Consider the following 144,179-nt stretch of genomic DNA (forward strand, 5'->3'; position numbering starts at 1 on the left):
GTTCAACTTTGTATAGGAGTTATTACAAACATTTATTTCTCTGCACCCCTGTGTGTAACTATTATGGCAAACTTGGGTTCAACTCTCCCTTAGACCACTTACCTCTGTCAGAGGGAATTCATTAGTAATATGCCACCTTAATACTGTTGAAAGTGGAGTGTGCTTCTGTGCAGATTCCACGTTGCTACTCTTTCAGGGAAGCTTCATTTCTTGTCCCAAGGTGGCCACAAGGCTTATACTGAGCATGTTTGGAGCCATCCTGGTGCATGGTCCTAAAAATAATAAAGCTCTATCCATCTTAGATGGTCCACCAAGGGCTCGAGAAGAGAAGAGGACCAGCACACCAATCTACGAGGTACGAGGGATAGACCTGGACTTCACCTTAGGTATATGTATTTATTAACAATTTCTTATATAGCGCACACATGTTCCGCAGCGCTTTACAGAAAATATTGGAACATTCACATCAGTCCCTGCCCCAGTGGAGCTTACAATCTATAATCCCTACCACATGTACATGCGCACACACAGACATTCTAGGGTTAATTTTGTTGGGAGCTAATTTTACCTACCAGTATATTTTTGGATTGTGGGAGGAAACCGGAGTACCCAGAGGAAACCCACGCAAGCACGGGGAGAATATACAAACTCCACGCAGTTAGGGCCATGGTGGGATCCGAACCCATGACCTCAGTACTGTGAGGCAATACTGCTAACCATAACACCAGTTTGGGGGTGAATATGTTAAAGTATGTACCTCTACTGGAGCATTAATCCCCAGATGGTTGAACCCAGTGTTGGTATATCCCCCCCCCCCAGCATTTCCAGTTCCATCCACAACTGCCTTATAGCATGGTGCTAATTATAGATTATTATTTTTTTTTATTTTTGGGGGGAGGCATTCTTTTCTACATTACTTTTCTACATTACTTTTTAATATTTGTACACTAAGGGGGGTATTCAATATGGGATTCTGACTGTTGGCATGTCACGAAAGTCGTAATCTGGGGCTGTTTTCCAATCCGACAGTATCTCAACAGTTGGAATTCAATGTTCAGACTGCCGAGTGTCGGAAAGTCCTTGGATTGGTGAAAAACAGTTGCAGATTGTCCAAGAACCGCTGTGAATTCGACAATCCGCGTCCGTTTCCGACAAAACAGATCAAAAAAAGTTGGATCTGACTGCTTTCAATGAGGGAGTGCCGCTATTTCTGCTGGTGGAATCAGCTGCACAGATTGAATATCCCCAGGGCCGGCTCTAGGCCTACTAGTGCCCATAACAAGACAATTTCAAAGCACTCCCGGCATGCGTGTGCGCGCTCTTGGAAAAGGAACATGACTTGAGCCGGCCCCGAATACCCCCCTAAAGCTTCTTGCACAGATCACACTGCTCATACGGCTTTTCCATCATTTTTACACTTCTATTAGCAATCAGTTTTCAAGTGAAAATTTCCAAGTCAACTGCATTTAGAAGTGCAAAAGTCAACTGACATAAACAGTCGGGGTAGAAGCGAAGCGCAAACTTGATGATAAATAAGTGGATTTTGAAGTCGGGATACCAGTTATTGTTAGTCAGTCTTAGATGGATTTGAAATAAATCTAAAACCAACATGTCATAAATGTACCCCTTGCTCTCAATGGCACCATTCACATGCTCATCAGCAAATATTTTTTTTATTGTAGTAAAAAATATTTTTTTGCACTTAGTAAACCAAATGTACACAGCAGTAAGTATGACTGGGGTTAGTTAATTATATTTCTAAGAACATAGGTGATCTTATGATGCATGGGCATTTAAATATTCTTGGCTCAGCTTTCTCTCAAAAACAAATATATCTTATGCACATAAATGGTTGGTTGGCTGTGGGCAGTCAAAAGCCATCTGTTACACTGGCATTTATCCCTAATCCACGCTGAATGTAATAGTTGATTTAATAGGTAGTATGTAAGCATGTGTTTTTGGGAAATATACACATGTGTTTCATTAAAAAGGTTATGAATATAAATTGCTCAATAACGGAGAAAAATAATAATTTAAGGTTTCTGACCTTGTTACATAACGTGATTCTATCAACAATTTTTTTTTCAATGTTAGTGCTGTCATGAGTTAAGTTTTTAATTATTATAATACATTATAAGGTATAATATATAAAGATTTTTGGGGTCAAAGGGCAAGATGCACTTAGCTAAGTGATAAAATGGAGAGTGATAAACAGCCACCCAATCAGCTCCTACCTGCCATGTCACAGGCTGTCTTTGAAAAATGTCAGGCAGGAGCTGGTTGGTTGGTGGTTTATCACTCTCAATTTTATCATTTTGAAGCTTAGTACATCTGGCCCATAAGCTTCTTAAAATGAAAAGGTGTGATGTTGCCCATGGTAACCAATAAGATTCTGTCTATTACTTCCTAGGATGATTTGATAGTCATGTTCCCGACAGGCGGATGCACGGCCATTTTTTTTGATCCGTTCCAACTGTAACATGACAGTCGGTATTCAATGTTCCGACTCTTGAGTGTTGGAACGGCCGCTTATTTATCGGAAACGGACGCTTAATTGTCTGAATCGGCCACAAATTCGATAATTAGCAGCGGTTTCAGACAATTCCGAATCAACTTAAAAAAAAAAAAACATGAATCTGACGGCCACAGATTAAATACCCCCATAATTTGATGATGGTTGCTATGGCTACACCACCTCTTTTCATTTTTAGAAGTTTTCGTAAATTTATCCCCCTGACCTTTCAATTTTGTCTTAAAACATATCTTAAATATATAAGGGATCAAGCAAAAGAAACTTTAAGTACTGTACTAGATTCCTTTGCTAACAATTTCTCCTTGAAAGTCAACTATTCCATTCTGAAGTGTTAGACGATAGTAATACTGTAGTATACATGATGCAATCATAGTAAGCATTATAAATAAATCAGTGATGATTGCATAATGTTTTCCATTGAATATTAGATTATTCTAGGAAGAAAAGACAGCCTGGTCTAGCATATAATAGTTACTCCTATGTCACGAATGTGAATTTATCAGAAACTATCAATTAGCAAAGAACAGTTTGGTGTTTGGTAACCTTGGTTACTGAGTAAAGATGGCAGTAACGGGTGTGGTATATTTGCCCGACAGTCGGGATTCCGACAGTCATTACTCAGATGTCGGAATCCTGACTTCACAGTGGGGGGAGCACAATGAAGGCAGAAACAGTTATTGTGGGGAAACTATTGGTTGTGCAATTAGATATATCTTTTAAACATTGTAGTAAAGGTTAGCGAACAAATGGTACTTGTTTCATAGAACCGCCACACCGATTTTGATCCAGTCGGAAAAATTGCGTCGGTCGCATCGCATGCGACCAAATCACATGCGATGCGACCAACGCGATGGACCCGATTTTTACATTGAATCAAATGTGAATAGGGTCCCTGGGACCCTTTTTTACATTGGATTCAATGTAAAATGTCCCCAGACCCCAAATGGCCCCATTGTGAACGGCACCCCACGATTGACGCCAACCCGAAGCGTGGAGAGCATAGCGAGCCCGCGAGGGGCAGCGCTACGCATCCTCCGACCTTTTCATACCCCTACTATCCACGTCGGTGTGGAGTTGAGAATATAAAGTGTGGCGAGCGCAGCGAGCCCCGCTAGGGAACGCGCATTACTTCACAGGTATACGCGTCCGCTCGCCACGCTTCGGGCTCGGTGGCTCGCTGCGCTCGCCACACTTTATATTCTCAACTCCACGCCGACGTGGATAGTAGGGGTATAAAAAACGGTCGGAGGACGCGTACCGCCGCCCCTCGCGGGCTCACTACACTCTTGTCACGCTTCGGGTTGGCGTCAATCGTGGGGTGCCGCTCACAATGGGGGGGGGCATTAATTTATAGGCATGACGGGGGCATATACAATGAGAAATGGGCCATATTGGCCCATTTCCCATTGTTAGCTATGTAAAATGTGCTTAATCGCGTCCATCGCATCTTGTGCCATTATAATGGCACAAGACCGATGCGATGAACGCGATTACAATGTTAAAAATATTTTAACATTGAACCCTATGGCAAAATCGGGTCCATCGCGTCGCGTGCCATGTTAATGCACGCGACCGACGCGATGGACCCGATTTTGTCTTTGCCGGCAAAATGGACCTGATTTCAAAGGAAATCGGGTCCATCGCGTTAATCGTGTACCTTTAGTTAAGGTACACGATTACTCCCGATTGTGGCCGTGCTAGGAAACAAGTACCCAAATCTCCTGTAGTTGAGTTATTGAAAGTAAAAGAATAAAGTTGTCCAGCCCACAAAATTACATTTCATTAATGCCACATTAAGATAAATAAAAAATTTAATATATCACATATAAAAACATATAACTACTGTGTACCAGTATTTGATATCGACATCATGAAGGACTCCTAATGCTGTCCCTTTGTAATAGGGTTCCTGCAAAAGGAAAACATTTGAAGTAGAGGCTTTTGAGAATTTATAGAATAGTTCTTCTGAAAAATCATTGGAGACAGGTAATGTTAGCTCTGAGGAAATCAGTGTCAAAGACTGCCGAAACGCGTCAACTACATGGCTGATGATTCTTATTACACAATGCAAACTTTTTGTCTATAAGACCACCCACTAACCTTCTCTTCTTGAGCAGTGCTAATGTGGATAAAACATTAACACAATGCATTACAGGGATGTCCACCGGCATTACTAGGGAGGCCGCGGACATCCCTCCGTAGGGAGGGATGTCCACAATGCATTACTAGGGAGGCTGCGGCCTCCTCTAGCATCCCAAAAAATTGTCTGCTGTAAGGTGGCAGACATTTTGTGTAGGAGACTTTTTATAATAGCAGGAGCCGAGCGAGGAGGAGCACCGGGACCGCAGAGTAGATATGCGTGTCCCGGTTACATAGGCAGTGACGCGTCGGCAAGCGGCAGCGGGTAAGGCAGGGCAATTTTCGTAGATATGCCACTGTTTCTACAAGTGCCGCTTTTATCCAGCTCTCCCCTCTCCCCAGCTCCACTGGTCCTGGTGAGTATTTTTATTACCGGGGGGGTGGGGGGGTGGTCTTGGACGGGGAGAGCAAGGGCATATTTCGTGTCCCCCCATTTTTAGTAGGCGGGGCTCTTGTGCTGCAAAAAGGGGGCGCGGCCTAACTTTATACCACACACCGTAATGCCCATTGCACATTTTAGCAATCTTTGTAATACCCATTACACATAAAGCCACCTGCCGAACCTTACTCCAGACCGACTCCATAATTTCTGGCCTCCTGTCTCCTCACAGTTCTGGAGACAGTGTGGATTGGTGGGTAATATTTTACATGTCTTCTGGTCTTGCCCGATCCTACGCCCTTATGGAGAGAAATTTTTCTCCTTATCTCCAAGGTGCTTGTCCGGCACTTCCCAATGAACCCCCTCATTGCCCTCTTCCATTATTACCCAGACACATTCTCCGCCAGCGATAGATACCTCCTCGGTCACATATAAAGCATTCATTGCCCAATACTGGAAGTCCCCTAATGTACCTAATATTCACAGGATTGGAAACAAGATTCATAAACATTTCTTATTTGAGACGTCTGATGTTGTTTACTCCTCCAATGCGTCCTCCATACATATTAAATGGTTTAGATGGAGTGAATATAGGGAAAAAGCAGGCCATCCATGTACCCGTAACACCTCTACAGATTTATCGGTACTGGACTCCCCTTACCGCCACTCAGGATCTGACAGTTAATTATTGTAATTGTTCTCAGAGGAATTTACTTTTGTCTTGTCCTCCACGCGTCATTCGCATATCCCGGCATATCCCAATTTACCTGACATATAACTGTTTTATGAATATTTGTAATTTATAAGACTCTTATTTTTATGTAATATTGTCCCTTTTGCTTTCTGTTTGTATTTCCTGTTTAAAAATGTAAACTCAATGAAAACTGAATATCAAAAAAAAAAAAAAAAAAAAAAAAAGCCACATGCCGTAGTTTTAATGATACATTGCGCTGCTAAATTTGTATTGGAAGTAATTGCTGCGCACAAATGAAGTCGGACACACAGATTAAATAAACATTTTATAATCACAATAAATAAAATGACATACAGCAAGTTTTATAACAATTAGCAATAAAAGAATGTATGGTAAAAGAGTGTCCTGTCTAATTAATATATAGCAAGTGGTCCCACTCAATAGTAATGGTGATTAAAAATCACAATACATTAAACACATCAGCAGTTCAAATTATTCCTCTGCATAGGTTGGTAGGTATGTAGATTTGTATAATAATTTGAGGAATATAAACAGCAGTAGCAGTCGCCAGGGGATAAAGGATTAATGGTTTTAAATCACTCTCCTGCTGGAATTTAGCATGTATGCAGACACGCAAGGTAAAGTTCAAGCATCAATTAGAGGAGGGTTAATATGCATTTGGAGCAATTTGTACGTTTAAGCAGTGTGGTATCTCACCCGGTAAATAGCAGCTTTCAGTCCTCTCTTGTGGCACGTATGTAATTGCTGCCACTTGATGTAAATGGAGGTGGTATTGGCTGGGCCCGCTTTCTCAGCTGTGTGGTAGCGGGTTACCGTTGGTGAGGCAATGAAGTGAGGCACACTTCTAGTGGGGGAGTCCCGAAGATCTGCTAAGTTTTCACAATGGACTGCTGGTTTGGAACGGCGGGTTACGTAAGATCAATGTGTTTAAAAAGCAGACCGCTTAGTGGAGAGCCGGTCTGCGGGATTCCTGGTTATAGTTGTTTGGGTACTTATGTATTATCTGGGCGCCCAATTTTTTCATTGCATGCCACTACTTAAGAGGCATGCGATGTGATGCGATGCGATTTTTCATTGTAAAGACCCGATTTTTAATTGTATAGTCAGCCATGGGTGATTTCATACCCCCACTATCCAACTACGCATGGAGTTGATTCTATATAGTGTGGCGAGCGCAGCGAGCCACCGTGCCCGAAGCGTGGCGAGCGCAGCGAGCCCCGCGAGGGGATGCGGATTACTTTACATGTATTCTGCGGCCGCTCGCCACGCTTCGGGCTCGGTGGCTCGCTGCGCTTGCCACACTATATAAAATCAACTCCATGTGTAGTTGGATAGTGGGGGTATGAAATCACCCATGGGTGACTATACAATTAAAATTCGGGTCTTTACAATGAAAAATCGCATCGCATGAATTGAATGCCACTATATTGCATGCAATGGGATGCGATGAAAAAACGGGCGCCCAGATATTACATAAGTACCGTTGTTTATAACCCGAGGCGGCTTGTTAGCAAGTTGTGAGGGGATACCACAATGAGTAATGCAGGTGGAGATTCCAAGCGTGACGTCACAACGGAAGACGTCAACGCGTTTCGTAACCACAGACTGGAAACTTTTTCAAGACATGCTGTAATGCCACACATGATGCCCATTACATACAATATAACAAACCATAATGCCCATTACACATTTGACACATAAGTGCCACTTACCTACATGCTCATTGCTAGGAACTTCATGCTTGATGACAGGGGCGTCATGCTCGATGCCAAGGGGGGCTGAAATTGCTCGTTGCCAAGGGGGACTGAAATAGCTTGTTGCCAAGGGGGAATGCAGCCTGCTTCCCCGCCCGGCCAGGTCTTCCGCTCCCCACTGTACCTGGCTGAGCCATTGTCTTCCGCTGCTATTTTCAATTCACAAGTCTCCAGCTGGACCACTAGCCAATAGGCGCTCTCAGTCCAGCAGCCAATGCTGCTTCTGATTGGCTGCTGAAACGCAAGCACCTATTGGCAAGCGGTCCAGTGGGAGACTTTAATTGAAAATAACGGCGGACTACAGCCGGGCACAGCAGGGAGTGGGCGAGCTGGGGAAGCGGAGGAGCAGGGGACCAGGGGAGCGGGTAAGCAGGGCGAGAGAGCAGGCGGCAGAGTTTGATTTGCACGCCTCTGGTGCCCGGAGCTCTTGCTCCACCCTCCCTACACTCCTGCTTGGTAAGGTTCAGTGCATCACGTGATGTACGGATAGGTGACCAGGCACAGGAAGTTACCGGAGGGGGTCCGAATAAGTTCCCTTCCAGGAGGAGTCCAGGTGGGTGCCTTTATAAACCATTGCTAGGCACTGCACTGCAATGGAATGGAATGGAATGGACGGAGGACATTTTTCCGGTGATTTTCACAGTGCTGCTGCCATGATTGCAGGACTCCAGAGAGGTATGTATTTAAAAAATGGGTGCAAAGTGTGCAGTGTAAGCCTCCTTGGACTCACCCCCCCCCCCTGCACCACACACATTGCCCCTATTATAAATAAGCCACTGTACTGCATGTTCCGAAGCTGTAATATTATCACAAATGACAATGATAACTACAGATGATTTAAAACTTACTCAGTCAGGCATTGGGCAGTATTCAATGAGAAAAGTTCTCTGTGTTTTGTGGAGAATTTGTGCTTTTTTCGCCTTGGACGGAGCATTTTGCTCTCCAAAAGCGAGCAACCCTATTCAATGTGAAATGTTCTCCGTCTTTCTAAGTGATTTTCGCCGTCTCTCTCCGTGTAGAAATTCTCCATCTTTTGATGGAGAGCTGGAATGTGAACTTTTAATCTAAAAGGGTTTTGTATTTAATTTTGGTGTAAAAAAATCAGGATTTTTTTTCTGTGAAGGGGCATGTGATTTTTATTCATGTGCTTATAGCACATGAATATATATTTAATTAAAAAAAAAATATTTTTTTTAATTTTTTTTTTTTTTTTTTTTACACAGTGCAGCCAGCAGGGGGCCGGAGCGCTCGAGCCGCTCATTAGATATTCATATATTCACTGCACCCGTATGCACGTTCGGGTGCAGTGAATACTGGGTCCCCCGCTGGCTATAGGGGGGGGGCAGCCTGTGCTGCCTGGGTCCCAGGGGGGCCCCCTACCCTCACATATGTTCTGTGGCATCCAGGGAGACTTTAATCTCCCTGGATGCCACGTCCCACGGCTCCCTGTCAGCTCCCTGCCGCGGACGCTCGCCCGCTGCAGGGGTTAAGACTCGCCGCGAGTGGCGGCGAGTCTTAAAAACGTTGAATAGTGGGAGCAGGAGTGGCAGCGAGCCCTCCGGAACACGGAGAGTGCATGGAGAGCAAAATAAAACGCTCTCCATGCACGGAGAACTCCGTCATTGAATACTGCCCATTGTGGCCAGTGGCTATATTTAGTGAGACGTAAAGACCACTTGCGTTTATTAAATTGAAAGCTCTAAAAAAAATGCAGAAGTCTCTGACAGGAAAATAGAGGGGTATTAAATTCCAAGCATGCTTTCTCTGAGCACAGATACTGCAATAAAACAGGAGGATTATGAGGTTACGCAACTATAATATGAAGGAAATACCTTACAGAGAGACTTGAGGTTATTGCATAAATTAAATCTTGCATTATTCACAAATGCAGATCTGTCTCCAAACAGTATAATAAAACCCAGGAGATCAGTGGCGGTTTTTACCTACGGGCTGCAGCCCCCCAGGTAAAATCCGCCACGGTCTCTGCCTAAATGAAGCCAGATGCAGTCTATGAGACTGCTCTGGAGTCAATGTGACTGGCAGTGACTTCTTATTGGATGTCCAACCTGCCAGTCACTCAAGACAGTGTTACCTACCTTTGGGATGCATCTCTGTGCGCAAATGCGGGGCAGCCCCCAAAACAGGTTCTGCACATGCGCAGTACCACAGACGATACTGCACATGCGCTGGACCCGGGAACCTGAATAAGGCTCCGGGGGCTGCTGCAAAGGGGTCGGCGAGGTGGCGGGGTTGCTGCGGAGGCGAAAAGAAGCCCATAGGCTTCTATAGGGTATCACCACCCAAAGGTGGCGATACCCTGCTCGGTGGTATCGGTGCGGACGGTTTTTAGTACATATGAAAATGCAGTAAAACGGGGGTTTTACCGCATTTTTCGCTTAGTATATCCCGCCCACAGTCTGTGACATGGCAGGTAGGAGCTGATTGGCTGGCCCTCAGACTCTTGGACGTCTGTATACTAAGCCTTGGAGGGAAATAAAGTGTACAGAGAAAAAGTACCTTCCAATCAGCACCTGACTGCCATGTTATAGGAGGAGTTTGAAAATAGGCCGGAGCTGCTGGTTGGTAGGCTATCTCTTTCCACGACATAGTACATAGACCCCCTCATCACTTACATCGGAGTCTATCAAACTTTCCATGATGCATCCGACGGTAGCATATAGAGGAAATCATAGATATATACATTCAATGATCCCTGGCTATATGCGTTTTAAATACAGGGCCACTTATATGGGACAAGCCCTGTAATGTATAAGGGTCTTTTCTTCAAACAAGTACAGCAGATCTTACTAACAGCTTTGGGGCTCATCTACATTTGGATGTAAGTTATTGTAAGACGCCTCTCAGATTAAGTAGTCCACGTCCGAGCTTCTAGGTGCCACCTTCACAATCTCCCTGATCTGTTTTTTTTTTCCAAAAAGTAGGCAAGGACGGTTTTACCTCAGAGTTTGTGTCCAACAAATTTTCAGCATTTGTTTCTGAGATGGCTTTGAGTCCTACTTTACTTAATTACTGTTGCTGCTTACAGCAACCAATTACATTTCACCTGACACCTGTAAAAATCTCAGACTTAAGGGGAAAAACAGAATGTCCCCTTTCTGCGTACAATGAGCTGTGTTTTCAGCAAGAGGAAACAAGCTCGGAGTTAACAAGTGAGATCTATTTTCTAGTTCTGTCCATGCCACCTGGTTGGAAGCCATCCAGCAAGGTCTGAACACACTGACTAATGTTTGTGCTGAAGTAAATGTGAAAACATTGACTGTGGTCAGCTAAATTAATTCACGGAGGGAGAGAAATTACAGCCAGTAGTTAGCACCCTACCTTGCTACATTTAACCCTACATTGTACCAGTGATACGTTCAAATAAAGACTTGTGAATTCAACATTGAGAAAATGAGTTCTGTTTTTTTGGGGGGCTATCAACATATTTTTAACTAAGGAATAACAGTTTATGCCAGATATAGGCAAACTGATACACCTCTGGGGGGCACTGGGCAAGCGCTCTGACCTTACCAAGGGATGAGGATTAATTTGTACCTCGGTAGTTTGTTAAATGTATACTTTAATCAATTACAGAAACACCTATCTGTGCTTACATAGGAGGCGCATTACGAGCTATTATACAGAAAGTTGACAACAAAGGAGGGAATGAGTGTAGTTTGCTGCAAGTGAAGGTCTGCAAGGTCACATGTAGCTCCGGTTGTTGCAAGTGAAGGTCTGCAAGGTCACATGTAGCTCCGGTTGCTGCAAGTGAAGGTCTGCAAGGTCACATGTAGCTCCGGTTGCTGCAAGACAAGGTCTGAAAGGTCGCATGTAGCTCCGGTTGCTGCAAGTGAAGGTCTGCAAGGTCACATGTAGCTCTGGTTGCTGCAAGTGAAGGTCTGCAAGGTCACATGTAGCTCTGGTTGCTGCAGGTGAAGGTCTGCAAGGTCACATGTAGCTCTGGTTGCTGCAAGTGAAGGTCTGCAAGGTCACATGTAGCTCTGGTTGCTGCAAGTGAAGGTCTGCAAGGTCACATGTAGCTCTGGTTGCTGCAAGTGAAGGTCTGGAAGGTCACATGTAGCTCTAGTTGCTGCAAGTGAAGGTCTGCAAGGTCACATGTAGCTCCGGTTGCTGCAAGTGAAGGGCTGCAAGATCACATGTAGCTCCATTTGCTGCAAGTGAAGGTCTGCAAGGTCACATGTAGGCTGTAGCTCTGGTTGCTGCAGGTGAAGGTCTGCAAGGTCACATGTAGCTCTGGTTGCTGCAAGTGAAGGTCTGCAAGGTCACATGTAGCTCCGGTTGCTGCAAGTGGAGGGCTGCAAGATCACATGTAGCTCCATTTGCTGCAAGTGAAGGTCTGCAAGGTCACATGTAGGCTGTAGCTCTGGTTGCTGCAGGTGAAGGTCTGCAAGGTCACATGTAGCTCTGGTTGCTGCAAGTAAAGGTCTGCAAGGGCACATGTAGGTCTGGTTGCTGCAAGTAAAGGTCTGCAAGGTCACATGTAGCTCTGGTTGCTGCAAGTGAAGGTGTGCAAGGTCACATGTAGGCTGTAGCTCTGGTTGCTGCAGGTGAAGGTCTGCAAGGTCACATGTAGCTCTGGTTGCTGCAAGTGAAGGTCTGCAAGGGCACATGTAGGTCTGGTTGCTGCAAGTAAAGGTCTGCAAGGTCACATGTAGCTCTGGTTGCTGCAAGTGAAGGTCTGCAAGGTCACATGTAGCTCCGGTTGCTGCAGGTGAAGGTCTGCAAGGTCACATATAGCTCCGGTTGCTGCAGGTGAAGGTCTGCAAGGTCACATATAGCTCCGGTTGCTGCAGGTGAAGGTCTGCAAGGTCACATGTAGCTCCGGTTGCTGCAAGTGAAGGTCTGCAAGGTCACATGTAGCTCCGGTTGCTGCAAGTGAAGGTCTGCAAGGTCGCATGTAGCTCTGGTTGCTGCAAGTGAAGGTCTGCAAGGTCACATGTAGCTCTGGTTGCTGCAGGTGAAGGTCTGCAAGGTCACATGTAGCTCTGGTTGCTGCAAGTGAAGGTCTGCAAGGTCACATGTAGCTCTAGTTGCTGCAAGTAAAGGTCTGCAAGGTCACATGTAGCTCTGGTTGCTGCAAGTGAAGGTCTGCAAGGTCACATGTAGCTCTAGTTGCTGCAAGTGAAGGTCTGCAAGGTCTCATGTAGCTCCGGTTGCTGCAAGTGAAGGGCTGCAAGATCACATGTAGCTCCATTTGCTGCAAGTGAAGGTCTGCAAGGTCACATGTAGGCTGTAGCTCTGGTTGCTGCAGGTGAAGGTCTGCAAGGTCACATGTAGCTCTGGTTGCTGCAAGTGAAGGTCTGCAAGGTCACATGTAGCTCCGGTTGCTGCAAGTGAAGGGCTGCAAGATCACATGTAGCTCCATTTGCTGCAAGTGAAGGTCTGCAAGGTCACATGTAGGCTGTAGCTCTGGTTGCTGCAGGTGAAGGTCTGCAAGGTCACATGTAGCTCTGGTTGCTGCAAGTGAAGGTCTGCAAGGGCACATGTAGGTCTGTTTGCTGCAAGTAAAGGTCTGCAAGGTCACATGTAGCTCTGGTTGCTGCAAGTGAAGGTCTGCAAGGTCACATGTAGGCTGTAGCTCTGGTTGCTGCAGGTGAAGGTCTGCAAGGTCACATGTAGCTCTGGTTGCTGCAAGTGAAGGTCTGCAAGGGCACATGTAGGTCTGGTTGCTGCAAGTAAAGGTCTGCAAGGTCACATGTAGCTCTGGTTGTTGCAAGTGAAGGTCTGCAAGGTCACATGTAGCTCCGGTTGCTGCAGGTGAAGGTCTGCAAGGTCACATGTAGCTCTGGTTGCTGCAAGTGAAGGTCTGCAAGGTCACATGTAGCTCTGGTTGCTGCAAGTGAAGGTCTGCAAGGTCACATGTAGCTCCGGTTGCTACAAGTAAAGGTCTGCAAGGTCACATGTAGCTCCGGTTGCTGCAAGTGAAGGTCTGCAAGGTCACATGTAGCTCCGGTTGCTGCAGGTGAAGGTCTGCAAGGTCACATGTAGCTCCGGTTGCTGCAGGTGAAGGTCTGCAAGGTCACATGTAGCTCTGGTTGCTGCAAGTGAAGGTCTGCAAGGTCACATGTAGGCTGTAGCTCTGGTTGCTGCAGGTGAAGGTCTGCAAGGTCACATGTAGCTCTGGTTGCTGCAAGTGAAGGTCTGCAAGGGCACATGTAGGTCTGGTTGCTGCAAGTAAAGGTCTGCAAGGTCACATGTAGCTCTGGTTGTTGCAAGTGAAGGTCTGCAAGGTCACATGTAGCTCCGGTTGCTGCAGGTGAAGGTCTGCAAGGTCACATGTAGCTCTGGTTGCTGCAAGTGAAGGTCTGCAAGGTCACATGTAGCTCTGGTTGCTGCAAGTGAAGGTCTGCAAGGTCACATGTAGCTCCGGTTGCTGCAAGTAAAGGTCTGCAAGGTCACATGTAGCTCCGGTTGCTGCAAGTGAAGGTCTGCAAGGTCACATGTAGCTCCGGTTGCTGCAGGTGAAGGTCTGCAAGGTCACATGTAGCTCCGGTTGCTGCAGGTGAAGGTCTGCAAGGTCACATGTAGCTCTGGTTGCTGCAAGTGAAGGTCTGCAAGGTCACATGTAGCTCCGGTTGCTGCAAGTGAAGGTCTGCAAGGTCACATGTAGCTCCGGTTGCTGCAAGTGAAGGTCTGCAAGGTCACATGTAGCTCCGGTTGCTGCAAGTGAAGGTCTGCAAGGTCACATGTAGCTCTGGTTGCTGCAAGTGAAGGTCTGCAAGGTCACATGTAGCTCTGGTTGCTGCAAGTGAAGGTCTGCAAGGTCACATGTAGCTCTGGTTGCTGCAAGTGAAGGTCTGCAAGGTCACATGTAGCTCTGGTTGCTGCAAGTGAAGGTCTGGAAGGTCACATGTAGCTCCGGTTGCTGCAAGTGAAGGTCTGCAAGGTCACATGTAGCTCTGGTTGCTGCAAGTGAAGGTCTGGAAGGTCACATGTAGCTCTGGTTGCTGCAAGTGAAGGTCTGCTAATCACATGTAGCTCTGGTTGCTGCAAATAAAGGTCTGCAAGGTCACATGTAGCTATGGTTGCTGCAAATAAAGGTATGGAGGGTCACATGCAGACCGTAGCCTCCAATTGCACTCTATTTCACTGGATAATCCTATTTGCAGAGTTTGTCACTTTTTTTTTTCCTCTCCATTTATTGCACCCAAATTCATGCCTGATAATCATCTCACAATAAAATGTTGGGGGCACTATAATGGTCGAGGTGTTTGGCATTTCTGTCTTCGGGAGTGTGAGCAAGTTTGGTCAGATCCAGTGAGCAAATCGTACAAATACATGATCCTCCAGCATTCGTTCTAGCTGAATACAGATATTACTGTATATCAAACCTTTACCTACGACAGACGTTCCTCTGCTTTCTGAACAATGATGCAAGGGAAATATTTAGGATTCCACTGCGTCATTAGTGACAGGCTATTCTCCTTCTACTATTATGACAGCTGGCTGTCAATAGATTATATTCAAATCTTAGTTGACGTATTTCCTGGCTTCTGTCCGCAAGGCAGAATATTTTGGACTAGTTCTGAGATGGACCCATCTATGGTGATCTGCACACTGATGTACCGCTGGATACCCAGCAAGAAAACCTCGCTCGCTTGTACTCGCACCCCATAGAGGTGCTGAAATAATTAGTCTTGGCCTCACTGTTAATGTCAATTTAAAGTACAAACATCATAAAACAGTCATTTTGTTTTTATATTTTAATCTGGTTTTTGGTATATTTCAATCTTCTTGCTGGTTTTCTCCCCTAGTAACAGTCTTAATAAAATGGACAGTAGACAAAACCAGCAGATTAAAGATATGAGAAAGAGGTGATAGGAGCTAATTGATTGGATGCAATTTGGCAAATATGGAGATGATAGCGAGACAGATGTGTATTACATGATAGGTGTATAATAGGAGGCGGTGGTGTTATGGGGGAATAGAAACATAGGTACTTATGTAGTATCTGGGCTGCCGATTTTCTGATTGTATACCTTACAATCATTCTGAGGAGAGGCATGGAAGATGAACATCTCTGCGCCTCTCCAGTCCGTGAGCGGGTACCAGCCGGGAGCAGCGCGTCTGCCGGAGAAGATGCCGGGGTCGTCGCCGGGGACCAGGTGAGTAGGATTTCCTTCCTCAGGTACCCCTTTTGGATTACTTTGGATCCTGGACCCTGGAGACATCAGCCCTGGAGCCCAGGACCCCGGACCAGCCCCGGAACCAGGACCAAGGCCCCGGAACCGGATTCTTCAGCCCAGGAGCCCCGGACCCAGGATCCAGGGACCGACCTACGGGCTCAAGGTAGGTAAGTATCAGTATATGTGGGCTGTGGATGTATTAAACTTTTATTTTTCTGGGTGTCAGTGTGTGTTTTATTTAACTATTTTTTTGTACGGTGGAACTACAAGTGCCAGCGGGCCCTTTAATGCCCCGCATGCTGGGACTTGTGGTTCTCCAAGTCCCAGCATGCGGGGTAGGCTTGCTGGGACTCATAGTTCTACAGTATAAGACAATAGTTTTTATTTAATTTTTTTACAATTTTCATCAGCCCGATGCCCACCGCCCAGGGGCATCGGGGACAGCCCCGGACTTTCAGCATGGGCTGGAGGGGGGGGGACCCCTTCATTGGGGGGGTCCCCACTTCCCCAGGACCCCTGCCCATGCTGACCAGCCACGGGGATAATGCTTTGGCCGCGGGACCTTATATAATAAGTGTCCCCCGGCTGTGGCATTACCCTGCTGGCTGGTTGGGTCTGGTGCTGGTTCTTAAAATACGGGGGACCCCTAGTCATTTTGTCTCCCGTATTTTGGGAACCAGCGCTGGACCTTGAGCCTGGTGCTGGTTTCATTAAATCAAGGGAACCCCTATTTGTTTGTCCCTCTGATTTTATGATACCAGCACCGGCTTTTTGAGCCCGGGGCTGGTTATGCTCAGGAGGGGGGACCGCACGCCATTTTTTTTTTTGTTTTAACTATTTTTTTTACAACAGAACCATGCACAGATCTCAATAATATAAATAAATAAAAAAAAACGCACCCTATTAAATTTCGCCCATATTGCTCAGCCATATATAGCTGAGCAATATATGGCTGAGCAATATATTGCTCAGCTTCTCCTTTTCATCAGCGACCAGAGATGGTCACTGATGAAAAAGAAATTGCCGGGGGAGCCTGGCAGTGGTAATCAGCTGGTCGCAGGAGCATGTTCCTGCGACCAGCAATCACACTCCCATCGTGGGCAATATGGTCGCTTAGCGACCTAATTTCCCACGATATTATACAAAATCGCCCCCTTTGTGTACGCACCTTTAGACTGCTGGACGTCATGGGTGCTTAGATAACAGCAACGAATGGCAATGTAATTTCAATCCGACTGCCGGTGCTTCGACAGGGGTGATCCCAACTCACAGGGACTATTTTCCCTTGTGGGGGTCCACGACCCCCATAAGGGAGAATAGCCCCTGTGAGTTGGGATCACCCCTGTCTACTCAGACAGCTCCTGTCTCATTGACCTCTGAAAGGAGTCTGTCATTTGTCCAGACAAGCCACTGTGTGTTCAGGCATCGGAATGGGGGTACTGTGCCATCAGCTTTATACATTTTAGGAGAGCGAGTATGCCAAGATGAACTGTACTCTGTTAGTTTAGAGTTACTGTTACTTGCAGTATACTTTTTTTCACTTAAGGCCCTCATACACTTGTCTGATTTGGGCCTGATTTCATTTAACTCTGAAAGGATCGGTGTCTGACATCCGATCCGATCCGCCGTCCCGTGCGCATCGGATCAGACCCAGAAATCATATATGCTGCACACATGATCTCCGTGTCAGACCCTCATTCGATGTATCGCATGCAATCCTGCTGCCCGGGAGGGTCCTGGTCGGCTGGAGGGGGATTGTATGCTACTTCTCTTAAGGGAGAACAGCGAGGGTCGCAAAAATGTGGCGTACTCCCTGCAGTGAACCTCAACATTTAGGGGAATCCTCGCAGTCAGAACGCTGAATACCAGATATTATATATTGGACCACCTTGGTGGAACAATATATACAGGTGCTTCAAGGTGAGTGGTTTGGCAAGCTGCTCACACCGTGGGGAGGTCAACCCCCAGAAAAAGGAAATGGAAAGAGACAAAACAGGTGGTGGAGCGCTAACACAAAAAAAGTATATACGTATGACCAATTGGGTATTACAAATATTTTATTTAATATTAAAAATGTATTTTCTTAAAAGCAATTGCGTATTCAGAATGCAATAAAAGTATACAGCCTGAGGTGGGATACAAATTATTTGAACACAAATATATGCAGTGTGGGGTATCTCACTACCCAATTGGTCATACGTATATACTTTTTTTGTGTTAGCGCTCCACCACCTGTTTTGTCTCTTTCCAGAACGCTGAATACGGTGATCGGTTGGCGAGGGGGTTTGACGGCGAGGATATGGCTTGTTTCCAGCAATCCTCACTGCCCAACCCAGCGGCATTAAATACCATCCATTGTCTATACAGTATAATAACCAACACCCTGTCTCACAGGGGTACAGGGAAATCCCAGGTGGCCCACACTGTCCGAGCCCCCCATCCCCACTTCACTAGGGGTCAGGTTCCAGATTGCACACTCTATTCATCCTTCTGCCAATCAAAGAGGGTGGTCACAACCCACCCCTGTCCCATTCTTCTGCCGGCTATGGACTTTAGCATAATGAATACAGGGGCAGATGTATTAAGCCTGGTAAAGGGATAAAGCGGTGATACATTTGAAGGTGATAATATACCAGCCAATCAGCTGTGTTTGAAAAATGACAGAGTTGATTGGCTGGGGTGTTATCACGTTCCACTGTATCACTGCTTTATCACCACTTTACCAGGCATAATACATCTGCTTAACAGTAACTGGAATGGCTTAGATGCTCCGCCTTCATTCCCTGACCTAGAGTTATGCCAACCCAGTGGTAAGAGCTTAGGTAGTTGAATGTTTTTTACAATGGCACGTATTTTATCTTTGATCTACAGCAGTACTCTCTGTGGTGGCAGGCTATACCCTCTCTGATGCACTTGGGACAGTGGTAGCCCTTTGACCTCTCGTTAGGCCAATGATCCTTCTCCATAGTATTTGCCAAAATCTAATTTTAATTATACTTACCAGCTTTTCCCCTATGGCATACAGGGGATCCAAGGAGGTCAGATCAAGGCAGGAAGGATGATGGGGAGGTTGGTGGTATGAATCACACTACAAAATGTCTGGTTCAAGAGTATTGACTTCTCTGATGGGAGCTGGGAGAACACCCCTAAATTCGTTGGTCACTTGAAAAGACAGGGGCCCATTTATCATTACATATATTCAGCTATGTCCCTAAAACACCAATTTTCGAGGGTTAGCCACAAATATTAAGTATCTCCTGGAGGTACTTCCTCATCTTTGCGGCCACCGCTACGCCAGTTACGTTAGCTGCTACTTTACCACTACGTAAGGATTTTCGGCGAGGGAACCGTTACAAATCTGCTCTAGAGGCATTTTTTGAGGTAAAAGATTGGTGGCGTGGACTCCGACAACTAAAGGTACTTTTACACCACCAACCTGTGTCCATGCCACCATCTATTACCTTTAGTAAAGTTGTGGCGAGCGAACCATCGAGCCGAAGCAAGCCACGCTTCAGGCATGGTGGCTCGCTCCACTCCGCTTTGCTCGTCACAACTTTACTAAAGGTAATAGACGGTGGCGTGGACATAGGAGGGTGGTGGCGTTGCTGATTTTCGGTGAGCATAAGTAGTTGCCGCAAAGATGAAGAGGTATCCTCCTGGATGTATGAAGGATGGACTCCAGCAGGTATCAGAGGTATAGGTTTCTATGGGGGATGCAATACTGCCGAATTACCAGTATACGGAATGTGATCGCATTGATGGTTGGGCACAGTGTTCCCCCAGAACCCTCCTAGTAAGTAGTCGCTGTGCAGGGCATTGCTGTTCGCGCATGTGTAGCTCTCCCAGCAGCCGGCAGAGCACATCGCAGTCCTGATGGTCCTGATTCAGACCTGATCGCTGGACTGTGGAATTTTGGAGCCAGCGATCAGCTAAACACCACCACGCTGCCACACCGGCACCCCACACCCGCCCCTGTGCACGGCTGCTAATCCCTCTGCGGGCAGCCTGCGATGGCTCCCTTCGTATGAGGATATGGGTATGCATGCTGCGGTCCGTAGGCATACACGGTCATTCGATAATCATCATGGCTGCCATTAGACCTGAATCGGGCCGCCTTTCCCTGCTAAAGCCCAGTAATACATCCCACCGACGGGACTGTATATTGCAATGAGATACTGGGCGGTGAGATCCCACCCAGATAGCATTGAATATGCGATCCATAATAAATACACTACTCTGTTAATAGGCAACTAAGTGTTTAATAATGAAAAGATTATTTATATCCCGTTCTCACTGCTGCAAAAACCCGGGTATTTGCCAGGGCGAGTGGTAATTTCCCATGTCACGTCTCTGTGTGAAAGGGTCTTTGTGATATTCCCGGGTGTTATGCCCCGGGAATCACACACAGATTTTTTGCAGGGTTTTTCCTATGTAATACACGGGTGTATGGCAGTGTGAACAGGCTAGACCCGGGTTTTTCCTCACAAAATGCAAAAAAGCAAGTTCATTGCATTGCTCAAAGCTGCTTTTTAACAGCCAATCAAAGATACTTTTTAAACATCCAATCAAAGCTGCTCTTAGATGCCATACACTTAATGGCAGGCATACCAGGGGAAGCAGTGTGAACGGGGCGGACACGGGAATTTCCCGGGTCTAAGGTGCTGTAGAAATGGGGTCTGTAAAGCTGAGATGCTCTGTGCCCCGCTAGAAACCCGGGAACAAAAACCCTTTTTTATTATATTAGGCACCCCCCCACGAGACTTAATAAAATTAGCAAACGATTGTTGTCACCCTAACACACAATAGCACTTGAATTTTGCGCTCGATTGCTGTATGTATTATCTGCGACGTGTTACAGCTGCAGGACGGAGTACAATAAAATGCTACCAGCTGCAGTCAATTACTAGGTATCCCAGTGGTAGCTTAAAGTAATAATAACAGTCATTTAGTAAAACACATTCAGTATGACATGATTAGATTTTACTGACTGCAGTAACATTTAGGGATCGAGTTTACATTACGCAGACACCACGGATTAACTCGTTTCTGTCATTCTCGGTGTTGTGTATAGGGAGCATATTTTCACACATCTAATTTGTGGCCGTTGGAAATGTGTAAGTCTAATTATATCCTGCGGAGTGAATTGTGGGCATTTTGCACAGATTTTCGCAGTTCCCAGAATCTTAGTGAGGACAGAAGCAGCTGGTCAGGTCTAACAGGAAACTGAAATTAAGCTCTGTATACATTTCTGCTAGTGACTAATTGGGTTTTTTCTTAATGGGTTATGCAAATGACAAACATTCTAAAAGACTACAGTATCTGACTCTCAACAAGGACTTTACTGTGTATTTACCTGGGCGCTTGCTGGCATCTATAAACCCACACATTTTACCCAGTCTGCTATATTTCTCCGGCTAAATTGTCATTTGCAACGTTATGTAGTGACGTAGATGAATATGAACCGGACAGCGAAGACACAGTAAGGAGTACATGTGAAATACATGTATAAACGGGAGACAGAGGGCGAGTAGCACCAAACAAAAAATGCCGTAAAAACACAGATTTAGAGGATTTTACCACATTTTCATATGCAGCAAAGTCCCACCGCCGGGGCTTCGCCAGTTCTAGATGGTGTAACCCCATAGAAGCCTATGGGCTTCCCTTTGTGTCCCCCGCCACCCCACCGCCGCCGCCCCCTCCCACCCTCCCTCACTTGTGTCCGGGCAGCCTCCTGCTGTGCTGCCCAAACCAGTGACCTCCTCCTCCTCCCTGCACCTCTTCCGGGTGCAGGGAGGAGAAAGCGGAGCCCTGGCACCCGGGTAAGGGAGGGAGGGGGGACCAGCTGCACATCTTAACACAAGAGCTGGCCCTTGCGTTAATAATTGCATATGTTAGTGCATATGCAAGCGATTATTAACATTGCGAATGCCGTCGATGTACAGCCGCGGTTATTAGAGAATCCCGCCCACTGAGAGAGATAAAGGGGGGAATTCAATATATTTTTATTTAAGTTAAATATTTGCGGGGGGGGGGGGATGTGCTAAATAAATACACTAAAATAAATACATCTATTTAGCACTAGAATGTGCTAAATAAAAAGTTAAATATGATTGGTTGCTATGGGCAACAGCCCATCTTAGTAAATGTACCCCTACATATTGTACATGTACAGATCTCTTGAAAAATGGTGCCCCTGGATACATGATAAGTCACAGATATATGTGTTTTTTTTTGTGGCTGTGATCACGAAAAACATGGCGGTTTTCCAGGATTGTTTTGCAGGACCTCATCGGGTCCTGATAAAAATATTGATAAGTTCCAGCATCGGGCTATCTTTGGGGCTCAATGGATAGCCACGGGGATTAATTAGCCGCAGTATATTTCCCTGGGCAATTAAATTCCAAATATCAGTCAATCAGCTTCCAACTGCCATTCACATTGTATTTGAAAAATGGCAGAAATTTGAACTTTATCTCTCTCAAATATTTGGTGCATATCCCCAAACTTTTAAATGGAAAAAAATCCAAAAACCTTGTAAATCTCCCCGTAAGGAAATATAACCTGAAATAGAACACTGTACTGCAGGGGCGGGCTGGGCCGGGGGGCAGGGTGCCATGTGCCCCCCGGGCCGCTTACCCAGCCACCTGCTGTGGGCCGCGCGGCGCACTTCCTCCAGCTCTCCTGCGCTGGCCGCGTCTTCCAGAACACGGCCGCGGCCACAGGAAAATGGCCGCCGGCCCCCTGCACTGAGGACATATCCTTTGTGCAGGAGGCCGGCGGCCATTTTCCTGTAGCCGCGGCCGTGTTCTGGATTCTGGAAGCAGCGGCCAGCGCAGGAGAGCTGGAGGAGGTGCGCGGCCTGCACCGGACTGGGGCTGCAGGGTGTGGGCAGGAGGGGCATGAACTGCGCTCTCCCCCGCCCCCCCTCCCCCAGCAGCAGCATCATCAGCAGCAGATATAGTTGAAACAGCAACAATGGTGAGTTGCAAATTCTGGCACTGGGGTATATGTGTTTCTGGCACTGTGGGGGCATGTGTATATTTGGCACTGTGGGGGAATATCTGGCATTGTGGGGGCATATGTGTATCTGGCACTGTGGGGGCATATATGGCACTGTGGGGGCATATGTGTCTCTGGCACTGTGGGAGAATATCTGGCATTGTGGGGGCATATCTGGCACTGTGGGGGCATATCTGGCACTGTGGGGGCATATGTGTCTCTGGCACTGTGGGGGCATATGTGTCTCTGGCACTGTGGGGGCATATGTGTCTCTGGCACTGTGGGGCATATCTGGTACTGTGGGGGCATATGTGTCTCTGGCACTGTGGGGGCATATGTGTCTCTGGCACTGTGGGGCATATCTGGTACTGTGGGGGCATATGTGTCTCTGGCACTGTGGGGGCATATCTGGCACTGTGGGGGCATATGTGTCTCTGGCACTGTGGGGGCATATGTGTCTCTGGCACTGTGGGGCATATCTGGTACTGTGGGGGCATATGTGTCTCTGGCACTGTGGGGGCATATCTGGCACTGTGGGGGCATATGTGTCTCTGGCAATGTGGGGGCATATGTGTATTTGGCACTGTGGCGGAATATCTGGCACTGTGGGGGCATGTGTATATTTGGCACTGTGGGGGAATATCTGGCATTGTGGGGGCATATGTGTATCTGGCACTGTGGGGGCATATGTGTCTCTGGCACTGTGGGAGAATATCTGGCACTGTGGGGCATATGTGTCTCTGGCACTGTGGGGGCATATGTGTCTCTGGCACTGTTGGGGCATATCTGGTACTGTGGGGGCATATGTGTCTCTGGCACTGTGGGGGAATATCTGGCACTGTGGGGGCATATGTGTCTCTGCCACTGTGGGGGCATATCTGGCACTGTGGGGGCATATGTGTCTCTGGCACTGTGGGGGCATATGTGTATTTGGCACTGTGGCAGAATATCTGGCACTGTGGGGGCAAATCTGGCACTGTGGACATCACATTGTGCAGTGCAATGGGCATCATGTTATGGGGCGTAATGGGCATTACAGTGTGGGGATCATTGGGTAATTGCCATCACATTATAGAGTGTAATGGGCATCAAGGTGTGCGGCATAATGTGTAATTAGCATCACAATGTGCAATCTGCAGGTACACAATAGCCAGCCAGCCCCTGCTGTACTGAACTACTGGAGTATCTGTGTGTGAGATATCAACAGAGTTAAGTTAGATAGTTGGCACAGATCTAACATTGGCTTCGAGTCTTGGGGGTCGGCAGATCGCCTGAAGAGGTGCCGATTGTTCTATCCAGGCGGATGTGGCTGTAGTACACGGCACTGATCGGTGGTGCACTTAAATTCCCTCAGACAGCCACGAGTATTAGAAACACATTTTAAAGCAGTACAATGTATCCAGCTCCCCTCTGCTAAATTTGGACAAAATACCATAATAGAATACAGAGAACATCCTAGCAACAACTTTACATGCAATACAGAGAAAACACTATTAATCACGCTACAATACAGGGAACATCCTACTACTATAATAAGCCCTATATGATATGTAATGAACATTGCAGAAAACAATATAGAATATACAGTAGAGGACATTGGAGAAAACAGCAAAACACAATACAGAGTACATACCACACATATTCCACAGCGTTTTCCAGGGAAGAGTTAGCCAATCTTACCACCTGTATATTTGTGGATTATGGGAGGAAACCAGAGCACCCAGAGGAAACCCATGCAAACACGGGAAGGACATGCAAACTCCACATGCAATGCAGCCCTGAGGCAGTAATGCTAACCACTACACCACCCATGCTGCCCATTATCTGTCCCAGCTACCCTGCACAAATGCAGTTGCTGGGAAAATAGTACAAATCCCATCTCCCGGCATCCCATTGTCATATAAGGCTTTAGACAGTCTTACAGGCTTCTATATTTATGCACCCATAAGTGTATATTACAGGGCATTCATGACCATCAGTCACCCATGGCTTTAAGCATAATTACTAGCCACAGTGCACAAAGGACATAGCCAACCACATAATCAGACCCGTTTCTCAGACCTCAGACATTCCTGCTAGATGCCATTGCAGACTCCAGCACTGATCACATTGCACAGACTCCTTCCTCAGCCATATAACCGAGGCCCATTATACAGACCTTGCCAGAGTGCTGGCATTCAGCAGTCACATAGACGGAGTCATTTTATTTCATTTATACAGTACGGCTAGTTTCCTCAGGTTATAGCTACGTAGCTAGGTAAAACAAAGTTTCTTTAATAATATACTGTACAAAATGCACACACACTTCTGCTTATTACAGTTATACTGGTACCAAGGTCCAGATTCATCAAAGTTTGGAGCATACTTCCCAGCTGCTCTATATGGGAGATTGTGGGGGGGGGGGCAAACAAGTACCAGGGGAGATGGGGGAGCGGGCATCCGGCAAACAAGTACCAGGGGAGGTGGGGGAGCGGGCAAACAAGTACCAGGGGAGGGGGCAGCCGGCGTACAAGTACCAGGGGATGTGGGGGAGCGGGCATCGGGCAAACAAATACCAGGGGAGTGGGGGAGCGGGCAAACAAGTATCGGGGGGGGGGGCAGGCAAACAAGTACCAGGGGAGGTGGGGGAGCGGGCAGCCGGCATACAAATACAGGGGAGGTGGGGGAGCGGGCATCGGGCATACAAGTACCAGGGTAGGTGGGGGGAGCGGGCATCGGGCAAACAAGTACCAGGGGAGGGGGGGCGGGCAGCCGGCATCCCAGCAGACTCCGGTACCCCTTACTGCTCTCAACAGCGGGGTACCATATCCATTTTTAATTAGCCTCGACCCCCACAGCACTAGACAGTGGAGAGGGCTGGCAGTTCAGGGTTAGCCTGTCCACTACCCTGGAAAGGAAAAAAAGACAATGATACCTATGTAGGAGGGGCTTATATAGGGGCCAGTGTTCTTTTTGTGTTTCCTTTCCAGAGTACTACCCTACAGGACTTAACCCATTAGTGGCTGCCATGGGGAGCTAGAGGAAAGTACCATTTTCTAACGGTCTGTCCAGGCATATAAAAACAGACTTTTGGAGTAACACTATAAATAAGCATTTCCCATTCTTGTAATAGGAAATGTGATCTGCACAAATCGTGTTAGGGGAATTGCATTAAAATACCAGGAGGAGGGGATTAGAGCCCTGTGATAACAGTGCAACTTGCAGATGGCATTAGCTAGGGCTCTCCCCATTTCCTCTGACCCAGGTAGTCAAAGCAGAGCCAGCGCCTGTGATTAGCTTTGTGGACCATTAACTGATCAATGTAAAAACAATCTAGAATAAATTAGATTTTTGATACGTTCAAGTGGTATTTCCTAAATTTGCAACGGGAGTTTAGAGGAAAATATCAAACTACAACCACATTTAAAATGTGGATTGTAGAAAACAGGGGACTAAATATGACAACAAAGATGGAAAAAGCTGGGGCTGCAAGTGAGGACTGGAGAGATGCATGCAGCCCCTGGGCCATCCTAACTGCATTAAAGGTCATGTCAAGGCAATGCACTGGGGCTCATACCCACCCATTCATGGGAATAAACAAAAACAATCATAACATACCCCTTATTTGTCTTCTCTCCACATGCTTCCATACAGTGAATGGTTATTAGCACTCTGATTGGTGGATAGCTCCAACCATCCACCAGAGTGCGGGCAACCACTCGTTGTATGGAAGCATGTAGGGGCTGAAAGGCAGATAGAGAATGCTGCCTGGCTGGTTCAATTTGGCTGCCCCTAAACTTGAGGAGTCCAGGGAAGCTACCTGGTTTCCTGTAAAGCAAGATGGGGGTGCAGGACACACAGTGGAAGAAGAATTAATTTGATTCGTTTTTTTAATGCGCAGCTAACAGCTGCGTGAAGGCCGAACAATCACACACCCACCTTCTGACAGTATACTATGGATGCAGTACACACAAAGAATGAATAGAAAAGAAGAGAAAAACTGATTTGGGATTTTTTAATGCGCAGCTTGTATAACGCTGCGTGGATGCAGAACAATCATACACGTAACTTGTGGTGTATACTAGAGTGCAGTATACAGCAAAAAAATAAAGAACAGCAAAATGTATTTTTTTTATGGACGGCCATGGACCGTGGAGGCAGAACAATCACACACGGAACTTGTTCTGCTTCTGACAGTAGTATATATGTATGGTGTATTGGATTGCAGTGCAGCCCACCACAGTGACCACACACCACAATAAAATTTTTTTTTAACAATGTTGAAAAGCTGACTGACAGCCTGCCTGTGTACCCCACTACACTGATTGACAGCCTGCCTAACACACAACCATATATACATATAACCGAGCACACAAACCCATCTGCCGAGTCTGCACAGCACAAACCCCTATGCATTGCACAAACCCCTCTGCCGAGTCTGCACTGCACTGCCACAAACCCCTCTGCACTGCACAAAGCCCTCTAGTCTGGACTGCACAACATCCCTTTGAGTCTGCACAGCACAACCCCTCTCTGTCTCAGCGGCGTAACTACCTAATGTGCGCCCCCCACCGCAAATTTTTCGGCGCCCCCCCACCCGCATTTTGCCCCCCCCTCCCCACATTATGCCCGCTCCCGTACCTGTCCTGCCGAATCTGCGGTCACAGTCCTGGCTCCTGCTGCTACAATGTAAAGTGACACTTAGAAAATGGCTGCCCCCATACTGCAGACAGTTTTAAAGGATGCTAGAGGAGGCCGCCACCTCCTCTAGCATCCCCACCACCTCGGGGGCTGCGGAGCTATAGTTACGCCACTGCTCTGTCTGCACTCTGCACTGCACACTAATTGATGTGACTGACAAGTGACTGATGATTCAACACCCCAGGCTCCTGCACGCAGCACAAGTTCAACTACTAGGAGCCGCTGGGCACAAGCAGAGCTGTGCGCAGCTGGAAGCGTGAGTGTGAAATGGTGAGGATCTATTGGTACACCGAGCTCTTATAGACTCAGCGTCTTGCGAGAATCCGACGCCAGATTCCCGCGTTCAGCCGCGCTCTGGGTTTCCGAACAAAGCCGGAAACTCACCCACCCAGCAGTGCCTTAGAGAAATATTATCTGGAATGACAAACATTTCTTTAGTGGGAGCATAGCGGGAATCTCAGCAAGTTATGCCGCACTCTGGTGCTCTAATGCTGGGAGATTTACAATCTGGTGACATTAGCCGAGCTGGAACTGAACGGGGGCATAACATAACAGGATGATGTCTGATGTTTTACAGCTGGTCAAGGATAAATTATTGTAGTAAAACTAAACAACAGAAGCCTATGTATACTAAAAATGTATATATTCAATTGCTAAAAGTATCATAACAACATCACAGGCACTTCAAGATAGCAGTGAAGCAACTTGGAAAAATACGCTAATCCAGGAAGCGGCAATCACGGCATCAAGTCAGTGATCAACGGCTGTATGTGCAGAGCAGAGGCGATCCAGGCTCCCCCAACTGTCCTCCCTCACCCCTTACCTGAGGGACCCGTTGGGAGATATGCAATCATCAGGACAGTAGGGAGCAGTGGCAGCTACAGAGGTGGGGCTGCAGCACAGTTCAAAATTCAAATAGGGGAGACACCAACTGCCAGAGTCAGTTTGGAATGGCAGCGGGTGGCAATATGGGTGTGGCTTCCCCATCTGGAGCCTCCCCTAGTTGGGAGGTATGCAATAATGCATGGCACACTAACCTACTTTTTCTGTCTCCTCTCCAGGAGAAGCCCAGAGAGGAGACGATCGGCAGCACTTTTGGGGGGTGGGGATTCATACTGACATCATCATATGAGCCGTCGCAAGTGAGATGACAGGATTGTGACCGATGGCATGTTCACCATTGGGGTGCCAGATACATGCCCTCCCCATCTTTAGGGAAAAATGCAATTTACCAGGTGCAAATACGGCTCCCAGTACCTGGATTTTCTAATAACTCTAAACCAGTCCGACTGCCCCCTCCTATGTGTGAACAATAAACCGGCTGCTCGACCCTAATTAACCCATTCAGACCGCAAAGGAACACGGCAACGAACCGGTAAGAACCCTTCTTTTTTCTAGGTTCGTATTGCCGTGTTGCAACCGGTTTGAAGGACCCAGTAACCCTCTTTCACATCGCACCAATTACCGGGTCGAATCAAAACATCACGTTCTGTAGAAAGCAGGAAGAGTGGTTTATATTGGGAGATGTATTTTGTGGCATTAAACTGGGGATTTTGACATATTTTTTTAAAGCGAAATCATTTAAAAGGCATGGTTTTGACTTGCAAATGATTGCCACTTTAAAATAAAATGTACGAGTTCAGCTGGTGGAATTACATCCCGCCGTACATCACTATAGCGCCTGAAGGGCAAGACACAAACCGATTTGAGTTTCTACATCAGTCTGCAACAATCAATTGCATTTTGATTCGGTTAAGGTGCCCATTGACTATGCATTTTGCCTGTGTGTTGCGCGCTCCGGCCCACATCACATCGCAAAGTACAAAAAGTATGTGCAGCCCCGTACGTGTTGTTGAAGCGTATCACATGCATTTTGAACTAGATGCCATGCGATCTAGGTCCAAACGCATAGAGCACATTGCACCGTTTGTGGGCACCTTTATTTATATTGATCACTGGAATATTTTCTGAGTCTGACCATATGGGGCTGTAAATCTTATTGGATAGGATTTGGGATCGAATTATGTTTAGAGTATACCGAAAAACTTTCCATCAGTAATCGATGACTTTCAGCATTTTTCTTATCTGACCAATATACCCAATGAAGTCTTTAAATGTAAAAGGTAACAATTAAGAAATGAAGACATTGTAAGCAAAAAACGGCACAGAAATAAACAAGTCAATGATAAGAAAAACCCTCACATGCTGCAGCGCCACCTAGTGCACAGAAGGAAGAACTATTCAGGAAAACAACTGCACAGTAGCTAGGGGTATGGGTTGACTTGTTGACAGTAAAAATAAGAAAAGAAAAGGTTGAGTCATTATTTATGATAACTATAAACTACGAGAGTAACTATATTATACAACCCAACAAGAACATTTGCAACCTGGCTAGACCATTATACAATACATAGATCAACGTTTATTCAGGCTTGCCTGCCCTCCTGGAATGGGTGTGGTATAATTGACCGACAGTCATTACTCAGACGTCGGAATCCCGACTGCACGGCGAGGGGAGTGCAATGAAGCCCCTTGCGGGCTTGCTGCGCTCGCCACGCTGCGGGCACAGTGGCGAGCTGCTGCCACCTATTTTATTCTCCCTCTATGGGGGTCGTGGACCCCCACGAGGGAGCAGTTGGGATTCTGATGTCGGAGAGCCGTCCGGCACCCCCTGGAATTGCCGGGAGGCTCCTGAAATTCGGGTCCCCCTCCCGGCCCCCCCGGGGAAGGTGGGAAATCCTCCCGCATTGGCCACGCAGCCCCCCGAACCCCCCTTATGTGCTGCACTAAATAGATTTCCGCGGGCGCCCGCAGAGAGGGGCGGGGCTAAAATGACACGAATCCCGTAATTTTGATGCTTGGTGACATCCACTTCGCCCCTGACATACTAATATTGGGTCTCCTCTCTGGGCCTTCCTACCTCTATGTCTGTATGTTATTACTTAATAATGAGTCGCAATAGGAGACCATAATATTTGCTGTAGAATGAAGCGGCTATCACAATCTTATTACTCCATTTGAAAAAGTGATCAGGTGGTTATTGGTTGGTAATTTATCACTCTCCATTTTATCACTTATCAAGGCTTAGTACATCTGGCCCAGAGAGAGAGATGGGTGCAGCCCCAAGGAGCTATCAGACCCACCTGAAGCGGAAACGCGTATTGGATCACATCAATCTGAATCTGAAGAGGACAGGCAAAATGGGACTAGTGGATGGGGCCTACCTGCCATTGGTCACGGTAAAGGGTTTTGAGGTGGCCTTGTAAACTCCTATTCTTGCACCACGTGACCCAATGGAAATGCACCTCAGCCTTTTGATTACAAAATAAAATAACTTTATTAGATTTCAGGCCATTTTCTAAGCGATCTGACTTAATTTGACTAGATGGCTTCGTAAATGCACCTGCACCGCTCCGTGTGTAAGGGCCATAGCGATGCGCGGCGCCACGCATCACCAGTAAGATCCTGCACGCTGGATAAATCTTGTTAGATAGCTGGTCCGGGCCAGCGTTCTCACCGGAGAACACGGGTCCTGACAGATCGCTCGGCACATTGCTGTGCAGCGCTGGGTGCAGGGCCATCTAGCATCACTCAGCAAAATCTCTACATGCGTAGGCCCCATTAGTTTGCTGCAAATTTGGATGCCCCTTTATCTTCAAAAAGGGGCCTTTATGGCTCTGTTGTGATCATCTAGTTTTTGGGAAGGTAAGTTTTTAATAGTAGAATAAGACAAAAATGGCTTTAGAAGTTTATTACAAAGTCACTTCATAACACAGTTCCTTAAAAAAGGACAAATTCTAGCAAGTTTATCTCCATTTTCTTGGCATACTCGGACAATCCATTCCAAACATTGATGTGACATATAAACAACATTATAATTCCGACTTGATTTATTTACAGTGTCTTATACAGCGCAGCATATTCCGTTGCACTTTACAATTGGATATCTTTAATTATTAACTTTAGTTTGGCTAATGGGTTAACAAAAAATACCAGAACTTGTGAAAGTTTTTTTAACGTATTCTCTACCAACTAGTGTAAGAAAAAGTGTACTGAAAATTACAATAATCGCTTATAATTTAGTAATAATGCCAGACCAGCACAGTGTGGGTATATCAGGGCACAAACAAATCATAGGTCATTAAAAAGGATCTGGAACGGAAGTAATAAGCTGCAAACTCACTAATATCAGTCCTGCCCACAAAATGGCTGCCATCTGCTCTTTGCCCAAAATGGATGAACTTAAAAATGAGAAGGTACTTTTCATTAACTATAATTAAGGAGGGGGAGAGAGAGGGGGAGGGGGAGAGGGAGAGAGAGAGAGAGTCAGTCTCTAATGCCCCTTTCAGACCGCACTTTGTAAACAGTATATTGCCGTTTTTTTCTGTGCGGTCTGAAAGGTGCAGGACCACTTAACCGGTTAGAAAATACCGTTTTTTCTAACCGGTTAAAATGCAGGGTCCTACCCGTTTCAGAACCGGAATTTTAGGCTCAAAATCGGGTCTGAAACGGTATTTAGGACCCAGCCAATGAGCTGGGACCTAAATTCAGCGCAGTGAATATTTAATGAGAGCTCATTAAATATTCACAGCACTGGAGCCGCCCCGCGTGTGTCGACACCCCTCCCTCCCACGTGTCGACCTACCCCCCGTGCAGCCGGTACCTCCGTTTTGGATCCCGGCACTGCAGTTCAGTATGGTCGGATTCGGAAGCACTTATGAAAAAAAGTGTCTTTCAGAAAATGGCTGCCCCATAGGAAAACCTGTTTAAAAAAAACTGTCTTTCGTATGGGGGCAGCCCTGCCCCCATACGATAGACAGTTTTTTTAAACAAGTTTTCCTATGGGGCAGCCATTTTCTGAAAGACACTTTTTTTCATAAGTGCTTCCGACCATACTGAACTGCAGTGCCGGGATCCACAACGGAGGTACCGGCTGCACGGGGGGTAGGTCGACACGGGGGGGGGGGGGGGGCATACACACGCAGATTTATCTTCAGATCTGGCTGGTTGGAACAAAAACCTGGTTATGGATGAGAGCAAATGACAGTTGACCATTTGCTTGGAAATGCTGGAAACTAACAAACTGTCACTCATCCATAACCATGTTTTTGTTCCAACCAACCAGATCTGAAGATAAATCTTACTAGTGTATGGGCACCTTTAGGTTCAAACCAACCAGCTCTGACGTTTTTTCAACCTAGCTTTACTATGGCACAGTAAATGGATCCCGTAATTCCACGATGACCTGTTTTGCCCATTCTGCCAATAGGAGGACCTGAATTAGGATGTTTTGAGATATGTGCAACCTCAAATTTAGGGTAGGGATGTATTCATAGCAGTCATGAGAATTATTATCAATTTGTTTTATGTGAACATTACTCATAATGTATTTACAAATATACAACCAACTGCAAAAAAAGATGGTGGTGTCTACTACGTACTAGAGCAGTGGTTCCCAACCCTGGTCCTCAAGTACCCCCAACAGTGCACGTTCTACAGATCACCCGGCAGGTGCACTTATTATCCAGACAAACACATTTAAAAAAAAGACCCACAGGTGGAGCGAATTATTTCACTTGTGATTCTGTGAGGAGGCTTGGAAAACGTGCACTGTTGGGGGTACTTGAGGACCAGGGATGGGAACCACTGCTCTAGAGCACAGGTTCTCAAACTCGGCCCTCAGGAGCCCACACAGTATATGTTTTGTAGGTCTCCTCATATAGAATCAAGTGACCTGTAAAATATGAACTGTGTGGGTTCCTGAGGGCCAAGTTTGAGGACCACTGCTCTAGAGTATACAAGGCTTGATAAACACACAGCTCTTTTGGTATGACGTTCGGAATGAACATACATAAAACTCATGCCATTAGTACGGTGTCAGAGAAACAACAACAAAAAAAAGGTATCCAGATGTCTGACCTACATCAGCAAGTTCTACAGTCAGAAAATAAATCGTAAGGGGCAGATGTACTAAGTCTTGAAGAGTGGTACAGTGGAGTGAGATAAACTACCAACCAGATCCTGTCATTTTTTTCAAACAGACTGAAACAAGACAGTTAGGAGCAGATTGCCTGCTACTTTATCACTCTCCATTTAATCTCTCTCCAAGGCTTAGTACAGCTCCCCCTATGTACTGTTTGTTGACATGGTCATAAGGTTGAAAATGACTAGGTGGATACAAATATGCTGACATGTTTTCTTGTTGATAATCAGGGTAATTATTACATTTAAAGATAGACTCAAATGAACAAAGTTGACACTTGTGTGTGCGCATTTTGAATGTTGACCAGTGGCGGATCCAGGAGGTGGGGCTGCAGCGCAATTTAAAATTCAAATAGGGGAACCACACCAGCTGCTAGTGAATCTGTTTGGGATGGCAGTTGCTAGCAGTTGGTGTGACTCTCCATTTTCCTGCGCTGCAGCCCTACCTCTGGAGCAGTCCATGATGTCGGCCTAAAGACCCTGTTGACATACAGTGCGTACTGCCGACATTCTACAGGCAACCTTCTTAATGAGGGCCAGTCATAATACACCCAAACAAGAATATTAAGAAGGTACAAATAATGTAAAAAACAAGAAGACAATTGTAAAGCCAAGTAAACTTGTAGTGCAGCAAATGCATAAAAATGATGCATAAAATGGACAGTCACCACTTAAAAGTTACAGTTATCAGTAGCAGTGACCGTCAGATGAACCACCTCAGACTGGCAATGCTGGCACATGGATGTGTAGAGAGCTGATGTACTCTCGGGTGTATAGAAAGGATAGATTTTTTAGATCGTGGTGAGATGATTTTTTGAAGGAGCGCTTGGTGAATACTATATGGCTCTTGTATAGAAGTGGGGAAAAAGGGGTGGCTGTGAAGAAAGTATGTTTAGACAAGTGGTACCAAACATAACTTCTTCACAGCCACCCCTTTTTCCCCACTTATATACAAGAGCCATATAGTATTCACCAAGCGCTCCTTCAAAAAATCCTCACACTTCTAAACCTATAGGAGCTGCTCCCATAAAAAGCGCGAACCAAACAATTCCCCAAATCATGGTGAGATGCCAGACTTAAGTACTAAACAGTTTAACATACAGATCAGGGCACTAGATAAAAATGGAGCAAAAAAACGGATATACAGAAGTTTGTTGTACAGTACATATGAGAACGATTGTGACTTCCTATTAATCCTTCAGGTTACAGTGGCCCATCTGCAGTGTCACACAGCCATGGACTACGGCTTTGATGCAAGATGGACTACATCAGTGGTTCCCAACCCTGGTCCTCAAGTACCCCCAACAGTGCATGTTTTGAAGGTCTCCACACAGAATCACAAGTGCTATAATTAGCTCCACATTTGGATCTTTTCAAATGTGCCTGAATAATGAGTGCACCTGCCGGGTGACCTGGAAAACGTGCACTGTTGGGGGAACTTGAGGACCAGGGTTGAGAACCACTGGACTATATTATACCAGAAGATATGGTGGCTTACTACACTTCCTTGTGTGCAAAGGAGCCGGTGAGTAACATTTAACGTTACAAAGTAATGACTCTTAGTGCATCTAGACCAGGGGTGGCCAATCCTGTCCTCAGGATCTACCAACAGTTCATGCATCTCAGGCAACCTGTGGATCTATAGTCGGAATGAATGCAGCAGTTTTGAAAATGTGACAGTTCGTAATGACTACAGCTGTGCAACTAGGGAATGTGTAGAACAGGCCTGGCCAACATGTGGCTCTCCAGATGTTGTCATACTACAAATCCCATCATGCCTTGCCACAGTTTTGCTATAAGGGAGTGTTAAACTGTGGCAAGGCATGCTGGGATTTGTATTTTCACAACATCTGGAGAGCCACAGGTTGGCCTGTCCTGGTGTAGAGCATGGACCATTGGTAGATCTCGAGGACTGGGTTGGCCAGCCCTGTTCTACACTGACCTTCCGGTGACAGGGACCATTTCCACCTGGAGGCCACAAATCACTGTTCTACATGCATCACAAGTTGAATAAGTTACATCAGTCTCACACATAATACGACTTGTAAGGGTAAATTTACTAAAGCTTCTAAAAAGGAGAAGAGGTGATGTTGTCCATTGCAACCAATCAGAATGGTTACCAAAAGGCTGCAAGACAACAATTAACAGTTGCATAGTGTTTGCTTAGGTGGTCATTTGTCCAGCAACTACAGGAGTCTACAAAATGCAAAGTAGTAATAATCGCCCGCGGAAAATTAAAATTGTAGGCACTTTCCCGATATGTTCATGGACATTTATTGTAACAAAAAATATAAGAGTTTACAGTTAAGAATGGGAACCAGCTTCCTTCAGCCACAGGGAAAAGTTTCTATAACCTATAGTAACAGGATTAGAACCACTGGGGCAGATGTAGTAAGCCTGGAGAAGAGATAAACTGGAGATAAAGTGTAAGGTAATAAAGTAGCCAATCGGCTGTGTTTGACAATGACAGTTCGGAGATGATTGGCTGGTGTGTTATCTCCAGTTTCGCTCTTCTCCAGGCTCAAGACATCTGCCCCACTATTTGATAGTGAACAAATAAAAAAACAACATATATGATAATTGGTTGCAGCAGTTTTGTCCTTCAGCAGCTTTCATAAATGTGACCAATTAGGTTTAACTCTTGCTTCTTAAAGACACATAGTAGATGCCATCTGTTTTGTTACCACTATGGCTAATTACTACGACACTACTTATAGCCTTGATGGCTAACCGTGACACGCCAGCTGTTGTTGAACTACACATCCCAGCATGCTCTGCATCAGATTGAGCATGGCCAAATATCAAAACTGAAGCAGAGCATGCTGGGATGTGTAGTTCAACATCTGGACTGTCAAGGTTAGCCACCAAGGCCTTATAGGCTGGGTATGTGTGTGTAGGCAAAGGCACAGCTGTGGTCCTCCTATACATTGTATAATATACCTAGTTAAATCTCGCACTGTAAACAAGGCTAGCTAACGAGGAAGGATAATTGTCCATTAACAAAGTCCTATGTCTTTGCAAACGTTTTCATACCCTGACAGATTTTCCAGGTACAGCATTTAATACCTGCAGCAGTCCGAGAAAAGTACTTCTACAGTATTGCTAAGAAATGATTTAGAGCCATATGGTGCTGTGAAATGTGGCCTTCCATAGGTAAATGACTTCAGCTAAAAGTATGCCACCTGCGTATTCCGTATTGCACCCTGAATATAAATATAGGACAATGATCATTGTACTCGTTTTTGGGAGATAAAATCAGGTTTTGATATAACGCAAAATAATCTGCATTCCCCAGTTTAAAAAAAAAACTGCATTCATTAATAAAATAAATATATATACTGCCGTCACTGGTTGTCTGTCCTGACACCAACAGACAAAGGAAACAAACAATCATGGGGGGGGATTCAATCAGGGATTCCTGATTTGGGAATGTCCCGACAGGCAGCATCCCAATCTGCTTTCATCCCGCTCCACAAAATTCTCAACAGTCGGAATTCAATGTTCCGACTGTCGGGTGTCGGAAGTGGGCGTGTTGGCGAAAAAGGCAGCAGAATGCTGAAAACCGCCGAGAATTCGTCAGTCTGAGGCCATTTCCGACAAAACCAATCCGACTTGTTTTAAAAGTCGGATCTGTTTTGTTGAAATCCGCCTTCAATGCTGTCGGAAACGGCAGCACTGAATAGGAGGCGGGCGCTATTTCCCATAAACACAGGAGTAAGGGAGAAGAACTCGGTGTACTTGGAGACTCAGGGGTTTAATTTATGAAGATGGGATGTTGACCATGGCAACCAATCAGATCTACCTGTACGTATTTATTTTGCACCTTCCAGATAAGATAGAATCTGATTGGTTGACCATAGCAACAGCCCATCTTCAATATCACTCCCATCTTCGTAAATAACCCCCTTTTTACCTGATGGATTCTACCTTGACACAGTACGCCAGGCAGGATATATCCGGTTTGCGGTTGACTCCCGTAGTGTTATTACTTTTCACATATTTGAATCTAGAAAGTGAACATTGTTCGCCCTTACAGGGAGTGTACTACTAAAACTGTAAAACATGGGATTTCGATAACACCAGCACCAGGAAGTAAATTCCACCCAAGGACTTCCTTACAGTCTGTGTATACGATGTGTACTTGGGATGCACACAGTCTGTTAGATCTTTGTCCTGCTGTAAGTATGTTTTTGGTAACCATTCAGAAATTGTCCAAATCAATGTGTGTTCAGTAGGAGATGGGTGAACCTCAGCTGTTATCACTGGTTCGTTATACAGCCTCCATCACAACTCGTCCTACAAGACAAAAACAATATCTAAATAAAACGCAAAAAAGAAAACACTGAAGAAAAAAAACTTAACATGGAAACAAAATAGCCAATTCCTATTACTGTGTGCTAAAATGCGCTATAAAGATTAACCCTTATAGTGCCAACGTTGCTGTGAGAGGTGCAAAATATCTGTTAAAAATATCTGTCGCTCGCAGCTATTTTTTTGGTTAATACCAATTTTTTTTTTATGTTAATACTAACATATTAACACCATTTGGGAGCACAGCAGTCTATTTACTTAGCCTATCAGAGAGATAAAGTACCAACCAGCCAACACCTAACTGCCAGTTTTGAAACAGTGGGGCGGATGTATTAAGCCTTAAAAAGAGATAAATGCGAGGGTGATAGAGTTATAAACGTCCAACCAATTAGCTCATGTCACATTTTAGGTTGGGTTTGAAAAATGCCAGTTATGGGTCCAACTGGCTGGACGTTTATCACCCTCGCCTTTATCTCTTTAAGGCTGAATACACCTGCCCCACAGGCAATAACCGGCAGTTAAAAACTGGTTGGTACTTTATATTAGTCAGAGATGTGCAGGTTCGGATTTACTCATATCTCAAAGAAGGATCTTATCGGCTATCGGTTGTCACACGTTTTGTCTCCAAAACATGTGACAGCTGGATAGCCAATAAGATCCGAGTAAATCCAAACCTGCACATCTCTGATCTCAGTCCGCTTTATCTCTCTCTCCGTTAGGAAACAGACCCTTCATATATTAAGTCCATGTAACTTACTTAATACGGGCAACCCGATGATATGACTCAAGAACTCTGGTAACTAGTGTTCATACATTATAAAAAATTGCTTTCCAAGTTATATTAAGAGATGTAAAGAAGTCATTTTGTCTAAAGGAAACAAAATGACATTGGAACAGCAAGTCAGCAATGTCTGTTTTTTAGCAAACAGTTGAAAAGCACAGAAAATATTTCAAATACTGTAATAAACGTTTGGCTTATTTTGGGTAGGATTTGACATAAGAATTACATTTCAAATAAAATATAAATAATAAAATACATTAATTATAAAATATCAATAGATTTGTGATTTACCTTTTTCGCTGCCCTTTGCTGATTTTTAATATGTCCTATCCTTGACGTTATAATCTTGACTATATCTTTGGCATCGATTCTTTCTATAACTTCACCATCAATGCTTTTCTGTAAATCAGAGAACATAAGAACGTGTTAGGGACATTAGAACCCCAGGTAATGACACTGTTGCACTCATGTAATTTATGTGGAATTCTGCATGATAATTTTAGCCACGTAGAAGGTGTTGTATACAGGTGGGTAACGGTGGGCGCTGACGAGAATTGTAAGCCCCTGGACTGGCAGTACTATCTTGCCTGGGAATACCTACTTATGCAAGTGGTTCATGGTTTTGTCAGAGAGGGGTTCTGGCCTGATTTGTGTTTTACTATTACACCTGCTTTTATAAAGTACACCGATTGTATGTAATAGGGGCCCAGATATATGGCGGTTTACACACACAAAAGCATAGAAACATCGATGCTACACATTGATTCACTTAAGCAGAATTAAATCTACAAACATCAGATGAGAATCAGAGGTTTGGATTAGTTATCCAGTATTTCATACAGTGACATTTTCGATTAACATCAATAACGAGACAATTAAGCGAAGACAGCACATATCCTAATTGTAATTATATGGATTTCTTTTCTCACTTTATTAGTATAATAAACGTCATAATAATAATTGGTACTTGTGAGTTATCCGGGCGTCCGATTTTTTGATTGTATGCCTTAAGTTAAGGCATACAATCAGATGCGATGCGATGCGATATCGCATCGCATGCGACCATCGGATGCGATGACCCGATTTTTCCATAGGAATCAATGTTAAAATGATTCCTATGGAAAAAGGGGTCCTTTTCATACCCCTACTATCCAAGTGGGCATGGAGTTGGATATAAACCTGTGGCGAGCGTAGCGAGCCACCGAGCCCGAAGCGTGGCGAGCGAAGCGAGCCCCGCGAGGGGACGGTATTCCGTGTCCGCTCGCCACGCTTCGGGCTCGGTGGCTCGCTACGCTCGCCACAGGTTTATATCCAACTCCATGCCCACTTGGATAGTAGGGGTATGAAAAGGACCCTTTTTCCCATTGAATTCCATGTTAAAATGGACTCAGTCCATTTTAACATTGATTCCTATGGAAAAATCGGGGCATCGCATCGCATCGCATCGCATCCGATGGTCGCATGCGATGCGATGCGATGTCCCGATCCGACCCGATTTAAAAATCGGACGCCCGGATAACTCACAAGCACCTAATAATTTTATATATAACACTCTCTCTCAAATAGGACTCAAGGCGCTTAACAGATATAATGAATGTAATACAGTACAGTAACAATGAAGTACATAAAAACTTTTCATAAAACTACACTTAATGGAATTACAGAAATGCTTGAGTAAACATGAAAGTCTGGAGTCTGTTCTTGAAGGATTCTAGAGTGGGGGTCTCTCAAACTGTGCAGGGAAGCGAGTTTCATAGAGTTGGAGCAACATGGCTAAAAGTTCGACCCCCAGATGAATTATGGGAGATTCTAGGTACTGCTTCTTTTACGGTCATGTTTTAGTGTGGACCTTATTGTATATATGAAATATCTAGCAATATGGTTCTATGAATGTCCCGTATAGAAATACGCTTCTATTTTCGTTTACAGGTGACAATTATTTCTGGGTGCACTTTCCTTATTATAAGATATTCAATCGGTCTCATATGAGATCGTTTCTCATTTAAGACGACATATGGAGACAATTAAATGGGAATGAACTATATTAGTTGAAATACGTAACTCTGTGGACACGCCCACATCTTTTCCTAAACAAATATTCCAAACAGTGGGACAGATGTATTAAGCCTGAAGAAGTGATAAAGCGGAAGGTGATAACAATTGATTGACTGGTGCGCTATCACCTTCCATAGGCATCGGACCCAGTGTACTTGAAAAAGAAGCAAATCCCAAAAACAAAAGCACAGAACTAAAACCTAGAACTGCCTTACGGTAGGGTAGACCATTGACGGGTGGATCCGGAACGCAGGAATCCTGACAGTCCACATAGTAACGTTTGCTCAGCGGTGCTGCCCAGCCCCGGGAGACTGTGTGGTGTTTTTTTCTTTTAGGGAGCACTCCCCCCCCCACCCCCCCCCACAAAAAAAAAAAAAAAAAAAAATTTGCCCAGACATTTGTACAGAAATAAACATTTTAGGAACCTCGAAAAAGTAGATGCATCACAATATTGTAAACTAAGCAGCATTTTGTGACAAAATCCTTAATGCAGTCTATTTTCCATTTTTCCATTGTTTACCGTTTTAGATCCCAGGTATGGATAGAATTTCACGGTGGGATACCCTTGGATGCCTGCGGATTGGCACGTGCTTCCATACTGTTGGCAGTCCACTTTTCCAGCCTTTGCTTTACCTTTAAGAAGCTTTACAAAAAGTAACAGATTAAGCAAAGGAGGCTGTTTTCCCATTCAAAGTCAATTGAAGGTAGAAAAGGTTTTTTTTAAATACTCAATATACATTTTAATGTTCACACTTCGTAAATGATGCCTAGAGGCAACGATTACTTACTGAAAAATGTTAATTATTAACGAGTGTTCACATTCTGACATGCAGAAAAGGTAACGTTCAAGGGAAATACACTGGATGAATAATGATAGCTTCCAGCGGAAGGAAAAGTAACTAGTGGAGCGTATTTAATAAAACGGAATAATAGGATGTAAACAAGGCCAACCAAGGCCAACCAAGGCCAGTCAGTATTCCACTGCTGTTAAGAGGGCGAGTCTGGGGTGGTTGCAGATAGGACAAGGGCATTAACAAAATGTGTAATGCAAAACAGACTAGAGATAAAATGGTGAGGTAAAGTACTAACCAATCAGCTTCTAATTTACATTTTAAAGGCTGTGTTTGAAAAAGGATAGGGAGCAGCTGATTGGTTGGTACTTTATCTCTTACAAATTTATCACTTCGCATGCTTTAATAAATACCCCCCTAGGCAGTTCCAACAAATTCAACAATTGTGCCAAAAACCTTGGTCAAACTAACAAGAGAGAATAATTGAACGAATGATCAAGCGCCACAAACCAAAAGCATAGGGGTGACTGGATAATTCATATATAGCTTTAGTGCTACATACACACACATTGTGGCTTGCAAAAGGTATTCAGGGGTAGATTTATTAAGCTCGGTGAAGTGATAAACTGTCTGGTTTTTAATCACCGACCAATCAGCTCCTACCTGTGAAGTTACAGGCTTGGTTTGAAAAATGACAGGTAGGAGCTGATTGGCTGGTGATAAAAACCAGACAGTTTATCACTTCACTGAGCTTAATAAATCTGCCCCACAATCCTTCAACAGATTTGTTTGCATTACAATGGTATGGATAGACAGGGGTAGCGTTACGAAGATGGGATGTTGCCCATAGCAACCGATTCTATTATCTAATAGGTGGTGCTAAATAAAGAAGTATAATCCAATTGGACCCATCTTAGTAAATTTACCCCAGACAGTGACTAGGTAGACTCCTTGAAACGGTCGACATACCAAGGTCAACATAAGCTTATGGTCGATATAGACATGGTCGACATGAATAAGGTCAACATGAGTTTTTTTTGGTGTCTATGTTACATACAGATGGAGTCAGCCATCCTGCAGGATCTCCAGATGTCCTGAGCTGGCGCAGGCTGGCGGACAGGAGCGCCATCTGACTGGGGCGCGCGAGCGTCTTACACAGGAGACAGGCAGCGAGGAGCCGACGGAGGGTTCCGACAGAATGGGGCGCGCGAGTGTCTCATGCAAGATCGCACCCTTCTGTCGGAAGGCGGTGGCTGGCGCAGGGAGGCGCCTGGAGCAGCTCTGTTGGGAGCTGCTCCATCTGTATGTCGACATGGACACAGTATAAGTGTACTACCTCCCCTCGCCATGCTTCGGTACTACCTCCCCTCGCCATGCTTCGGGCACAGTGGCTCACACTTTACTCGGCACAAAAGGTCAAGATGGTTTTTCATATTTTTATCAAAATGGGAATACAGGTTGAGTATCCTGTATCCGTGCATCCATTATCCGAATTATTCCAAAAACCGTGGTTTTTGGAATCGTTCAAATATTATTATTTTTTTACCCCCCTAACCCTCTTTTCATACTTACCAAGTCCCAGGGCGTCCACAGCAGGTCCCCGGCATCTTCTCCAAGGTCTCCAGCGGTCCCAGGAATGCATTGCGCGAGTGTGTGCGCGCGCGTGCCGGTGACGTCACCGGTGCGCGCGCACACCTGAGCAATGCATTCCTGGGACCGCTGGAGACCCCGAGAAGATGCCGGAAGCCTGCTGTGGACGCCCTGGGACTGCGTGGATGCCGAGGGACCACCGGACACCATCGGGGGACAGGTAAGTAAGCCTAAAAAAAAAATATTCTAAAAACCGAAAAATTCCCCTATCCGGAATGCTCGTGGTCCCGAGCATTTTGGATAGGGGATACTCAACCTGTATAATATTCCCATTTTGATAGTAAAATATGAAAAACCATCTTGACCTTTTGTCATTGTAGACTGGGGTATGTTGACCATTTCTAGACATGGTCTACCCAGTGACCACATACCCTCTAGCTGCGATAACACCATTCAGTCTGTTGTCTGCTAGTACAAGGATTACCCTTATCAAACACACTCAGAAGAGTTGGGATTTACAACCAGACTCTTTGTAAATAAGCTACCATGAACCTAACTTGGTCACTGCAGAATATTCACCTGTATGTAGTTTAACCACGCCATCGTCAGTGGAGATCAACATCCTGAGGAAAGGTGAAGTATCTCCTAAGGTTAGTGTCTAGCTGACTAAAGCTCTCAGTAGTTTGCACCAACCATTGGTCCTTCAAATTTAACAAGATGCCCAGTTCCTGCTGAGGAATCGCATCCCCACAACATGCTGTCACCCCCATACCAGACTGTTGGGATTGCTGAGACACTGGCACGGTTAGGCCTGCACCACACAATTGGTTTCTTGTATTCAAGCTCCTGATCGGATGGACTGTTGCACCATCCCCTGGACTCTGCAGCCCCTTCCAAGCGAGAGTTGGCCTCTCTGTGGCTTCCCTGACAATTGTCCTCCTTGCTCGGTTGCAGAGTATTCTGGCACGGCCTTGTCTAGGCAATGTGTGAGTGGTATAATGCAGCTTGCATTTACTCAGCATTCATCCAACAGTGCTCAGTGGGTTGTCCAAGCACTTGGGCATCATGTTGATGCCTTTTTCTATCTTGTGCATAGCTATAACTTTATAAATGTACTCATGAGCGGATGGTGTAGTGGTTAGCATTACTGCCTCACAGCGCTGAGGTCATGGGTTCTATTACCACCATGTGTTATATATACAGGGCAGTACGGATGGTGTAATGGTTACATTACTGCCTCACAGCGCTGAGGTCATGGGTTCTATTCCCACCATGTGTTATATATACGGGCAGTACGGATGGTGTAATGGTTACATTACTGCCTCACAGCGCTGAGGTCATGGGTTCTATTACCACCATGTGTTATATATACGGGGCAGCACGGATGGTGTAATGGTTACATTACTGCCTCACAGCGCTGAGGTCATGGGTTCTATTACCACCATGTGTTATATATACGGGGCAGCACGGATGGTGTAATGGTTAGCATTACTGCCTCACAGCACTGAGGTCATGGGTTCTATTCCCACCATGTGTTATATATACGGGGCAGTACGGATGGTGTAATGGTTAGCATTACTGCCTCACAGCACTGAGGTCATGGGTTCTATTCCCACCATGTGTTATATATACGGGGCAGTACGGATGGTGTAATGGTTAGCATTACTGCCTCACAGCACTGAGGTCATGGGTTCTATTCCCACCATGTGTTATATATACGGGGCAGTACGGATGGTGTAATGGTTAGCATTACTGCCTCACAGCACTGAGGTCATGGGTTCCATTCCCACCATGGCCCTAACTGTGCGGAGTTTGTATATTCTCCCCGTGCTTGCGTGGGTTTCCTCCGGGTACTCCGTTTTCCTCCCACAATCCAAAAACATACTGGTAGGTTATTTGGCTCCTAACACAATTAACCCTAGAATGTCTGTGTGTGCATGTACATGTGGTAGGGAATATAGATTGTAAGCTCCACTGGGGCAGGGACTGATGTGAATGTTCAACTATACTCTGTAAAGCGCTGCGGAATACGTGTGCGCTATATAAGAAAGTGTTAATAAATAAATAAGCCTCTTTGGTCGTAAGTTTTACAGATTTCCTTCAGACTCGCAGTACGCCCAATGCAATTTTAATTTGAGGCTCATTCAGTGGTGGGTTTTTCTGGAGCAGGAAAAACCTACCAGAAATACTCAATACAGAAGGGGCTGCAGCCGATTGCACCCAGTCAGTGCTCAGAGCCGCTCAGGCACCTCAACGGTTCTGATTTTCCCTGAAATTAGCAGCATTGAGCGGCAGCTGCGCGGGGGGGAAACCAGCTGGCGAGAGCGATGGTGCACCGCTGGAGGCACCACTGGCGCACACCTACTTACAAGTGGCATGCCGTAAATTGTCTGGGAGAGCCCGCTCCTGTATAAAAGTATATATATAAAAAAATGAATACTTTCACAAGCCAGTATTTATGTATACACAATAAAACAATGCTTGCTGTTAATACACCTGCTGAATAAATCGCTGGTAGTCAATGCTTACCCTGGCCACCTGTTCATATACTGGAGCAAAGCTCCTACAGGGTCCGCACCAAGGGGCAAAGAAATCTACAACCCAGTGTTCATCGCCATTCAGCACTTTCTCTCTGAAGCTTTCTGGTGTCAAATCAATGGCAACTTTCGGTAAATATCTGCACAGAAGGGGGTAAATAATGAAATTAGACCATATGGAGGGAAGGAGAGCTTTATGTTGTAAGCTAAATATAAATTACTGTACATTTCTTGTGTTCATATGTTATTGGTATATAAGTTTTATTTATATAGCGCACTTTTCCCCAACAGGACTCAAGGCGCTCAACAAAACCAGACCAGAATTATCAGAGGACATTTATATACTGTATTTAATGCTGGTTATCCCTTTGGGACCTTTTTTGACCTTATTGAATGTATTTAATTCATGATGCACTATTGCACAAATATATTTATTAGATTAGAACAAGTAGATTTGTTTAACATGAGAAAGGCAACATTCAAAAAGAAATACAAGTATCTAAAGGTGTGTACACACGCATCGATTTACTTTCGATTTCCCCAATTCCACCCCCTTTCAATTTGGCCTTTGCTTTCCATTCGATATACAATTTTGCATTCAATGTCGATTTTGATGTTCATTCACATTGGACACATTTGATTTACTGGATCGAATTCAAGATTTCTTCGCCTGCACAGTCCATTTTTCTTTTTGATAATGAGAAAACGAGATCGCATATCGAATCGAATGCAGAATGAAAGAGTCTTCAAAACCGTTTGATTTCGATTAAATTTTGCTTCTTTAAGCAAAATGGAATTGAAAACCAGTCAAAAATAGAAGCCTTTAAGGAAAAAAATGTTAATAATAAAGCACAATACTGAGGTGGGGAAAAAAAAGGTAGCACACCGCTTTAATAAATGTCTTAAAGGGGTGCGGTTAGCATCACGACAGATGGGAAGCTGGCAGCCAGAAGACTGGTGCTGGAATCCTGGCATCGCTGAGGCATTCTGACATCGGCATTCTAACTCCCAGCATCATGATCATAAGAATGTGGGCCAGGTGAGCTTAAGGCCGGGGGTGGTTTTAGGCTAAGGCACTAAGGGAAGACTTAGGGGTAGGTTGCGGCGAGGGAGGGTAAGTATACGTAGTGGACCCCTGTCATGATTAAAAGTGCAGCGTCAAGCAGCGCTAATTGGAAGGTGCTTGCTTAAACCTTTGAGTGCATCTTTGAGATTTGCAAAACATCTGCTAAAAATGCCAGCGTCACTCACATTTGATATATAAATTCAAATAAAAAAATGACACCCATAGAAGCTGGGGGTATGCGCATGTCCAATACTGAGGATGATACTGCGCATGTGTCGGTCTCCTGCATTATACAGACGCCTGGGCCGCGGTGGGGAAGGGGGTGCAGTGCTGGCATTGCAGACAGCGGCAGCCTCCCTCCTACAATGAGGTAGGAGCCACTGCTGGTTGTAACTAATATACCAATGAAATCAAACAGTGCATGTATTTACAAAGACCTTACAGCACGGATAACACCTGGAGAAAAGAAAATGGATTTCAGGAAAAACTGCAGAATAAATCGCCAAAAAGTCTGTAAAACCAAAGTCAATTGAAGGCGTAGAACCCTGTTAGTAGTTACAAACTCTAATAACACTACTGCAATAGGAAAATAGACAGACATAATAACTTACGAAAGTCCCCAGTTCTGTAGTGAATAGGAATCTCGCTGCCAGCCAGTGTAAGAACTACAACAAGAAGGATCTTTGTTACAAGAGGTGATTTTATATGCAAGATAGTTTTGCGGAAATCTGCGCCATCAACTACACAAAACAGGCTACTAATGCGCTCTCTGGGGTAAATTTACGAAGATGGAAGTTCTATTCAAGATGGTATTTTGCCTATCGCAACCAATCAAATTCTATTATCTTTTAGAAAGTGCTCAATAAATAAGTAGTGGAATCTGATTGGGTACCATGGGCAACATCCGATGTTCAATGGAACTCCCATCTTCATAAATTTACCCCTCTACAGGTAGGGGCATGTTAGTAAATAGGTGGTAGTGCAGGTTTAACAGATTAGGTAATCCGCTGCAGAGCGTAGAACACAACAGACAGTATACACAGTAGTTCTACTCACTGGTAATAACCTCGATTGTCCCGATTTGCTGGGTAAAGTCGAATTTCTGGGTAGGCCTGTACAAATTGCTGACTGCAGAGGGAACTGTGTTTTACACAGTCAACACTTCCAACATTGATCATTCCAGATAATTGCTGAAAAAGAAGCAAAAACACAAAAAGTATATTAAACCAAAAATGATACTGCACTGTATTACTGTCCAACCCATCCTGGGACTGGCCTTTACTATGTGAAACATGTATAAAAAGGATTAGGTCACACATGCATATGTACAGAATGGTTTTCATCCTGCCAGCATTACATAGGTCAATAGAAAGAAAGCAGGTGGCAAGCTGGTATATATGAATATACAGCTAGTGACCACTGATGCACACAGACCTTTTTTTTTTTACAAAGCAACGAGTTCTAGAATTTAAAAAAAGAAATGTAATCTATCCATCGTCTGTAATTACAAGGCTACCTACACTAACTTAACGAACCCAAAATATACTGGGTTGCCTCAGTCTCCACCTCCGTGCTTAGCTCCACCCCTCTCTGGAAGTCCCTCCCTGGAAATCCCACGTTTGCCTTTGAGTGCCCTAATTCACGAGTGCAATAAGTACATAACACAGCCACTTGGAATAGAAATCCATTAAATATGGAACTTCCGTGTACATGCAGCACCATTTGAAGGGGGATTATTTCAGCTCTTAATTATACGGTTCTGGTAAACACTTTATTTTCTTAAAAGACTAAAAATGCTTTCTCAAACATTTGTATTTACTACGGCAGCGGTCCGGCTTCTGGTTAGAGCACAAACCGGCCGCACTTGGAAGTGCACCAGGTATAGGGCTGGTGTAAGTGTGCGCCAATAGTTAGGTTTGTAACAATCTATATATACACAATGAGGTTCACTTGTTTTTTTAATAGCACACCAATTTATAGAACACTAAAATCAATGCTTATAAAAAAAAAACCCACCATAAATAACCACAGCAATATCCAATTCAATATTACATGTTAATAAACTGCAGCAACATATGAAGCGGAAATACACCAATGTTTATAATCTGAAACTTGTACCAATTGTAAGCACAGTACGTGACCTGCAATATATGTAGCTTTTGGATTATCACCCTCTACCGGCCAATCAAGATGAAGTTGGAGTGCCACTACTTAAACTGAAGAAGTACGACTGCTTGTGCTGGCATCTCAGGGCAGATGGTACAGCCGATAACTGCTCCTATGGCGTAATTAGTCCAGTGGTCACTCATACCGGTATGCGGCTGCAATGTTATGGAGAATTTGATATGCCTTAGTGCAAAGTAAAATAGGAGGAACCTTCAGGGAACGGTCTGTAGCGTGGCACAGAGAGGTCAAGTGTTTGCTCTAAAACGGATTTATATTGCAGATTGTGGACGGAGATTACAATAGGGACAAGTTTCTATTATAAATAGATTTATCCTTTATAGGTTATTGCAGTTTAATAATGATCTCGTTATTGTTGTATTTATTTATGGGTTTTAATGCATTGCTTTCATTGTTTTATAATTGGTGTACAATTAAATCTATAAAATTTGATCCAGCGAATCCTCGTTGTTAGAACCTCAGTAAGAAGTAGAAACAATTTTTTTATATTGGAATTTTGAGCAAGACTTCCTTCACTTGCACCAGGTGACTCATATTGAATATATTTACATAAGTGCAGGGAGACATGTTGGAGCTAATCTACTATATTGTTTTGGGTTTCATTCACAAGGCGTTGGCTGTTCCCCAGCGGCGTGGTCTCCTGAATCCCCTCCCACCCACTTGTGACGGACGCCTGTGGTCTCTTGTAGGAGCACCAGCAGCCAGTGCCGGGAAGCAAGAGTGCAGCAGCAGGTGCTCTTAAACCGTGTCCAGACCTTCAGGCAGAAATAAGGGCTATCCACCATGCCACAAGCGTCCACTCCAGCCTCTGTGGCAGTGGAATCCGCTCGGATGTGCGGTTCAACCATTCTTCAGATGCACAACATACAGGGGGACACTAGAGGGCAAACGGTTACATCAGTTTTACCTCTAAAGTGGCTGCAGCAGAGCGCACCCGCTCATTTTGTAAAACGTAATATCGGGTCCGCAATTTGGGGTCAAATACACGCTATACTGTAGCAAGTATTTACGATCACTGCACAAATAAAAACATCCATTTACCCTTGCCATACGCTTCCACTCTGGCAACAAGGCTTGGCAAGGTCCACACCAAGGCGCATAATAATCCACCATCCAGATCTCGTCTCGATTCCGTCCCTTTACCAGATCATTAAAATTTGCAGGTGTGAGAATGATAACGGAGGGATTGCGAAGTTCCTAAATAGAGAAGATTATTTTACATTTGGAAGTTGAAGGAAGGATAAACTAATGATTTTTGATTATCGACATGTGGATAGCAACAGTTTATAAAACATAACTCATGGGGCAGAGCAAAAAAATAAAATAAAAATGAATAAAACGAGGGAAAAAAAAACTAATAAAAACCTACAGGTCATACAAGATACATTCCCTAGATGACATTGCAGAGGATGCAAATAATAAAAAAAAAGGTAAAACAATAGCAATATTTGAGTTATTACTAGTGAGGAATTAATCCTGCCTATTTTGATGTTGGTTCCGCCTACATACGATTTGGTTCCGCCCACATGAGGCCACGACTAGTAATTTTCCCAGGGACTGTTTTAGTTCCCATTCCATCCCTGTGTACTGCAATCCCTATTTGTCGCAAACTCTGGAAAACTAAAATTTCCAGAACTTGTACCTGATAGGCAATGCCATCCCTGCCTGGGGAAATTTAGGAGATTTGTGTCCATGCAACTGAAGATCCATCCGTCCCTATGACACAGACATCCCTGGCAGTTTAATTTCCCCCCAAGTAGTGCACAAGACGATCGGAGACTGGGCCTTAACCCCTTGGGTGGTATGCCCGGAAATTTTCCGGGCTCAGCTGCGCTACCGCAGTGGGCTGTTCCAGAAAATTTCCGGGCATACCACTTTGCATTAGGCGTGTGCCAGTGGTGCCTCCAGCGGAGCACCACTGGCGCACTACCTTTAGGGGTCCCCCCCATCAACCCCCCACTCGTACGCCGGAGCTCCCCAGCCACCATTCGCATCAGTGATGTAGGCGGCAGGCTCGGGTGGACTCTGGAGAGTTTAGGCGCCTGAGTCCTCCTGAGCCGCCGCAAAACATTCCCGAGCCTGCCGCATGTGTGATGAGTGACAGGCGGCAGGGGGAAGCGTCGGCAGGGGAGCTGCGGCGTAGGAGCGGAGGTAAGGGGTAAGGGGGGGCGGCAGCTTCCTACGATCTGTGGTGGGATTTGCTGGGGCAGGACAAAACTGTAGGTTTGTCCTGCCCCAGCAAAACCCACTCAAGGGGTTAATCCACACTTTCCTTGGGGAATGGTTTTCATCTTCCAACAAAATACAGGAAAGCATGTTCCAAAGCGCAGTCACTCAATAGTCAGAAAACATTGTAATGCACAAATGTGAGGTGTGAGAGGAAATGCTGCCCCACCGGCAGTTAATTGTGGAAGTAAAATCAGCTGGAATGAGCAGTAATGTATACTAAAAGGGGAACATAGTTGATATAAGGTAAGAACGTTCTTAAGTAGAAGGTGGAAGGTCTGATTACTAGTTTTACGGGGCCAGATTTTAAAATAATAGTTGTGCAAATAAACATGCATTTCGGCACATGCATACTCTGCAGTTCCTAATACCATATATAACTAACTTGTATACAGTCTAAACAACTTTAACCATTTCAAGTCCAAAGTCTAGTCAGGCCAAGCGCTAGTAGTAGATCCAATGGTTCAACATTCAATGAAGACCGGTTTTGAATAAAAAAAAAAAAGGTACTTGTGAGTTATCTGGGCGCCCGATTTCTAAATCGGGTCGGATCGGGCACATCGCATCGCATCGCATGCGACCATCGGATGCGATGCGATGACCCGATTTTTCCATAGGAATCAATGTTAAAATGGACTGAGTCCATTTTAACATGGAATTCAATGGGAAAAAGGGGTCCTTTTCATACCCCTACTATCCAAGTGGGCATGGAGTTGGATATAAACCTGTGGCGAGCGTAGCGAGCCACAGAGCCCGAAGCGTGGCGAGCGTAGCGAGCCCCGCGAGGGGACACAGAATACCGTCCCCTCGCGGGGCTCGCTTCGCTCGCCACGCTTCGGGCTCGGTGGCTCGCTACGCTCGCCACAGGTTTATATCCAACTCCATGCCCACTTGGATAGTAGGGGTATGAAAAGGACCCCTTTTTCCCATTGAATTCCATGTTAAAATGGACTCAGTCCATTTTAACATTGATTCCTATGGAAAAATCGGGTCATCGCATGCGATGCGATGCGATATCGCATCGCATCGCATCTGATTGTATGCCTTAACTTAAGGCATACAATCAAAAATTCGGGCGCCCAGATAACTCATAAGTACCAAAAAAAATATATATTTTGGACTGCATAAGGCAGCGGTTCCCAAACTGTGTGCCGTGGCACCCTAGGGTGCCTCGGGACACTTGTAGGTGGGTGTGCCTCGGGTTGGTGGTACAGAACCAATTTTAATTATTTATGGTCAATGTAACAGGCAAAACCAGTGCTGGTGGCTGCCAATAATAAAATATGTGGACAAACAAGAAGCAAATCCAGCCCTTATCAATTAAGTGAACCCAAGGAAGACCTATAAAACACAATATTCTTCATTTCAAAACATGTTTTTTTTGTTTCTCAATAAGAAACTTTTTGTCTAGGGGTGCTGTAAAAAAAAAAAAAAAAAATCTGATACTCTAGGACAGGGGTTCTCAAACTATTTTGCTCTGGGACTCCATCAGACAATAAAAATAATTACAGGACTCCAGCAAGTTACTGCAGAAGGTCATCACATCACGTGTATAGGCAGCAGACAGCACATAGATGCCAGCAATGTGGAGGAACCAAATGATGTGAGGAGTCTAATCTAAAACAATCACATTGATTGAGATTAGAAAAATCATCAGCTTAATGGTCAGCAACATGAAGTCGCAACCCCATGCTGAGAAGGTCGGGATCCACTTTGGGGTCAGGACCCACAGTTTGAGAACCGCTGCTCTAGGGTGCCGTGATTTGAAAAAGTTTGTGAATCACTGGCATAAGGTTAACAAAAGGAGAAGAAAGGAGACAGCACATACCATCAAATCAAATGGCCTCACTACTCCCCCACCCCCCCTGTTCTGAGGTCATAGAAGTTCTGGTTTTGGGATAAATTGCACCATACCTCAATAAATTCCAAGATCTGGTCAGCGCTGTGTTGTCCTTCGTACTCATGAATATTAGACTGGTTGAAAACCACAGTGGTGGGATAAGCCCTTATGTTATGCTGAGGAAACAAAACCGTCATGGTCATTAGAAATACGAATTGCAAAAATGACCAACCTGCATAACCACGTTCTGCTTACAATTCGCACTACATCGCCTAACATCGCTGCGTTCCTTGTATGGAGGGCTAGAACTTACTTACCATATTACAAAGGCCTTCGTGGATGGTGCAATCTAGGGTGCCGAACCGGACATGACCAAATACGCGCTTTGATGCTTTTCTTAATTCCGGCAGCAGAGCTCTACATGGGGGACACCACTGCACAGAGGAACGAGAACAATACTGGTTGAATAGTAACAGTTCAGCGACATCGAGTAGTAAAGTTTTCTAGACTGGATTTGAACATTTCTATTGATTTAGTCTATTTTTAGTTATTAATAAATGAAGATTGTAATGAGCAGATTTATCTTTTTAATTTTTCTGACTGGTTTGCTTTATGCCTAAACCTAGACATGAGGGGCGAAATGTAATAGAGTGCGATTTTTTAGACAAAAAAAAAAAAAAAAATCGCACCTTTAAAAATCGCATTTTTTGCCGCGAATTCGCATATGTAATGAGATGCGAATTTGCGGCAAAAAAGTGCGATTTCTAAGTCCTGAAAATGTGCGCTGTGTTGACGACCTCTGCATCTTCTCCGGCAGACGTGCGGCTCCCGGCTGGTACCCGCTCACAGACTGGAGAGGCGCAGAGATGTTTCATCTTCCGCGTCTCTCCTCAGAATGATTCTATTGGCTGCCTAGCAGCCAATCAGGAGCCGCCGTTTTTTTTTCTTTTTACTATTTTTTTTACAACAGAACCATGCACAGATCTCTATGATCTGTGCATGTTTCTGATAAAATCGCCAGTCAGAACCTGGTCTATTTTTTTTGCGATTCTTAGTAACCTTTACTAAAAATCACAAACCATTAAATATGCGAGTTCTATCCTTTTTAATGGGAAAACATCTGGATGCGATTTTTAGTCTAACTAAAAATCGCACCTTTAAAAAAATGCAATTTTTGCCGCAAATCGCACCCTATAAAATATGCGATTTGCCCGAAAACTGCATATTTTGCGAAAAAAAAAAAAAAACGCAAAAAAAGAAAAAAACGCCTCCCATTACATTTCGCCCGAGGTTTCCTAAGTATTTAACTTTCTAATGCAGTCCTATTACACAGGTCTAAAATCAAAACAAGCATCAAAATTGGGTGAACAGCAATTAACTATTGGGGTTCTTTAGACCTGATCCCAGCGTGCGTGGCGGCACACCACGACAAAAATGAGCAAATTCTTATTTTTTGCAGTCCGCGCAGTTTGATTGTCAGGAATGTGCCTTAAGGGGTGTTAATCTGCCATTATCGGGAAATGTCAGGAAAAGAGCAGGGGCGCCCGTTAGTTTTCAGGGAGGGTCTGTTACGTCAGCTCTGGCCCCGATCAGCCTGATTCTGCACCATATGGTACACTGGGAAAATCAATCGATGGGGAGTGAGCTGGCCGGTGATTAGCGAATTTTACACAATTCCTTTGCAAATTCGCACAGCAGTGATCAAGTTTGAATAAGGAACTATGTACGATGCTGCAAACTACTTGTGGCACATTATTATTATTACATTTTATTTATTATAACATTAAAATGTTTTGATTTTATATAGTAGTACAATTTTCAGACCCAACACTTGGGTTTTATAGCACCGCAGTAATCAGAATGTGTTTAACACTCCCCACGTGTGAGATTGCACTAAATGCATAACTAACGTAGTAGGAAACAGGGGTTCTCTTGCTGCCTATTGGGAACATGAACAATGGATCCACCTGCTGTATGGTACTACCCCCTCTCTCTTCTACTATATATCCAATCACTGTATTGGAGGAGTGCCCAGAGGAATAGGGCCTTTTATGGCGTAGTAGACCCAGCGGTGACTCATTTTAAACTTTTTCACCTCCTCATTGATCAGCAGCCTCCATACAGCCTCTGTGGCTGTAAAAGATCAGGGGCAGGGAAGGACATATGTTTACAGTCCCCCCTCCAGCTGCGCCACTGGGCCGTATTCAAGTGGGTTAAATGGCAGGGATCGCTGAAAACAAGCGACCCTCGCCATTTAACCCCCGCAACGGCCGCTCACCCTATACAATGTTCCGGGGGAATCCTTGGTGTCAGACAATGGTGTGGATTCCCCCAAACAGCGAGGCTTTCGGCTAATGTAGGGAGAGCCCGCTGCATTAAGCCACGAGCCTCGCTGTTTTAGCGGCCTGACACGCCGTTTCCACGCCTCTGCAAAAACCCAGCGATGTGGAAATAGAGTGTGCAGGGGGTCAGTTGAATACTGACCGTGGGAGCTGTGACAGCGAACAGTCATTGTATATACCCCACTGTCTCTATGAGGACCTGACCCTAGTGTGCACCACAGTGCCATACGGTGCGCAGACTAGTGGTTCATGAAGTAAAGTCCACTCTACTTGTGGGAAAGTTGAACATAATATGAAAAATAATCTGGTTCACTACAGGGAGCAGATAGAGGATGGCGGAGGGGTTTCAGACACATTCTTACAGTGCCATACACCTAGATCAGTGGTGGCTAAACTTGTCCTCAAGATCTACCAACAGTTCATGTGTGTCAGGCAACCTGTGGATCTATAGTGGGAATGAATGCAGCAGGTTTGATAATGTGACAGTTAGTAACGACTACAGCTGTGCACCAGCTAGGTGATCTGGGAAATGTGACAGTTAGTAACGACTACAGCTGTGCACCAGCTAGGGAGTCTGTGAAATGTGACCGTTAAAAACGACTACAGCTGTGCACCAGCTAGGGAGTCTGGGAAATGTGACAGTTAGTAATGACTACAGCTGTGCACCATCTAGGGAGTCTGTGAAATGTGACAGTTAGTAATGACTACAGCTGTGCACCAGCTAGGGAGTCTGTGAAATGTGACCGTTAAAAACGACTACAGCTGTGCACCAGCTAGGGAGTCTGGGAAATGTGACAGTTAGTAATGACTACAGCTGTGCACCATCTAGGGAGTCTGTGAAATGTGACAGTTAGTAATGACTACAGCTGTGCACCAGCTAGGGAGTCTGTGAAATGTGACCGTTAAAAACGACTACAGCTGTGCACCAGCTAGGGAGTCTGGGAAATGTGACAGTTAGTAATGACTACAGCTGTGCACCATCTAGGGAGTCTGTGAAATGTGACAGTTAGTAATGACTACAGCTGTGCACCATCTAGGGAGTCTGGGAAATGTGACAGTTAGTAATGACTACAGCTGTGCACCAGCTAGGGAGTCAGGGAAATGTGACAGTTAGTAATGACTACAGCTGTGCACCATCAGGGAGTCTGGGAAATGTGACAGTTAGTAATGACTACAGCTGTGCACCATCTAGGGAGTCTGGGAAATGTGACAGTTAGTAATGACTACAGCTGTGCACCAGCTAGGGAGTCTGTGAAATGTGACAGTTAGTAATGACTACAGCTGTGCACCAGCTAGGTGATCTGGGAAATGTGACCGTTAGTAATGACTACAGCTGTGCACCATCTAGGGAGTCTGGGAAATGTGACAGTTAGTAATGACTACAGCTGTGCACCATCTAGGGAGTCTGGGAAATGTGACAGTTAGTAATGACTACAGCTGTGCACCAGCTAGGGAGTCAGGGAAATGTGACAGTTAGTAATGACTACAGCTGTGCACCATCAGGGAGTCTGGGAAATGTGACAGTTAGTAATGACTACAGCTGTGCACCATCTAGGGAGTCTGGGAAATGTGACAGTTAGTAATGACTACAGCTGTGCACCATCTAGGTGTTTTGGAAAACGTGGACTGTTGGTAGATCTGGAGGACCGGTTTGGACACCCCTGACCTATATCTTATACTCTGGTGTATTTCCAAGGGTGCATTTAATAACTCTTCAAGAATTATTAAATTCTCCAACAAGGGCAAAGTATCTCCGCATTCTACATAACTAATGGACCAAACCTGGGATTTTTCTATTAGCAATATACAGTAAGCTGCAGAAACTGGGCCTCTACTTACAGGTGCAAAGAAGTCTACCAGCCACGGTTCTCGCTCATTCCCAGGGAAGTTCTGTGGACCCAGCGTAATGACATGAGAATTTACACTTTCTTTTGTGAAGGCGACCAAATCGTAAAGATTTATTTTTCCTTTAATAAAAAAAAAAAAGTGAACTGAGCATTAAAAATAAGTAAATAAAACAATAAAAAAATAAATGGTTAAAAAGAAAGTGGGCAAAACAATATTTCCATGTCAGTGCTATGGATTTATGGCGAAATAAATAAATGTTCTGTGAGTTTCAGTAGGTTATAAACTGGTCCTGCACATAGCATACAGGTGCAGGGAAGGCAATACAAATGGGAGTTTGGAGTAGAAGAGGCAATGCACCCTAATGATCTGTGTGGAGTTTGTATGTTCTCCTAACGTTTGTACGATGTGGCAGCAAGGTAGGTTCGAAGGGTAGGGGGGAGAGAGATTGGGAACATATGGGGGGGGGGGGGGGGGTGGAATTGTCTGACATGCAGGCATTCAGGGTGGGGGAAGGGGGTAAGTGTGTGACATGCGGTCATACAGGAGGGCCCATTGTGTGACAAGCAGTCATGCAGGAAAGACTTGTTACCGCAGATTCTCACCATGATGAATTTCATAGTCATTGACCCCTTTCCCTTTAAACGCTGCAACACAAGCCTTATGGATATATAGAGACTTGCAGGTGGATGGATTGGCCTGGCAGTCAAATCGTCCAACCTTTATTAAAAATAAATAAATAGATTACATACATCTCACAGGATGTATTTAGGAAACTCAAAGCATTGATTTCTGGTCACATGGGTGCAGGGCGTCCTTTACCTGAACATGGTCATTGCGGAGCAGGAGGTTTAGCTTCTTGAATTCTGGCAGATAGGACTGATCATCGCTCCCATAGGTAAAGAACACCAGCCAGCGGTGATATGCTAATCTGTCCTTAAGAAAGAGAAGAATTTCCATGAAAGTTCTGTTACTTCTAATTACATAACAAAAAAAAAAAAAAAAGATACCCATCATTAACTCTCTAGGTCTAGGTGGTAAAGTTATTAATACCCTTTTACACGGTTCCAGGATCAGACAGGAGAGATTACTCCATTTACACTGTGGTGCGGACCTGGGATGTTCCCGGGTCAGGAACATCCCAGATTGTTTCAGTTTTGTTTTTTTAAAGAAATTTCAAATTGCACGGAAAACGTGTTTTATCCCTGGAAACTGATCTTTGATTTAGCTTTATTTTCATCTATTTGGAATCAATTAAAATCAATGAGCATGTATCTTTAGTAAATACAGCCTTTGTAAATTGTAAATATTTGTTGTTATTGTCATGTTTTGTCCATCTGCATGTTCTATGTTGATTGTATCACATTCCTCACTTATTTGAGGAATTTCTTAAAATATATCTAATAAAAGTTACATTTTAGTATCAAAGGCTTGTGCCCCACCCAGGGAGACTTCTACATATCCGCTCTTGGATATATTTCTTTCCTAAATACAGACTTCGTAAGTCTATAGCAACAATCACAGTATGGGCCACGTGTAACTGCACCTCTGTTTACCTTTAAGGAATCTGGAGAAAGTAATTCCAAGTCAGGCAGATGTTTCATCACCTCCCCGTAGATCTCTCTCACATCCAATGAATTTAGGAACTAAAGAAGAAAAAGATGAACGCTTAATTCATTTGGCATTTTAGGGATACGTTGTGCATCGTTCAAAATGAGAATCAATAGCAAAATGATTTCACATTATGTATATTTGTTTTATATCCCTATCAAGGGGTAGATCGAGTATTAGCCATCGGTTGATTAGAGCGTTTTGATTTCTGCGTAAAATAGACTATAAAATATGGCGTCTACTGTATGCCAGGGGTGGCCAAACCGGTACTCAGGATCTACCAAAAGTTCATGTGCCTCAGACAACCTGTGGATCTATAGTAGGAATAAATGCAGCAGGTGTGATAATGTGACAGTTAGTAATGACTACAGCTGTGCACGAGCTAGGAGTCTGGGGAATGTGACAGTTAGTAATGACTACAGCTGTGCACCAGCTAGGGAGTCTGGGAAATGTGACAGTTAGTAATGACTACAGCTGTGCACCAGCTATGTGATCTGGGGAATGCGACAGTTAGTAATGACTACAGCTGTGCACCAGCTAGGTGATCTGGGGAATGCGACAGCTAGTAATGACTGCAGCTGTGCACCAGCTATGTGATCTGGGGAATGTGACAGTTAGTTATGACTGCAGCTGTGCACCAGCTTGGTGATTTGGAAAACGTGAACCATTGGTTCATCTCGAGGACCGGTTTGGCCAGCCCTGGTCTACATGTACATAATATAGGTTGGGAATTTGAGGCAGGAGATTTTTCTATACTGGCAAAACGTTGTGTCAAAATGTTTAACAGATTTCATATAATGTTACCAGGCAGACACTGTATATACAAAGCAATTAGCAATTACCACAACACTGCTAGTGTCTTTATGTGACAGAGTGGCTCCAGGCGGGAAGTAAGCTGTAGCACTAGTAGTGATTTCCAAATTGTCACAGAGATCAGCTTGGGTAGAACAGTCCATCCATCCCACACGGACAAGTCTGTCCTAGGTCACAAGAGCGAAGAATTATTCAGGATGTCACTGTACAGATCTGGCCAGTCAGCCAACATTTCCACAAAAGGAAACTAATTAGTCAATTGATTAATATGCGATTGGTCGGTGTGGGCCGACCAATAAGCTTCTGTCATTTCAAAGACTATGGGCAGGTGTGCCAAGCTTTGGAAATACCAATCAGCTCCTGATTCAATCAGCATGCACCATGGCTGTTAGCAGCTGATTGGATTTCAAAGACTATGGGCAGGTGTGCCAAGCCTTGGAAATACCAATCGGCTCCTGATTCAAACAGCATGCACCATGGCTGTTAGCAGCTGATTGGCTGGTTCTGATTCACTTTCTATGGCATAGAAGATCACATGCTTGATAAAAGACAGTAACATGTGGATTTGATGCATTTCCAAGGGGGAAATTTACTAAAGAGCAATTTTGCAAAAACCCATAATTTACTAATAATGTATGTTCCAGCATCGATCTAAATAATTTTTATCAATGTTAAATCAGCTAAAATTGGTCTTCAGTAAATCCACGCCCCCCAAGGCTTGATACATCTCCCCTAAGTCCTTATTAAAGCGCTAATTATAAAGTTAGGGATACAGTGAAGCGATGCGTACCATGTATAATGTGCCATCTGTCAGGCCGACATATCCAGCGCATACACATCGCTACGATGTAATGCAGGATGGAACAATCCCACATTCCGTTACTCATTATACTGCATGGTGCAGTTTGCGGCGCAGCACGCTCCACCGGACAATATCACCAGCTACCGCAGGAGCACGCAGATTGGCCATTGGCCGATAGATACGCCGTTCCGATTCTGCAGGATATGCACTACTGTCATATGCAAAGTCAGGTCTGAATAGCTGAAAACACTTCCTTCCAGGATTGTGGAGGGGTGGCATTACAGATTGCTTCGCCGGACAGGTAAGTATTTGTGAATTTCTACATTAATATGATGCGATATATAGTGAAAATAACTGGGCTGGTACATGGACACCATAACTCGCAAAGTTTCACAAGTAGTAGTCTGAGCAAATGAAAGAAACATGGGCTGGTACATGTAAAGACAAATAAATACCCCTGAAATAATGACGGTATAACAATAGTGGTTTGGGTGTACGTCCCGCAGCTGTATTGCGGGACGACTGTGGGCGACAGTAACGGAAATTCACGGTGCAACAATTAAAATATCATTTCTAAAACAGAGGGGAGGCATTTCTAAACTTTTAGAGATGCATCCCCAATTTGTAATTCTGCAATACTTTATTTTTATGCGCAATGAAAGTAAAAGATTAGTATTCAGGCGTCTTCGTAAAGACAACGGAACCATTTACTTCCTGTATAATGCAGCATCTCATGCTTATACAGGGTGACAGATACTTACAAGCATGGCTGAAAGCTTTAACCGTGTCCGGGAAGATAAGCAGTCTGAAACAAAGGTTAACTGAAGATTAAAAAAAAACTCATCAAGAGTATATACTATACTGTACAATGTATATGTAATATACACTGGCCAATCACCAGGCAATGTCAATTTGGCCACACCGATCTGAAATTGCCAAGAATCTAGGCTCAATATGTTCTGATCAGGAGTTGCAGTGCCGGCTCTCTCTCAGTAACAGGAGCCAGATGCTTTACGCAATGTAACAGTGCAGCACCCGGCTCCTATCATTAAGCAGGAGCCAGCATTTTGAAATCAACCCTTGTTGGGTGGCACCCAGGTACAGACTGCAAGCCCCTAGGCATGGACACAGACAGCAAATCTGGGTGCTGAGCAAACTCCTTGGTTTCTGTACAAGTGGGTGACAAAAAAAAAAACTAGGTACAAAATGTGCAGTCAGTAAAATGATGAAGATGTCACTGGAACACGTCTGACAATACCGGGGCCCTGAAGAACAGGAAAAGTGTAATATGAAACATTGCAGCTACTGGAGTGGGAGGACTATTATGTATTACAGAGAATATGCATGGAAACATTACCTCCAGTGTCAGCGCAGAACGTAATCAGCCAACCAATGCCGGATTCAAATGATTTTTCAATTGAGCTTCTGAAGTTTCCTAATTAATAAAAGACAAAAGAAAATAAAAATTTTAATTTCTAAATCTTTTATTAAATTAGTACAGACTAAGGAAAGCCTCAACGCAATGTACAAATATGACAGCTCATCTTAAAATCTACAGTAATGCCTTCAGCTGTTTCAGGAGCCAGGAAATAGCCGGCAGACACCTTACAGTCTGCAATTTACCCTGGAACCCAGCGAGCATACTAGACATGTGATGTTCACTTTTACTAATGCTAATGACTATACCTCTCCAAGCGATGGCCGACTTCATGAAGGCATGTAAAAAGTGAATTTAGAAGAAATGATACAATTGCAAGACAAATATTAAGGTTTCATTCGGCCAATGCAACAGCATTCAACTGAATAATAGAACAGACAATGGGGCAGATGTATTAAGCCTGGAGAAGAGATAAACGGGAGAAAGTAAAAAGAGGAAAAAGCACCAACCAATGAACTGTGTTTGAAAATGACAGTTGAGATTTGATTGGCTGGGGCTTTATCTCCTTTTACTTTCTCTTTTCTCCAGGCTTAATACATCTGCCCCATTTTTAGCAAAGAGAAGTGTAATGAAGACATATAAACTACAATACCCTGGTTGCATTACGTGTTTACACCCACAAAAGGAATGCCTTGTGGTGGCACCTTTGGCATTGCATTGAGTCTTTTGAAGAAGTCTCTACCAATTTTGCACCATTGGATGTTGCCATTCTGTCCCCCATTTGTTATTAATAATCAAAGGTCCAAAGTGTTCCTATGGGGTTGGGGTAGAAGCTCTGGCTGAACAAATCCAAAACTTTGATATTTCATGTGTAAAGACATTTCATGGTTAACTTTGAGAAGACCTTCGGGTCATTCTGTTGGAAGGTGAAATTCCTCTTCCTTGTCAGCATTGTGACTCTATAAGCCCAATAAGTGGACTAGAACCCCAGAAAGTACAGTACTTCTGCCTGCCCATAGGATGTGGTATAAAAGATGTACAGTGCCTAGGTAGAACTTCATTAGGTCAACACTGTATGGTTGAAACGCATTCAGGAGACAGGGAAAAACAGACAGGTAAAAAGGCCGACAGGGTTAAAATGTCAAAGTGTCGACACAAACTGTCAACATAAGTTTTTTGGGGCGTCATTTTGTAGGTTTCACTATATGCGACCACAATCACTGGATATGTGTACCTTCACCGTCTTGCTTTAGGTGTGGTTGAAAGGACAGACAGTATCTAGGTCGACAGTTATAAGGCTGACCAATACTGGTAGACAGTGAAAAGGTTGACATTGGCATGATGAGGTTTTCATGTGTGGAAATTTTGTCAATGTCGACCTAGTGCGCGCGTTTACCTATCGTATGTCGACCAATAGTGGTTGACCTAGATGCTGTCAACAAATCAACTGGAACTCCTCACTTCACCCGTCACGCAAGGTCACTATTTCCTAATCACAGTCCATCCAGATAGAAAATCTTGGGAAAACACATAAATAAGCCAAAAAAACTTGTGTTGACTATTTGTGGCCATCGCGGTCATGTCAACCTTAATGGATGTCGACCTTTCGTCTGCTGATCCCAATGCAGGTTGGTCGACCTGTCATCGGGATACAAAATGTATCATCAGTATACACAGTAACATAGAGAATACTGGACATTGGCCCTTATTCAAATCTGCTCACAGTACAAATTTGTTCTCAAAATGGGCAAATCCATGTGCAATGCAGGTGGGGAAGATGTAACATGTGCAGAGAGTGTTAGATTTGTGTGAGTTCTTTTGTTTCTGTGCAGGGTAAATACTGGCTGCTTTATTTTTACACTGCAATTTAGAATTCAGTTTCAACACACCCCACCCAAATTTAACTCTCTCTGCACATGTTAAATCTGCCCCACCTGCAGTGCACATGGTTTTGCCCATTTTAAGAACAAATTTGTACTGCGATCAGATCTGAATAAGGGCCATTGTGTCACATGCAGGGACGGACCAGTTCTAGTCACAAAATACCGCAAGTTCAATCAGCATGACAACTGTGTAAGGCAGCGGCCCTCCAGCTGTTGTGAAACTACACATCCCAGCATGCATTGCATTAGTTTTAGCATTCCCGAATAGCAAAGCTGGGGCAAGGCATGATGGGACTTGTAGTTTCACAACAGCTGGAGGGCCATAGATTGGACATGCCTGTTGTAAGGTTTCGCTTGCAGATGCGTCATTCTCCTGCCCAATGCCAGCAGCAGCACTGATCCTACAGGCATAGCTGGCTGTGGGTATTAGGACTCCTGATGCAGCAGTCAGTATACAGCATGTACCTCATGCAATGTAATGCTTTTTATGGTAAATATCTGCAGGTTTTGTACTCCACAAGGTTCTATGGGCCTCTTGTGCAGGGTAAGAATATACACACTTTATCAAACATTGGGCCACATGTATCAAGCTTCAAAAAGAGATAAAATGGGGAGTGATAAAAAGCCAGCCAATCAGCTCCTACCTGTTATCCTACAGGCTGGGTTTGAAAATTGACAGGTAGGAGCTGACTGGCTGGTTGTTTATCATTCTCCACTTTATCACTTTTGAAGCTTGATACATCTGGCCCATTGGGAGATAAAGAGATAAACATCCAGCCAATCCTAACTGCCATGTTACATGCTGTGTTTGAAAAAAGTCAGTAAGGAGCTGATTGGCTGGGCGTTTATCTCTCTTTATCACCCTTGCATTTATCTCTTGTTAAGGCTTATTACATCTGCCCCATTAAACACCATTTACATGCCATACAGTAAGTTATTGTCATGACCCACATCAATAGAACATGTCCCAGAAAGAAGTACTACTCTCCTAAATAAACTTATAGGAAAGCCTTACCTGCCCATAATTCAGTCACAGTGCTGGACACATACTTCATGGCAAAATTAACCAAATGCTCTTTTGTCCGATCCCCAAAATACTTGACTGGACTCTGCAAATGGTGACATGAAATAAAAAGAATAAAGCTAAGACTGCAGACACATTTCCACCTGAAGTCGGACAATAGTGCTGCAACATTACATTACACATGGACAATGGCCCAGCAAGGGCTAAGGATACAAAAAGAGATTTATATAAACAAAAAAGGTAAAGAATCCAAGGATAAAGGCCACAACAGCAGCCATTACCAGGACTATGTGCAGAAAGTTTTTGAAACAGGACTACAGAGAAATACTAGCACACTGAAAACAAATCAGGACGTTTTCAATTGGCTGCGTTCATTTGTTTTCCCATGGGGCGTGCAATTGCGACTGGCCTCAAGGTTTTTCCCATTTAATTAGCACAAATTCCAATAAGATTTACCACAGGTTTTTTTTTTTGAAAAACTTTTGCCATTGCAGGTAGGAGTTACCGGTATTTATAGTTTTTTTTATATAAAGTGGCAAAAAATGACTAACCCCCCGCCCCCCCAAAAAACTAAAATGTACCTGAATTTTTATGCAACCCTAAAACAAGAGCATTTAGTTTGGTGGTTCCCAAACTGTTTTGAATCATGGTGCCCCTGAGTAAAATCAGATTTTTTTTTTTTTTTTTTTAACAGCATCCCTAGGCCAAAAGTTTCTCATTGAGAAAATCAGATAAAAAAATAATTTAATTAAGTGAATTGTGTTTATATTTCATCCTTAAGCCCCCCCCCCCCATACACTAACTCCGATATGGGCCGATTTCACCCGTTCCTGATGTAATGTGCTGAGAAAACGGCCCAAATCGGGTCAGTGTGATGTCCCCTCAGGTCCGATGTGTGGCCCCGTGCACATGGGACCCAAGTCAGCGGTCGGACCAGCATGTAGGTCCAACCACCGACCTCAATCCCGGCAGAGGGCTGGGACCATTTAAAAGCACAAAATACATTTGAACAGTAAAAAGATTTCTATAATGTTCGCGATCATAAGGGGGCTAAGAACGGGAGCACGCACCTGGCGATTTATAGCCGGTGCACACTCCAATCGCTGGCAATATGTCGCTGAGCGACCATATTGCCAATGATAAATGCCCGTGTGTACACACACACACACACACACACACACACCTTAAAAAGGAAAGATGCCACACTTTATACTGACCTCAAGTTAAATGTGAACAAGTTATAAGTTTTAAAAGAACCATCAATATGTATGGAGAAGAAAATTTCAAGTTCCAACCGAAGAAAAAAAAAGTTCAGAATGGTTGCAAGATTGCACCTGTGGTTAGAGAGGACTCATAAAATGCTACCCCTTATTCAGCCACTTGAATATTCTAAATGCAGAATACAAATAAGGTTGGTGAAACCGCTTAATTACACTTTAACCCTTGAGTGCCAAGGGAATTTGTCAAAATAGGCATGAAAATTGCCAAGCAAACCTTTGAGTTCCAACGAGATCCTCAAATTATGTTAAAAATGCTAGCACCGATCATGTGACCAACAGTACATTGTGCTACTGCATATTCCTGTCCATTAAATGGGGGAGAGGGAAAGAGGACTCTTGTTGTGGGGCACTCTTGTATCTGGTTATGTAATAAAATTTAACTTTTAATATTTATTAGTTAAGAATAGACATACATCGTCAAAACAAACAAACGTACAGACAGACACATAACATGAAATTTGCAGTGAGCTTGTTAATTATAGGCTGTGCAAAATAAGGTTCCAAGTTAGAACCAGAGATTGATATTGATGTACCTAGCAAAGCTGATGGCTTATATCCGCTAGGACTCGTGTGAAGGGAAATATGAACAGTATAGGGATAATTCCCTGTTCAGACTGCTGCTGTGTAGTTTCCAAAACAAATACAATTTTTTTTAAAGGCATACAGTTTCAATGTAATAAGTAGTACAATTTCCAAAAGCGAATTACGGCTGCATACCACATAGGGGAGTTCCCTCATAGGGTTAATTTAGGAGACTTCAGCTCCCTCACATCACTTGATGTGATCAAGCCGTTGAAGGCGAAACGCGCGTCATCTAACTCACTGCCCGTCGGCGCCGACGGGGCAGCGACTCTCAGACTGCCCGGCAATCTTAGCCGCATCCACTGTGCTATATAGTAGCTACTCAGAGGAGTTCGGGACCCATCACCCAGAGCACGCTGTTAGCGGCAAGGGACCTGCCACCCCAGGAGAACTCTCCAGGAGCAGTACCCCATCTCCTCCTCCACACCGGGCGATTTCCAACTTACAGGTATTCTACCGCGACTTCCACGCTGATTTACACACACTGCTCATGCTCTGTTCTATGAACAACATGACAATAGTGAATATCTAACAGCATTGGAAGGAGCGGTGTCTTTATACTAATTTCCATACCACAGTGTGAACAGGTGCTTTTCTCTCTCATTACTAAAGTCCTCTGCGGGAGCACGACTTTCTTAAAAGCAGAAGGGGGCATTCGCTCCATGTGGGATACTTTCCATACTATTGGCTGTCATATATGACGTCACAGTTCCAATATTTTTCTGACACTCTCTCATTGGCTAAACTGCGGATTTATTGCATTGCAATGTTAACATAACAACAAGGCAATCTACCCCGATTTTCTCCAACAGCAGAAGTGTCACTACTCTGTCCCTCTGACCCCATAGCACAGAAAAAGACTCTCATCCTGAGTCCAATACACGTTTGTAAGACTCAGCGATAGTAGTAGGTCTTAATCTGACTCGCTAGAAGGTCACATTTCCATCAGAGTTACTACACACCTTGATAGATTACAAATCTTGCAACAATCTATTTTTTACAAACAATTACCTTTAGCAACATTCTGCCAACTACTATAACTCATGCATGGGATGTTTATGTGCCATTTTGATTTGAACCAATGACATAATAACCTACAGGTCACACTATCATTTATTAACTGTGGTACTGGATTCAATTGTCATCTGATTTGAACCAAGGATATAATAATTTATATGTCATTTGGTTACACTAACCAACTGGTTACATTATCATTCACAAACTGTGGCACTGGATACCAGCAATTGTATCGGTATACAGCTCATCTAGGGGGAATTACTTCCACGAGCTATTTGTGTCTCTCTCGAGCATAAAAACCAAGTGTAATTTGTATCTTTTTTTGCACTCTGCTGAACGCGTATCCAATCAATTTGGGTTGGTAAGAAAGTATTGATTAGGTTAAAGTTGCTAATATTATAGGAGACAGAACAACCGAAGGTTCACAAAACGTCTATAATAGATTGGAAACTGTAATACTCAAGTGACTGTTAACTACATGATCCAGCTTTTGGAAATTGTACTACTTATTACATTGAAACTGTATGCCTTTTAAAAAAATTGTATTTGTTTTGGAAACTACACAGCAGCAGTCTAAACAGGGAATTATCCCCTATACTGTTCATATTTCCCTTCACACGAGTCCTAGCGGATATAAGCCATCAGCTTTGCTAGGTACATCAATATCAATCTCTGGTTCTAACTTGGAACCTTATTTTGCACAGCCTATAATTAACAAGCTCACTGCAAATTTCATGTTATGTGTCTGTCTGTACGTTTGTTTGTTTTGACGATGTATGTCTATTCTTAAATAAATATTAAAAGTTAAATTTTATTACATAACCAGATACAAGAGTGCCCCACAACAAGAGTCCTCTTTCCCTCTCCCCCATTTTTTGCATTGTATTGGACTCAGGGGAGCACCACCAACACACAAAGACCTCTAACCCGGACAGGGACATTACGTCTAGTAAAAGTTGGCTCCAGGTCACTCAGACCGAATCCCACCCTAAGGTGAAACGGGTCTCCCTTGACTCATTTCACAATAGGTGGGCTCAACCTTGTGCGGTTCCCAAAACCCCTTCTTCTTATTCCTGTCCATTCACAGCCAACTGATACGTACTGAATGCTGACCAGCGCCTTTTTTATTTAACATACTGATAAGAGGATAACAGGAGGCAGGACACAGAGGTTTAACTTGTATTTCAAGTTTAGTGACACTTTAAACACATTTTTTTTAGCATGTAAAACAGAGAAAAAAGAACTTTAAATAAAATTGTTAAATGCAAAAGTACGAGCTTAGGTTTCCATGATAACACTGAAACCAGTATATAATCTTGCCATAACCTCCTCCCATCAAATCTGATTTTATACAGTTGTAGTATTACAACACATTATACATTTAATTGTGATGAATTCACAATTTTTAGACAGAAACCCCTCCATTTGTATAAGAGTACGTTTATTTGGATTCAGTATTAAATCCCGGTGGTCGGGATCCCGGCGTTCAGAATCCCGACACTGGAATCCCCCCCCCCCCCCTTGCGGGCTCGCTGCGCTCGCCACGCAGCGGGCCCGGTGCCTCTTGCTACGCTCGGCACACTAATTTATTCTCCCTCCGGGGGTGTCGTGGACACCCCCGGAGGCAGAAAGTGTTGGGATTTCAGCGGTCGGGTTTCCAGCGTCGGGATCCTGAACACCGGGATCCCGACCGCCGGGATTTACACTGCATCCCGTTTATTTGGCATCAACAGACATCAGTACATTTTGGTACAATTGCAAGATACACTGTTCTTTAATATAGTTTATATAAAACAGGATGTGATCGGCATGACGACGGTCACAATGTTGACATCCATGATGACAGTTATAACCGACATTGTTGGAATGTCAACATTGACAGCTTCAAGAGGTCAACATATTTACAACGTCGGCATACTCAATGTCGGCAAGTGAAATGCTGATATTTGGTGTAGGGTTAGGATACGGTATACAATTATTGCTTATGTCTTTAATCAAATGTTACGGCTTACTGTATATCGCAAAACTGCAAGTTAGGAGGGTATTCATTACCAGCCGCTATTTTTGATGGGCAGAAATAGCGGCCGTTTCCATCTATCAGCGCCCGTTTTCGCCGATACTGGGACTTTCCGACTGACATTGGACCTATTCAATGCGGGCACTGTTCTTCCGACTACCGGATATATATTCCACTAGAAAGTCCCGGTATTGGCAAAAATGGGCGCCGATAGTTGGAAATGGCCACGGATTTGACAATCCACCACCCGTTTCTGATCCAGATTTGCCTCCGTAGGGGTGGAAATAGCGGTCGGGATTGAAACCTCCCTTAAGCTGCAACCACCGGAACATTAGAAGCTGTGTTAATTACTTAAGGCTGGAACGGCTGCATGGACATTTCATCAACCGTTAGAATGCGGACATTTCATCAGTATCAACATGATCAATGCCCACATTACACATCGACATTTTGACCATGTCGATAAAATATACCAAACCTATTAATAAGAACACTTTACATTGTTAAAGACTTTTAGTTGGGTATTATTGCCATTTCCTAGCGATAATAACCACATGAACCAGTGCAGACTTACCATTCCAGCTTTGTAGACGTAGAGACTTGGGTAACTGTTGATTCCCTGGCCCCTGCAAAGCATCCGGTCGTCTCCGCAGTTCACTGCTCCGATGCGAATTAGCCCATCCATTTCCTTGGCAAACTCTCTCCACTAGGAAAACATACAAGATCACGGGCTTACAAAAAGATCCTTCACCTCAACACTTTAAACCAGCGCAAGCCAAACCGGTTCTCGAGATCTACCAACAGTTCATGTTTTCCAGACTGTGGATCTGTAGAATGTGATGGTTAGGAATGAATGCAGGACATATTTGAAAATGTGACAGTTAGTAATAACTGCACCTGTGCACCAGCTAGGAGGTCTGGAATAGGTGACCTGTTGGTAGATCTGAAGGACTGGTTTGGCCACCCTGGTTTTGAACTATGGAAACTCGCTGCTTGGCTTACCGTAGGTGCCAGATCATGACAGTGAGAACAGCGGGGAGAATAGAAGTTTAAGAACCACACTTCTCCTGAGTTAACGGCCGCATCTATACAAAACATACAAAATCAAAATAGGATGATTAAATAGCATCAATATAATAGATGGATGTCATTAAATAGATTGTATAAAAATAGATGTAAAAAAAAAGTAATGAATATCAACAATAAGGAATGAAATATGTGGCTCCGACATTCTGGAACTCACTTCCCCACACAATTTGAGAGGCTCCCACTCTAGGATGCTTAAAAAAAGAAAAGAAAAAAAGACTCAAGACTTTCCTGCTTACTCAAGCATTTCCTTCATTCCCTTAAGTATTGTTTATGAAAAGCTTTTCTGTACTTCACGGTTTCTGTATTGTATTACATTTATTCTATCTATCTGTTAAGTGCCTTGAGTCCTATTGGAGAAAGAGCGCTTATATGAGTAAAATTATTAAATGTATAATAATACAGGAAGTAGGCTGGTGAGGGAGTTGTGGGTTTGGTGTGGTCATAGGAAGCATCACACACAAATAACATTTAAAAATGAACAGCCATTATAAGTTACTACAAACAGAATTTTAAATGGTGTGATAACAAATTTGCTTTTATTTTCAGTACGATTTTAAAATAATGCTTTATAGATTTCCGATTAAAAGAGCAGCAGAATCGCTCTGACACAATAAAAGTTAACAAATCATAGAATACTCACCAAATTCTCCTCTATCCAAAGTAACAATTTCAGGATCGTCATCATAAATCCCTTAAATCGAAACATAAATAGATTATTCAGTAGGAAAGGACTCGATGATGCAATCTCATCATTGCAGGCCCCTCCTCTGGTGGCGCAATGCAGCACTTTGTAGTATTGCTTCCTCACCTCCCCTACTTTGGCCTGACTCACCCACTCTCCAGAATCCCATCCGCTTCCTAGTGAAGTGGGCAGGATGAGAAGACCATACAATGAACTGTGGCTTTGTAGGGAGAGTGCGGGGCTTAGTAAAGTGGAGTTGAGGCATTTAGCCCCACCCTCTACTTATGGATCAGCAAATTGTGCCTTTTGGGGGAGGGGCCTAGAGCTAAGCAGCCCGGCCCTGCCACCCGCAGTGGCAAGCTGAGTCTCTTCTCTGAGAATTCAAATGTAGTCAAGTATGGCCTGACCCTCCTTGCACCTCCCAGGGTATGATATGAATTTAAAATAAATGTTTTATGAAGAAAATAGAACTGTGGCAAAACAACTATGGGTGATATTTAATTAGGTACGGTAAACTCCCACAGCTAATGGAATCACCCAGGGCTATTCAATTAGATTGGAAAATCCAGAACTTATAATGGATTATGGCGCTTTGTGTGCCTCAGGCTGTGGATCCGTGATAGCACGTGGGTCCAAGACATTATTCTGGATCCCATGTGTTATCGCCCAAACACATATGTTTTTTGCCCCCCAAAAATGGGCTCCAACTCGATAGCACGGTAAGTACAACTTTTTTGTGTGTGAAAAAGAATCAGGGCTAACTGTATACAGCCCTATCCCATAATGACCTATAGTACAACATGTATAGTGGTATACAGTCTTTAGAATGTAAGTGATCACTAGCAGGGCACCTTCATCTTCAATGGCACCAAATCCTGTGGTTTTCTACCACGCTAATACCTACTCCAGTGTCGTCTGCTGATGCAGCTATGGTTATGTAATAGGGCACTGCAGATCCCTTGTGGCACCATATAAACTTAGGATAATAATAATATTATATATTTGTTTCAGACAGGGAATAGAGACTCATGCACTAAACAAGGGCCGCTCTCTAAAAAAGGTTCTATCCCGGATATTTCGCAACACAAAATTATTATTGCATGCGAGTGTATTTCACAGCGCGTACCTGCACCGCGCCACAATTTTGGTGCAGCCGATATTGCCCTTTAAGGAGAAGTATACTGTCATCACACTTACCATCTGCAATGTGTGATATACTCAGAGATACTGAAGCGTGAACATAAGCTGCTCAGTGAACTGCAGAAAGACAAGCGGAACTCATAAATATTGTACCGCCACATCCTGGTGTGTAAAGGAGCATGACCATTCTGCAAACAGGGGAAAAATGGGCAGACTCGGGTTCCGCTCCACTACTAGTTAAGTCAGAAGAAATTTGGGTCATGACTAGCCAACCTGCAATAGAACTATATAATTTAAGGTGCCCATACACTAGTAAGATTTATCTTCAGATCTGGCTGGTTGGAACAAAAACATGGTTATGGATGAGAGACAGTTTTCCAGCATTTCCAAGCAAATGGTCAACTGTCATTTGCTCTCATCCATAACCTTGTTTTTGTTCCAACCAGCCAGATCTGAAGATAAATCTGCGTGTGTATGGCCACCTTTAGTCAAATTTCATTTCTTTCCATATTAAAAAAAACAAAAACAAATTAAAGTTAGGGCTGCATTAAACAAACTCCACATACGGAGATCAAAATGCAACGATCGGTCTAGGCTGTCTGATCATTTCGATGACGCATTGAGAAGATCCTGCCGCACAGCACAGGTGTCTTTAGTATGGCTAATAACAAGTGTATAATATGTAGCGAAGCAGGATACCAACGCCGCCATGAACACCTTCCTGCTTTCAGGTGTACAGCCTTCTCCTAACTATATCAGCAACCTCTGCTATGGCAGAACGGACATTCAATGTGATGGACGAGACTTGCCATTCAGGATCGGCAAATCACTTCCACCTACCTTGCAGGTTTTGGCTCGCACCTCCAAAGAGGTTCTCAAGAAAACTTGTGATGCCTGGGCTGCCATATCGGATGAATGCGTGACATGATGCCTAGTAGCGCATCGCAATGAACGAAACTCTCTCCAGAGAGCAATATAGGAGCCTTATCAGCTATACATTATGTATCCGCCACCCAAGGTGGAAGCTGGAGAGCCAGTGGTAAGTGCAAGGTCGGGATGTGGTTGTTTGGTAGGCACAAGAAAGCTCAACACTCCTTAGGTTGAGCAGAAGGTGGTCGACAGGGACTGAAGGTTGACAGGGTCCTTAGTTCGACAATGCAGAAGGTCGACACAGGTTTTTTTATTTTTTCCCCACTGTGGTTCCAGAACAGGCGGTAGTTCATGCCCTACCATCCACTAGGGCAGTGGTTCCCAACCCTGGTCCTCAAGTACCCCCAACAGTGCACGTTTCCCAGGTCACCTGGCAGGTGCACTCCTTAATCAGACACATTTTAAAATATCCACAGGTGGAGTTAATTATGTCACTTGTGATTCTGTGTGGAGACCTGCAAAACGTGCACTGTTGGGGGTACTTGAGGACCAGGGTTGGGAACCACTGCACTAGGGCATGGAGGGAGAATAGAATAGTGTGCCAAGCGTAGTGAGGCACCATGCCCGAAGCGTAGTGAGCGATGCGAGGGGTCGCCGTACACTTAGACAGTGTCCAGAACTATGACCATGCCCGAAGCGTAGTGAGCGATGCGAGGGGCCGCCGTACACTTAGACAGCATCCAGAACTATGACCATGCCTGAAGCGTAGTGAGCGATGCGAGGGGCTGCCGCACACTTAGACAGCGTCCAGAACAAGACGTCTAGCTCTGGACCCCTAAAAAAAAAATATATATATATATGCATCGACCTTCTGCCGGTTGACCTAAGGACCCTGTCGACCTTCTGCTTGTCGTCACAGATCTACTACAGTGCATGTAAATATATAAATGCCTACAGAGGGTGAAAAGAGAAGGCAGCAAACCTTACCGAAGTCATAGCGATAATAACTCCAGCTCTCATACTGGCCTCCTCGTTGCTGGTCTTCCAGGCCCTTCTCACCATATTTATCATACTTCTTTCGGAGATCTTCATCTTTTAAGACTTCATATGCGCGGTTTATTTTTAAAAATTTGTCATGTGCTTCAGGATCATTCTGGGAGGATATGAAAAATTATATGTAAGTACATAACGGGGAGAAGAGAACTAGAACACATAGTCCCCAGTATCCACCGCACAGGATTCGGGTTTGCAGACCGGGTCATATGTGGCCACATGTTAGTGCGGCTGTACCCATCTAATGTGTATGTGGCTCACTAGCCCGAGTTGCGTTACATTTGGGAACACCCATAGCTATACAAAGCTACGTGTGTATTCTACACAAATCAGGCTGATGGTCAGACTAACATCCCCTTCAGATGGACAATGGTCGATTGCCCATACACAACGGTAAGATTTAAAGGATGATGGAACGATCGCGGATGCATCCTTCATTAATATGCACCGGGTTGAAAGCGATAACTTCTGGCTGTCTGTACGGCAGGGCAGACTGGAAAATGTCACATGCGGGTGCTCAGATGCTGCCCGGCATATGACTGCGCATGCACAGTCTAATCCAGAGATTGGAAACTCCAATCCCAGGATGGAAACCACTGCAATTTTGGGGCCAAATCCTGGGATCCCGCCGATCCCCAGATTGGCCACTCTAGGAGCAATGTACCCTTCCATGCTGTATTTAGCAGTCATACATTGCACGGCCCTATTTCCTAGAAGATGGAACAATGCAATGAACGAGCTACGGGCACCCGTGATTGGGCATACACTCTATTCAATCTGTGCCAGGACAATGTGCCATAAGACCGATCGCTTACATATGACAGGGGCGTGTCTGAACTCAAATATACATTGCATTGTTGAAATGAAGCTGTGACTACATGCACAAGCAGCCAGCGTTTACCCTGCATGCAAAGAAAATAAATGTACAGTATCTGCGCTCCGAGCATTGCAGCATGGTTTGTCCAGATAATTTATTTACCATTTAAAAAACAGCCCCCATGCTAATTACAAGCATAAGCTGCTGGCTTTCATTCTGCTAACGAGCCTCGCTACATGTGCAACACACTAGAGTCAATCTAGTTATCCCACGTAAAAATCACATTGCAATAATAATTTAAAGCATTTTATAACTACAGGAACACAGAAAACCAGCGACACATACCAAATACTGGACGCTAATGAGAACATGATGTGAACATGAATTACAAGTATGCACTAAGCGTACAATCACAGGAGGGTGTAACAGGCCTTTCAGTGCTAGCAATCTGACATCACCAAACGCACAGGGACAAGGGACGCGGGTGTGGTTCAATACAGCAAGAATATGGACGGTCGACAGGACGTTCTCAAATGATCAGCATGCACAAGGCCAACAGGATCAAAGGTCAACATGAAACCAGTAGACAGTGGAAAAGGTAAACAGGTACAAGTAGTCAACAGGGTTAAAGGTCGCTATGAAAGTGGTTGACACAAAAACAGTCGACACAACTGAGGTTACTGTTCAAAGTCATAGATCACACATGGAAGGTGAATTATGAGAGTTGGAGAAAAAAAACAAAAACCTGAAGTACCGTCTACCTTTTGGTCCTGTTGACCTTTAGTGGGAGGTGTCTACCTTTTGGTCCTGTTGACCTTTAGTGGGAGGTGTCTACCTTTTGGTCCTGTTGACCTTTAGTGGGAGGGGTCTACCTTTTAACTTTAGAACTATGGACCGGATAATGCGGAGCCAATGCACAGTTCATAACAGGTTTGTAAAACAAAAATATTTGAACACATTATGGGGGGGTATTCAATCCCAGGTCACGACTGTCGACCCTTTCCCATGACGTCTCGACAGCCGTGACCCTGGCCCATTTTCGTTTTGCTCGACAGCATATCGCCAGACTGGATGCAATGTCCCGCCTGCCGATCGGCGAAAAGGGGGAGTGACCGTGTAAACGTCTGTGCATTATCGAGATTCGGCCGTGGTCGCAACAGTTCATGGCCGTTATCGGCAAAACGGGCCCGACGGCTTTTAAAGTCTGGCCCGCTCTGTCGATCTGCCGCTCCAATGCTGTCGGGCAAAAATCTATAGATATGTTTGATGACAATACATAGAACAATAGGGCAACATCCACCAAGGTACAAATGTCTACCTCCCACAGCAACCCCCCTCTCAATAATCACTTCACAGGACTCCCGTTCAGTTATCACCCCCCCTTCAAAAAACACCTGACACCACTCACAATATAGTGCAGTAAGTACTATGGCTTGAGTCACAGACAAATGACTGCTTAATCTTAAACCCAAATTTGAATATTCAAATTAAGCAGGAATCAATTTAGTTAAAGTAACCAATCCCATTACTGACAGGAGAGATGGTTTTCACTGTCTATATAACCTGTAATGCCAGCTATACGCCCTCTATAACCTTGTCTACATGGCGTGGTCTCTGTTACAGCCCATAAGCGAAGATGCATTCAGCTTGCACAGGACCCCACCCCTGTGCACTTTTGGTCCTGTTGCATGTGCAGTGTCCGACGGTTACTTATGCCACTTTTACACGCATAATGCCGGACAGGTGATACTGGCATAGGCCGTTCCTGGGCCAGTGCTTGGAGATGTCAGCTTTGACCCCTGCGAAGCCAACCATCACGCTGGGGGCAAGCCTATTACCCAGGAAAGCTGCTGGGCTGTCCACAGCCTCCATGCTCCCCCAACCTCTGTCCGTGAGGTGAATGCATGCCACACACAGTCACCCACTCACCTCTGCCCAGGCTCCGCTGCTGTCTGCATAGTACAGCAGCAGAGGCTGTATGCACTCCCTGCCCAACCACAGGACGCTGCAATCATGAGGTATGGGCTCCTCCATTGGTGGAAATGGGTCCCAGGTTGGATGACCCAGGTTACCCGTTCACACTGCCCCTGACTCCCATCTCCCAAATTGAATTGCAGGGAAACAGGACCAGTTTTTTTTATTATTATTATTATTTTTTTGGACCCCATTTACACCAAGCAGTGACTTTGGTGTAAAAGGGGTATTAGTGCGCTTGCTACAGGAATGTGAGTATAAGTAACAGCACAAAGACATCTTTTTACTTTAGTCACTATTACATTATGGTATTGTGAATGAATGAAGACTGCAGAGCGGATCACTCACCTGATTTTTGTCAGGGTGCAGTCTCAGTGCCAGCTTCTTAAACGCCTGCCTGATTTCCCGATTACTCGATGCTTTGGACACACCAAGTAAACCGTAATAGTCCTGATCCGGGCAGATGAGCACAGGTAGGGACAAGACCATCACACAAAGAACGGTCCTCTTCAGAACACTAATATCTGCACTGTACAGCGCCATCGTTCCTACCGATATCACAGTACTACAATTATTACAGATACGAATTAGTCCACATTGTGTTCTTTAGTGAAGTACATGGTGCGGCCTCATACTGCTTCTGTTGCTGCTATCCTTTACATCTGCAATGAAAATCAATACAACGCGTTAGTATATACATATATATTTCACTGATACATTAAATGTATTTACTCATTTGCTTCTGTGAATGTAAAAATTGTTCATTCACTGATGCAATGTAAATATCCTTCTGGAAATTGTCATTTTTATTCGGAACTACTTTGCATTAAAACTCTTCACCTTCCCCAACTACCAAAAACCAATGAACAAAACTAGATACAGAGAGGGTACGTGTGGCCCATAATGCCTCAAAAAGGATTTTGTACGGTTCTTGGTACTTTCATTACGGTAACCCTTGCCGAAGCGTGGCAAGAGTAGCAAGCCCCGCAAGGGGACGCGGAAAACGCTCCCGAAGCGTGGCGAGCGCAGCGAGCCCCGCGAGGGGACACGGAATACTTAACATGTATACCGCGTCCCCTCGCCACGCTTCGGGCTCGTATTCTGCGTCCCCTCGCCACGCTTGGGGCTCGGTGGCTCGCTGCGCTCGTCACACTTTGTATTCTCAACTCCACGCCGACGTGGATAGTGGGGGTATGAAAAGGTCGGAGGACGCGTACCGCCGCCGCTCGCCACGCTTCGGGTTGACATTGATGGTGGGGTGGCGTTAACAATTGGGGGGCCATTTCACACTTCAGGGTGGGTATTTGGGGTCTGTGGGCCATTTAACATTGTTCCCTATGTAAAATCGGGTCAATTGGGCCATTTAACATTGTTCCCTATGTAAAATCGGTAATCGCGTCGGACGTATCGCATGCGATTTTTTGCCCGCATGCGATGCGACCGACGCGATTTACATTTTACCATGCATTTCTATGTAAAATTGCGGGCATCGCATCGGTCGCATCGCATGCCATTATAATGGCATGCGATGTACATGCGATGCCCGCCGTTCTAGGAAACAAGTACCAAGGAGTATATTCTGATTGGTTGCCCTTGGCAACATCCCATGTAAAACAGAACTCCCTTCTTAGTATAGCGGGATAGCGCAAAGTTCTTTTTTTTCCAGAATTTCTTTCAATAAAAAAAAAAAAAGAGAATACCAGATTTTGGTCATCTCTGGCAGAATATTCGCAGATTTGGCAATTTGAACACCGGTTAATAGAAATATTACAAATATCAACAGTTACAAGAGACGTCGATATAGGAGTTACATTTTACAATGAACGCCATCATTTATGTCATGGGTGCTGTGAGACGGTTCCATCAAACTGCGGGTCTGACTGCACATGTTTCTGCAATGTTTCTCTAACAGCATGTATCTGATTCGCACTACGCATGTGCCGCAATAGATTTAAGATGGCTCAAAGTAAGGATTTGGATGCAGAGTGATTGACAGGTAGTGGGATTTTGGTGGTGGTAACGGTGGGTGGCTAGTAAAAAGCTAACTGTGTGGAGTTTCTATATTCTCTCCATACTTGCGTGGGTTTCCTCCGTGTACTCCGGTTTCCTCCCACATTCCCAAAATATACTGATAGGTTAATTGACTCCAAACAAATTAACCCTACAATGTCGGTGTCTGTGTGTGCATGTACATGTGGTAGGGAATATAGATTGTAAGCTCCACTGGGGCAGGGACTGATGTGAATGTTCAACTATTCTCTGTAAAGTGCTGCGGAATATGTGTGTGCTATATAAGAAACGGTACTTATGTATTATCTGGGCGCCCGATTTTTTCCTTCCATGCCACTACTTAAGGCATGCGATGCGATTTTTCATTGTAAAGACCCGATTTTTAATTGTATAGTCACCCATGGGTGATTTCATACCCCCACTATCCAACTACGCATGGAGTTGATTTTATATAGTGTGGCGAGCGCATCGCGCCACCGAGCCCGAAGCGTGGTGAGTCCCGCGAGGGGACGCGGATTACTTTACATGTATTCTGCGTCCGCTCGCCACGCTTCGGGCTCAGTGGCTCGCTGCGCTTGCCACACTATATAAAATCAACTCCATGCGTAGTTGGATAGTGGGGGTATGAAATCACCCATGGGTGACTATACTATACAAAATCGGGTCTTTACAATGAAAAAAATCTCATTGCATGAATTGTATGCCACTATATTGCATGCGATGCGATGAAAAAAATCGGGTGCCCAGTTATTATAAGTACCTAAGAAACTGTTAATAAATACATAAGTGGGCTGCGGGCACATCAAGAGCAGCTAGAAGCGGTGTCTGCAGTGTCACTGGCCCCAAACATGTTAGTTGTGGCGGACATTCTGTGCAACCCTCGGGATCCTCAGAACTTCGATGATGTAATAAATGTTGCTGGGATTAGTATTGATCTCTTAATACAAATCCCAGAGGTTGCAACATTATCATATCTTCTCGGACGCGCTGTGTACAAACCGGCAGATGGGATCAGATGTGTCCACCTGTACATCAGGCCGTCAGTACAGATTCCCAGCATGAAAGCAGAAGAATCTGCAGCAGGGCTGACCAAACCGGTCCTCGAGATCTACCAATGGGCCATGTTTCCCAGACTCCCTAGCTGGGGCACAGCTGCAGTCATTACTAACTGTCACATTTTCAAACCTTCTGCATTCATTCCTACTATAAGATCCACAGGTTGCCTGAGATACATGATCTGTTGGTACAGGAGATCTTGAGGACGGACAGGTTTGGCCACCCCTGCCCTACAGCATGGCCTGAACTTATATCTTTCTTCCATCAATCCTACACACCCAGATAAAGTCCTCCAGTTGAGCACTGGGCGTGGGCAGGGGTGTGTGGAGTTCAATGGTCTGGTGCATTCATTACGGTCAATATGCTTATAAGTCTTTGTGGAAAATAAACAGCTAGTGCTTTACATTGCCTACACCCAAGTGCTTTATTATAAGCAAAATCAATGATTTCCCATGCTGAGCCGTTAAACATGCAAATGTAGTTACACATCTGCTCAGTGAGCAGCACACGATGCACTATAAGCAGTAATTATACGGTAGGCGATGGGGATATACGTAAACCAGGTGTCACGGATCTACTTGTCCCAGAGCACTTCACCCATCAATTGAGAATTAAACCTCAAATATTAACCTACTACTAGTTGCAAAAGACAGATAATGAGGTCTTAAGCTACAGTTACGCATAATTATACATTTACTGTACATTTCTGGGCTTCTCTGTATCAGTATATACACACATATATATAAATATATATATATATATATATTTTTTTTAAACCAATAAACGATCAATTCTGAAAACCAGTTTGTAAATACCACAGCGAAGTAACATCCTCTTACATTTAATGAACTCACTACAGTACGGTCAAATCAATATGGAATACTAAAGAAAACATGTGAAACCGGCATATTTTATGTCCGCAGTTGGCCTGCGTGCAAGAGATTGTAAGCTTGCGAGCAGGGCCCTCCTACCACTATATCAGTCTGTCAGTATCACAGTTTTTAATTGTAAAGCACAATGGAATGTGCTGCGCTATATAAGAAACTGTAAAAAAAAAAAAATGAAATGTCCTCTCCCCTACAAGCCAATCAATGAGTAACCCAGTGGTTCCCAAACTTTTTTGAATCACGGCACACCAGAGTATCAGAATTTTTTTCATGGCACCCCTAGGCCAAAAGTTAGATCCCTAGAACTTCAGAAAAAAATATATAAATTAAATAAGTAGCGCTTATATGTCATCCTTAGGTCCAGTTATGTGGTGAGGAACATGATTCACTTCTGTTTATCCACATATTTTATAATTGGAAGCCACAAGCACTGATTTTACTTATTACATTGACCGTATATAATTTGAATTTGTCCTGGACCACCAACCCAGGGCACCCCTGCAAGTGCTCCGAGGCACAGTTTGGGAACCACTGGAGTAACCCAATTATTAGGCGGTGTGTCGTAGCAATGGGTATGCCAGTTAACTCCTGCCCGCTCGCCTTAACTATTCAGTTAGTGGGCAGCTGGCATCACACATAACATCTATTATTAGGGAGCAGGAGGTAGAAACGGAACCTACAAGGCTGTAACAAGTGATTTTGGGGCTCATGGAGGCTGCAGGCTAACTGGTTTCATGTGTGTGCCACAAAATCTTCTTCCACAAGAGGGGAGACTTATATGGCTTGCGAACTTTGGAATTTCAAATCGGTCAAACTGCATTATGTCAATGGGATACTGATGACAGTGTCGGCATTAAAACATGATTTTTTTTACAATTATGGTTTAAAATCTATCGCTCCGACATGGTCAAAATGCTTTAAATAACATCACCATCATGCCGGCAATTACCCATCGATAGATAAATACTTTACCATTACAGATACACTGGTTATTAGTTACAGTATTAGTTACAGAATCCCCATCACTAAACAGATTTCAATAACATTATTCTTCAGGGGCATAGTCACCAAGAGGGTGCATTATACAAATTTCCATGGTTTTGAGTGGCGGATCTAAAGTGGAACAAGAATACTAAATCCAAAATCAACCTGATTTGTGTCTATTAGTGTACTTTCAAATCTGGCAAACAAAACTCGCTGCTTAGTAAATAGGCCCATAAAGTTGATTGTCGACTTAGACAGGAGTCGACATTGATTTACACTGGCTGTACATACAACTACAACACACACACACACAAGACCAATTTATTGTACAAAGTTGGAGAACTGACAAGTATAACAGTATATAGGACAATCCAATGTAGCGATTACAGAACACTACATCATTCATACATACTCAATGCAACATCCTAATCACTGTAAAGTTAATTTGCAAAGTGCAGAGTAAGTACATAGGTCACACATACATGCCACTGGCACTGCATGGACTACATACATTATAGGTGTCATATAGCTAATGACACAGGAGCTAGGCAGTATTGTATACATTGTTGCACATAATGCAGATCTCTCACCCGCAGACAGTGTAGCCGGCAGCAGCGTGTGATGATGAGACGGAAGTGCTGTGTGTGTACAGGACACCGGGGCTGTGACGCAGGGCTGTGATGCTGCAGCAGGCACTCATCCCCTCCCTCCTCAGCTATTGCAGCCCTATAGCAGCGGAGGACTCTGGGATGTGGGCAGGAGCTGTGTCTTGTCGCCAGTGTATTGGCTGCAGCTGACTCAGGATTCGGAAGATGATACATTAACATTCCACAGCAGCAAGTTCATTGTGTTACTTTGTGTGTGTGCAGTGCACTGTGCAGCAGCAGGAGAGAGATAACTTATACACCTGAGTGCCGGCTCTGGTATCATTTACATCTACCCAAACTGCCTTTGCTATAAATAAGCCTTCACTTTTATATCACTATTTACTACAAATATACCTGTAGTGATTAGCAGCACACACACACACACACACACACCTGTGAGGTTCAGCGTAACACAAAGGGTATGCGTATGGCGAGCTGTGACAGCAAGCAGTGCCGATAGCTCGCCGTCACAGCTCGCGGGTCAGTATTCAACTGACCCCCCCCCTGCACTCACCGTTTCCACCTCGCTGGGTTTTTCCAGCGAGGTGGAAACGGCGAGTGCACCCGTCAAAATGGCGAGGGTCGCCGCTATATGCAGCAGGCTGGTTGCATTAGTGGCGAACCTCAACGTTCGGGGGAGTCTGGCGACCTTTCGACTGACGACATTCCTGTTGTCAACCTAATTCTTTTGTCGACCTTCCAACCCTTTTTTTGCAATTCAAACATTCTGGTTTAAATGTTAAAATGAATTGTAATTTTTTTATTTTATTCAAAAATGGTCTACATTGAATGTTGAACAATGTTAATGTTCTTATTTTAAAGTGGCTCGCCATTGGATCTGCTACTAGCGCTAGGGCTGTTGAGCCTGACTAGACGTTGGCACTGGAATGGTTAATGGCAGTAGGTTCAAAGGGGATGCAGTCAATTTCCCGGCGGTCAGAATCCCGGAGTTCCGAATCCCGATGCTGGAATTCCGACCACCGAAATCCCGAAACTTTCTCCCTCCGTGGGTGTCCACGACACCCATAGAGGGAGAATAAATTTGCGTGGCGAGCGTAGCGAGGCACCGGGCCTGCTGCGTGGCAAGCGCAGTGAGCCCGTAAGGGGGGGGCGTTCCACGTGTCCCCCTTGTTGGGATTTCGGCCGTCGGGTTTCCAGCATCAGGATTTTGAACGCCGGGCTTCCGACCGCCGGGATTCCATATACATACTGTGCATCCAGCATTGGCCAGCGTACCAACTTTACATGAAAAACTAATTGAAATAAATTGATTCTAAAAATATGATGATTATTAGTGTTAATTTTCTTTGGGCCAGATTTTTGCGAAGAAACCATAAAAACACAAGTACTGTAACTATGGCCCTTATTCTGATCGGTGCGGATATTCCCGAATTCTTACGGTGCGGTCCGCACGCCACGGTGTGCTGCCGCGTGCGGCCATCGTCCGTAGAAACGCCCACGTGTCCTCCGCATTCGGACGGACTCACTCTTTAAGAACAGGGCGTGTTTACGGACGAAATACAAACCATACGTGTGCGGGTGAAACACTCCGATTCTGCACGGTATTACAGAGTATGCACGGGAATCCCGCATCCAAACGGATGGCAAGCGGTGCTTCCGCACGGAAGCGGTGTATTTACGCCAAACTACAAACTATTATGTCTATTCTGCAATACATCACATGACCCACTTATTCAATTACCTATCCTCATACAAAAATGCCTGTTTGGAATTGGAATCAATTAGATGCCAATATATCCTTACAAGCATGCCTAACACATGCATTGCACACATTAACCCTTACAGCAATTGAAGTGCAATGGTTTCAATTAAAGCACTGACAAGCGTCCTATTAGTGAGTAATGAGTAAAGGAGTCGATTGTATTGGGTTCAGGTGTTAATGCTTGTAGTCATTAGGCGTTCCGTTCGGCTACCGCAAGACCGAGTGGTTTCCGCAAAGCAATACTTGACTTATGGACACCGCACATTTCTATCGGTTTTGGTCGCGTGCATTCGGAGTGCTATCCGAATGTACGCCCCCCAACATAAGTGTACTCCCCCGTGTCCGCCCATGTTTCCTCCCAGTTTTTCCCACTTTGAAACTACGCCCATGTCTCATTCCGCATGACGCCCATAATACGCCCATATTTCAAGACTGATTGCGGGGCACAGTTTTGTACGGGATTTGCACGAACAGGTACGGAGTCAATGCGTGGCACATGCGCGTGGCGTTCTCCACGCATGCGCAGACGCCGTAAAGACGCTATCCGAAAGTATGCGGAAAAGTACGCATCAATCAGAATAAGGGCCTATGACGTGCCTAAAAAACTGACACCCAGTAGTAAAAATATAAAGTAAAGCTGGCCAAACACTAGTGCGATTTGTGCTCTTTTCATCCAAGTCTGACAGATCTGGCTGAGAAATTGGATAAAAAAAAGTGTCAAATTGCATGTGTTTGAGGTCTGATTCCGTCCCAGTCTGCGGTCCTGTGCGTATCGGATCGAAGCCAGAGAACGCAAGGGCAGCACTATAGATTATCGGATCAGTCCACCCTTGCTGGGATTGCGCACAAAACATTGTATGCAAAAGGACCACATGGGAGGTATCGTATGCAATCCTGCAGCCCGGGAAGCTGATGGGAGTTCAAGGGAGATTGTATGCAACTTCTACCTTTGAGAAGTGTATGGGGCCTTTATACATTGACAATATAATACCCCTTTCACACTCGCAGAGCCGGGTCATACCCGGGAATGTGTTCACAGATGCTTCCCGGGACTCTACCTGGGAATGTACCCTTTCAAACTGCACTCAGACCTGGGATCGAACTGGGATAGTCCCATTCACACTGATCCCGGGAAATCCCTGCAAATACATATGCATGTCATTAGAAATGGACTCCAGGGCTCTGAAAGATGACATCAGCATTTGTGAGCCCAAGAAATCTCCAATCAGCAGCTTTTTTAAAGTCCTGTGTACCCAATCCCGGGTACGGGACCATTCACACTGACTGTTCATCCTTGGATATTCTTTCAAGACCCTTTTACACTGTGCAAAATGCCGGGTTGATGCGCATTCATGTGCAAAACCCTGTGATATTTTTCCAAGTGTGAAAGGGGTATAAGATAGCTCCAAGCCAGTTGCAGCATTGCTATGCATTACAAATTCACTGCAAGCCTTCCATATAACAGGGTTACACAGAAAACTTCCTCTTATACCTCTTTCACACCAGAAAATGCAGGGACTTACCCGGGAAAATGGTCCCTGGATCAATCAGGGACATTCCTAGGTTGGCCCTTTGGTACTTGTTTCCTAGAACGGCCACAATCGTGAGTGATCGTGGCTCTTAATTAAGGGACACGATCCTCACGATGTGGCCGATTTTTTACAATTTTTTCCATTTGATTGACAGAAATCGGGTCAATCGGTCGGTCGCGACCAATTAAAATCGGCCGCGATGCGACCGACCGATTGACCCGATTTTTCCATAGACTTCAATGTTAAAAAATCTTTTAACATTGAAATCGGTCGGTCTTGTGCCATTATAATGGCACAAGATGAGATGGACTTGATTAAGTCCATCTCACATAGGGAAAAATGATAAAAAAGGTGAAATGGGCCAATATGACCCATTTCACATTTTTTATGTGCCCGCCATGACCCCACGATAGACGTGAACCCGAAGCGTGGCGAGCGCAGCGAGCCCGCGAGGGGCGGCGGTGCGCGTCCTCCGACCTTTTCATTCCCCTACTATCCACTAGGGCGTGGAGTGAGAATATAATAGTGTGGCGAGCGCAGCGAGCCACCGAGCCCGAAGCGTGGCGAGCGCAGCGAGCCCCGCGAGGGGACGCGTATACCTGTGAAGTTAGACGCGTCCCCTCGCGGGGCTCGCTGCGCTCGCCACGCTTCGGGCTCGGTGGCTCGCTGCGCTCGCCACACTATTATATTCTCACTCCACGCCCTAGTGGATAGTAGGGGAATGAAAAGGTCGGAGGACGCGCACCGCTGCCCCTCGCGGGCTCGCTGCGCTCGCCACGCTTCGGGTTCACGTCTATCGTGGGGTCTAGCACACTTATTAACATTTGGGGGGGCAATTTAAACAAATCTGGTGAAAAAAAAAAAAAATCGGGTGAAAAATCGGTCGATCGGATCGGTCGCATCGTATGCGACCAAATCGCATGCGATGCGATCGATCCGATTTTTTATCTTACGACCACAACGATCTAAATCGTTGTGGCCGTTCTAGGAAACAAGTACCGGCCCTTTTCACACCACCCTTGTCCCAGCATTTTCTGGTGTGAGGGGGGAAGTGGCGTTTAGGCATCAGGGTCCAGACTGCGGGGATGCGGGCAGTAGCGACTGGGCGCTTGTAGCGCTATTTGCTGGGCAGCTTGGCAGAAGTGCCGCTGAATTTGAAATCATTTAAAAAAGGCTGGCTGGACCCTTTCAGCCAATCAGTGTCCAGCCAGTATTTTCAATATGTTTTCCTTCCTTCCCGCCCCACTGCCCGGCAAATAGCACACAAGCACCCAGCCGCCGCTGCCCGGATCCTGGCAGTCTGGACCCAGCTGCCCGGGCCCCGTCACCTGCTGCCCGGACCCCACCACCCGCTGTCAAGACCCCACGCCCACTGCCAGGACCGGGGTAAGTACCTTTTACACCAGCCAGTAACCCAGGCTGATCGCGGGAGCAACCCTGCTAGCTAGCAGTGTTGAAATCCCAGCAAATTTACCTGTAAATTTGGCCCGGGAATCTTGCACCTGGGAATTTTGGCTGGTGTGAAAGGGTTATGAGTCTGACCTGCCTTACAAATTGAGGGCCCAACTTAAGCACTCGCTAAAAGGGGTATTCAATAAACAGCAATGAACTTACAAATTAGATTTGCCTTTGCACATTCTTACTTGTGCACACATTCATACCTGCACACACATCCATACCTGTACACACATGCATATCTTTGCACACATCCATACCTGTACACACATCCATACCTGTACACCTTCATACCTGTACACACAGTACACACATTCATACCTGTACACACATCTATACCTGCACACACATCCATACCTGTACACCTTCATACCTGTACACACATCCATACCTGTACACACATCCATACCTGTACACACATGCATATCTTTGCACACATCCATACCTGTACACCTTCATACCTGTACACACATTCATACCTGTACACACATCCATACCTGTACACACATTCATACCTGTACACACATCCATAACTGTGGACACATTTATACCTGTACACACATCCATAACTGTACACCTTCATATCTGTACACACCTTCATACCTGTACACACATCCATACCTGTACATCTTAATATCTGTACACACATCGATACCGGTACACCTTCATATCTGTACACACATTCATACCTGTACACCTTCATATCTGTACACACATTCATACCTGTACACCTTTACACACATTCATACCTGTACACCTTCATATCTGTACACACATCCATACCTGTACACCTTCATATCTGTACACACATCCATACCTGTACACATTGTTACTTGTACACACATCCATACCTGTATACACATCCATACCTGTACACACATCCATACCTGTACACACATCCATAACTGTACACACATGCCTGCACACACAGATGTACAACAGGAAAGAGCTGTTGTAGACTAAGTTTTATAAAAACTATTTTCAAAAGCAGTGCCCCCAGCAAAAGAGAGTACTTTTTCTTTCTCCTACTTGCATGTTAATTTACTCTCAGGGGAGCACCTCCACTAGCCATTCAAGTACTAACACCGAGGCACCCCATTATATTATTGTGGATCCATAATTGTGTTTGAATATACAAAAACCTTTATTCGTGTTTATGCTTGTGCACCGGTATTCTTCCCTACTCCTCCTCCCTTTAAAAACTGTTGTAGACTAAATCAGACCGTCTGAGTAATGTATCTGATAAGTCTGCCACAATAAACTGTTTTCTAGTGTTGGCAAAATGAACACTATACTATGTAATAAAAGGCTAATGCTGCTCCTCACCTCTATAGTCGTTAAACCTGTACATGAACTTCACAAGCTAGTAGTCTTCACGCTTCTTCATCTTCGAAGGAAAGATACCTTAATGTGCTTTCACCCTGATTTTTTTTTATTGTGATCTATTGTGATTTTTATTGTGATTATTGGTACACATCCAATACTGTATCTTAAAAGATACCTTTACATGACTGTACAACGTGCTATCTGTGAAAGTAGAGGTATGCATCCCTACCATCCCTACCAATTACCTACTTAAAGAAACCTTTATATGTGTTCAAACTCCTGTTGTGTAAGTTGGGGTACACACTTTGATGACAAGACCCACTCCCCCATTAACACATATCTACTGTAATAGACAATACTAGACATTTTGACAATTTTTTCCTCTTCATAATAGAAACCGCAGGGATCCATATGAGAAAGAAATCCATTCATCGCATTCGCAGATAAGAAGAACAACACACGCCACGAGACTTAAGGAACGGCATACTTTTTTTACCGTCATTATTCTCAGCCTTCCTTATATCTTCATCCCTGTACCACTAATAGGGAGCGCCCATTTATATGACACTACATAAATTTCTCTTTTTATTTTGTTTTTTTGGATCATAGGGAATAGAACCAATTGTGATATAACATAGGCAGCACCCATCCCAAACCCAAAGACTTTCAGTACCAGAGGCAGAACTCTGGGAGGCAATGGAGTCATCTGCCGCCGGGCTCCTGCTCCCAAGGGGGCACCTCTCCTCTCCTGCAAGTTTGAATCAGTTAATTGAAAGCCATTGATATCACTTCTGTGGATGACTCCCCCTCCCTCCCAGCAGGACCATAGAAGTCACAGTTTCTTTATTTTTAAACATAATATACATAACATACATACATACATATATATTTACTGTATGTAAGGTGCAGTGTGTGTGTATGGGGGGGGGGGCGGGGGGGGGCACCAATATTTATCTTGCCTCCGGGCAACTGGGACGAACTTACGCCACTGTTCAGTACCCCTCTTTTAGGAGCAATTTAAGAGTTGTACTGATCACGCACACACAGCCGCCAGCACTGACTTTACTGTGATGCTTTTCCTTCATTTTGACAGTTTGATAACTACTTGCTTTATAAACTGCGATATATATATATATATATATATATATATATATATATATATCCACTACATTTTTCTTGTCAGAAACGTTCCTGCAATCTTTTTAATATGTTTTGTGTGGTTTGAACAATATACATTATCCAGATGTTGATTTATATATTTATTTGCATTGTTATAAAACAGTTGTACTTCTGTTTGAAGACAAGAACAAACAGTGTGTATAGCAAGGTGCTGGGAGCCGCCTTACTTAAACAATTATTGTTCTTTTCCTTTTAGTTTCAGTACCCTGCGGGTGACGTGGCACTGCAGGATATCAGCAGCGCAGTAAATCCGGGACATGATCAATGCGGGTGTAACGATCAGATCAGGTGATCGATCAAATTAACGTATGCCTCCTGTTATGATTATCTGTGCAATCAATGTATGTCTGGTATGTTTGGTAAAATCATGCCGCCTGTGATTATTATGTGGGAGATCAGAACATGTCATGTATTATGTGTGTGGACTATTGGTGACCCAGGGAGTGTAGCCATCTGTGGACTCCTCTGGAGTTAGGATGTAAGATAAGATCTGAGACCCCTCATAAACCAGATTGGGGGGGAGAGCAATAGTGTCCAGCCAACCGGCCAAAGTGGCTCTGGCCCTGCACTAAATGACCTCTTATCACTTGAGGAATGTATAAGATCTACTTCAAAGCAGGGACAAATTCTTTATGGGAAAGATCTAGGGACCTTCACTAGGCTCAGCAAGGGAATGGTTAAAAATCCCAAGGGTGGGAGGGATGAGGGAGGCTGCAGATAAAACCTCTGTACCTTGGGATAGTCAGGGTCACTACCTGGGGGTCTAGCAAAACAGGCTGTAGGCGACGAGAGATTTCTTGTGGAGGATCCCCCCACGTCAGGATCTGTATTTAAGTGTAAGATAGGTTCTGTCTTTTTTCCCTTTTTATTTTTGAAATTGCATTTAAAACTCGTGTGTACTTTTAAAATCACTGTAAAATCTTGTAACTATTTTTGTCTAAAGCTCTGTAGTATTTCTAGGAATAAATAATACATATTCTCAGTCCTGGTTCTGTGTTCTTAAGACTCATTAGCCTCATAAGAGAAAGGCTGGAAAACGTTACCATTGTTATCTTGTATTGTGTGGTCAGGGGCGAGCCAAGCCGCCCCTTGCGCAGTTTCAGGCGCTAAAATCAGGTTTTGGCTGGTGGCAGTGTACCTCAAGGAAAGGACCCGAGTGTCCTGAGTGAACCCCAGTCACGGCCGGCGCTGCTCAGATTGACGTATCGGAGCAGGCGACCGGTGGGTCCGTGACATTTGGTGGCAAGCGGTGGGATGGAGAATTCATTTTTCTCTTTAAGAACTTAAGTGAGTGTGGGTAGAATTTTGTGAGAAATACCCACATCACCAGAATCAGAACTCAGAGCTTTACTATAGTTTTAAAAGTCACACAGTGGATGCAATTTCTGTTCCCTCCCTTCTCTTGTTTTTCTTTCCTATCATTTTATTTGACAAGTGTGAGACTCAGGATGGCTGATTACCAGCAGATGAGGAGAGATGACCTGGCGGTCGTGTGTGTGCAGAGGAATATCCCTTGGTCTGGCCAGAGTAGAAAACGTATGATTCAGGCACTAGTGGATGCCGATCGGACTCTAGCTGCTGGAGGAAACCAGTCCATGGACAATCCTACCCCAGGGGCTCAGTCAGCACTGGACAGTACAAACGATGCCGTGCCAGGGTCAGACACTTCTGCTGGACCCAGCAAGTCTACACTGCAGAGCGACCTTCTAGCTGCTAGCAGGCAATTGAAGAATGTGAACCCCGTATTCGCTTTGCAGCTGGTGCAGTTCTGCCAAGGCATTGTCGACAGAGAGGCTGCGGAGCGCAAAGCCACTGTGGACAGAGAGGCTGCGGAGCGCAAAGCCGTACGGGAGGCTGCAGAGCGTCAGGCCCAGCGTGAGTACCAGTTGGAACTGGTGAGGCTCAGGGGGCTGATCGCTGTTGGTGAACCAGTGGAGGATGATACAGGGCATCATGATGGCGAACCTTTACGTGAGACTTTATCTGCCGTGGCTACTGAGTTAGCAGGAGATGGGCTTCGTACTGAACTTTTACTGTCTGTGGAAGTAAATAATGTGTTGGATCATGATGTGGACTCTGTTATCAATCATGGGGAGCCTAACAAGGGACAGAGGTCCCAAATGACCGCTGACGCGAATTTCACCGGACCGCGTCATGCACAGTTCCCTGTCTTGGAAACAGACAGAGGAAGCCAAGTGAGTGTCAGCTTGGTTGTGAGTAATGAGCTGGCCCTGGACACTACAACCGATGCTCAGAGAGGTGACATCTCTGCTAGCACCAGGGAGACTGTAGGATGTGTGGCAGTCAGGGAGACTGCAGAGTACCAATCCCCTACAGCACCAGAAGAGCCCAGTGGGTATATTGACCCAGTGGAGGATGATGATATGTTTACCCTACTGAGCACAGAGGAACTAACGGAAGAATGCCAGCTGCAAGGTATCTCCTGCCACAACCATACTCGTGGGGAGATGATCACGCAGCTCACCCAGGCCAGTTACGATGGGTGCAATGCCTTCAGCCAGTATCGTGCAGCATTTCGTTTCTGGGGTCCATCCGCGTCTCCTTGGGTGCTTCTGAGAGAACTGGGACAATGTTACAAATTTGCGCAGCAGGAGGTCGATGCTTGGAGAAAGCTGGATACCCCATTTTGGGGAGATCAGTGCCGCCGGATAGGTGTGGAGTGGCGTCGCCTAGAACAGCTGCTGTTACCAGCTCTGGAAGCAAAGTTCCAGTTTAAACGGTTGGGAGAAGCAGAAGCTGAGGATGTCAGCAGCTTGCTCTCACCAGGAATGCCCCACCAGGGCAAGGTAACTCTGCCTACTACAGTCGTCATGGAGCCTGCTCAGGAGACCTCACATCACAAGGCCCAGTTTAAACTGCTGGAAGATGTGAGCAGCATGTTCCCACCCGTTGCTCCAGATTTGTTGCCGGAACGGGCTGACTGCATAGTGAAAGTATGCAGGGGAGAGACTATGTCGGAAATAGGAATGGGACTTTCTGACTGTATGCACACAAGTATGTGTGGGACTACTGATGTGGGACTTTTATTAACTCCACACATATCTGTCGCTAACCCTTCTGAACCATATGATGCATCTCAGGTAGTATGTAACCATGCTGAACATTGCAATGTTGTTATTTTGTGTGAAGCCCCTGGGATGATCTGCGATAGTGCCGTACCTTCGGTACAGGTGGAGGGTGAGTTAGAGACAGGTATAGTGGGTAATCCTTGCCAGTTTGTGGGGTTAAATGAATGCCCTAATCTAGTGGGGAATGAGACACCCTCACTCACCAGTGGTAGGAGTGCTGCTGGTGATGTCATTAGGGTTGCTGTGCTAGAAGTTAACCCTGTTCTTCCAGTGATGTCTGGTTGTGACATGGTGCCATGGGACGCTAACTGCACCAATGGGACCGATCTGAGTTGGTTGCAGGCAGAGCATGTACCGGCCAATAAGTTACTGGTGACAACATGCTCAGATAACGTCATTCCTGCTCAGAGACAATGGGATCCAGATATAGCGGGTTTGCCATGGTGCAATTGTAAGCCAGCAGGATGGGCCCCATGTGTTGTGGAAGATGCACAGGCTAATTTGCAGGTATTGCAGGATGTCTCCCCAGGTTATGATAGTGATGTTGCTGTTGATAATGTGATGTCTTGCGCTACTGTGGGAAATGTGGTACCAGGTATAATAAGTGACCCGGTGGGTCCTGTGTGCACTGTAGAACTGTCAGATAGGGAGAGAGTGTCCCTTACTGCAGCTTTCCCCCCAAACCCCCCTCCTTACTGTAGCCACACAAGAACAGATACAGGAACACCGCAGGGGTTCCCTCCAGACACTGAGAACCTCAGTGGCACCACCCCAGGCACAGAACCTGCGGGTCTGGGAGGGAAGGTCAGGCTCAGGAAGGTGTCCTGGACTGCCATGGAAAGCTTGGCTTTCCACGCAGAACTGAGAATCAACCCTGCACAGGCTGCCCCATACCTGGGAAGTGGGAAAGATACACCTGGGTGCAGTGAGAGGGTTGTTTCAGGAATAGAGCCAGTGGCTAGTAGGGAAGCTGCTGTGTGTAACCAGAAGGGTGGGAGGGCCCGTGAAGCACAGGTAAACTCAGCTCCATTAACCTCAGAAAAGCTGAGCTGGGATGTTCCCAAGACAGGGGACAATGACCTGCTGGTATTCCCCCTTGCAGAAACGTGCCCCCCTTCACAATTCACACACACAGACACAGAGGGCGAATCTCCTCACAAAAGGATGAGGTGTGAGGTGTTGAGTGAGTGGACCTTCCCCCCAGTGAAGGGGAGGGGGGGTCAGTCAGCTCAGGAGAGGTGCTGGGAAGACATTTTTAAGTCTGTATATAGTGCTGGGAGAATGCCCCACACCTGTGGTATAGTTAAACGTGCCGAGTTACGAGTCCCAGGGGGATGGCCGTTTGGGGTGTGGAGGAATGGTCTGGTACTGATCTCAGTGAGTAAGGCCAAACTGCCAGCTGCAGGGGAGAATCCGTGCCCAGGAGTACGACGCACAGCTGTGGTGGGCTGTGTCAATATCAGCCGGGATGGACACAGCTCCCACTATATCAGTGTGCTCACAGACTATGGGTTCGAGGACACCTGTGTGCTTTTAGTTTGCCATCTCCTGCGAGAGGGACAGGGACTATGCCCATTGCCCACCCTAGCCACGGCTATGGCGTCCGGTGGTGCCATGACAGACGTCAAGTATAGTGAAGTGTTAGTACAGATCCCGCAGAATCAGTGGCAGTCTGTCTCAGCACAGAGACCACTGCTACCTGTCCAGGTGATGTAGTTAATAGCGCACTGATGAGACGGTGACGTGGGTCACCGCCTCTGTGCGCCATTTTAAAAGGGGGAGGTGTAACGATCAGATCAGGTGATCGATCAAATTAACGTATGCCTCCTGTTATGATTATCTGTGCAATCAATGTATGTCTGGTATGTTTGGTAAAATCATGCCGCCTGTGATTATTATGTGGGAGATCAGAACATGTCATGTATTATGTGTGTGGACTATTGGTGACCCAGGGAGTGTAGCCATCTGTGGACTCCTCTGGAGTTAGGATGTAAGATAAGATCTGAGACCCCTCATAAACCAGATTGGGGGGGAGAGCAATAGTGTCCAGCCAACCGGCCAAAGTGGCTCTGGCCCTGCACTAAATGACCTCTTATCACTTGAGGAATGTATAAGATCTACTTCAAAGCAGGGACAAATTCTTTATGGGAAAGATCTAGGGACCTTCACTAGGCTCAGCAAGGGAATGGTTAAAAATCCCAAGGGTGGGAGGGATGAGGGAGGCTGCAGATAAAACCTCTGTACCTTGGGATAGTCAGGGTCACTACCTGGGGGTCTAGCAAAACAGGCTGTAGGCGACGAGAGATTTCTTGTGGAGGATCCCCCCACGTCAGGATCTGTATTTAAGTGTAAGATAGGTTCTGTCTTTTTTCCCTTTTTATTTTTGAAATTGCATTTAAAACTCGTGTGTACTTTTAAAATCACTGTAAAATCTTGTAACTATTTTTGTCTAAAGCTCTGTAGTATTTCTAGGAATAAATAATACATATTCTCAGTCCTGGTTCTGTGTTCTTAAGACTCATTAGCCTCATAAGAGAAAGGCTGGAAAACGTTACCATTGTTATCTTGTATTGTGTGGTCAGGGGCGAGCCAAGCCGCCCCTTGCGCAGTTTCAGGCGCTAAAATCAGGTTTTGGCTGGTGGCAGTGTACCTCAAGGAAAGGACCCGAGTGTCCTGAGTGAACCCCAGTCACGGCCGGCGCTGCTCAGATTGACGTATCGGAGCAGGCGACCGGTGGGTCCGTGACAGCGGGTTACTGAAGTGTACTAAGTGCTGATTAACTTTTCATTTACTGGTTCATTACAAAGCAAAATGTTGCCACCTATGACTGTACCAAAAACTTTATTTAAAAAGTAATGTAACAATCTGAAAGATCATATTTGCCCTTACGTCCCGGAATGGCCGGAAGGCTCCAGAAAATCAGGTACGGAAGGAGCGCTTCTCAGCGAGAGCTGGCGACTGTTCCTTTACATTTTTTATCTTCTTTTCCTTTCTCCGTTTGTATTATGTCACTGGATCCTCCTCTTGATGATATAGCAGCAGATATACTGAAGCATTTATCCCCCAGGCATGATGTAATTATTAATGCCTTTCATGTATCTCTTACTTACATACAAATAAAATGTTTCTCTCCCTAATCTTTGGCCACCAATCAGAAGCCTCCATCTATTGTCATCATTTTATTAACATAGTCATTGTTACTATCAGCACACTGTACGCCTTTCCCCATGCTCTATAGTGTATATAGCATAGCTCTCTCAGCACCCCAACTACTGTATTATTTCCCAATACCCATTCTGGTCCCATTGGCCTGGCTAGGCCTCACAGCCTCTTCCCCTTCTGACAGTGTATAATCATTAAACAGAGACACAATCAGGTAAAATCTATTTGAAAATAACTTTATTGAGTTTTTTAAGTAAAATTATGGTACTTGTTTCCTAGCACGGCGCCCAAGATTTTGATTGTATTGATCGGGTCAGAAAAATCTCGTCGATCGCATCGCATGCCAACCAAATCGCATGCGATGCGATCGACGCGATCGACGCGATTTTTACATTGGAATCAATGTAAAATGGTCCCTGAGACCCAATTTTACATTGATTTCAATGTAAAAAGCCCCAAAACCCCCCATTTAAATAGCAACCCCCCCCTGATGGGTGAAATGGCCCTCCATTGTTAACGCCACCCCACTATTGACGCCAACCCGAAGCGTGGCGAGCGCAGCGAGCCCGCGAGAGGCGGCGGTACGCATCCTACGACCTTTTCATACCTCCACTATCCACAGGGGCGGATTGGCCCACCGGGATACCGGGCTTTTTCCCGGTGGGCCGGCCCATTTCAGCCATGCAGCGGCCGCTCACCCCCCCCTGGCTGGGCCGCGGAACGCCCGACCGCCTTCTCCGCGGTTAGCGGCCGCGGCCACAGCACTTTTCCCACAATAAAGATGGCCGCAGCCAGCCTCATCCCTGGCAGCAGTGATGTGTGGTCGCATACCACAGCAGCTCCCACGGCCCCCTTGAGTGTGTGCGGCTGCTGCTAAGTTGATCCCCAGTAGCCAGCGCAGCACAAGTTTTTTGCGCGCTGGGGATCAAAAACAGGAAGGGGGCGCCGCGATCGCTCAAGTGATGGGACAGGCGCTGGCACGCCAACCAATACAGCAGGACAAGTCGCAGTGAGTGCAGAGGCCCCCCCCCCGGTCACCATGGCTTTGGCTGAGCTATACACACAGGTACTGTCCCTCCCTTCTGTATCCTCCAGCGCTATGAACCTGTTGGTATTTCCTGCAGGCCGGGGCTCAGGCAGTGCTGCAGGCTGCACAGTGCAACAAACTTTCTGCAGGAAGACTGGGGTGTGTGACAGGCGGCTCCTGGGGAGGGAACACGTCCATCCATCAGGGGCACTGGCACATACACTGTACTTCTGTCTTGCAAAAGTGAAGAAGCAGCTGGAACCTTAATAGTCATCTAGAGAAGCAGGACAGCGAGGGATAACTGATAATGGCATTATCACTATAGTATTATCACTATATCATTATCACTATGACATTAGTAAAGGTTCAATCATTTGGTTTGTAGCAATCATGTCATGTAAATGTGTGCCGAGGGCCAGTTCTAAAGTGTAATGGGCATCAAGGTGTGCGGGATACGTATAATGGGCATCACGGTGTGCGGCATATTATAATGGGCATCACGGTGTGTGGCATATGTATAATGGGCATCACGGTGTGTGGCATATGTATAATGGGCATACGGTGTGCGGCATATGTATAATGGGCATCACGGTGTGCGGCATATGTATAATGGGCATCACGGTGAGCGGCATATGTATAATGGGCATCACGGTGTGTGACATATGTATAATGGGCATCACGGTGTGAGGCATATGTATAATGGGCATCACGGTGTGTGGCATATGTATAATGGGCATCACGGTGTGCGGCATATGTATAATGGCATCAGGGTGTGCGGCATATGTATAATGGGCATCACGGTGTGCGGCATATGTATAATGGGCATCACGGTGTGCGGCATATGTATAATGGGCATCACGGTGTGTGGCATATGTATAATGGGCATACAGTGTGCTGCATATGTATAATGGGCATCAGCGTGTGTGGTTTCAAACAGCCGAGGGCACGCTCTAAAGTGTAATGGGCATCAAGGTGTGTGGGATATGTATAATGGCATCATGGTGTGTGGCAAATGTATAATGGGCATCACTGTCTCCCCTCCCTGCATCCTCTGCCACTCTGCATTCCCTCTCCTACCCTGCATCCTGTGCCACCATGCCCCTCTCACACTCGGCGTCCTGTGCCACCCTGTGTAACTCCTCAATCCCTTCATTCTCAGCCACCCTGCATCTCCCCTCCCAGCATTGTACGCCACCCTCCGTCCCCCCTGCATCCTCTTCCACCCTGCCACTCTACTCTCACCCCCCCCCCCCCCCATTTAGGGCTGCTTCAAGATATTTCCCGGGCTGGATTTAATTCCCAATCCGCCCCTGACTATCCACGTCGGCGTGGAGTTGATTTTATAAAGTGTGGCGAGCTCAGCGAGCCACCGAGCCCGAAGCGTGGCGAGCGCAGCGTGCCCCGCGAGGGGACGCGCATAACTTCACAGGTATACGCAGCCCCTTGCGGGGCTCGCTGCGCTTGCCACGCTTCAGGCTCGGTGGCTCGCTGCGCTCGCCACACTTTATAAAATCAACTCCGCGCCGACGTGGATAGTGGGGGTATGAAAAGGTCGGAGGACGCGTACCGCCGCCCCTCGCGGGCTCGCTGCGCTCGCCATGTTTCGGGTTGGCGTCAATAGTGGGGTGGCGTTAACAATGGGGGGGCATTAACCATACTTTATACCCATGAGGGGGCATATACAATGAGAAATTGGCCATATTGGCCCATTTCCGATTGTTCCCTATGTAAAATCGCGTTGATCGCATCGCATGCCATTATAATGGCATGCAACCGACGTGATCAACGCGATTTTAACTTTAAAACTCATTTAACATTGTTCTCTATGGGAAAATCGCAGTGATCGCATCACGGGCCATTATAATGGCCCGCGGTGGATGCGATCAACTCAATTTTCTCTTTTACCAGCAGTTAAAGCTGGTGGTTGACAGAAAATCGGGTCGATCGCGTCGATCGCATGCCTTAATTACCTTAAACTTAAGGCATGCGATCAAACCGATGGGAGCCGTGCTAGGAAACAAGTACCAAAATTACACTTTTTTACTCTGCATTATAAATTAGGAAATGATTGCCCAAGATTGGCCGGTGGCTCTTACAAGCTTCTCCAATAAGAGCACCAAGCTGGTGGCAGCCTCATGACTCACTGAGTCATCCCTCAGCACTCAGGAGAGGAAAAACCCCTGTGGGGGAAGCCTCTGGGGACCCGTGGCTGAAGGACTGTCTGTCCCTCTGGGCATTAGGGGGCTATGTAGAGTAACTAACAAACTTAATGACATACTGTATGAACATGGCATATGAATATACATTAATATAAAAAAGAAACATACAAATATACCCTAATAGCTAACATGACGGATGTCATTAATAAAGCTCCTGTCCACGTCTCCCGATATCACCCAATTCACATTCCTCACAAAGCTGCGCAATTTTAGGAAGAGTATGGTCATCTCCTTCTAAAAAGCACTGAATTTATCCGGATGGTGGCGATGTCGCTATAGCTGCGCTGTTCTGCTAGAACCTCCAGTAATAGGAAACAAGCTCAAGGTCATGATATTTTAGGGTAGACAAGTCTGCAGGCACATCCAAGTGAGGCACCTTGCCCGTGACAAGATACTTTCCTACCGTGAGGTTCTCTTCCCTAGAAGGCTGGGTATTAGGGCGGAGTAAAAAAGTTGAAATTGAGAAATTCAAAATCAGCTAGTGTGGAAAAGTTGTGACTTGACCTGAATAAGAAACGTGCAAAAGCTTTTTGATCTGAGTCAATATCTTCTGTTCTGGCAAGAGGCCTAAAGTTTTGCTTTTTAGGTGAAAATAACGAAACATATGAAAAAGTTCCGATCTAGTTAAAATGATGTCTGGACGTCTTACAGTGGTTCATTAATATACTTTAGCATAGTAAAAAAGAGTACGAGCTTGTCCTAGTGCAAAGTGACTGACTTTGGCGGGAGAAAAAAATCCCTGATAACTGACCTGTTTTCATGGTCACAATTGTGAATATTGTGTGTTTTCTCCTGAACGTGTTTTTTTTTTTTTGGAGCGGATGCTCTGTAATTGTAAGTGACCAAGAACAAAAACTTGGGGCAAAAAATCAGGGTAAATCCTTTTTGTTTGCCTTTAATAGAATAGTGCACACCTGTGTCTTCTAATGTCCACCTTTTTACTGAATGCTACAGTAAGTAGGAAAAAGGATACTTACCTCAGCAGTTCCGTGCTTAGCTCTTGGTGGTTCAACCATCATTCCGCATTGGATGTTCCAGCCATCGTTCTTGTCGATGTTCTAACCATCATTCTGCATTTGGTGTTCCAGCCATCATTCCTGTTGATGTTCTGACCATTATTCCACATTTGATGTTCCAACCATCATTCCTGACGATGTTCTAACCATCACTCCAGTCATCGATGTTCTAACCATCGATCCAGCCATCAATGTGGGCAGCTGCCCGGGCCCCTCCAGAGGCCGGGGCCCAGGACAGCTGTACCCAGGGCACCCCCCCTGTCGGCGGCCCTGGTTGCACTACGGTACAATTTATGTACACGGGTCTAATCAAGCCTCCCCGATACATTCATCGTTCCAAGCCTACGCCTGAGGCCTTCGTCACAATGACTCAGACCCCAGGCGTGACAGCAAGAGTATTACAGGTCTACTGAGAAGCTGGAGCTGCCAATGAGAAATGGCAAGAGACCACTATTCAACCAGGGATGGTTTGTTGACAGTTCATCATGTCAACATATCCATGAAGACATACTGAATGTCAACACAGTCACTGTCGACAAGTCATACGACACCCATATGCTATGCAAAAATTTGACACAGCAACTTTAAAGCCATAATTCTAAAATCAGATATTTAGGGTGACATTCTATGGGATGAGATTTGTGTTATTTGGCGAAATTTTCGAAAAAAAACGGCCGAAATCCTGTTTTCGCATATTTAATGAGATGCGAAAAACGGCAAAAATCGCAGATTTTGCCGCGAAATCGCACTTTGACAAAGTGCGATTTTAACTCACGCCGGAACTCGCATCCAGATGTTTTCCCATTGAAAAGTATGCAAATCGCATATTTAATGAGATGCGAATTTGGGAAATGTGTCTTAAATTCGCCAAAAAATCAGACCAGGTTCTGATATGCGAGTTGGCCAGAACCCTGCACAGATCATTGAGATCTGTGCATGGTTCTGTGGTAAAAAATGTTTTGTTTTTTTTTAATTGCGTGGGGTCCCCCCTCCTGAGCATAACCAGCCCCAGGCTCATTGAGCCAGACCTGGTTCCAAAAATACGGGGGACAAAAAGCGTAGGGGTCCCCCATATTTCTGAAACCAGCCCCGGACTCTTGGACCGGTCCTGGTTCCAAAAATACGGGGGGACAAAAATCTGGGGGTCCCCCGTATTTTGAAACCAGCACCGGGCTCCAACAGCCCGCAGTGTCATGCCACAGCCAGGGGACACTTTTTACATAAGGTCCCCCGGCCGAACCATGAGCACCGTGGCTGGTCAGCCTTGGACGGGGTACCTGGAGGAGTGGGGACCCCCCCAATAAAGGGGTCCCCCCCAGGCTTCACCCGTCCAGGGCTGAAGCCCGGGGCTGTCACCGGCGTCCCTGGCCAGTGGACGCCGGCCTGATGGGGTTAAATCTTTCAATCCTAACATTGCTTTATACAGGAGGACTACAAGTACCAGCAGACCTCCTCCGCAGGCTGGGACTTGGAGAACCACAAGTCCCAGCATGCGGGGCATTAATGTGCCCGCTGGGACTTGTAGTCCACCTGTAAAAAGAATGTTAAAAGAAAACACACACACAGAAAAGTAAAACTTTATTACATACACACACACACATCTCACTTTTACACAAATATACTCACCGATCCAGGATCCAGCGCTGGTCTCCCTTCTGCAGAGGCGGCTACCCCCACAATGACAGCGGGGACAACAGGCTTTCTCAAATGCAGCTAACAGCTTCTGTCGCGTTGTCCCAGCGCAACAGAGGCTGAGAGCGTCTTGGGCTTTATGCGTCTCCATGGAGACGCATAGCTCAGCCAATCAGGGCTGAGCTATGCGTCTCCATGGAGACGCATCGCCCAATCACGCTCTCAGCCTGTGTCGCGCTGGGACAGCGCGACAGAAACTGTTAGCTGCATCAGAGAAAGCCGTTTGTCCCCGCTGTCATAAGCTCAAATTCGCACATTTTCATGCCTAAAAATCGCACATTTTCATGCCGAAAATTCGCCCATTATCGCACTCAATCTCACTTTTCTTGCCGGAACACGCACCTCATTAAATATGCGAATCCAAGCCAAAAATGAGATTTAAAAAAAGTGCGATAATGGGCGAAAAACTGACGTGAAAAAAACTCTCATCCCATAGAATGTGACCCATTGTGTGTATTGAAAATAATAATAAAGGGGTCGATCCTATTACGTGCGGATGATTCGCGAGTGCGAATCATCATGGCACTGACTACGGCGGGCTGAAGTCGCTTAATGGAGGTGCGAGCACTTTTAAGTGAATTTGGCCCTGCAAAGGGTGTGAGATAGACCTAATTTGGGTGCCATTTTCAGTGTTTAAACGGCACCCGAACGGCAACTCACAACTTTTGGCAATAATAGGATTGACCCCATATTCTACTGGATATGCTGTTGAGAGTTATTTATTCTATCAGTGGTGTCCAGCAATACATACAGTATATGCCAATCACTGTGTTTACTAGGCAGGATTAATCAGCAATACTTTATTTCCTTTTTATGTGCTGACTGACCCAATTTAAGGGTCTAATAATAGTGATATCAAACAAAGTGGTTTGTATAAAACTGAACTAAAAACACAAGATGACAATACTGTGCAACATCTTTGAAACCTGTTATTTTTTAATCAAAGATTTTATATAGCATAATGCACTTTAACGTATTTATATGTTAATATATTAGCTTATCTTTTGCATAATTATATGCTGTAATGCAGCCCAATCATGTTCCCAGCATAGGGGATGCAAAACTATTTTTCAGACCTTGGGCCAGTTTCAAAAGTGATAAAATAGAGAGTGATAAACAACCAGCCAATCAGCTCCTGCCTGACATTTTTCAAACACAGTCTGTGACATGGCAGGTAGGAGGTGATTGGCTGGCTGTTATCACTCTCCATTTTATCACTTTTGAAGCTTAGAGAATCTGGCCCCAATTCATGTTTAAAATAAACTGCCACAAGTAAAGACAATGAACAGAAGCATTTAAAATACTGCACCTAAAGAACAGAGTGTAATGCATTGTTTACTGAACTTACCGTACTGTAGCATTCAGTAAAGAGTTGGACATTAGAAGACACATGTGTGCATTATTCTATTAAGGGCAAACAAAAGGGATTTTTTACCCTGATTTTGCCCCTGATTTTGGTCACTTCAATTACAGAGCATCCTCTCCCCCCCCCCCCCCAAAAAAAAAAAAAAAAAACACTTTTGGGTGTTTTTGTTCTTGGTCACTTACAATTACAGAGCATCCGCTCCCAAAAAAAAAAAAACACGTTCAGGAGAAAACACACAATATTCACAATTGTGACCATGAAAACAGGTCAATTATCAGGGATTTTTTTCTCCCGCCAAAGTCAGTCACTTTGGTACTAGGAAAAGCTCATACTCTTTTTACTATGCTCAAGTATATTAATGAACCACTCTAAAGGGGCATACACACATAGAGATCTGTGCTAAGCAATTTTGCTAAGCAATTTTGCTGGTGTCAAGATCTCCCATGGAGAGCACATACGCACGCAGAGATTTGTGCTAAGCGATTTTGCTTAAGCAAAAAAAGGGCAGGTAGAGGTTCAGAATGAAAGATTGCGATCAGTATCTCTCAATCTGTACACTAAAGGGGCATACACACGTAGAGATCTGTGCTAAGCAATTTTGCTAAGCTATTTTGCTAAGCAATTTTGCTGGTGTCAAGATCTCCCATGGGGAGCACATACACATGCAGAGATTTGTGCTAAGTGATTTTGCTAAGCAATTTTGCTTAAGCAAAAAAAGGCCGGGTAATGGTTCAGAATGAGAGATTGTGGTCAGTATCTCTCCTTCGGTACACACAGAGAGATTTGCAGTCATTTGCTAAGCAATTTGACTAGATTTTGACTGCATGCACTGACTTAGTTAGCAAGAGATATTTAATCTCTCGGAGCATACACACGGAGAGATCTGTGCTTACTTTCTAAGCAATCTAGTCAGATTGCTTAGAAAAAGACATCCTGACATAATTTTAACTAGATCAGAGTTTCTTCATAGATTTCATTATTTTCACCTTAAAAGTGAAACTTTAGGTCTCTTGCCAGAACAGAAGATGTTGACTCAGATCAAAATGCTTTTGCACGTTTCTTATTCAGGTCAAGTCACAACTTTTCCACACTAGCCGATTTTGAATATCTCAATTTCAACTTTTTCACTCCGCCATACTGGGTATATATGAGGAAACATCAGGTAGCAGGAGACATAGCTGGAGGATGTTAATGACATCAGTGATGATGATGTGTCTGTGTCATCTGGGTTGGTAGCTGTACACTGAATGAGAATGCTCTGCGTTAGCTGCCACACTGTCGGTTGACCGACCCATTGGAGAAAGGGTAGTTGGACAATGGGAGGGTGGGGGTGGAATTCAAAGGGTAAGCCTATACTGTACCCCAACTTTGTGAGGGGCCCCAAGGTTCTGGGGAGCTCTGGGGCTGTAAGCATGGCTGCAGCAGTGCAGTGCCTAGCAGTGGCTTGTAAAGGCTCCAGCCGGCCACCTGGAGTATTGGAGGGCTCTTACTTGAACCCCTTGGCACTGGTCACCGCACACAAACCCTACAACTTACCATGCTGCTCTCTCCCATCCGCTCTTCCTTGCCCTGTCCCTGCAGTGGTGACGGTCTATTCACCAGTACGTGCAGCAGGACTGCATGAGAAACACAGGTAGGGCATTATTCTGCTCGGAGCGGCCAAACGTGCGTACGTTCGCCATTACCGCACGCTAGCCGTACGCGGCCGTTAGGGTTAAGTCCACCCACAAATCAGCCGCTTACGTACGGGCAGAAATACCGTAGAAGGGGAGTGGCGTACAAATGAGCGTACGGCAACGTACGCGGACGGGCCAGCCCTTGCACTCCGACAACAGGCGTACAACTGAGCGTACGGCGCCGTGTACGGCCGTCTTTCCTCCGTCTCCCCACCGACTTCTTGCGGAGATCTGAGCGTACGCCAGTTTGCACGGACGGGTCCCTATTGTTTTCAATGGAAAACTCAGCTTATGTCACCGCTCGTGAGAGTGAGCGTACGTCCGTGCACGCTGGCATACCCTTCACATATATGGACTTGCAAATCTTGCCTCTCAACTACTAATCTGACAATTGATTAATTAATCTATTTGTTATTCACTTATTGTTTTCTATTAACTCAATTGTCTACCTTAATAAAGACCTAATAAAACTACATTTGAACCCTCATTACATGTATATTTGTTATGTTCTAATGTGGCATTTTAATCACTATCTATGTGTCCCCATATTGCTGTTACTTTTAAATCAAGTTATGTTGGTGTTTCTGTATATGTACTAAATTATGTACGTAATTACTTTGTCCAAAATGTGTAACATGTATACCTACCCTGATGTTATGTGTGATGTTTTAATCGAACAACATTAAACATTCATGCATTTTCACTATGTGTTATTTTACTCAAAAACACACACATTCACACATCAATCATTACCCCTCACCTCAAATTACAAGTATAACTTACAGTACACATCTGTATGTACCTACCCTTACACGCCCTCTAACATATTTATTAGTAAAAACACAGGCAATTTCAAACTGTAATCAAACTTTTATTTTATCCAAAAATAAAAAGGGGGGGGGGATAAATAAAAAATTAAAGGCGGGCCGCCAGAAGCCCAAAAAGGAGCTGGAGGTACAGGAGAGTCATCATGATCTCCCGCATTATTGCTGCCACCTCCTCCTGCTGCTGTTCAGTGTCTGTAATGAAGGGATAAAACAAAAAATTTATATATAACATACACAAATGTTTGTTGTATTTGTACATAATAAAAAGTTCAGAGTTATGTGTGAAGGCCACATACATTTAGAAACTACATTGAAGATGGGTCTGCTGTAAACACAGTACTAAAAAAAAATATGTTAACACACACATACTGTACATAGTAAATAACATTAATTCAATTACTCCTTCATCAATGAATGTATGCTGTATCCCAATTGGTACTTTGGTTTTGGGGGACTGTCCTCTAACCTCACAATTAGCCTGTGCTATTTAAGGGTTATGACATTGTTGTGGCTTAAGCACTCCTTAGTATTTTAAATTTAGGACATTGCTGTACAAATTATAGGCCTACAGCTATGTTTGTAAAGCATGCATCCACATGGCCTCACACACTATGAACAAAACAATCTCTACATTTAAGTTGCACCAGTGGCAGATTAAGCCTTTGGGGGGCCCGGGGTACTTTAGAGCGGGGGGCCCCCTTGCAATTGTCATTAATGGCCGCACACTGCATGGGCGAATATTATACTGTCAAAACACAGAGTAAAGGCAGAATAAACTTGGTCAATGGTTACCTGCAGGGGATATATATATATATATATATATATATACATACACACACCACATGAAAAGCCTGTGTTTGTCCCTCTGCCCCTTACTCTGGAGGAGACCTCACAGTCCTAGTGCTGCCTCTGATTAAAAACCCTCCTATGACTAAGCTGCTGCTGCTGTTCTCCATGGACCTGAGAAGCATGTAATGAGCTCCACCAATCAGAGCTCAGCACAAACTTCTCAGCCTCTGTCCTCTGGTGCAAAGTGTCATGGGACTTAGTCAACTCCCAGAAATGCACTGCACACTTGTGCAATCAGTGTGCCTTGGCTCCCGATGCTCAGCACCATAAATCATTGTCACATTGGCAGATAGGTCAAGCTGCAGCACTACCCCACCCATGCACAAAACATTTAGCTAAAAAAAAAAAAACATAACTTAAACATTTTATTTTTAAAAAATACATGACAACCACAGGGGGCCCCTAGCTAGAGGGGGGCCCAGGGGCACTGACCCCTTGCGCCTCCATTATAATCCGGCCCTGTGTTGCACATCATGCTGGGAACTGGAGTTACCCAACACCTGGAGCCACATAACTACCACACCACTAATGTCGGATATCTCATTGGATGTACTGTTATGTCAATTATTCAAGGGGTGAGGCATGGCCACACTCAAAAAAACCAACAAGGGGAGCCTCGTTCCTGGAGAAGGACAGGACACACCTCATGGTCGGCCTGCAGTGATATGTTGCAACTAATGTTGATGTTGGATACACATATGTGGTTGTTGTGATTGTTTATGTGTAGAAATGTGTAGGTCAACATTAGACACATTATTTACTTACGGCTACTTGAGCCATCCTGGTCGCCGCTGGTTGGCTGTGCAGTGGTTGGGGGGGTCACGAGCAAGGGGGATGGTCCTGGAGTTTGGACCGAGGTAGTGGGTGTGAGTGGGGAGTGGAGAGGTTTGGGGGTGGGTGGTGGAGAGGTGTAGGGGGGTTGGAAATGGGGTGGGGAGGGGGGGGGGGTGGGGGTTGGGGAGGGGGGGGGTTGTGGAGGGGGTGGGGGTTGTGGAGGGGGTGGGGGTTGGGGAGGGGGGGGGGTTGTGGAGGGGGTGGGGGTTGTGGAGGGGGGGGGGGTTGTGGAGGGGGTGGGGGTTGTGGAGGGGGAAGGGGATGGGGAAATTGTGTGGGTCCAAACTGCACCCTGGGTCTCCTCTTCTTCCTCCTCCTCTTCTTCCTCCTCCTCCTCTTCCTCCTCCTCTTTCTTCTCCTCCTCCTCCTCCTCCTCTTCCTCCTCCTCCTCTTCCTCTTCCTCTTCTTCCTCCTCCTCTTCCTCCTCCTCCTCGGCTGCCTGGTCCCGGGCTGCCTGCTCCCGGGCTTCAATGCGTGCCCTTGCCCGTGCTGAAATGTTCATGTTGATGGCATAGAAATCGAAGATTGGGTTTCATAAAAAAGGGGGAAAGAAAAATTCACATTAGTCATGCTCATAACCTTCAAAATTATCATTGCTGTGAAATTTCAGACATTTATCATGCAAACTATTTGATATCCTACACCCAAAAACTGATCAACTACTTAAACCCCCCCCTATACACCCATATACACCCCCATATACACCCATATACCCCCCATATACACCCCCATATACACCCATATATCCCCCATATACCCCCCATATACACCCCCATATACACCCATATACCCCCCATATACACCCATATACACCCCCTATACACCCATATACCCCCCATATACACCCCCATATACACCCATATACCCCCATATACACCCATATACACCCCCTATACACCCATATACACCCCATATACACCCCCATATACACCCCATATACACCCCCATATACACCCATATACCCCCCCTATACACCCATATACACCCCATATACACCCCATATACACCCACATACTCAGGGACACATTTATAAAAAGTACAGAAAACATTTGCAAAATAACGCAGGCATACTAGTAAATAAAAACTTACATCGGGCAATATGGCGGCGAAGTGTGCTGAGCAACACTGGCTGCCGCCGGCGCAGGTCCGACCAGCGCCGCTCCAGTTGAGCCAGGCTCCTATCCACGCCGGTCCTGGCGAAAATTAGCCGGCGGGCAGCATTGTATGCCCGCCGCTTTTCCCGATTTGACACATAAGGGCCCCTGGGCCCCAGGCGGCGGTCCATGACCTCAACCAAGGCCAATAGCTCCTGGGTAGAAAACGCCCTAGCCCTGGTTGAAGTCATGGTGGCAATGGCGCAGTTATTAATTGCAGGTACATATATCACTTTTGGTGCTTGCTGATTGGTGTAAAAAATTGTTTGTTTGGTATTAACTTTATTAATCCTTCTTACATTAACAAACTGGATGCGAATAGAAACTTACGCGGACCGTTCCGATATACACACACCACAACCAACAGCATGCATTCAATGAAGAGAGAAGTACTGTATTTACAGTGTGCGGAAAATAATACACGCAACCCTCTACTTATAACTACGCTGCTTAAAGGGGGCACGATACACCGATATGCATGGAGAGGAGTACTGTATATACAGTAGGCGGAAAATAATACACGCAACCCTCTACTTATAACTACGCTGCTTAAAGGGGGCACGATACACCGATATGCATGGAGAGGAGTACTGTATATACAGTAGGCGGAAAATAATACACGCAACCCTCTACTTATAACTACGCTGCCTAAAGGGCCACAATGCAACATGTTGCTGTATGACAATTTCATACACATTACATATGTAAGGAAAGCATTATAACGTGATGTTTTGAAATGTGACTCACAAAGCATACACGAACTCCAACAGATACCAGCTGACAACACTCGTCATTGGAATGACAGGTGCCCACATTTCACGATGTAGCACAATGCTCCACAACCTGTGTATGTGCATATACAGGTGTTTGATCAGGTGCGTTGAGACCTGCGTAATTTAAGCGGGAATTATCGGCGGGAAATATCGGCGTAAATTTGCATCTACATTGCGGGAAAAAATATACGCCCCCTTGTTCATGGCGGGAGATTAACATATAAATATTCAGTCAGATGCAGCCCACAATTGCTGCAAACATGTCTGACTCAGACGATTCTGCAGCAGAGGACGCTCTGCAGAGAGCTACAGCAGAATCCATGCTTGATGCACTCAACAAGAGGGAACAGGAGCGGCGAAGGAGGGCCCAAGAGAGGAGTCGCCTGCAAGATCAAGCGGGCCCCTCAGTAACAGGCCCTGGTGAACCTCCACCAGCTCCACAAGGGCCAAGCAACCAGCCAGAACAAGAGGTTGCATCTCTCCAAACAGGTGTGACCCAGCAGGTGCATGGTGAGAGAACTGGGGCCACCAGAAAACGTGCTGCAACATCTAGGGTGATGACTGAGCAGGATACCACCACCAGAAAGAGAAACCCTGCATTTGTAGAGGCCGAAATGCGAATTCTAGTGCCCAGGGCACGCGAATGGATTGAATTGGCAACCAGGAAGCCGGGTGCCAGTGCAAGGAGAAACCTTTGGGACAAGATCACAGAGGAAGTGAACCAGGTGTCACCAGTGGTCAGAACTTGGGACGCGGTGAAGAAAAGGTTAGTGTGTTTGTCAGGGCAATTTTTCAGCAGTCTCCAGCAGGAACTGAGGCCCTTATTCTAGTTCACTCTTTCTGCCCAAATATTTCTTAGATGGACAAAACCATGTGCACTGCAGGTGAGGCAGGTGTTACTTGTGCAGAGATAATCAGATTTGGGTGGGGTTTTACACCTGCCTCACCTGCAGTGCACATGGTTTTGTCCATCAAAGAAATATTTGGCCACACATGGCAAAAAAACATAAGATCACCCACACTAGGAAATGTCACGTAGCTAGGGGTACCACATAGTCCCTTTAATTCCGGACACATATTAATTACACAGGTTCTGTGGCTGGCTGACTTCAAGACTCCACTTCACCTAATTTTAAACTGCCACAGAACCTGTGTAAGTAACATGTGTCCGGAATTAAAGGGACTAGGTGGTAACCCTACACGTAGCACAGTGGTGCACATATCTCATGGTGATATTTGTATTTTTAAACTTGTAGGTGGACTGACTTCAAAAGTGCCCTGAAGAGGAAGATGACTGACCGGTACAACCACAGCATGTCCACCGGGAGCGGTCCTATGCCTGACCATTTGGAGTATACCCCCCTGGAGCTGGACTCCTGTGACGTGATCGATGTGGGGGAGATCAGGGGGATCTCCAATATGGACAGTGAGCTCCCGGCGGAGGTCTTTGCTGCTGCTTTTGATGGTAAGTCACAGTAATGCATTGTATTTAGAAAGATATTTTTTATTGCGTATGTGATGGTGACATTGTTTTCAATTCTTATCCTAGCAGAAGCAGAAAGTCAGGATGTACCGGCAGCATCTTCCTCTGCAGAGCCACAGGTGGAGCAAGTGGTCCAGCCTCCACCAAGACGTCGCCCCCAGCCCCAGCCACAGGAGACATGGAGTGAGAGCCTGTTGGTGACGCTGGACAGGATCGAGCAGCAAGGGGTGGATGCTGCGATCCGTCAGCAGCAGGTGGCGGATTTTCTGGCGGAGTGGAAGGCCACAAACCAGCTGCAGGTTGAGGCCTTGAACCGCATTAATGAAACTCTGGCGGCTGGCATGCTAAGCATTGGCCAACACCTCAGCCGCCAGAATGAACTTCTTGCGGAGCAGCTGTCCACCGCCAGGTCCCTAAGGGACAATCCCCCATCTGCTGCCCCACCCCAAGCTGCTCCCCAACCTTCCACCTCGGCTGACCCTCCTGTGTCGACTAGGGGAAGACGCCGAAAGCCAGCTGAGCCAAAGGCCCCTGTCCCCAAGGCCCCATCTAAAAGGGGCAAAAAAGGGCCCAAATGAGACCTGGTTCACTTCCTCTGTGGTTGGAGGCCAAAGGTTTAAATTGCACTGGACATCCGCTTTCTGAGTTGCCCATCGATCCATTTGCGTGCCATGGGCATGAAAGTTCGTATTTTGACCTCTACAAATGCAGGATATTTTTTTTTGGTGGTGTGTATCTTGCTTAGTATTTACCCTGGTTGTTGCAGTACGTATTCTGGTGTCCCCATTTCTTTCACCATTGCATTTGCAGGGTAACACATGTTTGGAGATATGCAACCTCTTGTTCTGGCTGTTTTATTATTTGTGTGTCTATTTTATTTGTTTATTTGATTTCTCACATTAAAGTGTCAAGCTGTGATGCTGAACAGCAAATAAATTTATTTTACAAATTAAATCTAAATTGTGGTATGTGTCATTTCTTGTGTGAAACAAATACTAGATTTATGTGTACTTACTGACCAGGGTATTTTTGAACATTTGTTGAAGTGTGGTGGAAGTTTCCCATGTGTAACCCTCTCCATGGCCATTCCCATGTTCCTATCCAACTTTTCCCTGCTAATTAGTTTGTGTCAGCACATGTGCAGAGCAACTTAATAGGTGAGAAAGCAGTTTGTGTGCAGGTGAGGTAGCTCCTACAGTAGTAGGTAAAAGCAGGTCCAGAACAATGCTTTCCTCATGGAGTGGGTGAGGCAGACAAACAAGGGTGAAAAGGTACATTTGTGTAGGAATGCATATGTGTCCTCCCTAAAAAAAGATGTGTGAATGGGCCAAACATGATAAATTAGCTTGTGAACAAACATGCCTAACTTTTTAAATATATATGATTTGACAGTGTCATAAGCATATGTAGGAATCCTTTGTTAGAGAGATGAGAGTGCAATAATGTGATTGGTGGCATCTTACATCCAGAGTGTAGTCAAATCCAAATCATAGCAGATGAGATAGTGGTACAGGTCATTATTTTGGGTACTATACAAAGATTGTGTGGAAAATAGTGGTCATGGGCTTCAAACATTGCTGAAACATCCTTTGTAGGTGTTAGATGTGGTTTATGTTATTGTATCCTAAATACAAAACCTATGTTAGTATTAGAGTGAACACGTTGACACATGTCGACTTGTGTAGATTGAGTGTGCTACTGCGTAAAGTCTATGAAAGCACGTAGTGAATGTGTCTGTTTAGCAAATACCTACCTTAGCGTATAAAAAGATTCTTACCTTAAATTAAACAAACCTTTAAATGTGGCGAAGTATAAAAACATAAGCTTCCAATGTGTTTGCGTGCTGTATGTGTGGCTTGCAGGCAGTGAAATCATGGTTTGGAGTTAATAGACTGCAGCATTGCTTATTACATTCAGGTGTATGTGTTTGAGTAGTAATCAGCGTTAATTAGCCAACTCAGGCGCACGCTGGCATGCGGTATCTGTAGGGGTGGTTTGAGCTGGCGGTTGGCGGCCGCCTGTTTGGTGTCTGAAATGAACGGTGCCTTAGTCGATCGTGCGGTAGTAGCACCGCTCATTTTTGGTGCACACCCCCGTGTACGCCCATATTTACGCCCATTTTCCCTCATTATTTCGGCCGCTCCCATCAACACGCCCCTATGCCGCCCCATTACCCGTACACTCGCGTACAGGTTTTTTCGCACGTTGAGACACCGGCCGTAAGCGTTGTGGAGTGTTCGCGCCGGCGCATTAGCGTATCTGCACATGCGCAGATCGTTAAAAACCCCGGGACGTACGCGTACGGCCCGGACGCTCCAACCAGAATAAGGCCCGTAGTGTGGACTGGAGCCTGGATAGCTGCGCCGATGGTACCAGGGAGGTGCATTGGTAAAAGCACCAGTATGGAAGTGCTGCCACTCACTAAGTCTTGTTTATGAGCAGGCAGTTATTATTTGCCCCCCCCCCCCCCCGCCAATATAATTCAATGTTCACTATATTCACTATTCAATGTAAATGCAGGTGGTAATAAAGCCACTGTGCTCAGCTGTAGTGCTGTAGTGCAGCAGATTTTTATTGCAATGCATAGTGAATATTAATTATAGGTTTTTTTTTTTTTAATTCCAAAAACACATTCAATATTCAAAAATCCGCTGCTCAAGGAGGGCGGGGTTGGTGGTGCCCCAGAGATATCAGTGTACCGGGCCCCAAGATTTCTGAAGGCCATGGTTGGAGACAACAATAAATGATTAGGTGTACTGTGCTCTACTCCCAATGATATGGATTGTAGGCTGTGTTTAGTTGTATAATGCTGTACACCAGTGGTGTCAATGGTGTCATGGCCTTCCAGCTGTAGTGGAACTGCATGTCCCAGCATGCCCTGCCACAGCTTTAGCAATCCATTATATAAAATCTGTGGCAGGGCATGCTGGGATGTGTAGTTCCACAACAGCTGGAGGTCCATGGGTTTGACAACACTGCTGTACACTGTGTCAATGAGGAATGTTGCCAAAGTAAGCCAGATGTACCAAGCTACAAATAGTAACAAAGTGCAAAGTGATAAACAACCAGCTTCTTCCTGTCATTGTTACAGACTGAGTTTGAAAAATGGCAGTTGAAATGACTTTTTGAAGCTTGATACATCTGGCCTTTAAGGTAGAGTCTTAGGGAGTCCCATGTAAAATAGAACTCCCAACTATAGTTTTAGGATATATGGATTAGCAGTACCAGCATACTTGCCTACTTTTGAAAACTAGTTTCAGGGAGATTATAGTTGGTAGCAGAATTTTGCACAGTGCCTCATTGAGGGGGCGTGCCATGCTCCACCCAGAGGGCGTGTCCAGCTCCATATATGGAGAGATTGTGATAAGAGATTGGGAACGTGACACCCAGTGGCAGATTCAGGGGGGGGGGCACTCATTTTGTAGCTGAGGACCAGGGCTTTCCAACGAGCCCAGCTCCGTGTCTCTAGCCCCCTGGGAACCAGAGATATCGCATGGCAAAGATGTAAAAAAAAATTTCCCCATAGGATAATATGGGACCCGTCAATTCCGACCCCCACCCAGTTTCGCCGGCTGCCAGTTCCCGCCCTGGCATCACAGAAGTTGATTTCATTCAATTCCATATCGCTGGGCCTTCACTATGATACCAGGATGGTCCATATCGGTCAATCGGTTCCAGAGATATTGCGTGTAAACCAAACGTTCCAGTTTCACTGGACCAAAATCATTCAAAGCCCACTCAAAAGTTCTGTAATATGATACCGGTCTCATGTAAATGGGTCAGTTGGTTCCGAAGATATAGCTGGTTAAATGAGATAACTGGTTAAAGGGGGGGAGGGGTGGTTTTCTCTCCCCCTCACACCAGAAAATGCATGGACTAGGCTGGTGTAAAAGGCGCCAACCTGGGAATGGATTTTCTGGTGTGAAAGGGGTTGTCACATCCACCATGGCGTTTACCCAAATCCCCTGTGCTGTGCTCAGCCCTAGGCTCTCTAACTGCACTGATAATACCATGGCTCTCACCTCTGCTGATGTCCCTGGTTCCGGTGAGGTACATGTGTCTGCGATGTCACCGCGTGGTGACACCGGTGATGTGTACTCTGGTTCCATGCAGGGTATGAGCAGCGTACCGCCATGTGTGTTTGTGCCTGGTTAGCTCTGTGACTGATTGCCGGCGTTTGCGCAGCTGCGTACAATCCTGGCCGGCTGAAACATGTCGCCCCCTCTGGCGGCCGCCATCTTGTTGGTTCCCTCAGACTCTCCTGTGCGGCTCCGCCTCCCCTGTCAATTGCCTGACCAATCGCTGCACAGTCCACCTGTTAAGTACAGACTGGCCGGGTTAGAACGGCAGTCAGTACAATGATGTCTAACCCTATGCATCATTGCTCCGGTCTGGCTCTATAGTTTCCACTACACCCCTGAGCGTCTTCAAGGAAGTCTTCCTGCTGGTCGTCAACTGCATCAAGTGCCACGGACTCCATTGCCACCAAAGCGGATCCAGCAAGGTTAGCCCTCCAAAGGGGTATTACCTTGCTCCATATTCCCGACGGTTATTTCCCACGGTCACCTCTGTTTGCAGCCACGATCCTATTCAGCAAGGACAAGTCTTCTTCATTTATATTCTTCATTATTCTTTCATCATCCAATCTTCATTCCAATCTTCAACCCAATCATCCAATCCTCAATCCAATCATCCAATCCTCAATCCAATCATCCAATCTTCAACCCAATCATACAATCCTCAATCCAATCTTCAATCCAATCTCCAATCCAATCTTCCAATCCTCAATCCAATCCTCCAATCTTCAATACAATCATCCAACCTTCAATACAATCATCCAATCTTCAACCAATCATCCAATCTTCAATTATCCAATCAAATTCTTTTCATTAATTCTTCAAGTCTTCAAGCAACATTACAATATTCTTTCAAGTACCAAGCATCATCATATTCTACAATAACATATTGGACTATTGTCTTTACATTTGCATAATCTGCCATATATCATTTGTGCCATCAGTATCATTGTCTTGCAATATCTTTATTGAATCAAATTAATTTTATCCTATTGTTTCACTCCCTTCCAGAGGCGTAGGGAGGGCGGAGCCACCGGAGCTCCTGCTCCGGGCGCCGATTGGTTGGCTGGCGCCGCCGGCCCGCCCCCCCTCCGCAAATGGTCCCTGGTACTAGTGTGGCGGGCAGCGCCGGCGGCTGCCCTGCCCGGCGCCTGCCTCCCCTCCTGCCCAGGCTGCTCGCCCGGTCCCCGCCGCCAAGCGTCACGGGCGGTGAGGCCGGGCGGCGGGCTGACAGTCACCACGGCTGCCTGTGTGAATTGCTGCTGCTGCTCGGTCTGGCTTCCGGGCAGCGCAGGCAGCCAGCGTATCAGCACTAGTGTGTGTGTGACAACAATGTCACACTCCTCCCAGCGACTCTGACCCCCTCCCTCCTCCCTGGCTACAGCAGCGCGTCATCACCAGCCTTCCCAAGCGCTGGCTGTAGCCTGGAGGAGAAGGTGTGTTGCTGGCTGCCGCCCGTGCGATATTCAATTATTCAAGGTGGATAGATTTTTTTTTTTTTTTACAGCTACAGGGGGGGGGGGGGGGGGGGGGGTGGGGGGGGGTGGTGGTGGTGGGGTGGGTGGGGTGGGTTAGTGAATCTCTGGCTTCTGCTGCTGCCCCTGGCCTGCTGTGCTGTATATATCTTTATTTCTGCTGTATATATATTTATCTATCTTTATTAATTTATCTTTATTTACAGCTGTCAGCATGTTATATATAGCGCAGCAGCTTCCTTTACAGTGTCTTAGCGCAGCAGATTCCGTTACAGTGTCTTATATAGCGCAGCAGATTCCATTACAGCGTCTTATACAGCGCAGCAGATTCCGTTACAGTATCTTATATAGTGCAGCAGATTCCGTTACAGCGTCTTATATAGCACAGCAGATTCCGTTACAGCGTCTTATACAGCGCAGCAGATTCCGTTACAGCGTCTTATACAGCGCAGCAGATTCCGTTACAGCGTCTTATATAGCGCAGCAGATTCCGTTACAGCGTCTTATATAGCGCAGCAGATTCCGTTACAGCGTCTTATATAGCGCAGCAGATTCTGTTACAGCGTCTTATATAGCGCAGCAGATTCCGTTACAGCGTCTTATATAGCGCAGCAGATTCCGTTACAGTGTCTTATACAGCGCAGCAGATTCCGTTACAGCGTCTTATATAGCGCAGCAGATTCCGTTACAGCGTCTTATATAGCGCCGCAGATTCCGTTACAGCGTCTTATATAGCGCAGCAGATTCCGTTACAGCGTCTTATATAGCGCAGCAGACTCCGTTACAGTGTCTTATACAGCGCAGCAAATTCCGTTACAGTGTCTTATACAGCGCAGCAGATTCCGTTACAGTGTCTTATACAGCGCAGCAGATTCCGTTACAGTGTCTTATACAGCGCAGCAGATTCCGTTACAGCGTCTTATATAGCGCAGCAGATTCTGTTACAGTGTCTTATATAGCGCAGCAGATTCCGTTACAGTGTCTTATATAGCGCAGCAGATTCCGTTACAGTGTCTTATATAGCGCAGCAGATTCCGTTACAGGGTCTTATATAGTGTCTTATTTTTTAAGTTTTTTTCTTTTCAAATGTAACATGCAAACACATGTTAGCCACGCCCCTAATTCATTACCGGGGTAGGGGGGGGGGGGGGGCGCGAAATATGCCCTTGCTCCGGGCACCATGGCACCTAGCTACACCGCTGCTCCCTTCTGTCGTGGATGCAACCCCCATACGTTAAAGCACCCAGCCTCCGTTATTCTACAGCTGGTGCTACTAAGAACGTGTCAGGGGTATTATTTCAAATAGCCGGGACCTGCAGTGCTCTGAATACAGCCAGGCTCTGCCTCTGTCAGTGGCTATCACTTCTGACAACAAAACACCACAGGTTGATATTGAGCGCTGATTGTGTATTCTGTACTGCTGCTGAACCTAAGGGGAATATGTTTGTGTGTCTAATTAGAAACCTACCGTTAAAGCTGGTTGTAATGGCAAACCTATGCCCTAGTTTTGGAACTACTGGTCTGGTGATATGCTTACACTATATAAGAAGATAATATCCTGTTCATGGAATGCAAGCAGGAAATGTCAAGTTTAATCTGTAAGCAGAGACGATTGCAAATAAGAGGCTTGACCCGCAAGACGCGGCGACTCCGTCATCACTAAAATGGAAGCCACAGCAGAATGAGGCCTGACACGCATGACGCGGCTATGTTCATTGCTGAGCACGCGATAGAAGGCTGTATGGAAATGAGGCCTGGACCGCATGACGCGGCTGTACCCGTCAATGACGCGGCTGCGCTGAGGGAAGGTGCGGCCATTCCACCAAATGAAAGGTGGCTATTCGGAAACGAGGCACGACCCGCATGATGCGCGGACATGTGCAAAGCGGGAATCACCGCCATAAAATGCGGAAGTGTAACAACACCATCATACTTCTCCTGAGGAAGCCGCTGAGAGGATACCAAGGCGGAGAAACGCATTGAGAGGGGACACTTATGCTGCCAACAACATCTGGCTGATGAATTGATCTCGGATATGACCGTGTGCTAATGGTCGGAGAAATTCACCATCGCTAACAAGCCATCTGCATGACCCCCGGATTACAAATAAGTATACCACGATAAATGTGCACATTTCTGTGGGGACTTGAACTCAGTATTAACCTACTAACTGGCTCTGTATGTGAGCAACAATTTTGCAATTGCATTCTGAATTAACAAGCCTAACCAGCACCAGTTAAATGGGGGGAGTTCTCAATGTTATGTGTGTGTAAGTCTTGTTTGTCTATTTTTTTGACTGTGATAACGTGTATAAATTGCAATTTTTAATTAAACATATTTGTATTCAGTACATCGCTGCTCCTATTTTCTTTTTTCTTGGGCTATCACTTCTGCCTGGCGGCGGCTGTCCCCCATTTACCGCAAGCATGTATTCCCCCTTGGCAATGAGCATGTAATCCCACATGGCAACGAGCATGGAACCTCTGGTAATGAGCATGGAACCCTTGGCAATGAGCATGTAGATAAGCAGCACTTATGTAGCATCATTTTTAATAGGCATTATGGTGTTTGACATAATACATAATGGACATAATGGTGTGTAATTTAACGTGTAATGGACATTATGGTGTAAATGTTTAATGCGAGCCTTTGGTGGACAATGTCCCTGTTTATGAAGCGTATTGTGAATATTGGCTTAATCTGTGTGGCATTATGTGAATTTTGGCTCAATCCATGTGGCATTATGTGAATATTGGCTCAATCCGTGTGGCATTATGTGAATTTTGGCTCAATCCATGCGGCATTATGTGAATTTTGGCTCAATCCATTTGGCATGTTATGAATTTGGCTCAATCCATGTGGCCTTATGTAAATTTTGACACAATCCATTTGGCATTTTGTGAATTTTGGCTCGAACCGTATGGCATTTTATGAATTTGGCTCAATCCGTGTGGCCTTATGTAAATTTTGACACAATCCATTTGGCATTTTGTGAATTTTGGCTCAATCCATTTGGCATTATGTGAATTTTGGCTCAATCAATTTGGCATTATGTGAATTTTGGCTCAATCCGTGTGGCATTATGTGAATTTTGACACAATCCATGTGGCATTATTTGAATTTTGGCTCAATCCATGTGGCATTATGTGACTTTTGGCTCATTCCATTTGGCATCATGTGTAAGGGGCAAGTATAATGGGGTCTAGTATTTTGTTGCATAATGTGTAGAAGTTGTATATGGTGTTGTACACTACACTCAAGGACACGCCCCCTGTTGAGTGGCCACAGCCCCTTTTCCAGAGCGCGCCTTCGGCGTGCGCACAACTACATCCTTCACTTTTGTTGCCATGGTGGGCCTGCGTACTTTAAATGCCATGGCCTATTTTTAATCCCATTCCCACCCTCTCTCAGCCGCTCTCTTAGCATGTACACTGGCACCACTAACACCACCCCTCCCCCACCTAAACCCTCTTTTATCATTGTGCCCCCCCTGTCATTTTATCCTGGATCCGCCCCTGGTGGCACCTAGAAGCGTGGCTGTGTACTGCTACATCTGAGAGGAATCTTGAAAAATGGCTTATATCCAAATGTAGATGAGCCCCAAAGCAGTTAGAAAGAGCTACTTTACTTGCCAAAGTGCTGGGAAATGGCGCTGATGATTCAATGTAACTGTATCTATCTCTCATTCCATTTCCCTAAAAATGTAACAGTGTAATGTGGGTTAGGTGACATGAGGGAGATTGCTAGACTAATGAGGGAGAGAGGGAGATTGCTGCTATGTCAGGGAGTCTCCTGCAGAATGCAGGAGGGATGCTAACTATGATGTAACAGTGTAATGTGGGCTGCGGGAATAGACGGTGTGTGCATGCGCACAGTGTCTATTTACCGCTGGCCAGCAACTGACAGGGGGGACTACCAACTGCACCCCTCCCGCCGTGGGACACTAACGACCGTGGAGGGACGCGGGAATGTCCCCGAAAACCGTGACATTCCCGTGGTAATCGGGACGGTTGGGAGGTATGATCACACTGATGCACTCCCTCACCCTGCAGCTTGCGCTTCATCACACTGACGCAGTCCCTCACTCTGCGCTCTATCACACTGATGCACTCCCTCACCCTGGGGCCTGCGCTCTATCACACTGACGCACTCTCTCACCCTGCGGTCTGCATTGTATCACACTGATGCACTCCCTCACCCTGCGGCCTGCACTCTATCACACTGATGCGTTCTCTCACCCTGCGGCCTGCATTGTATCACACTGATGCACTCTCTCACCCTGCGGCCTGCGCTCTATCACACTGACGCACTCCCTCACCCTGTGGCTTGTGCTGGCGCACTCCCTCACCCTGCAGCCTGCATTTTATCACACTGATGCACTCCCTCACCCTACGGCCTGCGGTCTATCACACTGATGCGTTCCCTCACCATACGGCCTGCACTCTATCACACTGATGCACTCTCTCACCCTGCAGCCTGCACTCTATCACACTGACGCACTCCCTCACCCTGCAGCCTGTGGTCTATCACACAGACGCAGTCCCTCACCCTACGGCCTGCGCTCTATCACACTGACGCACTCTCTCACCCTGCGGCCTGAGTTGTAGCACACTGATGCACTCCCTGACCCTGTGCTCTATCACACTGCTCTATTACACTGATGCACTCTCTTACCCTGCAGCCTGCATTGTATCATACTGATGCACTCCCTCACCCTGTGGCTTGTGCTGTATCACACTGACACACTCCCTCGCCTTACGGCCTGTGCTGTATCACACTGACACACTCCCTCAACCTGCGGCCTGTGTTTTATCACACTGATGCTGTCCCTCACCCTTTTAGCATGGCCACATAGCAAATCTAATGCAAAGCATCCTGGGATGTGTAGTTCATCAACATCTGAAGGGCCGCAATTGTCCAGCCCTGCTCTACGGCCTGTGCTCTATCACACTGTGGCTTGCGCTTTATCACACTGACACACTACCTCACCCTGTGGCTTGCACTTTATCACACTGACACACTACCTCACCCTGTGGCTTGCGCTTTATCACACTGAAACACTACCTCACCCTGCAGCCTGCTCTCTATCACACTGACGCACTACCTCACCTTACAGCCTGCGCTCTATTACATAGACAATACATAGGTAGCAAATGCACCTCTCTCTCCATGCAACTAAAAGTAGCATATGCGCTTGGCATACGAAAGGAGGTGTGGCTTAGATTCATCTGATAAAGCAGACGTGCCCGTGTTCATCATCATCAATAGCTCATATCTTACACCAGGGCTCGAGTATACTCAGGTCTTGGACCTGGATTACTGTTAAGCAATTGGCTCCGGCACCAAAAGCTCTTGGTACTGTAGTTTTGCCTCTGCTACAACCGATGGTCACAATGTTTATCTCATGCTCCGTCTTCGGAAGCAGGCAGGGAATAAGAGAAGCTTACAGTGGCCATCTTTTTACACAAAATGCCGCATTTGCCATTGCGTAGAAAGATGCAGCGGTACTTGTTTCCTAGCACGGCCACAATTGCGGGCATCGCGGGTAATTTTTAATGGTCTACGATGCGACCGACGCGATGCCCGCGATTTCCCATTGAAATGCATTGAAAAAGTCTAAATCGCGTCGGTCGCATCGCATGCGGCCAAAAAAAGCATAAGATGGTACCGACGCGATGCCCGCGATTTCCCATAGGGAACAATGTAAAATGCCTCAATTTAACCAAATTAACATAGGGAACAATGTTAAATGGGCCAGAGAACCACAAAAACCCCCTGACCAGTGAAATGGCCCCCAAAAATAGTTAACGCCACCCCACGATCAACGTCAATCCGAAGCGTGGAGTTGAGAATAGATTAGTGTGGCGAGCGCAGCGAGCCACCGAGCCCGAAGCGTGGCGAGCGCACGCGGATACCTGTGAAGCCCACGAAGGGACGCGTTTACCGGTGAAGGTATCCGCGTCCCCTCGCGGGGCTCGCTGCGCTCGCCACACTTTGGGCTTGGTGGCTCGCTGCGCTCGCCACACTAATCTATTCTCAACTCCACGCCGACGTGGATAGTGGGGGTATGAAAAGGTCAGAGGACGCGTACCGCCGCCCCTCGCGGGCTCGCTGCGCTCGCCACGCTTCGGGTTGACGTTGATCGTGGGGTGGCGTTAACTATTTTTGGGGGGCCATTTCACTGGTCAGGGTTTTTTTTGGGGTTCTCTGGCCCATTTAACATTGTTCCCTATGTTGATTTGGTTAAATTGAGGCATTTTACATTGTTCCCTATGGGAAATTGCGGGCATCGCGTCGGTCGCATCGCATGCGATTTTTTTAGCCCGCATGCGATGCGACCAACGCAATTTTTTTACCTGCGATGCCCCAGATTAAGATCATTGTGGCTGTGCTAGGAAACAAGTACCGATGCAGCATTTTCGTCCACCCATGAATTAGACCCTTCCTTAGCCTGCATTACATGCCTGCTTTAGCATCCTTAACAGACCATACTTGTGACCTCTCCTGATCTCCCCCATGCCACATGCCTCCTAGTGAGCCAGACAGGATGGGGGAGAAAGTCTCTGAAATAGCAGTGCCAGTTGGAGAGGGTGGGGATAAGTGACACAACATTTAGACACACCCTCTACCCATGGACTCACGAATCACAGCTGTTTTCTTGGGTTGGTGGCAGAGCCTAATGATGTGAAAGGTCCATAGATGCTAGTTGCCTGAAAAAGAAAAAATAAGACACATATAATATTATTATTAACAGTTTGTTATATAGCGCACACATATTCCGCAGCGCTTTACAGAGAATATTTGAACATTCACCCAGTGGAACTTACAATCTATCTACAATATCTACAATCCCGGATAATATACTGTATATCAGCATTGTTGCTGCCAAATATTAGTAGCGCTCTTTCCAATAACTTCTTTATAATTGTAATACATGGTGCTCTGGCACACTCTAGTGATCAACTGCAGTAGTTTTGATAATGAGAAATTGTGATACATGATACTGTACATACTGGAATATGAGAATATATGTATTCAAACAATATAACTGTGGTCTGGTTATAAATGTAATATATAATCTATACACAGTAACTAGGTTTTATAAGCAGTTGCCCAAAATGGCTTTTTCCTTACCCTCAGAATCAGAATATATATTGGATCTATTTCTAATTCAGGACAAGAGAGTGCAGTATCTCTGGCCTGAGAAGGGTACTGTATATATCAGTACGTCAATGCATCCTTGCCTACTTTAAGTGTCTCTGAGACTTCTACAGCTTTTCCGGGGGGCACTTTTCGCCTTTAAGCTACACCCCTTTCCTGAAATGCTGCAATTTGCGTAACTTTTAGCCCCTCCCCTCCCCAAAGAGCCGCGAATGCCGGTATTTGACCGGCAGAGGGATGGGTGGGTGGGCTGATGTGGGGGTCCCACTAAATGTTGGAGGCTTGCCCACCCTTCTGGGGGGCCAGGAGGGGGACCTGATTTACGGGACCCAATTTTCGGGGCCCTCCTGGCCATTCTGGGAGGGTAGGTAAGTATGCTTCAAAGTAACATTTCTGCTATGGAAAACTATTCCATAAACAAGATTCATTGAAAAACACAAATAATTTGAAAAGAAATTAAAAACACAGAAAAATGTAATTCTCACTTCAGCAATGCCTTTCCCGGCACCTGGCCGCTTTCTCCGGCAGTGTTCTCCAGCACCTGGCCGCTTTCTCCGGCAGTGTTTTTCAGCACCTGGCCGCTTTCTCCGGCAGTGTTTTCTAGCACCTGGCCGCTTTCTCCGACAGTGTTTCCCAGCATCTGCCCGCTTTCTCCAGCAGTGTTTCCCAGCACCTAGCCGCTTTCTCCGGCAGTGCTTCACCTGGCTGCTTTCTCCGGCAGTGTTTCCCGGCACCTGGCTTCTTTCTCCGGCAGTGTTTGTCACTTTCTCCGGCAGTGTTTCCCGGCACCTGGCCGATTTATCCGGCAGTGTTTTACGGCACCTGGCCACTTTCTCCGGCAGTGTTTGCTGGCACCTGGCTGCTTTCTCCGGCAGTATTTGCCACTTTCTCTGACAGTGTTTCCCAGCACCTGGCCGCTTTCTCCGGCAGTGTTGGCCATTTTCTCCGACAGTGTTTCCCAGCATCTGCCCGCTTTCTCCAGCAGTGTTTCCCAGCACCTAGCCGCTTTCTCCGGCAGTGCTTCACCTGGCTGCTTTCTCCGGCAGTGTTTCCCGGCACCTGGCTTCTTTCTCCGGCAGTGTTTGTCACTTTCTCCGGCAGTGTTTCCCGGCACCTGGCCGATTTACCCGGCAGTGTTTCACGGCACCTGGCCACTTTCTCTGGCAGTGGCTGGCACCTGGCTGCTTTCTCCGGCAGTATTTGCCACTTTCTCTGACAGTGTTTCCCAGCACCTGGCCGCTTTCTCCGGCAGTGTTTGCTACTTTCTCAGGCAGAGTTTCCCGGCACCTGGCTGCTCTCTCTGGCAGTATTACCACTTTCTCCGGAAGTGTTTGTCACTTTCTCCGGCAGTGTTTCCCGGCACCTGGCCGATTTATCCGGCAGTGTTTCACGGCACCTGGCCACTTTCCCTGGCAGTGTTTGCTGGCACCTGGCTGCTTTCTCCGGCAGTATTTGCCACTTTCTCTGACAGTGTTTCCCAGCACCTGGCCGCTTTCTCTGGCAGTGTTTGCCACTTTCTCAGGCAGAGTTTCCCGGCACCTGGCTGCTCTCTCTGGCAGTGTTACCACTTTCTCCGGAAGTGTTTCCCAGCACCTGGTCACTTTCTCTGGCAGTGTTTACTGGCACCTGGACGCTTTCTCCAGCAGTATTTTCCCTGCACCTGGCTGCTTTCTCCGGTGCTGGGAAACACTGCCGGAGGAAGCAGCCAGGTGCCAGGAAACAATGGCTTCTCATTTATTTTAGATGGTGCTGTATGTGCTTTGGGACACGGCCTGACTGATGTGGCACAGTGCTATCAGCATGTACTGTATGCAAACTTGTTGAATTCCAACTTACAAGACGACAGCTTTTCACACTCTCTAGTGTTGGCTTTGGACATAGGGGGTTATTCTGGTTCATTCGCTCCCCCATGTGTAGCAGGCGAATCAACCAGAATAACCCCCATAATCTGGGGCACATAAAAGCACCTGTGATGCACCAACACCATAGCAACAGAAAAAAGTGAAATGATTGTTTTGTGGTTGTTTTATTTTAGCCTGTTGCCATGGTATCTTTAATTTTAGAGATCCATCTCAATTTCTAATCATTTTGTATACATAAATTCCTCGTCGCTGCATGGTGATAGCTACAATAGTGGCAATTTGGAGCTGCTCAGACACAGCCTTTGTCTGAGATAGTCCATTGTGTTATCTGGCTAACACGTAATGTCTGAATGGAGTACATACAATTTATATTATAGGTATAGGAGGCAACACAGTGGCGTAGTGATCAGCAGCACAACTTCACAACAAATGTGTTGAATTCCTGGCTCAGGGCCAGATGCACTAAGCTTCCAAAGTGATAAAAGGGAGTGATAAACAACCAACCAATCAGCTCCTGCCTGACATTTTTCAAACACAGTCTGTGACATGGCAGGCAAGAGCTGATTGGCTGGCTGTTTATCACTCTCTATTTTATCACCTTTGAAGCTTAGTGCATCTGGCCCTAAGGCCCTGCAAAAATAAACAACAACAGTAGCTATGTGGTATCCTACCTCCCAACTGTTTCGGACAGACGGATGGACAGATGTAATTAATGCACCCGTTAATTACGTCTGGGTACCGGCGTCCAGGAAATTTACCGAATTCTGCAGATTTTTTTTTACAGATGCAAGCTCAGCCAGATTCAGCTGTACAAATGAGTACACCATCGATAGAACTCGTCCGTATATGGCCATACAGTTCTGTCAGATCGGCAAATATGCGGTCATTGATATGGCTGAACTCGTCCGTGAACTCAACACAAAATATGAATGGAAAATACATGAATTTAACATGTGAGTCTATGGCCTCTTCCTACCAAAGATGCCTATGTTAAAATCTTAACATAGGTGTCTATGGTGGGAACTGGCAAATCAGGCTGTCTATGTCAATTGGAGTCAACCACAAAGAGGACGCGATCTACATAGATTGTGGTGAGTATACTTTTTTGGATTACTCCTGGAGAAGAGGACCAAACCAATGTGCTAAAGATAGGTAAGTTTGTATGGATGTTGAACCAGCTTCCAGACGCTTCTGGAACCAGCACCGACTCAAAAAGCCCATGGCTGGCTATACTCGTGGTAGGGTTGGGGGGTGTGGGGGGTTTGGTGTCACACGCCATTTATTTTTATCATTTTTACACCGAGAAGCATCGCAATAATTGCCAGGAAACTCATCACCCAAATACGAATGAGTTTGACATTGGAAATAAATCCTGACAGCTTGCCAGCTTAGTAAATTTGCTGAGTTCTCAGGTCGTATTTTAGGGCTGATCACAGCTGATCCCATTCATACCCGTTCCTTCTGGGGATCGGCCTTCTTAGTAAATTTACCCAAAATATAACATGTGCAGAGAGTTCGATTTGGTGGTGCTGCGTGCACATACAGGCCCTCGTTTGGTTGGCTCATTCTGCTTTGCGAGCCAACCAAACGTCGCCTGAGCGACTGCCCGCCCTACGCTGAATGTCCCGGCCATCAAATGATTTCCACAGCACTTGCAAATCTACGACTCTCTGGTGTCTCAGATTTGCGGCGCCCTTGTATGGGAAGTTGGGAGTTCCCATGCTAATGTGTCACGGCGAACGCGCAGGGGAGCGTATGGATCAGAATTTATTATTTATTTACAGTTTCTTATATAGCGCAGCAGATTCCGTTGCGCTTTACAATTGGAAACAACCGTGATTAAACAAACTGGGTAGATACAAACCGACATAGGGCAGTATTCAATGAGCATTTTGGCGATGTGCAGCGAATCCTGTTTAGGATTCGCTGCACATTCGCCACTGCTCGCCACGTTCCGGAGCCTCGCCGGCTCCAGTATTCAATGAGTCAGGGGCTCGCTGCCCCTGACCAGCGAATTTTAACTCCTGCGGCGCATGCCGCAGGGAGCCTGAGGACGGCTGCAGGCAGGGAGATGGAAGTCTCCCTGCCTGCCCCAGAACGTTTGTGGGGGGGAGGTGGGCTCCCCGGGTGCCAGGCAGCACAGGCTGCCCCCCGGGGGTGCCAGCAGGGGACCGGGTATATTCACTACACCCGATCATGCATATGTAATGATCGGGTGAAGTGAATATATGAATATCTAATGAGCGGCTCGGCTCCAGCCCCCTGCTGGCTGGTCTGTGTAAAAAATAATAATAATATATATATATTTTTTTTTTATTAAATATATATTCATGTGCTTACAGCACATGAATACAAATAGCATGCCCCTCCTCAGAATAAAATTCCTGATTTTTTGACACCAAATGTAAAAAACAAAACACTTTATTTTAAAAGTTCACATTTCACTTCACCATAAAAAGATAGCGATTGCTACTCGGTGAATCATGGCGAAAAAAACCTTGAAATGTATTCGCCATCTGATCATTGAATAGGGTGATTCACCGTTTTAGTCAGAAATTCGCCTTACAGCACAAAATCGCCATAAAAACCTGGCGAATCAGCCTCATTGAATACCGCCCATAGAGGTAGGAGGGCCCTGCTCGCAAGCTTACAATCTATAGGGAATGAGGCGAAGGCCATAGCCCCTGGAGTGTATCTGGATCAGTGAAAAGGGTCTCATACGGCCTAATTAACCAGGACATTAACGTTCACAACTTCTAATCATTGCTGATATATAATAACATATCAGGATATTAATTGATGAATTACAAGGTCATTCCAAGAACTGTGACACATAAGGAGGGCGGAGGCGCGGGTGGCCCGTGATGGTTTGGGAGCTTAATACTAAGTGCAAAATGCTGCTTGTTCTGTACTTAGGGCCTAATTCAGGCTCAATTGGTTGGGGCCGAATTTGTCCCCGTTTTCGATTGTTTGGGTCTGTGCAAGCGTACGGGAGGATATGCGCATGTGGGGACCCCGTGTGCGATTGCCTTTGGCGAATATCACACTCGCCGAAGCATTTGCATGGGCAGGGGTGGGAAGGGGGCGGACAGGGGGCCGGTGCAGAGGAACGCCCAGCATTTTATTGGCGACCCCATGAACACGTTGGGCGTTCCCCTGGGAACGCAGGCGGGTCAATGCCTGATCATGGTGGGCAGCTTGATGTCATATGACATCAGTGCCCGCCCCCTTTCAGCCATCTCCGTCATTAATAAAAGTCAGTTCAGACTGACTTTTATTTCCAAAGGGGAGAATAATCATTTCATGGTCGATGGCATCAAATGATTTCTCTCCCCTTCAGCTGCAAGCGAAGGGGTGTGTTCTCGTAGCTGACCCGTTCGCTAGGCTGCTAGTATACAAACAGTTCTGAATCAGGACCTTAGTATCAGGACTGCTTTAAATTTTGCGACCCAAAGCGACGAGAGGCGACGGGTCGATGCCCATTCCGGGTGGGCAGAAATCTATCTCAGTCTCTATTCCCTCTTGAACTACTGTATAGTACATTGCCATATTCCACTAAGAAAACAAACCTGCACCTACTGTACTGTACTATTCCAAAGCTGTCCATGTAACAAATACCAACCTTTTCCCAAATGAAACAGCAGGGGGCGATCATAGCACTGTTATGTAACTTACTGAATTCTTACCTTATTTATTGCTTTTGAATTGTGTTTCAATTAAATTAAAATTGTTTCCTTGCCATAATCGTTCATATTGTGCTCTAAAACAAGGTATCTCTACAATATAAATGTCATTTATTCAGCACAATATGGGCACCAATCAGTGGCGTAACTAGATATTCGTAGGCCCCATAGCAAAAGTTTGTATGGGCCCCCTATTTAGCAACTGATGGTGATAAATGTATGTAAAACATATTAGTTAGACAGCAAAAAAGGCCCCGCTTTACCTCTGGGCCCCATAGCAGGGGCGGCCGGGGGCAGGGGCGATGATGGGCTATGAGAACGCCTAACGTATTATGGGTATTCCAACGCAAACACTGGGTGTTCCCATGTAACTGCTGGGGACGGACAGCTGCCATCACATGACGCCCGGCCCTATGTGTTTTCCTAGAGGTATATTGTTACATAATACAGTATAGTATAATCTAGAACCTCTAAGATTATATGGTACTATATACTGAAACACCCCCAAAAATAAATTGAAAGCAGAATCATTAGGCCCCGCCCCACCCCAACATAGAGAAACATCTGCTGTGTGGTTGCGGAGCTACATGTTATGATGTTGTCAGGCATTGAGCCTGGCTCCCTTCCTGTACCTCCAGTGATTACCGGTGAGCAACGATGGACTGGGCCGCCGAATTGGTCCTGTAATTTGTGCATGTGCACAACCTTTGTCAAGCGCGTGCTCACGCCGGGCACACGCATGCGCGCTCACACGTGCACCGTACATGCGTGCTCACACATGCACCGCACATGCGCTCGCTGCCTCTGCCAGCTTGCAGGAGAGAGGGAAATAGTGGCATGTGATGCCCCCCTCTCTCCTGGACATCAGCGGTGCACAGAGAGAGCCACCGAACCTGCCGCGAGTCCAGCAGCTCTCTGTGTGCCGATCGGGAGGCGGAGCCTCTTCCTTGCAAGAATAAATTGTCCATCGGCCCCTCTGGCATTTGCTAGAAGTGCCAGATGGCCACTGACAGTGAGTAACATACAATCCTGCCCACTTCACTAGGAAGCAGAAAGGATGCAGGAGATCTGAATGCTCTTCCAAGGCTGCGGGAGACTATGCAAAAAATCAGGAGCCTCCCGCAGCTTCTGGGAGGGTAAGCAATCAAGCAGGGCCTGATTAATAGTTCCACTGTAGGTTGTCCTTCCCCCCTTTCCCTACCACCAATTTCTTTTACTCATATTCCACTAAAAATCTGTAATAGGCTTGGGCCTCAGCTCCATTCATATCACCTTACCATCCTAGCAGTGCTGGCAATGGTGACAGAGACATCAATTACAGCCTCAGCGGTGGAGCCAGCCATAGCTTCCACAGGATCTCTTCTTCCCAGCAGGCATTGCAACTTCCATAGCTCCCGGTGAACCTTGCTTGGCCTCAACTCCGGTGGCATCAGGAAGTGACTCACATCCCCCCCTTTACCAAGGGCCCAGTGCTTCAGGCTGCAGCCTAATAAGCCTTATGGTTAATTAGGCCCTGTATGCAAGCATACATTAAGTACACCTTCTGAGGCTTAACCAGTGGCGTAGCTAGAATTTTTTCTCCCCTGCCCAAAAAAATTCTGGCGCCCCCGCTCATTACGTATGCACAGGGCATAGAGCAGCTCATTCAATATGCACTGCACTGGGTCCCCGCTCATTACATATGTACAGGGCGGGACCAGCTCAGCGCTCACTGCTGCCTGGTTGCCTGTCAGTTCATCCAGCGGCGAAATTTTTGAAAGAAAAAGAATGTCTGTTGTTGGTGCACCAAGATTGACGATACAATAAGATTTAACTTTTATTCAGGTTTTGTTAAAAAAGATTGCGAAATAAAATCAAACACACAAACATATATATAGACACGGACTGGTGAGAATAAAAAAGGATAAAAATCCTTGTTCAGTTGAGCTCCCAGTTTGTTTAATGGTTTGTAGAACAAATTGATATGTTATCACAAATCCCCCAGTGTGTATGCAGCAATATCCACGGGAAGAGCCCTGTTGGAAATGCTGTTTATCCCACAGTATTAAAGTTTGTGCTGCATATGCGATGGACCTGCTAGATATCTCCCATTTGATCACTCTACCATGAGAGGGGATTGATATCTATTGCAGGAAGAGAAACCTATTAAAAGGCAGGAGACGGCGTTTTATATATAAATTGCCGTAATTCTAAATGCGGTAGCGTCTGGGGATTATACCCAATTCCGCAATGCTAGTTGCCTTTTTGTGGTGGGCTGTCCAGCGTTTAAACACCACACTGGCAGGTAGAGGGTTCCGTGTACAGCGGAGACCCGTCAGCGCATCGTACAGAAATCAAAATACATTTGTATGTGGGGAGGGGGTATTGGGAGTCAGAACTGATGTGCGGTCGGCGCACGCTTCGCAAGAGCTTCCTCAGGCTGAGGAAGCTCTTGCGAAGCGTGCGCCGACCGCACATCAGTTCTGACTCCCAATACCCCCTCCCCACATACAAATGTATTTTGATTTCTGTACGATGCGCTGACGGGTCTCCGCTGTACACGGAACCCTCTACCTGCCAGTGTGGTGTTTAAACGCTGGACAGCCCACCACAAAAAGGCAACTAGCATTGCGGAATTGGGTATAATCCCCAGACGCTACCGCATTTAGAATTACGGCAATTTATATATAAAACGCCGTCTCCTGCCTTTTAATAGGTTTCTCTTCCTGCAATAGATATCAATCCCCTCTCATGGTAGAGTGATCAAATGGGAGATATCTAGCAGGTCCATCGCATATGCAGCACAAACTTTAATACTGTGGGATAAACAGCATTTCCAACAGGGCTCTTCCCGTGGATATTGCTGCATACACACTGGGGGATTTGTGATAACATATCAATTTGTTCTACAAACCATTAAACAAACTGGGAGCTCAACTGAACAAGGATTTTTATCCTTTTTTATTCTCACCAGTCCGTGTCTATATATATGTTTGTGTGTTTGATTTTATTTCGCAATCTTTTTTAACAAAACCTGAATAAAAGTTAAATCTTATTGTATCGTCAATCTTGGTGCACCAACAACAGACATTCTTTTTCTTTCAAAAATTTTGTTTGTATTCCATGTCTTATGGTAGCACACCCTTATTATTCTGCATGTGATAAAATCACAGAATAAATTAAACAAAAAGGGTCCACTTAACCATATATAAATGATATTTCCTGTGCGACTGGCATCCATTTCTGTCTTGTTCATTTCATCCAGCGGCGCCCACCGCAGACCCCGCTGGTGCCGCTCCCCCAAGCCGCCGCGGGGTCTGCCACATATGTAGCTACGCCACTGGGCTTAACGCACTGTGATGCACACTTCATTCTAACTCGTGACCTAGGGGAATTCACAGAATTGCATGTCTATTAACCCTTTGAGTGCCAAGTGAGTTTGTCAAATTAGGTGTGAAAATTGCCAAGCAGACATTTTTATTTATCATAATGACCTGTAATGTTTACCTTTATATAAGATTTTTTTTTTGAATGTATATAACAAATGTGAGCGACGCTGGAATTTTTAGTGGATCATTTGCATATCTCTCACAGAGATGTTGGCACTCAAAGAGTTAAGAACGTTCTGCTTAACCCTGATTTCATAACCTCCCACGTTGTCGTTTTTTGTTTTTACATCAAAAGAAAGGAGGTAATTTGATTTCATTATACAACATTTACAAATAAAACAAAATGTAATTATTCTATATTGTTATTTGTAAGAAAAGAACAACGATCATTTGATTCTAGCGTCTTCTTTTTTCCAATGCACAGTTGTAATTCAAATCCTGTTTTTATTGTTCAACAACCCATTGGCCCCCATGGTCAATGTTAAAGCCTGTGTAAGTATAGCCTTAGGATAATAATTTCCTTATTGTAATGTTGGCAGCATCAATCATTAGCCCCTGATCCTAATTTACTCCCATTCTGCCCTTTTTGTCTCTTGCTAACAATTACACCCCTGATTATATAAAGCGCCTGGAACATCTTTGTGCTGCTCACAGGCACCTGTTTGGCAGAGAGCCGTGTTCTCCGTAGTGTACTGATGCTCTAAAGGAATATGTAGGCTTTAAAACATGGTACAAATGTTATGCACTACATGCTAACAAGGACTGGAATATGAAAAAATTGGATGAGGGGCGCCACTTGTGTGTTCTGATTAGGCAATACTTTAATTTAATTAAAAACAAAATTCCCTCAAAAGAGGGCGTCTGCCAGTCTTTAAGAAAAAGAGTATTGGTATATTACTCAAACAAGGAAATGTGTACAATGGAATAAAGAGGCGGCGACTATTGTTTTAAAGGTAATCTGCAGGTGGAGAAGAAATGGTTGGTGGATGAGATTGGGTAAATAAATATATACAAATTTATTTATGACACTACAGTATATGAATAAAAAATAATTTTATATAGAATGACCTTAAAAGAAATTTTTTTTTTTTTTTTTAAATCTTATAAACACAATTAAAAAGTGGACATGAATAAAGTGGTTAAGTGCTTATCTTAAAAAGAAGATTCTGGAGGCTAGGAACACCCAACGCGTTTCGTCCTGTCTGACTTCATCAGATGAAGTCAGACAGGACGAAACGCGTTGGGTGTTCCTAGCCTCCAGAATCTTCTTTTTAAGATAAGCACTTAACCACTTTATTCATGTCCACTTTTTAATTGTGTTTATAAGATTTTTAAAATTTTTTTTTTTTTTTCTTTTAAGGTCATTCTATATAAAATTATTTTTTATTCATATACTGTAGTGTCATAAATAAATTTGTATATATTTATTTACCCAATCTCATCCACCGACCATTTCTTCTCCACCTGCAGATTACCTTTAAAACAATAGTCGCCGCCTCTTTATCCATTGTACACAAGGACTGGAATATGCCTTATTTTGTGACAGACAGAATGGCTTGATGTGGCTCAATACCTTACCAATGATCATATAATTGGACAGATGTGTAGGAGTGCAGGGCCGGCGCCACCACTAGGCAGTGCTAAGCATTTGCCTAGGGCGCCGGCCACTGGGGGGCGGTAGTTGGGAGCAGGGTCCCCCAGAAGGTAGTTGGGAGCAGCCTCCCTTTCCCCCTGGATCAGCGCGCCGGCCGGGCGGCACATGTTAAGGCTGGGCAGCACTGAGCACTTGGCTCACCCTCAGATGCTGCCCAGCTGTACGCGGAAGATGTCTGCGCCGGGACTGAACACACAGCACAGTGAGCCCTGCTCCCTCCTGCCCGGTTAGCGAGACCTCCTCACTCCCGCCTGCTGAGCCAGCTCGCCCCTACCTGCTGAGCTAGCCAGCTCGTCCGCACGCTGCGCCCCCCCCCCAAAGCAGCACAGCGGCTGTATTAACCCTCCACCCACCCGTGGAGCGGGTGAGCGCCGATTGAAAGGTTTGTGGGTATCAGCTAATTCTGTTGCAGAACTACACCGTGGCGATGATTCTGTTTTATTCGCTAAGCAGCAGCCTTTCTCCTCGGAAATGTCGGTGAACAGGGCGGAGGCGCTGACTTGCCCCGTGCAGGCGGCGAACCGCTTGTGTTCTCATGCCCAGCTTTTTTTTAGGCGCACACACCATTTTTGTGGGCACACCCAGGCGTCTCCATGCACCAGCCCCCTCTGTGCAAACGCCTCGTTGACTGTGATTGTTGCCTAAGACGTTTGCACAGCGGCCCTGCACATGCTTATATTAGCCGATACGCGTGCACACAGCTCCGTGGCAGCCTTGCCCGTGGCAGCATTAGACAAGGGAGAGGAATCTATAACAGCAATTGGTTGGGTTCAGTTTACCTAAGAGAAAGGTTTATGTGCAGTGCCAGAGGAAAAACTACCATTGGTGCCGCAGGTGTCCGGCTGATAGATCTACAAGACCAAGGACCTATTCTGGTCTGTTCTCAAGGCCGTATGCGTTCGCGCAGTGCCAATATTTTTGCTTTGGGTGCTTGAGTATATGGAGGGTGGTGGGGGGAGGGGCAGCCTATTACTGTATGGAAATGCCCAGGGTTATAAAAAGCTGGGCATTCTCATGATAATGGGCTGATGACGTGGGTGCTGGGGCGGGCAGCTGACATCCGCTGATCCCTCCGAATGTGCAAGCAGAACTAAGGTTGCTCTGAGCAACCTTAGATCTGCGTGCTCGTTCCACATGTTTCGATAGTCGCGACCATCGAATGATGTGGGTGTTCCCCCGCAGGCTGCGAATGGATGTTTTTTTTTTTTTTTGGCGAATGGATGTTTATGTAGAACATCCATTTGCAACCAGTGCAAACGTACGCGCATTTTGGGCCGGCGTACCACCATTCGCAAGGCTGGATCTGGTTCACTGGCAAGGGTGCGAATTCGCATCTGATTGAATGAACCAGAATAAGGTCCCAAATGTAATAAGGTGTGAGAATCCGAAAGTAAGAGATTTTGCAGAACCGGGCTGGTGTTGCCATGTAAATGATTGCCGCTTTAGAAGAATGGGAAAACTCTTTCCAAATCTTACTTTATGATTCTCCCACCCTATTACATTTGGCAGTTGATTTATTGATAGTTGATAGGTTGACAAGAAAAAGGTCAACAGGGTCAAAATGTCGACATTCAATAGGTCGATATGATTTGTTCAAATTTTTTGGACATTTTTCATACTTCACCATCCATGTGGGCATAGAGGAGGAATGTGGAGGGAAGCGAGCCATGCGAGGGTACGCGTTACACTAATTGAGGTGTTGATACCCCAAAAATGTGAAAAACTCTTGTCAACCTTTTTAGTGTCGTCCTTTTAAATGTTGACCCTTTGAAAATGTCAGCCTTTTGAATCTGTCGACCTTTAGCTGTCGACCTATGGACTGTCTATCTAGACTCTGTAGATCTATCAACCTACAACCTGTGCAGCAGGTGCAGTGCTCCGGGGACCTTCTGCTGCCCCTGTCACCCTCTTCCTGTCACCCACTGTTTTCCTGTCACACTCAGCCACCATGTTTCCATACCCTCCAACAATTCCAACATTAAAATCGGTACAGGCCAGGGGGTGTGGCCATAGATAGAGGGTGTGGCCATTTCTAAAGGGGGCATGGTCAGTGGGCCCGGGCCACTGTGTCCTTCCACCCCCCAGTCCCCGCTCACCTGGATCCCCTGACTCGGCGCCCAGGCCAGTCAGGTCACGTTGAGGTGCGCGGGGTCAGGGCTCCAATCCGCCCTTCCAGCCCTGAGAGGGCAAGCAGGTCCCGGCTGCAAGAGGGGAGAGGGCACTTAGAGAGGGAGTGGCTCGCACACGCCGACCCCCACAGCGGGGTTTTCCGGCAGTGTCATGGCGGCACCCGGGTCCGGATGACAGTTTCTGGCAGGCCGCTGTGTGAAGGTGAAATCCTGGGTTAGCGCTTCAGCTCCTCATGGGGAGTGGAACGCAGCAGGAGGCGGGCCTGCCCACGTTCCACCGCTCTGCACCCTGGGAGATGCAGTCCTGGCCAGCTGCTCCCCCACACTCCCTGGGGAGCAGTGAACTACGTCTCCCAGAGTCCTTCAGTGAGGGATTTTTAAAATCGGTACAATCGGTACAATTTATTTTAGCCGGTACAGACTGTTAAAAAACGGAACTGTACCGGCTAAAACGGTACACCACCTTATGTTGGGACATTATAACTGATATGCGGCGCAGCCTAATGGCCATGATGGTGAGCAGTGGTCTACACGTGTGAGAGGTCTTGTCCCCTTGCCCATTGGACCACCCTCCTACTTGCCATAAACTTTTGCAGTTTGAATGTTCTCCTGAAATAGTGAGGCAGGTGGATCATTGGAAAGAGAGGGCAAATAAGGGTGACTGCGGGTTTATTGAAGCCTACTGTAGGTGGGGAAATATTCTCCATCCCCAGGGCCGGTGCAAAGCACCGGAGCGCCCCAGGCGAGTCGGGGTGGGGGCGCCTCGGTGCCCGGGGGGTGGTACCTGTATTATAAAACTGGCGGCGTCGGCGTCCCTGCAGTGCTGGAGCGAGCAGGGGTGTCCGTGCCGCGGGGGTACCTGCGGCGCTGTCACTGTATATAAAGCTGCTGTCGGCGGCGGCGGGGTCCCTGCAGTGAATAGAGAATAACTAGCGCTATGCGGCGGTGCGGGAAGCGCTTCTGATTTTTAAAACACTTGCCGCACTCTGATTGGTTGAATCTCAGCCAATCAGCGTGCGGAAAGTGTTTTTAAACCCAGAAGCGCTTCCCGCGCTGCCGCATAGCGCTAGTTATTCTCTATTCACTGCAGGGACCCCGCCGTCGCCGCCGACAGCAGCTTTATACACAGTGACAGCGCCGCAGGTAGTACCCCTGCGGCACGGACACCCCTGCCCGCTCCAGCACCTGCCCGCTCCAGCACTGCAGGGATGCCGACGCCGCCAGCTATATGCACATGCTGGGGGTGAGGGGCGAACTTCCGCCCTCCAGGTGCCGGCGCCCTAGGCAAATGCCTAGAGCTGCCTAGTGGTGGCGCCGGCCCTGTCCATCCCTGAACTTCATTAGTTCATTCGTTTTTTGCAGTGAAGGGGTGATCACACATGATTGCCAAAGAATAACTACACAGGGTTTACATGATTTGGAAGAAGGGACCCCAGTTCCAAGTTCAAATAAGTTACCAAACCCTTTTTCATCACAGGTAAGAGCAAGAGCAACTACAAGGGGTGAACCTCTGCTATTGGTGGGACATGTCCCATTTGTGCTTAGCAAAGATGTTAAAGGTAGGGAAATATTCAGAGGAAGATGCTGTCACTAGTAACTGCCATGTAATTCTAAAAGGAAATATACTGGAAGTATATGCCATATAAAATAGTGACTTGGGGAAAGGCACAGGGGGGAATTTACATAGATGCCAATGGCCAGTCCTCCCACAATAACTCATGGCTTTTGATGGCTGCCAACTGCTAGCTCTTGGCCCAGATGGGCCAACTCCCAATGTAGTATCCCCGTAAAGCTGGTGCCAGCATGCCCGCAGTTACAGGCACTGAACACATACAGCCACAACCAACAGCTCAGAGCAGCTGTAGCAATTCAGATACTACAGGAACCACAGGGGTTAATGCAGCCAGAGACCTATACATTGTTGCCAGTTACCTTCTCCCAGGACTCACCTCTGATTGGTTGAGCTAGCAGTGAGAACTTGGAAGCTTGAGCATGAAATGTTGTCCTGGAGAAAAGTCTAGAAGAGATGAGACATGTGGTTCTGCAGTTGGAAGGTCAGCATGGAGTGCTGGCGATAGGAGCTCTGTGGAGAATGCCCAGAGGACTGTGGCTGCTGCAGGAAACAGCCAAGAGAGAGGGAGAGCCCCTGTGTGAGCAGTGACAGGGGAATAGCAGTCAAGAGACAGCCTGTCTCAGCATGAACAGTACCCAGAAGGGAGACATAGTCCACCCAACAGTGAAGTGTAGCTGCAGGTCCAGCCTTATTGGGAACACATGCCTGCTTTTGAGGGTGGCCACAGCAGCAGCCCTGAGTGACCACAGTGCCGAGTAGCCCCAAAACTCCGCTTCTGGAGGGAGTTCTGGGCAACTGCTCAGGGACCCTGGTGCCAACACAGCAACTGCAGCCGGAGCAGCCCTGAGGCCAACAGAACTGTGGGGGCCCAGGCAACTGCTAGGAAGACCCAGTATTCACCAGCAAGGATCAGGTCCAGGGCCTACAGGAGGGGAAACCATGCAAGGGAAGAGGGTACATCCCTTCCAGCAGTATACCCAGCAGTCAGACTCCCGCACACCCCAGCGTGATAAGAGGCTTGTGATTACTTATCTGACCCTCCTTTGTTACACTTAACTGTCCCTTGCTATCCCAACGGGTCACCTAGTGAGGCTGGTGAAGTAATACCTATACTTGTGTATACACATTCCTTCTGAACACTGTTCCAAATAGTGGCTAGCCTTATATACCCTACGGCAAGTCTGCCGCCTGGTTGCCATCTATGGCAAAAGTGCAAGCGGCCATCGATAGTGTATAACTATTCAATGGATGACCATCAATGTTTTTGTATATCGATGGTCATCCATTTTCTGTGATTGAGTGGCCTGTGGGCCAATCAAAATGCGGGGTCGAGGCTTCAGGGGTGGAGCTATGCTCCGTGTCACGGTACTTTAGGGAAAAAAGCAAAAACGAAACTATTCGTTTAAGCTTTACATCGATAGTGGAAAACCATCTGGTTCTCCCCCATCGATGACAAAACTTTGACATCGGCCATAAACCATTGATGATTTCTAATCATCGATGGTCGATAGCCATCCCTACTGCCGCCCTCCAGTAATATAGCCTTACCCGCAGCAGTGATTATTGCACCGCGCCTGAACTATATATAACAGTGATATTTACCTATCAAACTGTCAAAGGCATTAAGGGTGACATTCTATGGAATGAGAGAAAAGCGCATATATTTTTCTCACTCCACATCGCCGCTCTTCGCACTTTCAGAAATCGCATTTTTTTGTCATAATTCGCATATTTAATGGGATGCGCATTAGAGGCTAAAAAGTGTGATGTAGTGCGATTTGCGGCGAATTGATGCAAAATTATGTCACTGAAAAGTGCGATTTCTTCTGCCGGTCATGTGCGAATTTTAGACCAACCGGAGTGCGATTTATAAGACTGTCTCCACATGACAAATAACCCCCTAACCTATTGGGCCACCTAGGTCCCCTCCATTCTGCATCACACACCCTATATAAAGGGACATTAGCGCCATTTCACTCTTTGATAGGAAGTAAGGAGCATAGAGAGGAGCAGTGGCAGTGTGAGAAGAGGAAGAGGTGTTGGTGGCAGAGTGAGGAGTGGCAGAGGGGCCAGTGGCAGAGGGAGCAGTGGCAGTGTGACCAGAGGAAGAGGGGCCAGTGGCAGAGGGAGCAGTGGCAGCAGCCAGGCAAGAGGAGCCAGTGGGAGAGGCAGCAGAGGACTGTTGAGGTCGACCTCCATTACAGGGAGTGGCAGCAGTGTGGCAGCCACCATGGACACTGCAAGGGCAGCCCCAGACCAGGCCCTGGGGGACCAGGCCCAGCAGGAGGAGGTGGAGGATCCGCTGGCATCCCCATCCTGTAGCCAGGACCTTGCCCATACCCCACAGCAGCTGCAGGAGGGCCACATGTCCGAGATGGAGGAAGATGGAGGTGAGGAGGAGGAGGAGGAGGAGGAGGAGGAAGACACTGGCATGGAGGAGGATTTTGACATGCATGTAGAAGATATAGAGGATGAGGAGGAGGGTGAAGCTGGCCGCACCAAAAGTGGGAGAAAGGTCCGATTCAGTTATGAGGAGAATGTGGCGAATGTCCGGGCCATCATACCCCTGTATGACCGCTTACTGGGGAAAAACCAGCACAAGACCCCCTCACATCGTAAACGTGGTATGTGGAAGGACATCACCCAGGCGGTCAACGCTGTCAGTCACCGCAAGAGGCTAATCAAAAACATTAAAAAGCGGTTTAACGACATCAAGCGGCAGCTGAAAAAGAAAATGGCCATGGAGATGGAGGAGGCCACCAAGACTGGCGGAGGAAGCCCCACCACAATAACCTACACATCATATGAGGTGAAGCTCCAAAGAATTATCCCCCCTGAGGTCCTGCCTGGGATGCACATTGCGGATACCGATAGGCCGGCAAGCCCACCCCGAGCTGGTAAGTGTCACCACATGCAATATGAAACATACATGCCAATGTATTTAAACTGCAATGTTATTTTGTATTGTTATACTAATTAATGTGGTGCTGTAGAACTACATAGCCCAGCAAGGTCTGTCAATGGCAATAGTTTACACCTACTTTAAAAATGATCAGAATGCTGGGCCTTGTAGTTCCACAACTGCACATCTATTGTTCCACACTGTAACATTTTTTCTACCAGCTTCATATGTATGTGGCCCAAAAACATTGGTGTACTGGTGGTTTAGCAGTCACGCCTACATAACACAGATTTGCCAACAGTTGTAATGTGTCAAGCAGTGTTTTAATTTTTTTGCCTGACTACAGGTGCAAAACATCAATGTAAAAATATGAATAGTAAATAATATAGCCCTAAACCAAAGGTAAATTTGTCCATTATTGTAATTTATTTGATGATTTTGCACAAAAGCATCTCCATTGCTCGGTACATAAAGTCTGCCGATCTTTCCTTTCACAGATTGTCCGTCCCGAAGTGATCAAGCATCAAAGAGAAGAAGCTCCGATGGTGCCACATCTGTGGAAGCAGGTAAATGTTCAAACCACAGGCCATTACACATACAGTACACACACCCATGTCACATCAAATAATAAATCACATTACAGTCATCTCCAGCTGCTACATTGCAACGGACATGAATGTAATGTGGCCTAGCCATGTTAATGAAGATTATTGTCAATGTTTCATGCAGGATCCGGTTCCATTTGTAAGTACATAGCACCCCTAGGTATGGGCGTCTACCATCTCAGACCCTTTCCAAAACAGTACTGACGACAGAAAGGACAATATATGCATCTGTAATTACCTCTTCCTCTGTATCCACAGGTACTGTACAACTAGGACAACAATCCACAGAATCCTCTGATATGCCGGTGGATGACATAGAGATAATTCTGGAACCAGTGGACACGTTTGCGGCTGAGGAGGAAATAAACCAGCATTGCCGACTCTCCCGGAATGTCCGTGAGACTCCCGGAATTGTGGGTAATCTCACGGACTCCCGGGAAGAGCCCCCTTTTCTCCCGGATAAGATTTCGCTGCCGCAAATGTCTACTGCGCATGCGCGAGATACAACAATGACGCCGCCAACGCAATGACGCGTTGATGCAGCGTCATCACGTTGGCGGCGTCATCGCCGTTATTTAGCGCATGCGCAGTAGTCATCCAGGAAGAGACGCGGCAGAAGAAGGTGGATGCGGAGGCTGCAGGAGAAAGCCAGCGTTAGCAGCGGGAGCGACGGAAGCGACGGGTCCTCTAATCGTTCGGTAAGTATCTGTGACACTCACCGCGCACCATTCAACAAAGCTGGCTGCCCTCCTCTGCCCTATCTGTGTCTGTCCCCGCACCCCGCACCATTCAACAAAGCTGCCCTCCTCTGCCCTATCTGTGGCTGTCCCCGCACCCCGCACCATTAAACAAAGCTGCCCTCCTCTGCCCTATCTGTGGCTGTCCCCGCACCCCGCACCATTCAACAAAGCTGCCCTCCTCTGCCCTATCTGTGGCTGTCCCCGCACCCCGCACCATTCAACAAAGCCCCCCTCCTCTGCCCTATCTGTGGCTGTCCCCGCACCATTCAACAAAGCTGCCCTATCTGTGGCTGTCCCCGCACCCCGCACCATTCAACAAAGCCCCCCTCCTCTGCCCTATCTGTGGCTCTCCCTGCACCATTCAACAAAGCTGCCCTCCTCTGCCCTATCTGTGGCTCTCCCTGCACCATTCAACAAAGCTGCCCTCCTCTGCCCTGGCCTACACCGACCTCAGTGGCTCTTGGGACCACTTTAAAAAAGTGCACATGTGAAGTCCCGGCCATCAATATGCCAGGCTTCCATACTGCTGCAGCAGCAGCTACAAAATTATCATGTGCTTCACGCTGCCCCGGTCCTGCCCATCATCTGCCAGGCTTCTGCCCATCATCTGCCAGGCTTCTGCCCATCCACTGTGGTGCCCCACAATAATCGTGATGTACAGTTTCTTGCTGCCCTGTCCATCTGCCAGGCTTCTGCCTATCCACTGTGCTTCCCCAAAATAATCATGTGCTGTACAGCTTCTCGCTGCCCTGCCCTGTCCATCATCTGCCAGGCTTCTGAGTCAAAAGCCTGGCATATGATGGACAGGGATGGGCCAGTGAAGCTGTACAGCATATAACATTTTTTGTAGCACAGTGGATGGGCAGAAGCCTGGCAGATGATGGCCAGGGCAGTGAGAAGCTGTACAGCACATGATTACATTTTTTTGTAGTACAGTGGATGGGTGGAAGCCTGGCAGATTGATGGACAGGGCCGGGGCAGCAAGAAGCTGGATGGGGCATAAATCATTTTAGTGGATGGGCACATCCCTTGTTAAAGGGCAGAGCCTACTGTGTACTATATTAGAAAGACTAAGCCTCGGACACATGCTGCTGGGGTGCACCTCCAATAGAGAACTCCCTTACATATTCAGATCCCACCAACTGCTAGGCAGCTTTCACACAAGGGCTTTATTATATTTATTTTTTTAAATGCGTTGCCGCACCTCGGTACAGTCATGCAGGTTTCTGTGGGTGGCAGATATCATCTATTTTATCTATGTCATGATATGGGGCTGTTGGTGGGGTGGGGCTTTCTTTTGGGATGAAGCCCCTGGGAATTGTGATGGATGAGGCTTGGCAGATGGCTAGAGTTTTAGAGATAGACAAAGTGAATTACTTTATCTTATCTTAAAGAGTGGTTTAATTTTGAATGGTGAACTAAATCACTTTGTATTACAGGTCACTGGTTAGTTCAATGTTTGTGTGTAAGCTATCACGTGTGGCACTGCTGTGCTAAGGCAAATGCATTGTGTGAAGCAGAACTATGCTGCCATGCTTCCTTCCCCCAGTATGTTGGGTCACAAGCTAGATCTTTTCATATGGTTAAGAAAATGGTAAATTACTTTGAATTATGGCTGGGTGATGTCTTATTTCACTAGTCCCCTTGTGCACCTGGGTCCGTGTCTGCTGTGCATCTATACCAGGGTACTGGGGAGTGATAAATCAAACATTATTATCTAATGCGTAGAGACCTGTCTTCCTATTGGTCTGCTAAGTGCCTGAATGATCATATCGATGGGTTTATCTAAAACAGCGGTTCTCAAACTGAGTCCTGACCTTCTCTGTATGGCAGTGTTTTTCAACCACTGTGCCGTGGCACACTAGTGTGCCTTGAGCTGTTCTCAGGTGTGCCCCCAGATCTAGAGATGCCCAAACCAGTTTACAGCAATCACCAGTTCAACTGCTATTTATTGGTCTCTACTTTTCATGTAAAGGGCCAATGTATTTTAGTTTGTTACCAGTGTGTTTGTTTTTTATATGGGGGCCAATAGATTTTTTTTTTTCTGTGGGAGCTAA

General features: G+C 45.8%; 1 protein-coding gene and 1 long non-coding RNA gene across 2 annotated transcripts in view; both read right to left on the reverse strand.

The window, feature by feature from the left end:
- Positions 1 to 35,586: 35,586 nt before the first annotated feature.
- On the reverse strand, positions 35,587 to 82,594 carry DNAJC10 (DnaJ heat shock protein family (Hsp40) member C10). Its single transcript, XM_083154684.1, has 23 exons — positions 82,456 to 82,594; positions 77,277 to 77,590; positions 74,072 to 74,237; positions 71,033 to 71,083; positions 70,306 to 70,388; positions 69,878 to 70,009; positions 64,399 to 64,492; positions 61,480 to 61,557; positions 60,884 to 60,927; positions 59,350 to 59,487; positions 58,453 to 58,542; positions 57,719 to 57,832; positions 57,502 to 57,616; positions 56,891 to 57,018; positions 53,027 to 53,143; positions 52,784 to 52,885; positions 49,685 to 49,840; positions 47,516 to 47,649; positions 47,071 to 47,124; positions 45,386 to 45,533; positions 40,996 to 41,118; positions 38,712 to 38,819; positions 35,587 to 37,624 (listed from the first exon to the last, which is right to left on the reverse strand). The coding sequence occupies exons 2-23, from the start codon at positions 77,469 to 77,471 to the stop codon at positions 37,613 to 37,615; spliced, it is 2,382 nt and encodes a 793-aa protein (XP_083010810.1). The 5' UTR covers positions 77,472 to 77,590; positions 82,456 to 82,594; the 3' UTR covers positions 35,587 to 37,612.
- Positions 82,595 to 141,471: 58,877 nt separating this feature from the next.
- Positions 141,472 to 144,179, reverse strand: part of LOC146019665 (uncharacterized) — a 16,023-nt gene continuing 13,315 nt past the window's right edge. Inside the window, exon 3 of the long non-coding RNA XR_014450650.1 lies at positions 141,472 to 141,733. This is a non-coding gene — a long non-coding RNA (uncharacterized LOC146019665). The remainder of the gene's footprint in view (positions 141,734 to 144,179) is intronic.

Source organism: Crinia signifera, chromosome 7, assembly GCF_055691185.1.
Source record: "Crinia signifera chromosome 7, ASM5569118v1, whole genome shotgun sequence".
Lineage (NCBI taxonomy): Eukaryota > Metazoa > Chordata > Amphibia > Anura > Myobatrachidae > Crinia > Crinia signifera.

Excerpts from the sequence above, each read along its gene's own strand:
- DNAJC10 (XM_083154684.1), bottom strand. The coding sequence starts at position 77,471 with ATGGCGCTGTACAGTGCAGATATTAGTGTTCTGAAGAGGACCGTTCTT. Across the intron at positions 59,488-60,883 it reads TAAAGCTTTCAGCCATGCTT|GACAGACTTGTCCGTGTGGG; the intron begins GTAAGTATCTGT and ends CTTGTGACCTAG. Across the intron at positions 38,820-40,995 it reads CATACCTGGGATCTAAAACG|AAAAGCATTGATGGTGAAGT; the intron begins GTAAACAATGGA and ends TCTGATTTACAG.